This window comes from Scophthalmus maximus, chromosome 17 (genome assembly GCF_022379125.1).
Source record: "Scophthalmus maximus strain ysfricsl-2021 chromosome 17, ASM2237912v1, whole genome shotgun sequence".
NCBI lineage: Eukaryota > Metazoa > Chordata > Actinopteri > Pleuronectiformes > Scophthalmidae > Scophthalmus > Scophthalmus maximus.
In genome coordinates this window covers 14,735,359-14,879,537 of record NC_061531.1, presented here as the reverse complement: position 1 = coordinate 14,879,537, position 144,179 = coordinate 14,735,359, and the positions used below count along the sequence as shown (strand labels likewise).

At 42.6% G+C, this 144,179-nt stretch overlaps 1 protein-coding gene across 1 annotated transcript; it reads right to left on the bottom strand.

The window, feature by feature from the left end:
* Nucleotides 1-33,173: 33,173 nt before the first annotated feature.
* On the bottom strand, nucleotides 33,174-102,830 carry hs3st4 (heparan sulfate (glucosamine) 3-O-sulfotransferase 4). The gene is made up of 2 exons (XM_035616351.2): nucleotides 101,905-102,830; nucleotides 33,174-35,255 (listed from the first exon to the last, which is right to left on the bottom strand). Exons 1-2 carry the CDS (start codon nucleotides 102,513-102,515, stop codon nucleotides 34,601-34,603), a joined length of 1,266 nt encoding a protein of 421 aa, XP_035472244.1. The 5' UTR covers nucleotides 102,516-102,830; the 3' UTR covers nucleotides 33,174-34,600.
* Between the last annotated feature and the right edge of the window lie 41,349 nt (nucleotides 102,831-144,179).

Below are 144,179 nucleotides of genomic sequence, written 5' to 3'. Positions count from 1 at the left end.
AAAGCAAGTGTGGTTTAATATGGCGGATCATATATGGTCAGAAATACAACAGAAGACAAACTGGTGTATGTGTTCACAGTGCAGTCAAACAACTGCACATTGTAGGTTTGTGTAATAGGATATTTGAATCTTTGGTGACAATGGTTGACTCTAGAAAACTATGAAAACTACTTTACTGAAGCAAGAATATAAATAAATAGAATGGCTACTTTTGAAAAAAAGAATGCCAATAAATAGTATGAAAATCTTGAGGAGTTTATTATTATTATACTGGGTAGTATGAAACAATATGTCAAGGGATTCCGCTGACATTGGCGGCACATACTGTGCGTCTAAATACACACACGTGTTCGCTTGCACACCAATGGCATCTTGACTTGCTAATCATGGATTGACACGCGGCAGTTTGTTGAGACACACTTCGTCCTATTTCTCTCTACGTGGTCCCGATCTGTCGCCTTCTCTACATCTAATTGGTGTAACCAATTGTTGAGTTGCAAGTTATACCCAGCAAATAATAATTATAATAGGTCTGTGAAGCTCGTGTTCAAATTAATTGTCTGTAAATAGATTAATTTTCGAATGTGTGGGTACAAATTTATTGAGCAAACAAATATTTCCCCTTTTTAGTGCCCCACTGCTGTCAGATGAGTAACAGTAATTAATTCAAATATTTAGAATAACTGGTTTTGTCTTAATGTTGCACTGTGAAGCGTTGCATAATACTGCAGGGTGTTATAAAGATAGAGAAAAATCATTTTGATGTTTTAGACGCGATGGCAAAGAATGTGTGAGAGGGGAGCTGTGCTCGATCAGCGAGTTTGTTTGGCGACATGTTGCCTTCGCCCTTAAGGCTGATCACATGACCTACATTCACTGTCAAACTGCACCGGGGCTGAGGGCTGTGTTGAAACTCATGATAGTGTTGATAATATCCAGCTCTGATGGTCAATGTGGTCAGTTCATCTAATTCGGACTGCTTGACTTCTGACGTCAAGTCTCACAAACAGTCGTGGTGAAGTTTCCAGCCCACGTAAGTTAGAGCCTCTTAAACGTTTTTGCTCCTCTGTGCAGGAGCCCAGTTTAGAATACTCATTAATCAAAACAGGTTATGTCTCTTCCCCCAGTTCCTGTTACATTTGTGATCCTCCGTCTTCTCTTTTGAAGTGCTGCAGGTCAGAAACACCTCGTCGGTGTGGTCCACGTTTGCACAAATCGGCAAGTCCGACACCCAGCCCGGGTGAACTGTGGCCCTCAGGGTGAAAGCTGCCCGGGCCCTGGAAAGCTACTGACGGCAACTTCCAACACCTGCAGGCATCTAGAGCTTCAGCCGCTTTGTTTTCCCTTCAAAATATGCAGCGGTGCAGCGAACTCTCGGCTCTTATCAGCGCGGCTGACTGTCTGAAAATGCAGGGTGTGTTTGACTTTGCTCGAGAGATTCTGCAACAGGGGTAAGCGTCTCAGCCGGCCTCACAGTGTTATCTCTGGCACACTGCCGGAGTGATACAGTGCTCTGCACTCGGCTGGTTTCATCACATTAGAGGCCGACACACTCGTGGCACGATGGGCGGGGGGGGGGGAAATTAGTGGTTACAGCCAGCCACCGACTGTCGCGCAGGAGATTACATTCATTTTAGCAGTGGACACAACGCCGCTCAATGTGACTTTTGGTAAAGCTCGACAACTCTCACTACAAATTGTAACGGCCAACTCGATAGATTAGTTTATCCCCTTCACTAAACCAATGCAGTGAACCAGTCGGCGTACTGCTGGTTACAACCGCTGAATATGGTTCTGCTCAGTAAAGCAAACAGCTGGAATGCACAGGTTTCCACATCTGCCTTTTCAATAAACATTAAAAGTAATGGCACTGTTTCCATTTAGCTGGAACCCATAAAAATAAACTTAACAACAAATTAAGATTAACTATTTTTTTAAATTATACTTCTATTTTAAAAAAAAAAAGTCTGTAAGATATTCTTCGGATTAGAAATTGCCAAATCCCCAATGAAGAGGAAAAATTATATATTTTTTGGAAAATCCTTTGCAGTACAAGAATTTTAACTTCAACCACAGAAACTAACTTCTAGAAAAAGAAAAAAAAATCAAGCACCTCAAATAATGCAAAATAACGCTTGGGCAAGAAACTTTGAGTCTTGTGCCGCTGATGGTGTTTTAGCATGTGGCCAGTGTCGCGTCAGTTTCAATGACTGTAACCGCTTTCAAACTTATAAAACAACGATCCAATACCTTTAAATCTTGTACATGAAAACATACTTTTGGAGAATGACTTTTGTGTGAATCAGTTTCAAATGTTGCCACCCTGACGATTCTTTTTCAAACACATAGGATGTGGATGTGATTGTTATATTGATTATATAAAGCTATAATCCGAGTATTCTAATTAAATTGCGTAATTAGATTGGATTTTAATGAAGCCCTCGGTTGATAAAGAGCAAATATTATTAGTCTGTGTACTGCATCACCTTAAGAGGCTCCTGGGGAAGTATTGGTTGCAGTAGGAAATGTTAATGAAGAGACTCGTGCACACAAGAGAAATGGCAGAAAAAAAAATAGAAGCATTCAAGGGACGTTCTTTTAATTAGACATTTTGGACTGGAAGACCAATGCTAAAAATAAAACCATTCAGTATCCACGGCATGTTTTCATGAAGGAACAAAGTCATTTTTTAAGAGAAAAGCTGAAATTTGTTGTTGCACCGCGTAGAATTAAACATCATCTGGGAGACAACTCATTCATTTGAGTTGGAATTTGGTGATTTGAGTAAATAAATGCTGCACTGTAGAGAAACAGAAGTGAAGTCAACATTTCTATTTAGTGCGGCAATTAAGCAGCAGTATTAAATGCTACAGCCAAGAACTCAAAGCTTTATAGTGTAATTTATTTAACTGTGTAATTGTCATAGTGACACACACACACGCGCGCACACACACACACGCACACAATCTAAACAATATGTAAAGTCCCCCAAATCTGTTTCCTTTCTCTCCCACGAAGAGCATATTGAAGTTGAGCCATTTAAAGGCTGCGTTCAGCCACAATCCATCAATTTGTCCTCATTATTGTAGTCATCAATTATTCAGCTGACACCGGGACATTGTCTATGAGAAATGAGAGCCTTTTTTACTTGAATTGTTCCCTTTTGATTTCCTTGAGCTTGAAAAAAAAACAACAACACATCAACGAATAATTTTTTCACCGTTTAAATGAAAGATGAAAGTTTGTCTATTGTAAATGTCTGCATACATTAATGCAAAAAGCATCGGTGGGGCAATGCGTTCCCTGCACAAGCATTAGATAAAGGCTACTCTGTATACACTACATATACTATATTTGCATTACAGTTTCATAATGATACATCCTTTTTTCTTAACACTACATAAAAGGTCTGTATGAACAGATGAACGTGTGTCAATGGGTGAATGTGCCCTGTAGTGTGAAATTAATGTATCCTGACTCTGATTGGCCGTTAGGAGTATAGAAATGCTATATAAGTGCAGTACATGTACAACACCTGAAAGTAGCAATACATCGTGATAATAATGATTTCAGTAGGTGTGAAATCTGTTCACTATACCCTACTGAAAAGTTACTTCTGACATCTCGAATGGAAACTCACCCACTCTAAGAATTGACTCCAACAGTGAGTTGTAGTACCTATATTGCTTCCTCATCTCCTTTCCAACCTCATGGCTACTTGGCACAGCTTGTGCTTTGTTTTAATGCGTTTCTGAGTTGAACAGAAAGGCCAACACCTTTTTCTTTCCTAAAAAAAAAGAAGAGTATTTTATGATGGAAGACAACAACAAATTTGAGCACAAGACTCAATTTGTGGATGCAAAAGCAAGGTTTCCCGGCACTGTATTATCTTTGTAGCATCTGAATACAACTATAATTTATGGGACCACCGTAAAAATTTATAGCGAGGGACAAAAAGGGTAACTACCTCAACCAATGCATAAAAATCCATTTTGGATCATAATTCATCCAGACACTGTTCTTTTGGTTTTAATATTGCTGTCATGTACGTTAAGAGATCTTAAGCCATCTGGCGATGGATTTGCATTACAAAGTGTTATTCCAAATGGTATTCAAGTGGTATAGTGATTGCTCGCAGTGTTGAGGGTTTCGCATCCGCAAGCATGTGTTGTATTCCCCCAAAAAATAACAACCTCTGAGCTCGCGGCTAACGACTGACATGTTTTATAAAAGTTCATCTTAATTTTTTAAAACTGTCACTCCCTATTTGTTGCTGGATCAGCCAAAACCATTTGACCATGGTGCACTCGCGGGATGTGATATTTCCCAGCCGTGGTATGAAATTCTCCCAGTGCTCAAGGTCTTTACTCATCCCTAAAAAAATCCTCTAGTCTGCCGCCTAAATAACTCACATCTCTGATAAAACAAGAAGTAAGACGGCACATTCAGCTGCCACGCGAAGTCTAATGACAATAAGAGAAGCGTTTCTTCTTCCTTCTCATTATAAGATTCTTATCCTGCAGAGGAATGTGGTGGATGACAGCTCACAGCCACAGGACTCAAAGTCAAATATTTAATTGAACACACCCTCTTGCTTCACTGATCACTGCAACAAATCAAATTCGACTCATCCGGACCGGGCCTCTCTTGCCATATAGAATAACCTGACACCCTCCGAGAGACCTGGGATTTAAGAGCATGTCTCTTAAATCCTTCAAAATTCTATACTGTGGTTGTGTGGGAATTGGGAAGAGTTTGCCTCCGTACCAATGGCTATTTCAACTATTGTATATCCTTCTACTCAAGACAAACTCATTTTCATAATTCACAATAATCAAAGGATAGCATGCTGTGTATCTGTGTTTTGGGTTTGAACTTACTTTAAATAAGCTAAACATGCGAAACACTTTCAAATGATGATTGAAATCCGTCCGACTATGAATTTACGGGACAATAAATCTGGACACCTATCGCGGGTGTTTGCATCAGAGGGAAGATGCACACCCTATTTTAGATCACACAACTCCAAATCTAAGGTTTTATCAAGAGTCACAAATGAGTGTACTACACGAAGGCATGGCCCTGAATAATAACAGTTTCAACCCTTGAATTAATATGGAAAACCTAGTACATATTACGATTAAGTTCCCAAAAATTCTATCAGTAAGCTGTGGGGAAAAAATGCAACTCGTACTGAACTGTCAGATTTCAACAGCCCTCGACCTGGAAGAGTGCTGTCCCCTGAGCTGTCCAGGAGACAGATTGAACAGCTGATATCATTTATTTGTTCAGAGCCACATAAAAAAGGGGGGATGAAAAAGTAGAACGGAGAGATTCAACTTTCCTTCTTCTGCTATGACCTATACTGATCATTTGTTTGTCGCCAATGATGCCAGAATTGTCTTTGTCAGACGCGTGAGCTCCTGGATGTATTCCTACATGTTTGTCCTTCTGTAAAAAGAAGTCGAAGCCTCTTAGGTCCTCTCAACGCGGTCTAGTTGTCCCGGGGACAAGGTTATGATTCAAAGGGGACCGCGGCGTTGTGCCATCTGTGCTCAAAGAGGTTGGAACAGCCTCTCCCTTGATATCCGACTGATTAAAACAGGCGCAAACCATTTTTATTCCATTCCTTAAACAAGGTTGTGATGTAAGAGCTCCGTTCTTGATATCATGGACTTAGCTGTCTGTCGTATGCGACAGAAAATGCGCCATGTTATAAAAGTCCTCTTAACATTTGATCATTTAAATGGCAGCAACTTACGGTTTGTTTGGACGGGAAGCTAACACTTGCGACGTTCCAGGCAGGGCTTCCGTGCGATTGTGGCCCTTTCAGAAGATTTGTCGTGCGGCCCGGAACTTTGGTGTCTCCTCGTAGACTTTGCACAACATGATAAATCCAAAATTGAATGACTTTCATGATCATTTTTATCTCTCAAGACGTGAAAGGCTCCTGGTGTTGTTTGCAGACTTCTAGGCAGCCATTTTAGATCCACTGACCAATCAGAGGCTTTGTTACAGATTTGTACCAATCAGACGCTGTTTGGTCGACTGGTCGGAAAAAACCCAAAGATTTTACACTGAAAACAGGAGCTCTCACTCCTACTACTACCACTGACACTCCTCTGTGTCACTGCAGACAGGAACTGCTTTGCAGAATGGCTTTTAGGGTTGAAAAATCAAAGGACTTATTTGTAGAAAAATGAACATAACTTTTGATTTGCATTAGTGAGAATGTTTTGAATTGTTTTGTCTCATAGCCAAGGCTTCAAAGAACAGCTTCCAAGAGGGAAAAATCTTCATCATGGTTGTTTGGTGTGTCTTTGTAATGAATGTCTGTGAGATTCAATTCCTGTTTAGTTTATTCTTTTGTCTTTAAGGTCATATCATTATTTATACATTCATGTGATATCACTGAAGCATACTTATTCTGATAGCCTAGGTTGTCCTGAATAAAAAAAGATGGGTATGACTTGACTGTACAATCGGTCTGTCACTGCTTTTGGTTAAAAAAACAACAACAGCTGCTATATGTAAAGACAAAACAAGAGGCCCCATAAAGGTTATAATTTACCAAAAATGCAGAGCATATTTCGGTGGAATTGGACACAATAAAAAAACAACAACAACATTCATATCGCAGACACAGCCGGATAATGTGCTGTTTGCTGCAGATCAAATCTGTTGGTGGGGAAACTACATGAAGGTGCCGCGGCCACACAGCTCTGCATCAGTAAACAGACGCTGCCTCAGTTCTTGGACAAACAGAAATGAGATTGAAGCCACTGACAGGAGGTAAATCGTCGGCCATTGTTCTTCAGGTTCGATGGCAGCACAAGTTTGAATGAACAAAAAGAAGAAATGAATGCGGGCTCCAGCCCAAGGTTTCGCCGGTCTACGTACTCTACTGTGATGATCGTGGAACAGTTATTGTTTTCAAGGTACTCCGAGGCTCCATTGTTGTTCGCTCACTCGCGGTGACAGCTCAACACTGCTGATTGTATAAACGTACTGTATTTTATGGTTTCTTTTGCCGGCAAAGATAATATTCCACCTTCCAAATTTACTTCACACAAAGTGTGTCGGGCAGAGATGACAGGCTTTCCTGTCACTGTCACACATTCAGTAGCCCCCCCCCCCCGTGAAATACAGCTCCTCAAGTCTGGAAAAGCTACTAATTCCAAAGCGCTTTTGCATTCAGCCTCACCCCAAAAAAGTGTCATTATTAAGTAGAAATGAGGAGAAACATTGGGCTATTAAATGTATGCATTTTTTGTGTTATTTGTCAATAAAATTATGATAATCATAGTTATTTATATATCATCAGAAATCCTGAAATTTGATTTTCGCAACATTGAATACACGAGAGCAGAGCTAACTCGTCATACAGCAATAGCAATTTTAGCTTCCGTGCCTACGCTTAGTAATTTCATCCCATAGTAAAAGTTAATACCGTCTATTTACAGTTAACGGCATTGTGCTGTAACCCACCCACCAAAACTGCGGAAGCTGGACTTACAGTAAATCTGTGATACCCACATATTGTAATACAAGGCCATCACCTCGAGTCAGGCTAGCGGTGTAGGCCGCTGCGGTAGCATCCTTCACCCTTTGCATTGCTGCAGATTCTGTTTTCCCTATGTGTTTGGGTTTCTCCATTTTCCATCCTTTGTCTCCTGAGAGAGTCTGGCCTTGAATAAGACGCCACCGAAAACAACCTCCCATTTTCGCAGAGACATTTTTTACTCATCTGTTCCTCAAGTAAGCGGAATAAATGCATAAGCCAGGCTGTTTATTTTGGGCAGATGTCACAAAATGTGTTCAACAATAACAACTTAGCCTTTATCTTTAGATTAGGATGCGGGGTTTTGTTCGGCACTTCCCTCCCAGATTCCGTCTCGTCACAAACAAATCCGGACAAGCGGTCTCTTTGGTGCATCTTAATTGGACTCGTGGATTTACTGTGGATTTTGCATGACAGCCTCCGTATTACAGACTTAAAGCTCAATATTGACACAGGCAGCTAAACAAACTCACAGGCTTGAATTTAAAAAGAAATCATTAGGGGGTACTCAGGCGAAGACGAGGCCACCACCTGCAGTAGGCGCTGTGCGGGTGTAAAGTGCACCTGGTGCATTATTGACTTACCACATGGCCGATCTTCTAAAAGTTAGAAGATATTGGATAAATCTACTAAACATAATATAATATGAATCTTTTAAGAGCTTAGGCGACGTGTAAGAGCGAAACAGGTGTTTTATGCATCTTCCTCACAGTGTCATCCCTTCATGAATGATTAATTTTTCTTTTCTCCCTTTCATAATGCACCACTCATTTAAAAAGTGCTGGTTAAGAGCTTGGTTTATTAACACTACCGTAGAGCGTGTCGTGTTTCAGACATGGGCAAAACCCATCCATTGTCAAATATCAGGAACAACTCAAAGATGAATGAAAAGCATCGGCGCGGCGACGCATACTCTGTAATACAGCCAATGCTATCCTTTTTAAATATTGTAACAATGCCATTTATAATGACATCATCTTGATGTCATCATAGTCTATATAAGCTTTAGTTCGTGTCTATAGTCCGGAAGGATGCAGAGCTACTTCAGAAATAGCATTTTTAAACAATGCATGACGTGATTTTCTGTCACTTATCATGTGATATTATATGATGGGGAATAAGTTTCTGCTCAATTTAAGCTTTAGATTGTGTCTCTGTTATTTTTTATGAGTAGATATCTTCGAAAATTTGTTTATTTGTTGACCTCGAACTTTAACTTGACCTTTGACCGGTCAGCTGAAAAAGTCAATCATCTGGAGATCCCCTCCCAAGTAAGTTTGCACCCTTAGTTTAGTTTGGTGAAAATCTGTACATGTGAAGTTATATTGTACGCACACACACACACACACACACACACACACACACACACACACACACACACACACTGTGGAAAACAATCTCCTATTCTAGCAAAGCTCATGTTCTAAACATATCGTATAATAATGATATCAGTATAGTTGGGATCTATGTTTCTACACACAACGTACATACAGTACAGGTGAAAGAAGAAAAGGAATAACTGTAAAAACACAAGGAAGCTGATGATTTAAAGAACGGGGGGTCACTTTGTATGTGTATTTTTTTTTATATCTCTGTTGTTAATGGTAATGCTTTAACTTGGTGTTCCTTGTTAAGATCATAGCGTTCCTCAAAAAAACAGCATGATTATCCATCAAAAACAAACACGCCCATTACCATCCCTTTCATATGCCACTCATTTGTTGAATGACTAGTATCGCCCAGCTGATACTGCTTTTGTTTCAGCTCTTGTCAGTCATCCAGCACTCCAGCTCAAGAAATGAAAACCTTCTTTGTGTATGATTTTGCGTAATAACAGGGTAATGGAATATATATATATATATGCATCGGTATCACTTGAGAAGTGAAATATCCACTGAAAAATGACACAGCGTGTGTACAAATTCTAATTCTGCACTACACCACTGATCCTCATTATTATTATGAACTACCTCAAGAAAAAAACTGCACATCCAGGGCAACAATAATCCCAGAGATTAAAAAAAAGTGCCTATGAAACATTATTTTTTGTCCTTTTGCAAAAACCTCCTTTGTTTTTAACCTCTGGTTTTTGTTTATTTGCGTATTGAAGTTTAAATAAGTACAATTTTAATCTTCCTCATCCTCCCCGGAAGGAATAGCTTTTATCTGGAGCTACAGTCCCACTGCCCGATGTGTTCAAGTTGTATTTAATAAAGATCAGTAGTGCGGAGCGATGTGGAGAAACAACTTCCCCGCCGTACTGCTGAGAATCAGGACAGAAAGTCTTCACGCGCTCCCATCAGCAGGGCAGTGGAGCAGACCCGACGGGCAAGGGGGAAGAGGAAGGAGTGGACTGGCCTCAGTAATTCTAAATTACCGATCAAAGTGGAAGAATATTCAAAACAGTATAAAATCACACGAGCAAGGACCTCGCCATTTCTCCCTGCTGTCTTACCAGCATTGGTCTCTTTCTGTGTCCGTGGGGAACATGTTTCCTACAAATAACACAGGTTTTCTAATTAAACATGTCAGGTAAATTAAATGAATGAACCGATTCATTGTGATTTTCAAACATACGAAACATTCATTTGTTTACTTACTGAACTAACTTTTTTCATGGAAACATATATATATATATATAATTCTACGAATTATACTAAAACAAACTCGAAAGTAGGAAAGGGACAACCAACATGATGCACCTCTACATTTGAATGTGTGTAAAAGGACATAATTAGATGTTGATGAATAGAGTTCATCTATTCATTTTACTCCAAATGATTTGCAACATTATTTCAAATATTTTATGATTATATTATGTATAAAATGATATCACCTTCTCTGTTACTCTGATGACATAGTATGGCTGCACTGTCTGCACTGTACTGTACATGTATGGGGCATCAGATCTGAGCTTGGATTCCCATGGTTTGTTTGTCCATGACAAAGAGACGACTGTCTGCGCTGACAGTATGGAGGGCTTTTTATTTTTCCTTTATATATTTTTCCTTAATATATTATATCTCCTCCTCAGTGTGACTGATTGGCTCCACATTGTAAAGGATCCTCTCAACGTGTTGCAGGTGTTTATCTAAATTTAGATTACTCTTCACTTTGTTTTTAAAAAAAATAAAAAAAATGGCAGCAACGTGTCTGTGGGGAATTGTGTGGATAGAACCATTCTCCATCTCAAACCTTTTTCTCTCCGAAAAGATTGATAAGCAAACTACAATGAGTTGCCGAAACTTTTGTGATTAGACTCCTTTTTTAGCCCGGGTCATAGAGATCCTCTGACAGCATGGCGAGGAGAGAGCAGGGATGTGTAAGGGTTCTTTAGCTAAAGCTCTGCAATCACTTTTGTTTAGCAGGTGAGGGCACCGCACGATGCCGGGCAGAGCTGAGAAAGCACAGCGCATGGATTTCTTTCAAATGTCCTGCTGTCGACCCCACAGCTTTCAAAGAAAGGAAAATCATCTAAGCGCGAACAACAATGAGCCGCAAAGGCCGACCGCCAACTGAAAACAAACCTTATGACCTGCGGGAAAAACGGCAATCAGCCAAAATTCATACGCTGTAGATTTCATGACTCCTTCAAAACCCTAATATCACAATGCAGTGATTACTAACTACCTCTACTGTTGGCTGAATACATAATTTCTGTCTGGTGTGGAAGAAAAGGATTAATATTAGACTGGAATAAACGCGTGATGTGGTGATATATTCCTGTGATATTCCTGCATCTCAGTCTGCGTTCACACACACATACACACACACACACACACACACACACACACACACACACACACTGCAGCCAGCTGTTTCTGGGTGCTCACATACATCCCTCCCCACTTCTCGGCAACCCCGCCCTGGCCACTGCAGGAATGAGTTCATTCTCTTCAAGGAGGTCAATATGAAGACAATTTTAGCCAATGATCTATCCTCGCCGGTGTAGCCCAGCATTTCTCAACTGTCATCACCATCCCGGCTCAATAACTTTGAAAGATTGTCCAGGACAAGGTCAGGCCTCAGTCACCGTGTCCCGGTACTTCCCAGCCGATGAGGGAGGAGGAAGGAGGAAGGAGCTAAAAGGAAATAATCTTACAGGAGCTTGTCTTATCCGGGGCAACCTGATTTGGAGGAGCGGGGCTGTTTCCTGCAGCAGAGTATAGCATAACACTTGATATGATAATTTCCTTTCATAATGGCTATCTGTACAAATATGACGGTAAACAATGTTCTCATCCCGAGTAAAAAAAACACGTACGCATCTAATTAACATCGGTGTGTTGTATTTTAATGTGGATGATGAAAACATTAAACTTCACACTAATGACGTTTCAGAGATTGCATTTCATTTCCCCTCTCCCGGGAGAGAGAGAAGAAAAGAAGAGGCACATTCTTATCTTTTGAAAGCTTTGTTTGTATGACTTGACAGGAAACTGCCATCAGAGCTCCTGAAATGGGATGTGGCCCTGAATAAATGTCCTGATAAATTCCGGCTGGAGAGAGTGATTTATTCAGGAAACACCAGACTTCTGCTCCGACCTATAGGCTACTGTATTTCTCTGCTGCCTGCTGCACTGCAGTCAGGTGTAATAAATACCCCCCCCCCCCCCTTTATTTTTCTTTCTTTCTGGAACTGAAAAGGAAGCGCTGTCAACTGTCAGATGTCTCTGACAAGACAGGGGAATCTGTCATTTAGGCCCACTGAACGCAGTTGTCGGTACGGAGGTCGCTGAAGTGTAACCGCGCAGCACACAGGGGAGTTCTACAAAAATTAAAAACATTTTATCCGTAACCTTACAAAATTATCATTGTGTGTGTTTTGGAGTATTTATTTTGATCCAAATCATTATTTTATCCACCCGTTAAAGTGCATGTGTAGGATAGGTTAGCAGTCAATTGAGCTAAATGCTATATGGGCTGATGGGATGGGGAAAAGATTTTTTTAATCGTTAACAAATCTAACAATTTCCATAACTGATTTTTGGCACAAGACAACAAATCACAGGGTCACCAGGAACGTTATAGTTCATCTTGAGAGAGACAATATTGCTGTTGTGTTTGTATGAATAAATATCAATCCCATTCTAGAGGAAAAGTCCGAGAATCACACCTGACAAAAAGGATGTTCGTGGCAATCCATGTAGTTTTGGTCCAGATACCTCTGAACCAAAGACACTTCTGAACCACAGACACTTCTGAACCACAGACACTTCTGGACCAAAGACACTTCTGAACCACAGACACTTCTGAACCACAGACACTTCTGAACCACAGACACTTCTGAACCACAGACACTTCTGGACCAAAGATACTTCTGAACCACAGACACTTCTGAACCACAGACACTTCTGAACCACAGACACTTCTGGACCAAAGATACTTCTGAACCACAGACACTTCTGAACCACAGACACTTCTGGACCAAAGATACTTCTGAACCAAAGACACTTCTGAACCACAGACACTTCTGAACCAAAGACACTTCTGAACCAAAGACACTTCTGAACCACAGACACTTCTGGACCAAAGATACTTCTGAACCACAGACACTTCTGAACCAAAGACACTTCTGGACCAAAGATACTTCTGAACCAAAGATACTTCTGAACCACAGACACTTCTGAACCAAAGACACTTCTGAACCAAAGACACTTCTGAACCAAAGACACTTCTGAACCAAAGACACTTCTGGACCAAAGACACTTCTGGACCAAAGATACTTCTGGACCAAAGATACTTCTGGACCAAAGACACTTCTGAACCAAAGACACTTCTGAACCAAAGACACTTCTGGACCAAAGATACTTCTGGACCAAAGACACTTCTGAACCAAAGACACTTCTGAACCAAAGATACTTCTGAACCAAAGACACTTCTGAACCAAAGATACTTCTGGACCAAAGACACTTCTGAACCAAAGACACTTCTGAACCAAAGATACTTCTGAACCAAAGATACTTCTGGACCAAAGATACTTCTGGACCAAAGATACTTCTGGACCAAAGACACTTCTGAACCAAAGACACTTCTGAACCAAAGATACTTCTGGACCAAAGATACTTCTGGACCAAAGACACTTCTGGACCAAAGACACTTCTGGACCAAAGACACTTCTGGACCAAAGATACTTCTGGACCAAAGACACTTCTGAACCAAAGACACTTCTGGACCAAAGACACTTCTGAACCAAAGACACTTCTGAACCAAAGATACTTCTGGACCAAAGACACTTCTGAACCAAAGACACTTCTGAACCAAAGATACTTCTGGACCAAAGATACTTCTGGACCAAAGACACTTCTGAACCAAAGATACTTCTGGACCAAAGACACTTCTGGACCAAAGACACTTCTGGACCAAAGACACTTCTGGACCAAAGATACTTCTGGACCAAAGACACTTCTGAACCAAAGACACTTCTGGACCAAAGACACTTCTGAACCAAAGATACTTCTGAACCAAAGACACTTCTGGACCAAAGACACTTCTGGACCAAAGACACTTCTGGACCAAAGACACTTCTGGACCAAAGATACTTCTGGACCAGAGACACTTCTGGACCAAAGATACTTCTGGACCAAAGACACTTCTGAACCAAAGATACTTCTGGACCAAAGACACTTCTGGACCAAAGATACTTCTGGACCAAAGATACTTCTGAACCAAAGACACTTCTGGACCAAAGACACTTCTGGACCAAAGATACTTCTGAACCAAAGACACTTCTGGACTAAAGTGACGATGATTTTGCCAAACTTTGAGTTGCCAAACAGCCAAAAACGGGCACAGATTAATTTAAATTTTTGTGCATTTGTTATTATTTCACAAATTGGAATAAATATATGTCACACTGCTGAAAAAAACTTTTCTACCACGGAGCCGGGAACACCTCACGTGCTCTTGAACTCACTTGCCAACACCCTCCTGCCTTTCTGTAAAGACCGACCTTATTAAAGTCATTTACCTTCCGAACCATCATTTTGACACGTCGCAATAAAAATACCTGGGAACAGCATGAAAGAATTTGCAAGGTTATGAGCAATTATGACTCCATTATCACACGTTTTTTTCTTTTTCTTTTAATCTGACAACGAGGCTTTCAGTCCACTGTATATTTAAGAGAATACAGCAGGGGGAAAAAGAAACAAAAAAACCTCAGTGACATGGATTAAATCAATGGGACATTAAAACATGAATAGCGCACCACGCCTCCTGTGCAAAGCAAAACACTCAATTCCTCAGCAGTGGCTTGGTGTGGGCGTAGCAGTGACAGTTGTCAAAGGCAATGATGCGGCCTCTCACTCTATTAGACGGATCCATAGGAACATGGGTTGTGTACAGTCATTTTCTTCGGCATGATCTATACGTTTGCTGCAAATTAGGCTGCAAAATGTGCACAGTAGGCCACAAAACGTGGCCATACCTCACGGGCCCGTAATGACGGCCCCCGCTGCTGCGCCGCCTGCACTAAAAGAAATATGCATCCATTTAAAAAGCCGCAGTGATTTGGCTCTTTCCTCAGCCTGCGTGCCGGTGGCTGAATAATTGCGTGCGGATCATTAACAGTTGTCGTGCTGCGACCACAAGAGAAGCGCGCGGACGCATCTGTACAGGGTCATTTCAGAGTTTGTAGTGTTACATTAAAATTCATGCGGTGTACTTTTTTTTGAATTTCTTTTTTTTTCTAAAATAAAAATTGACCAGAAAGAGACAGAAGAGACTCTGAGGAACACACAGCCGGACTACTGTATAGCTCCGTGTCTGCAAACCGGCTCTGAGAATCATTCTCGCATTAGGGAATAGCAGGCGTGTGATATTAAACTTTTTTTTCCCCCTTATATAATTGTAAATGAAGACTATGGAGGAATATGTTTTAAGGAATCCTTAACATTTGTTCCCGTGTTCACAATGTTGTCTTTTCCTTCTTTGGTAGTAGTTCAGTTGGTGAATGGTTTGGATGTATTTTGTAAACCTATAGCTTTATTCTCTGTCTACCCCACAGTTAAGATTAAACGCCAGAGTAAGATTATCAAAATTCACCACATATTTGTGTTAAAATGCACAGTTACCTTGTCTCTTTTGCAGTGTACTAGGTCGAGTTAGGAGGACCGTTCAGATATCTCTGTGAGAATGTCTCTCTGACGTTCATGGAGACAGACAGCAAAAGGTTCACACATATTTGTCCGATGGAGAAACTGCTCAGATTATCTAATGGTATGCAGCCACTTTGACTTTGTAGGTTTATAATACGCCTTTTTTGCCAGGACAGCTCAGATTTGGTGATGGCAATGCAGCCGTTCACTTGTTAACATCTGTAGCCGGCATCTGTCAGTCTCCCTGATGCATCTGGTGTTGACGATAAATACTTCAGGCTCCACACAGAACTTGTTTTTATTCACGCTGAAAGATTCCCCCCGCATAATTTACTGTTCGCTTTTCAAACCCTTACCAACAGAGATATAAACAGAAACCACTCGAGCAAACCGACGGCCCAATAGAAAATTAAAACATATTGTTTCTTACTTGCAGAGAAACAATGTTTAAATAAAAGAAATAATAATGATTCTATCCTATTTACAATACTAAACTTGTGTTAATTATACTGTTACAAAAATAAATTAGTTCTGCTTGTGTTTGCCCAGAAGACAGACCTTTTTTTTTATGTTTTAATATTGTATATTGTTGTTTTCTAGCATTATTTTTTAACTAAAGTGTTAATGTCAGATGGTTATGGAAGACTTGAGAAATGTTCCATAAGAGGTGAAGTTAATATCGTAAAGCCTGGGAGAGCTGCACGTTTATGTTAGACATTTGCAGTGATGTGAGGATTTAGTGAATCGCTTTAGTCAGTGAGCTGCACACCCCAGAGGACGCAGCGCTTAAATCAAGCTAAATATCTTTGTCAATATGGTTTTATTGCATTGCATTGTTCTTTCTAATATTGCTCTGGGTTTTTTCCGCGGTGCGCTGTCCGGGGGGGTTGGTCACCCTTCGGCAATCTATTCATCAATACCTAAATGCTGCAATAGACGAATGGATTATTATTTATTTTTTTTTGGAGCTGAAAAATGTTCACCAGACCAATGCGTGAGTAAAGATAACAGTGGTGAGGGCGACACAACGGGACGTGCTGTGTTGACGGACAAGTGCCCGGCTGAACCTGCTCAAACACAAACTGGCCTGTGCTCTTTCAAGCCTCCTTGTGTCTGTGTCCTGTGGCGTGAGTGAGTGCCCTCCTGGGGTGAGCCGCGGTGATTTGGAGCATATTGCGAGTCGGCTCCCCCCCCCCCCCCCCCTCGACATTGTGGGCAAAATGCAGGTGCATTCATTATCCTGTAATTACCCTGCTGTTAGTCTTCTGGTATATTATTCATTACATGCATTCTCCACACGCTGTTGTGACAGGAAAGGTAAAATGAATGAGAGCCGCAGATAGGATCAACTACACCAACCTGCACTCTCATCATTAATACTGTGCCACCGCCAGGAAGTAACCCGCTTTCAAGGCCACCGCTAAGTGACCGCTCACGCACACACACACACACACACACACACACACACACACGCGCACGCACGCACACACACACACACACACACACACACACAGACACACGCACAACCTCGGCAATTTCATACTGAAAGCACATGAGAGCTTGTCCAATATTGGTCTGTGATCAAAACAAATCTCTAAAATCTTTTTTTCAGGCTGTGAAGATAGAACTCCAGTCCATTACTGTGGGTACAAGGGGCACTTCATTCTCCGAATTCTGTTTCTATTTTTTTTTTTTATCTTTTTAAAAATCATTTTGTTTGAGGAAAAGCATCAACAGCTGGAAAATGTAATGCTCCAGTAAATGATGCTTTGCACTTGATGGCGAACACGCTGCTTCGTGACTTACAGCGTCCAGGGGGTTGGAAACAGACCGAAGGATTTGGGGAGGACGTGGGGGAGAGACGGGACAGTGTGAATTGCTCTGTAGGGATTCACTGCACAAGAGGAGGAGCTCACCGAAACGCAAGGAAAGCCGAGGGGGGGGGAGACAGATCTCTATGAAAACTGTGGTGAACACGGCACCCAAAAGAGTCTCAGGTAGATATGACGCATAATTAAAGAGGCAAGCGATCACCTCTTTGTGCCCCTAGTGGTTCCAGGTGGTATTGTTGTTTGGTCGCTGTCGTAAAAAAGACGCTGCAGCAGCGAGACGCCCGCAAGGACGCAGGTACTTTTCCTCAGAGTCCTTGAGCAAGTTGTCAACACCACTGTGGCGAAAACACCTGAAGCTCCTGCTTCATTTAGCATCGCGGCTAACACCAATACCAGCAGACTGGCTACTGGCCGAAGAAGGAAACAACCGTAAAACACGAACAAAGAAGCAACTTGAACAAATAAGCTCTCGTTGAATGTCTGGTAGTTTCAAGAAGTAGGCTGGTTGTGTTACTTACTGATCCGGTAGAAATAAAAGGCAAACTGCATATGGTTTTTTGAAGCTTTTTTTTGTTCCTCCGTCAACAACGTCTGCCATTTTGGTTTTCAAGTTATTATCAAGTCGTTATTTTGTCCGCCGCAATAAACCGTGTCCCGTTGGCCAAGAGCTTACAGGGGCAAAATATTACTGCCATTGGAATTGTATTTCTATCACCATTACACTGTGCAATACGTTTTAAATCTTAATGACAAGTTTTTAACCCAAAAAATCGTCTATTTCCACTTTAAATAGGAGGAGGAAAGGCTCCAATAGGAAAATGTGAAGATCCAAAGAGACAATGTAAATTTTCTAGCTTATAAATGCAACTTCTTTTGTATTATGCAGGAATTACAGGAGTACGGGTTCATCGTCTGCCAGACTTTGATCTGCCATGTACAGGAGACTGATCTGCGATCAATATGCACGGAACATTGAATAGCAGGCAGAATATTCAGAGACTCATTTCGAAACATGCAGTCCAATTACCAGACATCCTCAGTGTAATGCAGGGGAAAAAAATGATTTGGACCTGAATGTTAAAATACACTGACATGAATTCAATCCGAGGTTTTATCAGGACGTTCATGACAAGTGATGAAATATGTGATGTGTCTTTAATATTTGTCGTTTAATTGCAGAGTTCCTCCTCCAGTGGAGATACGTTGTTTCTCAAGTGAAAATGAAATCAGTGTTGTTGTTTTCCTTTCCTGGAGTTTAGTATTTTGATGTTGTCTCTAATACGGCCAGAACTTCGTTCACGGTCACACTGCAAGTTTGACATATTTAATGTGTCGCTCTGTAGTCTAGCAAAAATCATTTTCTACTTGAACCTACCAGTGATATCCTTGACTTGAAATAAAAAGCTTGTATGCAGACGGCTCATCAGCACGTCTCCGCACAACTGTCGACTGTCACACATTTCGCTCTTCAATGCATTTTTATGACGCTAAGTCATCACTTACTTTAGATAGTTTTGCAAAACGTAATCTGAATGGGCAAAAATGTTTCCCATAATGAGCAATTAAATGTTTATATGTTCCCTATGTGACTCTCAAAATTGATTTTTTTTTGCCGCAGGCGATGGAGAACTGTCCAAAGGAGTCGTCACCCGTACGTTTCCCCCTTGAACCCGAAGTCCCACTCGGGGTTTGATTCCGGCCCCGGCTCTTGTGCCTCGGTCTTGCAGAGGGGTTTTTTTTCTGCAACACAGCAACATTTATATTTCAACGGCTGAATATGAATTATGCACAATAAGCAGCGAGAAGGAATTTAATGATGCCTCGCTGGTGCAGTCTGCCTCGACAAACGAAGAGCGATTCCCCCCGTCCTAGCTGCGGGGACGGAGGTGCTGATTTGGACAAATCCTTGACCTCATCCTTCTTGTTGCTAAAGGTTTGCAGTCAACGCACAGGTCGGGCCGAGGGAGACGGGAACGCGGGGCGCCACACCCTGTCAGAATATTGATCCGCTCTGACATCTAACGTAATGATTCCTTGTCAGCGGAGAAATGACGGAATTTTGGTCGCATCACCGGTGACTTTTAATTAAGACTCCGCTGCAGTCTCCCCCTGACCCCGTCATCTATCGCGCAATGCAGCCGATAAAAAAGCTGATTTATTTATTTTTATTTATTTTTATTTATTTTTGTCATCCAAAGAGCAGACTCTTCTCCCGCAGAAATTGGATGAGTTATCCTCTGTCGCTTAGTGTAACCTTGGTTTGCGAGGGAGATGAATTCGCCGGCCTGGATATCAAATAATATTTCGTAACAGCAACAGTGTAAACAAGTTCCTGTGTCCACGGGACGGTTTATTCCCGGTGCCTTGTGCGTCTCTGAGCCTCGTAAACCACGGAGGTGCTGTTCGGGGGCTCCCTTCACAAACATTTGATTTAAGCTCTGCGACAAAATTAAACATTTAAACGTCGCACACTTCCACCGCGTTCACCAAATGTTGTTCATAGGCACAGTTGAGCTGAAACAGAAACATGTCCATGTATATTACATCATATCATTTTATTTGTGAACAAATGAACTCAACTTCATATCCACCAATATCTGCATTCTTCAATGTTCAAAAAATTATTGCAATCTAAGACTGGTGTGATTTGTAATAGTGGTCAAATAGTTCTGCATTTAGTAATAATGAAACCAAATGGGTTACTGTCTTTATATGATATATCTGAATATTTAAACACTACTCACCTGGTGAATGTCTTCTTCTTCTTCCTCTTCTTCTTCTTCCTCTTCTTCTTCTTCCTCTTCTTCTTCTTCTTCTTCCTCTTCTTCTTCTTCTTCTTCTTCTTCTTCTTCTTCTTCTTCTTCTTCTTCGTGCTGCCTGACGTCAGAAAGACGTTATCTGGTATAATGTTGAAAATGAAATGCAAAAAAATATCTTTTTCAAAAGAACAAAAGGTTTTGCTGCTGATCACCAGTTCAATGTTCCAAGAGGTTTTAATATGCTGTTTACACGCTAAGAGGCTAACAGGACATGGTTCCAGTTGTCGATATCAAGCGACGACTCTGACAAAAGAAACCGTGGGACCTGTCGGGGAGTCGGTGTGGAAACAGAGGACGTGGAAGGCGGCAGGTCGGCCTGGCGTTGTGTCTGAACAACGTTCGGTGCCTCATGGATACCAGCTCCTCACTTCTGTATTATGACACACAGAGCTGTTAATATAATTATAGTGCTAGTTGCCCTACGAATGTATCTCCATGTCGCCACAGACATCATTTGTTTTGCCATTTTCACCAACGACAAAAAAAAAGAAAAAGAAAAGGGGGTCAGAAAATAAAGGGCACGCGAACGTGCCGTGTCGAGAGGCTCTTCACTTTTTCAGGAGCTGAAATGGTTTTTCAAAATGTTTGAGTTTGTCCGTGCGTGGCCCCGGGCTTCCGTCTGAATCAAGTCACAACACTGTAAATGCCTTTGGACATTCGCTCTTAGCGGCGAGCTATATTCAGTCCACTTCAGGCTGCTGTTCTCAAAAAGGAACGTGGTCTCGACCAGGGGGACAGAGTCTCTTTGCCGCGCGTCCTGTTTGCATTCGGCTGAAACACCCAAGAGCGTTTATGCCCGGAATAAAGATTTGTGTTTTTTTCCAGCGTCCTCGCCTGTGCACAGCGGATCCCCTCGGCTCAGTGCCTCCGACGCCAAACGCTGTGCGTCCGCGCCATAATCGGGAGGTGCGCGTACCGTCGTGGGACTGGGAGAACCCCCCTGACCCGTCATCCGCACACATTTCAGTGACAAATGAATTCCACCTCGGAGGAGTTTGTGCCGGCTGCGGATCCCGCGACCTCAGCTCCGGTCGTCCCCGGCGAATCCCCACCTGCTCCGTTTCTCTCAGGTCTTCACGGGGACGCAGTTGTTGTGAGTCTCTGAGTCTGCTGCTGGCAATTTCCTATTCAATTAAATGATACGCTTTTAGGTGGAGCGTCCAAGCAATTTTTGGCGGAACAAAGGTTGTTCTAATAGAATTTAAGGTCTTCGGGGTTTTTTGTTTTTTTTAATCTAAGCTCCTCTTCGAAGTTAAAGAGGTTGAATCGGTGTGTTTGCATGAATCTGTGTGCATCTCCACTAATACCAAATCCTCCGCTGCTTTCTTGATCGCGAACGCAGTCGCCGACGGACGGTTTCCGCTCTGTTGTACGCACACAAATTGGCGTTTCCAGCAGACAGGAGACGGCCTTATTTTGTTCGGGAGACGTATCGCTTGTTGTTTTTACAGTCTGGGAATACCTCCGTGCTGCCGTGCCATCCCGAGAAGGCTCATTACACTAAACCTTATTCCCAACAGGACGTGTCCGAGATGCACACGCGTACAACCGCTCGATATTTGAAGTTGTATTGTCTTCATACGGCATGTGCTGGGTTTTTTTTTCTTTTCTCCCTCCTTTGTTATCCCTCCCCGGCACTTCCTCAACATGTTCCGTAAGGGGGCTAAATACTGAAGACGATCTTTCGCAGCAAAGCCCAATGTGCACTTCAGAGATGTAGAGCCCCCTTGTTATTTCCGAGAGAGACTAATGATGCTTTCACGCACCGGCCGTATTTTTTCGCTCCGACGTCGGTCCGCGCTGTTTTGCCAAGGAGTTGGATGGCTTGGGGCGAGAGCCCCGACGTGACTTGGAGTCCTGCATCATTGATGCGTTGTCAGCATCGGGATGCAGCGGTTGCAACAGATTCAGTCCGGCGAACAAACATATTGACATGTTGCCACCCAATAAAAGATTCAATCAGAGGCATTGTTTTCGCTCCGTATCATCCCGAATAAGAAACAGATTTATTTTTTATTCAAAAGGGCTTTTCACACACAGCAACAACAACAACAACAACAACAACAACAACAACAATAACACGAGCAAAGGTCAAAAACAAAGAAGGTAAGCAAATGAGGCTGCGACTCCAAAGAGCTGACAGAGAAAACCGGTAAACACCAACAGTTTGGAAACATCCTCCATGTACAAAATGGTTGGAGCCATTGTAATTATAATCAATATGTGTCATGCAACCAAGATCTTGACATGGTAGACTTCGCTATTCGGCAAATTTAAAGTGGTTTGTCTATCTGTGTCATTGCTGTAGGATTAAGATCTGATGTAGAGACTACAGTTGGGCGTTTGGTGCAGATTTGAACCATTTCAAATGTAACGTCCCCTTAAATTTCACCTGACCAGAAAATGAATTAGCATTGAAAATGGTTGAAATATCAGCGGGGTTGAGTCTTGTGTGATGGCTGCACCATCACACCAAAAACAACGGCTGTGGCTGTGGCAATGGCTTTTAGTATTAGATACATTGCATGTGCTCTATTTATAATCTTAAATAAAATACTAAGATATTGGTTTTCATCATATTTGGCCATGCGACGTGCATTTGTAATTATGGATCCAGCCTTAGACCAGAGCGCAGCATAATGAGTCTTGACTGAAAAAAGGCTCTGACATCTTGAATTATGGAAGATGTAACAAGTCATTGTTTAAAGTGGAAAGAATAAAGTCCCGTTGAGATCATCACCGCAACTGATGTGGCCTGAGGAGTGCGGCGCGTCAGAGGCCCGAATCCCAGTCTTATTTGCATTCGGCCCGCGACGCGTTCTTTTTCGCCGTCCCTAACGTTTACGCCTGCCACGTGTCGGGTCGAATGTCCTCCACCTTCAGGCTGACGGAGGTGGTGCTGGTTGCGGGGACTGGAGAGCATATATCATTTGGTAACATTTGGGGAATCTATGTTGATAGGAAATGTGAACTGTTGTCACGACCGGAGGGAAGAGTTGAGCACTCTGACGCGATGAAAGGATGCAGCGGTCAGCTCTCTGGTGCATCATTGGACGGGTTTAGGTTGAATACAACCACAACGTGTTATTTTATCTCCCCTAATGTCTTTCATTCGACTCCACATCGCCTCTCTGTGTCTCATTGTCTCATTTTCTTACCCAATGTCCTTTTCTGTGCCCATCTGTTACGGTATTGATGCCATACATTCATATTGTAAATGATTCCAGGGTTTATTTTCCCCTTCAAATAACTACATCGAGATGCTGGACACAATTAAAGCGTATGCAGACGGATCCATTTGTCCACCGCGCCAATTCTACCGTCAGTTTTTTTCCCCCGAGCTATTAAATGAATTTCCTCCTTTGAATCGCAGAAGGGAAAAGAGACAAAAACAACCAGAACGAATGCAATGCACTTCATGCACCGGCCGCACAGAAGCAAAAGCCGCTCATTAGTGCCAGACAATGGACGGCGGCGTGCTGAGTCCCTGGAGTGTGAAGGTGCCTGGCTCCCTCCGTCCTGCTGCAAAGAAACACGCTCCCTTCTCGCTCCTGCCTACGCAAACACAGGAGTCAGATTTCTTCTTTCTCTTTTTTTTTCTGAACCTCCTTTGTCCTTTGCAGAACGTTGACAGTGACACAGTTGAAGATTTGGGGTGATTTTTTTCCTCCGACTGCGTTCATTTGCTCCGTCCCTTCTTGTCCATTGGACGCGCGCCGAGCGGCAGGACTCGGCGCCCATTCTCTTCACTCACCTCTCCTCTCCACCTCTCTCGCTCCTGTGAAACTCCTTGTTTGGCGGAGGATGTACTGGACTCCTGCCGCAGCTGCCTTTGCCGCAGGAGTCAGCAAAAGATTAATGAGTGGTGATGCTCGTGCTGTTGAAGCCCACCGACGCCAACAAAAAAAACTAAAAACAGTAAATGTAATTCGCTGCGCTCTGTGGTGCATCATCCTGAAATCAAAGGATCGGGGTTGAGTTACGAGCGCAGAGGCCGGAGGACGAGCTTGTATCCACCTGATCGGGAGCGTTTGAGTTGAACTGACTCGTCAGGGAGGGATGCGGACTGAAAAAAACATATCTTTAGCGATTGTGATTACAATGAAAAGGCCTGGCCGTGCGGGCGCAGGTGCGGCGACAGGGAACATCTGTTGGGCAGAACTTGAAGTGAAATTTAGGATTAAAGGAGTCTTTATTGTTATTACTGGACTGAGATGCAAAAGCTCAACATGCAAACACAAAAAAAAATTTAAAAAGAGAGAGAGAGAGAGAGAGAGAGAGCTGGTGTCCTCTTCTTCGATAAACACAAACTAGTGACGCTGATTCACCCTCTGAAACCTCAGTTTACAGAACATAACAAGGATGTTTTCTTCCCGGGAGGTGAAATGACCTGCTTGAGGTTTTTTGGGTTCTCACAGTCATTCTGATCACGAATCGGGAACAACAACGGGACATCACCTCCGGAACACGTGTGTCGTCCGTAGCCCCGTGACGGACGATCATATGGAAAGACAAGATTGTTTTCTGTAGACATCCATATGGGCTGATTGAAGACTTGAATATGACACGCCAATACTTGCCCGGTGCATTCGGTCAGAGACAAACTGCGGAGCAGTGACCGGGTGCTTCGACAGCCCCCGACTGCCCGCTGCAAAGTTATTCAGAGCATGATAATTGTCCTCAAAACACATGCATGGCTGCACAAAACAACACAAATAACCCCCCGCCTCCTTGTCACGTCCGGGGCAGAAGAAGAAGAAAACCCTACCCTGAGTGTGCAGAGAGATTAGAGCAGTTCTGCTGGCTGAGCCGGATCATTGAATCGACCGCTCGGGGTGTAAGAAGTCGGCCGGACACCGCGGAGGAACCTCTGGCGTTGATTGGGTGGTTCTACGCTGCTCCAATCACGACAGGGAAATGAATGACTGCTGGCGAAAGGTTAATATCCACTCAGCGGAAAATGAATCAACAGTGAATTAATGAGATCATTACCTGCATGGATTGATAACGAAATGAGTCTTCCCTCACAGCGGGACGTTGGGGGGACGTGGAACTATTGATTTGAAGAGTAACGAGGGGAGTCGGCGGAGCCCTTGACCAGACGGCCCGCGCTGAGCGGTCCTCCGCCGCCGGAGGTCACGGCCAATGAGATAACGGTTAGGAGTTTGAAGGAGACGCCCTTCGTTGCGTTGGATAGAAGAATTTCGGAACCGACACGAGTGAACAAAAAGAGGGTGCGAAACGTGAAGGAAGGGCAGGTCCTTGTGAAACCTTTCCGATTCCGGTCTCATCTCATATCTGACTCAAGGTTTTCTTCTTTCGCGTCCCCGATCGTCGACCCGAGGTTTTTTTTTTTCTCCGTGCAGCGGCCTGTTCTCTCAGTCCTGAAGAGCTGAACTATCAGCGGGTCCCTGCAGTGTTTTCATGCACATGAAAAATGTCCCTGCAGAAAATTGTACTGGGTTATTAATTGGCGGGGAGTCAGGCAGTACTTAGAGACGACTCTATGGGCTGATTTATGTATCAATTCTTCATTTGAACAGCACTTCAAAGTCAAACCGGATCTAAAATGAAAATTCCTACTGGTACTGTACCAGGCTGTGGCTGGAGCGAGCTGCGCCTTTAACAAGATCTTAAACCTAAATGTTTATCAAAGATAAAGCTGGTTACCTTTCTTTTCTTTTTTTATTTAATAAGACCACTCAATCCCCCTTTACGACTCTCACAGACCTCACACATCTCCAGCGTCTTGTGAGGAATTCCGCAACTTTTTGGGGAGTTTTTCATGCAATTGATTACTTTTTGGATCAAAACAATAAATTAAAATCACATAGATTTCGCGTTTCTCCAGCAGAATTGTACTGCCGGCAGTGCAGATACAACACGTAGACCTTCACATTGCTGGGAAAGAAAGATCTTTGCAGTTTGGTATGACTTATTTATGTTCATTTAACGGCTTGAAATATTAATATTAAATTGTTTAGACAGTGCTCAAAGAGCACAGTCAGGGAAAAAAAAAAAAAAAGGTTTTAAAGATTTATTTTAACACACTCGAATGTTTCGGAATGTGCAGACCGAGGAACTGAAGATCCCATCTGAGGTTCTCCTGAGGAGGACGCCAGGTGAGTGTGAGCGGAGTGCCAGAGTCCAAGAGAGAGGGTCGGGGGGGAGGCGGGCGGATCAACCAGGACGACGCTGGACGCCGCGCGGCAGGAGGAGCACGGAGATAGTTGGACTTGTTCAGACTCCGGTGTTAAGGCCCCTCTCAGGTGATCCGATCCCACTGGACTGGAGCCAATCCCGGCTGACATTGGGCGAGAGGCGGGGTTCACCCTGGAGAGGTCGCCAGCCTATCGCGGGGCCACATACAGAGATGGACAACCACTCACACCTACGGTCAATTTAGAGTCTCCAGTGAACCTGACCCCACTCTGCATGTCTCTGGACTGTGGGAGGAAGCCGGAGAACCCGGAGAGAACCCACGCATACACGGGGAGAACATGCAAACTCCACACAGAAAGGCCCTGGTTGGTTTGAACCGGGATTGGAACCCAGAACCTTCCTGCTGTGAGGCCCTGCAGCCCCAGATGGGTCTGTTGTCATCTGAAAAAACACATTGGGGTGATGGGCACATCATTTGCTCACTTTGAAAAGTTCACCTGTAAAAAGTTAAAGTGCAGTTGTATGGACGGAACCCCCGCAGCCTAGTCCTCCGTGTCTTCCACATCTGTTGCATCTCATCTTGTATCTGTGTGTGTGTGCGTGCGTGTGCGTGTGTGTATTTATGTAAATGACGGTGATTCTGTTAGACAGGAGCAGACAGAGCGGAGGGAGACGTCGGGGGTGATCATAATAAACAGCTTTTAAAGCGAGAAGGACTTGTGCTTCAAGAAAGGTGACTTCATTTTGACAAGGGTCAGCCGTTGCCAATTATTTTAACAGGATTTTGTATTTATTTCAGTTTAGTGTTTTTGTTCGGTTTAGATCATAGGTCTTCAGAAAATACAAAATATAACAATGTGATGTGAAAAGTTTCTGATGGTGATCATCATAACACAAAATTCCACTTTTATAGATTAGACTTTCTCGTTTCACATATTTTTTTACTATTATTTAGCCTCCGATTTAACATCTTTAATCACTTCACATATACAAATGTATATATATATATATTTATTTTTTTTCAGCACAGACAGGAGCTCCTGATGTTATTACCATTATTTCTCAGCTTGATTACGAAGACGCCTATATGACACCATTTGTACCGTATCCGGGCTCCTTTCAGCGGCAGTGGCTTCAGCAGTTACTACTCCGTGACATTGATGTTTGCCTGTTTGTCCTCTGGCGTCCAACGCCCACAGCTCATAAATCCGTCACTGTCCTTCAGCCAACTCTGAAGCCTCCGCGTTCATTAGCATGGAAAAGAATCTGACTGCGTCCAACTCCGCCTCAGGCCTAACCGCAGTACCTGCTGAGGGCTCATTATTATCAGAATTTTTATTTTTTTTTAAAAAAAGAAAAAGAAATGAATGGAAAATATGCAGTCTGAATGATGACCATGCCTCATTTGAATATCCTGCGTGAGTTATAATTGATGAAACACCATGTGCTCGTGTCCGGACACGGCCACAGATGTTCACAAGAAACAGGAAAATGAACAAACTGGGAAACGTGATAACATCGTCCATGGCCGCCCGGTGCCAAGCCCGTCCAGTTAGCGAGAGCGTCGGCAGCGCCTTTGTGTTTTCTGAAGCCCTTGAAGAACATGACTCGCGCCGCCTGGTGCTTCCACTGTCGGCTGTGCAAAGGCCCCTCGACTCAAGGTGACAGAGGACCACCCCGACTTTGGAGGAGCCTTTTCTGCCAGTCGAGTGCCGGGTTTCACGACAAGCCCCAGCCTTTTGGCCTGGAGCCTAGACACTCAATTCCGCTCCCCGGGGGCTGGTGTCCTCTAGGTTTTTTTTCTTTTCCCTTGCTCATCCTTTTGATCCTCCTCCTTGATAGTTAATGTCCCGCATGTCGCTGCCAAGCCGACACAGCCCGGGTGTGGCTTGGTAACTGTCGGGGAGGATCACACACCCTCAGGACAACTGGCCTGGAGGACCCCATTGAGGGATAGAGAAGTAGAGAGCTTTCATTGTCTGTCCCCCCCCCCCCCTCCCCTGTAAAGTGAGCTGGATATTTAGTGTAATATTTGAAAACCTTTTTTTTTAAGCCTCGGAGTCTAGTGGTGGCATGTCAACAAGTCAGCTGCATTTGAAGGTGTCAGTTACCTCAAGGTCTCTTCAGAGGAAAGACTATCTCTATATCTGTCTATTCACATTAATATTTCTCATTTTGTGTTGGTGATGTCTTGTACTATGAGTCTCTCTGGTGGACGATTTGAAAGATTTTACTATCGAACATTTAGATTATGCTGCTAAAAAATAAATACCAATGTATATGTATATGAATATATATATATATATATATATATGTATATTTACCTTTATCCTTATCCAATATATCTATCTTTTGGAATGTTAGAGACAACAAGAAAATAAAGAAAATACTCCAAGTTTCTGTGATTTTATGTATGTCTCTGGTAAGTACTTACGTTGATGTCTTATAAGGGGGGGGGGGGGGTTCATTCTGTGCAATAAATGATTTGAGTTAAATCATTCAAAAGATTTGTTTACAGTCAGTTAAAGGAGAAGCTTGTCTTTCAATCTTGGACCTTGAGGCGTAACTAGAGTACTGGTGCTTTTCTATCCTTCCAGCTAGTTCACTGTTGTAACCTGCTCTGTGATCAGAAGACCAGTGGTTCTCTTAGGACTGCGCGTGGCGACTTTAACAGCCATGCATGATTATAGTTTTTGTGTGTGTGTGTGTTGTTGTTGTTGTTGTTGTTGTTGTCAGTATCACTGCAGAATGAGGCTGTAGCGTTGAAAACTACTGGGTTAATATGATTCAGCTGCAACTGGATTACCGCACATTATCATAACACAGTTCGTCGAGCCAACGCGATTTTTTTCTGCCGATTTCATTAAACATTCATTAATTATGTATGCCTTATTTATTGGTCTGCATTATCAACATGTTTATCTCTCAGCGATTGCTGTCTAATTGGTGATTAGATCATCACTGTGTGTGCAGTGACGCTCACTGTCATTTTTTTTGTTGCCTTTTTTTCGTCACACGGCATCTCATTAAATAAAAGAACGCAGGCAATTGAATTAATAGTAAACACAGGCACAAGAAGGGTAAACATAACAATGATGTTCCTGTATTTCTGGGTATCAAAGCGTTATGTTACAGTCATTTTGGGAAACTTTCTTTTTCATCGTCAACTTTGGACTTGATGGGAAACTGCAGCCGCGGCCAGGCGCTTGCAATAACACACAAGATGAACAACCTCACACAGGACTTGGTGTGAGACCGGCCGGCCAGGACACGGAGAGGAGCCATAGATGGGAAATCAACCTAGCAGCACGGAGCAGAAGATTGGCTTCAGAGTCAAGTTTTATGAGAGGATGCTTCTCCGGGCTGAAGGCGGGAAGCTCCGCAGGAAAGAGCCTCGGGTGAACTGATCACCTCCGCTGGTGACTCCGCTCTGTGCAGGTGTGAGGTAATGTGAGCGTATTTGATCCACGTGCAATTGAAGGCCCCTTTTTTGAGAAAGATTTTGATTCCTGAAAAGCACATGGGAGGGGAAGTCCCGCGCCTGCGCCACACACCAGTTTGACATTCGCGGCAAGTATGTGTCGGAAAATGAGCCGGTGGTGCTGAAGAAACAGAGGCGATGAAACGCTCTCCGTCGCGGGGCTGTGAATCCCAATGTGTTCGGTCATCGGCGTGCACGTTGTCCCCCGGCAACCAGCGCACGCATTGTGCCCTTTTTCTGACCCCCCTCACCCATCTTCACACCCGGAGACAAAGACAGAAATCAGGGGGTGCTACGCTGAGGAGGGAGGAGGGGATCGGAAGCAGCTACAGAGCCACCTGGGAGACATTGTCATGCAGATGCGGTTGCTGTATGGACAAACACAAGGTGCCACTTGAAAACGATGCGCGCGCACAGTCGCATGTCATTTTGTGCTTACTCTGTTTCGGGTCATATTTGCTTTGCAGCGATTGGCAGCTGCCGATGAGCTCGTACCGCGTGTGAACAACGAACAAACACACGTTGGTCTTTTGCGGGACCTTAAAGGGACAGTTCGGTGATTTTGAAGTGGGCCTGCATGAGTTACCCATGCATAGTTAATAAGTTACCTCACGGAGATGGGGATCAGCGATGTCATTTAACGGGGTTAGGAGGGGAAATGGAAGTAGTTGGCGCAGTGATACATGGCCGAAGCACGCTAAAACGGCTGTCTGGCAGAAAAATGAAGCAGTGAAAAAATACATCCTCCAGTGTACAATTGAACAGATTTTCTAAGCATTTCAAAATATGGCGAAAAATACATTTTTCGTTGCACTGAGACTCGCGCTACATCCACCTCTCCTCCAAACTCCGTTAAATGACATCGCTGATCACCATCTCCATGAGGTCGCATGTGAACTACGCACAAGTAGCTCATACAACCCCACTTCCAAATCACCGAACTATCCCTTCAAAACCTGGATTAAAACTGCCCAGCGTGCACCCGGTTTGGATGTCGGCGGGAATTGAAAAGGGTAAGGATCATTAGGAGGCCACATTAGAGGCTAATTCAGAGTGGAGTAGCGCAAAAGTTAGTTGTAGAAGTCGACTCCACCGTGGCCTCTTTGCGCAGCCGGTCATCATTCAGTCAAATGAAGTGCAAAAAAACAATTAGTTGGTCGTAATGGAAACTTCATTACTTCCAAAGGGTTTTTTTCTTTGTAAACACGTTCCCATAGACAAACTATTCACACTTGTTTGGGTTCAAACCGAGCCCCCCCCCCCCCTTTCATTTTGCCCTCCAGCGGTATATAATTATAGATCATCTGAATCCAAAGTGAAATGAAACACTTGCAACACGCTGCAATTGCAAATCATTTTCATTGCATTCCCGGCTACACGCAGGTGACCTTTGCGTGCCGCGGCCTGCTGTTTCACCTCTTTCCAATGACTGACAAATGGGAATTTGCACTCGCTCATTTATTTACTTCACACAGCACCGCCGTCGCCTCCGCTTGATTTTGCACAGCGTGACCCCCACCGGGAGGAACACATGAAGGACGGCTTAGCATGTCTTTCATGTGCCGTTACTCTCGCAGGACGTATCACAGAGCGCCGCCTCTACCTAAAACAAGCAAGAGGTACAAAAGAAAAAGCTGCGTGTGTGTGTGTGTTCGTGTGTCTCTGTTAATGAGTGGTGGGATCCAAGTGTTAACTTTACAGAGGAATCCCCCCCCCGCACATGTGATCCTGGAAATGCAAATGACGGAACAAGTTGCATATTCATAGATGAAAATAGTCCTCATCTGTCCAAATAACACTTTTGGGGGGCTTTGAGCATCTCCGCACCGAGGAGTGACTGTACGGCTGACTATGCATATTCTAAAGCTTTGGGAAGAAATGAATAAATAAGGCTTTTTTCTTCAAGTGTTAATCTCGAAGAATTCAGTCCTGGTTGCGTTGGGCGTCGCCTGTCGTTACTGGTGGTAACATCGAATGTGGTTTGATACCGACAGGTCTCGTAACCATGTGGCCAGCAAAAAACGAACTTGTGTCATTTCAATAAATAAGTCGGGTAATAATGTTTTCCATCAGTCTGTGAGCAACCGTGATCTGAGTTTTACGCTGCACACAGCACGGCTGTGCGAACACGCAGGGCTCAGTGGAAGGAGTGGGTCTCCTCGCTGGGCAGTCGGAGGGGTGCAGCCTGTCGCCCGCAGCTCTTCATCTAACAGCTCACTGTGGCTGCTCCCGACTGTTCCATTACCGCCTGCAATATTTCACACTGACCGAAAATGCCCCCAAAAAATGGCCGCTGGCCCGGTGGCTGCAAGTGCCACGTTCACTGACGAGCACATTGTATTTTTTCTGCGACTATTTCATGGTAATAGTCAAATGACGTAATGCCAGTCAAAAATTCGTAGGAAATGTTAGATTTGAATATCGTCACAGGCACCCAGTTCATAATACTGCTAATATGTAAATATCGCAATACTTTCATCAGTGGTCCATGGGCTCATTCAGCATTGTGTCAAAACGTTGAACACTTTAACATATACTTTAAAATGACAATCTCCCAGATTGCCACTTTTAAATGTACGTTCAGCACGTCTTGCTCACAGCTTATACGCAGAGCTTCGTCTGTGCGAGACAGCCATCCATCACGCCGCATCGACTCGGAGGATGATGTGTGTGTGTGTGTGTGTGTGTGTGTGTGTGTGTGTGTGTGTGTGTGTGTGTGTGTGTGTGTGTGTGTGTGTGTGAGAGAGGAGAGGGAAAGAAAGAGAAGAAGAGTGGCTAAAAGTGCAGCGATAGAGAGATTGTCAAGAAAACACCAAGGGATGGCTGCACAGAAAGCGCCTTTAAGTGGAAGTTGTGACTCTGGGAGGGTGAGACCCGGAGGTCAGTGTTTCGGGCCCCGGCGCTACAAAGGGCAGTATAGTGCTTACTTTGATTGAATCAATTGCTCTGTGTAAGTAGCTGCTGGTGCCGGCCTCCCCGGGGTGAACGAGAGGTCTGCGCAGAGCGAAACCGATCCAGCCGCCCGTGACCGGGGACCAGGGAGGACCAACAGAGCGATGCATCATAGCCGGAGCAAACCAGTGATGTGCGGCAGACTGTATTTATTGACTCATTGACGGTATTGATTGTCTCAATCGATGAAAAGTCCAAACAGAGACAAACAGACGGACGCACAGAGAGGTTATGCAAAACCCCCCCCCCCCAAAAAAAAACCAAAAGAAAAGAAGGAAATGATCACGGGGTCATGTTGTGATGTTCACGGCGCAACCCTGTTGTCTTCGTCACAAGCATCTACCCACGTGGGTCCCGCTGATCACAAGCCTTTTTGATAGTAAACCTCCGGTCACAGCACATTTCCCTGGCAGACATGAGCTCATTCAAGTTACGCACACACAGTAATTGCTTGGTAATTTACCTGGGCATGTATGTGTTTTGGTGTTTTTTCCGCGACAGCAAATTCTCTCTGACATTGACATTGTTCCAGCAGCAGCGCTTTTTATTTAACACGCCATTAATCTCTAATGACAGAAGACCACATGGCAGCAGATGTTTGCGAACAAATCTCCCTGCTCGGTCCTCTGCCGTCGCTCTCCAAGCCCCCAATTGACACGTGTCGCCTCGACAAGCGGAGGGTTCACGAGGCAAAAAGAAGAAGGAAAACAAAAGAAAGTCCGGCGAGAGTTAACGGACACTTTGGGTGCATTTCGGTAGCAGGAAGCCGCCTCTGTCGGGGATGCACAGCGGACCCTTGGGTGTTTTGCAGAACATGGATTCACTTGTCAAATTATGCCAAAACCACTGATACTGCACCACAACTGAGTGCGTGGTCATCAGTATGCTAATGTCCGACGATGCAGTGAAACAATCCAATTATTGGATGACGGCCACTGTTCATCAGCTCTCTTATTGAATATGTGTGCAATTAATGAGTGCAGAGCAAACGGAACACTGAAGCTGAGTAGATTAACACTTTGGTAAACTTGGACTGACACACCAAAAAAAAAAAGAGGAGTCAGGATTGTCACTCAGAATATGGACAACTGAAAAGATGGGCACGTGTCGAAGTACTATTCCACTATGTGTCCGTGATTTTTCTTTTCAATCTATCTTCCCCTCTTCTGAAGCAGTTGGACAAGCGTCGAAAGAAATAATACAAAGCGCTTTGTGGCCTTCGCCACTGAAATAGAATCTTCTTTGTAGTGAATGCTGGTGAGTGGGTGTGAGGGCAAGAAACGGCAAGGAAAGTAAAGGGAGAAGAAACAGGCAGAGTTTACCCTTGGGTCTCATGAGGTAAGGACACTTAACTCATCGCATGCATTGCCATAGTCAACATGATTTTGATTTTTGTATCAGCTCTAAGCTTTGAAAACAAAAAGGAATAAATCATCTCCTTTTTCACAAATATAAATATATTTTATGTTTGGTATGTACAATAATGGTTTTCCATCATGAACATTAGTATTGACGGGGAGAGAGAGAGGGAGAGAAAGCATGTCAGTAAACTCTTGCTAATGGGTACAGACAGACGCAAGGACAGCCATGACGGATTGGCGTGCTCTGGCACCCTCTCTGGAGACGAAGCGGGACAGTAGTAGTTTTAGTGAGAAGGCTGGTGGTGTGGCGGCGCAGTGCCGTCCCGCGGTCCACTAGTCCTGAGAGCTGCGGGATTCACTGTCGTCCTCCAGCTCCCATTCAAAGTTCTGGCCGGTCATTTGGTAGAACATCATGTTAAAGGGTTTGTAGAACTTGTGCAGCCGGCGAATCACGTCCGAGTCAATGGTAGGGTGAGTTCTCCCTTTGGACTTGCCAAGGCACCTGGGGGTGCTGCTGTCCTCCGGCTTCTTCAGGCAGGGAAACCCTTTAGTCTTATTGAAGTAAAAGTGTTTGTCTGTGACGATCCGCTTCAGTCCCAGGAAGTCTTGCACTTTGGCCATCTCCCCCGCGGGGTCCACAATCAGCCTCTCGCCGCTGACAAAGTGCATTTGGGAGAGGGGGAAATACTGCATCCAGCTCTCCAGGTGGAGCGCATATATTCCGATACGCAAGGCGCTCCACGAGGCGTCAATGAGACCCAGCGTCCGGTTCTTAAAAGCCAGAACCTCAAAGGTGGGGATCTCGGGTTTCTTGGACAAAGTCTGCGTGTAGTCCGAGATGGCTCTGGTGACGGGATTACGCACCACTATGATAAGCTTGATATCCCTGGCCATGGAGTGGATGCGCTTCGGGGCATGGTTAGTCACAAAGTAGCTGGGTGTCTTCTCCATGGTGATCTGCCCCTCCAGCGTGGAAGGCATCAGGTCTCTGGGAACACAGACAGCAGAAGAGCAGCTTAGCACGGGGTGTTACCCTGAGCACCTCATGCACTGCAAAGGGAAACACGCAGTTGCAAGCAAATTTGGAACATTTATTAAGCCGTACATTATTCGAAATTACAAGTGAAAATAACAGTTATTATCACTGGACATTATGTTGTGGGGAGAAACATACAGCTAATTACATCCGCCGAGTAATATGCAGGAGATAAAAGACAGAAGATGAAACGGCAGGCAAGCGAGTGTGCTCAATGCTTAATTGACTCCATCTGTGTTACTCCAGGAGCTGTTTTGGAACTTTAATAATGAGTTCACTGCATATCATTAATACCGGGGTGCCTGGGGTATTGTTTTGTCATACATTTATTATGCATGCTAGGCTCACACTCAGTGTGCAGCCAGTTTTATTTCTAATGCACATGTACTTCCCCATGCGACGGGTGCAGGCGGCTCCTTTCTTCTCCTTTCTGCACCACATTTATGGTTCGGGGCAGTTCATTCGAGGCAGGAGTGATTAATTACCAGATTCAAGGTGATAATTTGTAGTACAATAGAAATGTCCCCGACTTGAGATGAAATTTATCTTGGGGGTAACAGGAAGTAATTTGCCATTGCCACAAATATTATGTGTCTGAGAATGAGTCGCAGCTATACGACGACGGCGCAGAGGCGGGTGCATTACATGCACAGAAGCATGTCTTGCTTCCACAGTTTCTATTTTTGTATCGGTAATAAAGCATAGCATTTGCCCGGAGCAAATCCTTATCAAATGTTTACACTGATGCTCATTGCAGTCCGTGCTGTTTTTCTTTGTTTGCAGGCTATGCGACTCAGTGCTAAATTGGTACATTAAATCCTCTGCGAGACATGTCGTTCATTTAACTGCTAACAAATACGAGCTCAGGAGCACCACAATATAATGTATAGAGAAGTAGAATTAAAAAGCCCCCTCTGTTTTTTTCCTTCCGAATTAAGTAATGCTTTCTTTGAATTGCACATATAAAAGCGGCCGAACAAAAATGCAAACTATTCCACCGAGAGACTCGCAGTGTTAGTTGCAGGAAATTCTCTCCACACTTTTTTGAATAAAAGCTATTTCCTCCTCCGTGCAATATATTTTTTTCCATTATGGCTGCCCTGCAACAGAGACCTAAAGTTGTAACGATATAGTCACATCAATCATTTGCATCTTGGACATATTCTAAATTAACTGTTCGCCGGCAAAGAATCCAATTTACCCTGCAAAACATAAGAGCTGTTATGCACATATCGACCGCCCTCACACACATGCATGCACCCATGGATACTGGGGCTGAAAGTCTCACAAGTGGCCTGGTAATTGCATCTCAGTAACAGTATTGCCTTCTTGATGGGTAATTTCCCTCCGGATTATGTTTGTCCCTTGACAGTATAGAACTGTGGTTACTTCTGGGGTCTGTAATGGGATATTAAACATATCTGCAGATAGCATAGTCACTAGAAAGAGTATTAGTTTTCATTATATCCCATCACATTCTACTCGTCCTACCTGATAATAATGAATGGCTAAAGATTTTCGTAACCTCTCAAGGACTTCCGCTCGCTCTGTCTGCCACTTAACTCCAAAAGTGCAGTAGGTGGTCTAATGGTGCAACATCACCATGTATGGTAATAAAAAAAGATGCTCATACACACCACAGTGAATCACCTTGAAACAACCAATATCCTGCTTTATGGACACGAGCCGCGGCATCTCACTGGTAATGTGCTGTGCATCTTTGGAGCATATCCAATTGAATTGGACAGATGTACAATGTTCAAGGTCAGCCCCTTTTTTTTTTTGAAGATGTGCACACAACAAGCCATCGCCCTCATTGGGTTCAGTGCTAATCATCATCTGTTTAATTATGAAACGATGGAAACTGCACGAGCAAAAAACACTTTGGGTGGGTTTTGATTGGGAATCAGTCACGGGTCATGTCTGCCTTCCATCTCTGTGGGAGGGCGAGGCAGGGAAAAAAACCACAAAAAAAGCGCTGATAAACAAGTAGATTTCTCCGTGCATGGCTAATGACTCCTCTGGCCTCGCAGTCGAGTGGAGGTGGAGAAAACAAGTTGACTCCCGCTTTTGTTTTCCTTCGCATCAGCTGCTCGGCTCAACGCGGGTCATTCAGGTGGGCAGGAAGATAGAATCCGTAGCGCTGAGGAGGCCTGGCAAACCATCTGCTGTTTACTACCCTACTTCCTGGCATTTCCACACACGTCCAAAGCTTTATTTACATAGCAAACAGAAGTGTGAAGGCACGAGGTGCTTCATGCTCGGGGGAAACTTTAAATGATCTCTACCGCGAGGGACAGTATGTCTACAAGAGCAGTGTTGCAATGGGGGACATGGCGAATTGTGCACAGGTATCGATTGCAACTCATGCAGAACATGGCTGTGATTCCCCACTGCACAAAAAATTAGTTATGATTCCCTTTGAAACCGTCTCAATGCATTTTCCTCAGCGTTATTATAACTTGTATAACCACCGCCAAGAGCCAGATCCATTAAATGGAGCTTAAAAAACAGTCAAATACATAATAACACAAAAAATGCAACCTTTAAAACTACACTTCACCATTTGTGTCAAGGCCTCGTACTATAATTTAGGAAGTGCGTCCATTTTAACGCCCGCGCCCGCACAAAATTCAAATCCAGAGGAAGACGCCCAGTCGTCTCCCAAGCCCGATTTGTCATTCAGAACACGCAGGTATACCGAATGACGGCACATTTTTTAGTGTTCCTTAAGACGGGAGCCAATCTTTGCAGATAATCATGACTCTTCATGCCAAGTGCACTGGAACATGCCCAGGCATTTAACGCAATGTTTCATTATGCGCCGTCAAACTCGCGCAGGGGGGAATATTTTTGAGGCATGATGAGGTGAGGGATCACACTAATTTACATTCTCGGATACTAATAGGTCCAAGCTGTTTCTGGAGGAATTGAGTTTGTCCCGAGGAGCTCAGTTGTTTCTAATAAACTCTGGCAGAGAAATTGAAGCCCCCCCCCCCCCCCCGTCCCTCATTTGGATTGATCACGGCTCGACTGCAGAGTATCAGTCCGCCAAGCTTCCACCATGTCATGTCAAATACAATCAATTATTCTAAAGGAGTCTACTCATAATAAGCTCCTGAGTCCGCGGCTCCTGAGAGCACATTGTGAAGACTGCGCCAGAGATGTGGGCATGACTGAAGCGGCTGTGATGCTCCAAGTGATTCCTTTAAGAAGAAATAAAAGATGACTCGGACGTGTGAAATAATGACATGTCTCATTGTGTTGTTGTTGTTGTTGTTGTTGTTGTTTTCTGTCAGTATTGACTCAGTAAAACAGAGTAATGCCTCTGTCATGAAGGTGCAAAAATGTTTGTCCTTTGAGGAAGAACAATTTAAATTTCGGTTTAATAAAGGAGACATTTGCGGATGAATCCGTCGTCCATGATCAATTTAATGTGAAGCTATTTTCACAGAGGGCAAAATTGGTCGACAATGGTCGGTCCGGACATCTGAAGTGAGAGATCTGGGGTCAGTTTGCAACGAATAATCCCGTTATTGCAGCCTGAGTGACATGTCTGTGACTGCGGCAGCGCAAAAGATCGAAAACGCGGGTTCACTGGGCAGCGGAGAAACAAATAAATGAATAAAAAATCCCCCCCCCCAAAAAAATTACAATTGGTGGGTCAGATGAGTCATTCTTCAGTCTGCTCACGACGAGCGGACGCGCGCTCGCTTGGCAGCTGGCACACGCGAACACAAGCCTACGGGGCAGAGCGAAGGGTCCTCGCAGGTCTGTTGAGGAGTGGGAGGCGTTGTTTTGTCACAGTTAAGGTGCAACTTTTGGGAGAAAAACAAATACAGAGTGCGCTGCCCTTCTCGGTGATCTGATCAGGCTCCAGTAATGGCGGAGGCTCTCGTTTGTTTTTGTTTTTCTCCATCTCCGCCTGACCTTTTCACCTGAGTGAAGTGAGAGGATCCCATAATTGCACTCGCGCCGCAGCAAAACGCCGGCTCCAGTTCTCCAATATACATAGAGCTGCGATAGATTCATTTATTATTATTGCTATTTTTTTTACATGACCCCTTTTTTTCCCCCTGTCGGTAACGTGTCGGTTGTCAGTCAGAAAAAAGGCTCTGTGTAGTTTTTCAAAGGCCACGTTAATGATTTCTTTCATTAGACATTTTTTTTCTGATATAATCTTGCGCGAGCATTAGGCAGACGCATATTTCATTATAACTTCCTGATGCACATCTGCTTTCACAAACTTTGTGCCATACCAACATATTTACAACTTGCCAAATATTCAACTTAACAGCCGATCCTTTTATAAAACATGAACCACTCATAATTGCATTTCCTTCAAAACACACTTGCTGGAGGTGGGGTTGTCTTGCAGGCAGCGGTGTGTGGTTCGGTGAAAATGCACCACCAGTGCGACTGAGCGAGCAGCAGCCGTGCCACACAACGGCCGTGGTTCTGTTAGGCTGAGGCGCAAAAAACGCACTTGTTTTTGGAAAAGATCCGCGCAACGGACCACAAGAGTCCATCTTGTCAACCGCGCGAGCTCACCTTGAAACGTCTCACTAATTAATTTATAACATTCTGGCGGTGGGAAATGTGCCAAATTATCCTCTCCAAAAAGTCATTAATCAACATTATTGTTGTCGGTGCCTCCTGAGTTCAGTCAGCTTTAGTGACAAGCAAACCGTGTCTGCATGACAAGAAGAATAAACTGGCGAGATTAATTAAAAACAAAACACAGCGCCCCCCCCCCCCCCCCCCCCCCCCCCCCCAAATAAAACAGAAGAAACTCTAAATGAGCCCATTATACTTGCACGGCTGCAGGACCGTCGGCTTTCGCAGAATAGCCGAGGACAGAAAATGACAGCTGGTCCTGATCAAAACCATATTCCCCCGCTCTCTTCCCGAGATCCCCTGAAGACCGTCCCGCTTCCAACGGTGGGCAAGCCAGGTACCACTCTCCCCGACAACACCAGACTGCAGTGCCGAGGATCTGAAGCATGTGTTCAGATGCCCTTTGGACATGAAACATTTTTGAAATAAAGCAGTGGGCGAGGAGAGGAACTGCGAGCATGTTTGGTGATGCTGCATCACCCCCCATCATTGGTCTACAACACTTTATGTACTAGGCCTGGAAGTTGAGTCTATTTTTAACTGTGTTAACGTCCGTGGAGAAATTGGATGTGGCCTTATCTCAAATCAAAGACTCAAAAGGATATTGCTGTTTTCCGCTTCGGTGCAGATTTAACATTAAAGCATCTATGAAAAGGCCCTGATTCCTCCTGACGGACCTAACTATACAGGACCATACACCTGAAATGATATTCTTTCATAATGTCTCATCTAACAAGCACAACAGCAGTCTGCCACTCCTCCTCCTCCTCCTCCGAAGATGATGATGTGCTTCTATTATTGTTATTTGCTTGTTTGTTTATTTGCCTTTGGATGTGCTGATGAGAGCACTTCAGGCTACACTCATTCAATTTGATCACAATTGCCCTCAATATTCCGTTATTGATGTTGAACGCGGTCGCGATGCTGCCGGCCCCCACTCCGCAGCACCAGCAAGCGCACTCTGTCACTGACAACAATTAGGACGTGAAACACAACGCACCAACTGCACATTGGGTTGGTTTGGAAACATAGAGCTTTGTATGTTCTTCTGTCTCAAAATAAACAACAAAGAATTTTGCATCTTCTGTAAGTGGAAGTCACACCTGAATACGTCAGAGTCAAAGGCTAAAATTTACATACCGAAAAATGTTGCAGCTCCGGCTCAGTTGAGCAGAACTAATTAACATGACAGTTTGAACATGATAGATTTCCTTTGCCTCAGAAAAATGCCCAACACTACAGGATCCAATGGTTTTTTTTTTGTTTGTTTTTTTGCTGAAGCTGACCACAGATAAAACTCTGCAGCTGTCAGACTGCAACATGACGTACGAAGCATTTCACACAAATTCAAATTGGCGATTGTACACTGTGACATATCTGTTTGAGTTTGTGAAGCGTACTTGTATTAGGTAAGGTTTATGCGAGGGGAGCAAATTTATCAAGCGTAATTTTTCAAAATAAGAGCATTCCCTGGTATTTGTCATTTTCCAATTATAGTTCATGCACCAAGCCTACAGTGACACAACATCTGACAAGATGACGGAAATGAGAAGACTCAATTAATGTGTGGGTGCAAAAGATATAAAATGCTGCTTTTTACTATATGGTAGGAATCAGCATCAAATAAGAAAATAGAATGAATCAGGGGAAACCAAGGTGAAGTGAATATTTCCATGTCTGGGTCAGGAAAAAATAAATGATTTTTTACTTTAATCCAGGAAATATACAGTTGATACAGGCTCTAACGCTTGCTTTGCCCGGAGGTGTGTTTGTGAACTATTGAAGAGTTCAGGAAGGAGAGGCTGTATCTTTCTTTTATATATAATATATATACTATATATATATATATATATATATATATATATATATATATATAGTATATATATTATATATATATATATATATATATATATATATATATATATGAGGTGATATTTTGCCAGCGCAATCAGTTAAACACTTGAACATGAACCTTTTCAAGAAATTACCTATCAGAGCCACCTTTGTTCTCCATTTCTTTCTTTTTTTTACAGTTCATTACGGAGCTGTAGGTCAGTGTGACACCACAAACTTTCCATTTTTCTGTGCGAGACATCAGTGCATATATACTCAGTATAACAGAGCTACCTTCGGTGAAATCGGCTGAAAGTCTGCAGTTACCCCCTGTGAGGTAAATTTAAGGTGATTCACAAAATGTCAGGATGAATATCAGGGAGAACTTTTGTGGCAGGCAAACTTGTAACTTTTGGCATTTCTCATATCGCAGAAATTGGCAATGTCTTAGAACTGTAAAGAAATGTCAGCACGGGTCTTCATCTGTCCAAGGAACAGTGATGCTACTGCATCTGCCTTGACTTTTTACTGACTGTATCATTGGTTTTATTCAAATTCAAATGCAATTGATAGGCTAAATATGGATGCTGGAAGGTTCTCTCTTAATCTTACACAGTTTTCAAATTAAAAAGCTCATCACAAGAAGAACATAACACATCCAACATGTTCAATTTGCTTGTGATAGTTAATAGAAGTGTTGCAGGTATTTATAAATGGCGCAGGGAAACTAGTGCTCTTGCATTATGATTCAAGAGTCTTCATCTACGCAATCTGCAGGCTTGGATCGCTGCGGTCAGACATCCAACCCCAACGGAGGGGAGAACAGCCTCCAGCATTTAGCTCCCTTTATTCCCCAGCCAGTGACGATGAGGTGAGATCTTGATCGTCTGCAGCGTGCTGGTCTGGCACCAAAAAAATAAACAAATAAGAGAAAAGAGGCCTTGAAAGATTTACTAATGGTCTGCGTGTGTGTGTGTGTGTCGCCTCGTTGTTATATGGATTAATACCATGAACACTTTAGGCCTTTAACTGTGTCCCTTTCCCGCCCTTCTCTCTTTACTTTCCTTCTAAATTGAATTATTGCGCTGATTTAATGAAGGAGAGCAGTGGAATAAGTGAATTTAAAAAAATAAAAAAAAAGAGTAATTGAATCATAATTCTTCTGCATTTCCACTGCAGGAGAGCGTCTCCATCACCAGAAGTGCTGCCGTGGCGCTGCGACAGTTTGACCCCCTCGTCGCAACGCGCACACCGAGCACCGGGGGGAAGTGTGTGGATCCTGCTGCGCAGTGGTCGTGCAACTTGAAGGTCTTTTGAAATGAGTTGGGTTTTTTTAAAAGCGCAATATATGCAAAAGTGTTTGCCCAGCACTTTGGTGCGACAAACGGAAATGATTTTTCCTCGTGAGGAGGGGCGAGAGTCTATTCTCATGGGCGAGTTTGGCTGCTCCCTTCTGCTCCGTGTGATTTTCAGACGACCCGCAAACATCTCTACGATACTGCACCGATAGCCCTTTGTAAACGGCCCGTTACATTCCAACAATGGTGTGGATAAGTTACTACGTGATATGGTGATGCTGTCAGTAAATCCATCAGAGCGTCCTTCTTCGTGTCACTCTATGACTGAGCTGTCACAGATGTCATCTGCTCGGGGAATATTTGCCACATACCCATGACAGACAAGAGGAAGTCCAGTCAAAACTCAAGAAAAGAAAAGAAGGAGGCATGAAATGAGATGTACAACATGAGAGATGTACCTGTTCCCCTTCGCCCGTCTCCATTTTCTTTGTGAGAAAATGCTTCAAGACGCACAAATTGGACAAAGGGCGTGTAGCGTGCAGCGAAAGCACCGTGAAAAGATCGACTACTCAAACAGTGTGAGAGTTAAATTCTTTTCAGCCGCTGTGGCAGGTCGTCCGGGGCAGGTTGGCCCGTCCCACTACAATCACTGTAAAATATTCATGTTGGGCAAAAGCGCTAGAGGAGAACGGGGACGAGAAGGTGTCATCAGGAATGCAGATGTGGGGAAAGGGCCAAAATGTGGTCCAACTGACACTGGCATGACAATTCTTCCGCGCTAACTTTAGGAACACCGGGAGCTTTTTGAGTTCAGGTTATTGTGTCTCGACAGATCCACATCAACTCATCGATCGCCACATTTAAAGTATGTTCTTTCCACCTTTGTCATTATTCAGTTTGATCCCAAATGATTTAAATAGTTCTGGGGGGGAAAAAGAACTTGTCCTTATAAAAAGGAACCTGCCACGTTAATCAGGAAGATGATCAGTTATGACAAGGAATAGCCCATAAATTCCCCCGAAGAATTTGTGCAGGATAAACCCAGTGTGAAACAATTCTACCTAGCGTTCATCCATCCATTGTTCCTGGGTGTTCTGTAATTCACGGAGCTGCAAGCCAGACTGCAGTTTGTGTGTGTGTGTTGTTCTAAAGCTTTCACCTTAATGTTTGCAACCTGTAAATGAAACGTGCAGTAACTGTATTTAAGAAAGAAAAAAAAGAAATGACACAGATTGATTCCCTCGGCGACGTGATGGGGACTGGTCGGTGAAAACTGAGTTTGTTAATGTTGTGAGAACTTTTCCTTCAAGGGTGAAACCCTGTTTTCAGAAGAGCCTGAACACAACACACAAACACTTGGACTGTCATTTGCAAGAGAAAAAAAAAAGAATATTGATTTTTCAAGCAATCCCCTATTCCACTGATTTCCACCACTGAGAACACCAGTTATGAACCTTTATAACCTTTAACCCGGCCGCGGCCTGTTTTACCAGCTTATTGATTTCGCTGCGATCGCTGCTGAGAATCACGACGTACAATTATTGACGACACCCCCTGGAAGAGCGCACTCGCGTTTACACACACACACACTGGTAGTTTCTGTGACATACTGTAATTCACTTTATCATCTGTGTGTGTTTCCACAGCGGCAGTTTTAGACAGAACCCTAAAACCGAAGTGCAGCAACAAACCGAACTGTTCAAAATGAATTACCGCCGGAACCTCTGGGAAGTTTTTCAACGAGTGTTCGCGGCTATTTAAATGCAAAAAGTGTGCGAACACGACCGAGCTGCTAAATATCAATTAAGGAACAGGCATTCTTCATCTGCCAGCATTAGTAAATGAAGTGTCGCCGCTGAAATGTCCGCTGTATCTAAAGTAGCCTGAACTGTTGTTAAAGTCGACGTGATGGTGCGTTCCATTTAGCAAACAGATGAAACAGCCAAGATAATAACATTCACGAGGGACTGAAAGTGACAAAGGAATGAGAAATTATCATTCCTCAAAATGATTTTCATCAACAAAATTACACATTTGGACATTCATTAGAGTCAACATCACCGATGCAATTAGATTTCTTGTCCAAATCCATCACATATGCAAAGATATTTTTAAAAATGGCACATCGTTTTATATCCCCGGGATCTCACGGCGAGGCTGAGCGGCTTGCACGGCAACATCTGGATGCAAGGAAATCGGCCGCTGCGGATGTTATAATCATGCAGACAAGGTCTAAGCTGCTCCATTACGGGCTAAGCTGACCTATCAGTGGGGCTTTTGCTAATCCAAATTGTGCTTTAGCTGGCCGAGATTGCTCAATTCAGACAGTCTGCTGGGAGGAGGGGGGGGGGGGGGGGGGGGGGGGGGCGCTAAGAGCTAGAATAGATCACCTGCCATATGAGCTATCATTTATGATAGATTTATCTCCACGCATCGTGTGTGCACAAAAGCCCAGCTATTTATTTATTTTTTTCTTTCTCCCCCCAGTTAGAAAAGCTCATTTTCACGCGGGATATTCCATTTGCTTACCATATAAATGTCAGCTGAGGCCAGTTCAGATAGCCTTAAGCATGTTTGCGTTTGACACAAGCTTAATAGCCACGGCTGCCACACTAACAGCGTGTTTAAAAGAGCTGAGTGACAGTTATATTTACTGCTGCAGACAGCAGAAAGCACAGAAGATTTCCCCCTTTTTTGGGGGGGATGCTTCTTGTTTTGAGGGTTGTCACTTTTGGGGGGATGCAGAATTCTGCATCCTTCCTGTTTCTATCCCAAGGGGCTTCTCTGCGTTTACCGTGACTTCTGTGCAGAGGCCAGACACGGGGTCAGGTTGGCCGTTTTGTTCCGACGCCGTACGGCTGCAGCGCGTGTTCAGCAGCTCGCAGCGGGCTCCACAGGTGCACCGCGTGCGCCAGGCGTGACACGACGCCGGGGAAATTAATTTGCTACAACCATATAATGGTTAGTTATTTAATCACTGTTAGATTTAATCTAACGCCCTAATCTCAGCGGGTTTCGTCTCCTCTTTGAGTTTCCTAACTGGAAACGACGGAGGGGCACCGGAGACCGAGTCCACTATAAAAAAGGACCCGACTCCGCAGTGTGAGTGGGTTCAATGTGCTGTCACAAAGAAAACACAGGAAACAACCACTCCACTAAATGTCTCTCTTTATAGACGAATGGCTCCAAATGATGGCATCTGGGGTTTTGTTGGTTTGCAGTCATGTATATTTAATATTCTGCAGGATCAAGGCTCGGCAAGTGCTGTCCTGCCTTCACCAACTGGAATACACCAGGCGGAGATGTCAACTTAATGCACAAAGAGCCTCTGCGGGAACCTCTAACCTGTTTATTGAGGCAGTTCTGCAGTACTTATGCTGCTTACAGCCCCCCCGCCCCAAAGCCAACAGAAAGGTATTCTTTATCATTGAGGAAAATGGACAGACAACACCTCAGCTGTGAAATGGCTATTGCGAAAAGTCATTGAACATCTCGCTTGGTTTTCAATACTCAAGATGGGAGAAGATATGAGGCTGTAATCCTTGAATGGATCATGGTATAGCCCTCAGCCACGAGCAGCCGGTTTGAGCACTTCCAGTAAACCCCTGCACACACCCTTAATCTCCCCGGCAGAGGTGGTTTGACACGGCAAGTGAACATGCCACAAACACACATGACAAATGCAGGATAATGTTTTAGAGATACACAGATTAACTTGTGTAATCCGGTGCTACCAAAGGGAGAGCTTAAAGAGAAATGTGTTGAATGTTTATAGATAGAATAAAACCAAATATTAAACCTTAATCTCTAAAGGCTTCTCTTTTTTTTCTATTGTTATCCCCATATGTTCTGCTCTATTCTGGGAACGTGAGAGAGATCAATTGGAATTCAATTAAACACCAATGGTGTGAGCATGGTGTTGTCCTTTAATATTTCTAAATTCAAATTGTCTGCACAAAGGACTAAATACTTTGGATAACTGCCAATGAAAAAAGAAAAAAACTAAATTCAGTGAATAAAGTCAAGTCATCTTCACGCACATGGGCTTTTCCAAGTAATTTCATGGAGCGACTTATTGCTTCAGTGTCAAACAGCGATTTGCAAATTCATTTAGAAGACAAGGGCTTTAAACACACAGAGATGTCCGCTGCCCTAAACAGATAACAGACTTTTGTTCGTCTGGGAGTTGGGCGATGTGCTGCAGCCACTTCACAGCTTTCATTTTATGTAGGTTTCGTGTCTGTGCAATATTTAGATTAAAATAACAACAAAAAAACAATGTGCATTGTTTGAAATGTTTAACGTGCATTACTGGGAGTTATTTCTATGATTTTGTGAATATGAAACAAAACGCTTTGGTACTCTGTGTAGATCGTTAAGGGGAGAACAAGATATGAATAGCCTGTGATTAACTCCTTCGCTGACACAGTCCCACAAAATGCCTGGAGCGTCACCAGGTCACATTTCCGCTGACAGCAAGTCTGAGGGAAAAAAAAGTCTGTCTTTTTTTTTTTTTTCTGGGTCCAAAAGCTGCAGTGATAGCCGAGAGCAAACACAACTCTGATCTAAATGATAGTACGGTTCTGCCGCATGAGACAATTTACCGGCACGGTTGGCTGAGAAATGGCTCCGCTAATACATTTGGGCAACAACCACATGTGTTTGGCCGTGACACCATATGCGGGGGGGCGGGGGGGGGGGGGGGATGTAGTATGTGGTGTGACTGCAGTGCCACAGAAGCCATTTGTTTTTCAGGCAACATATGGCTGATGCTTAGGAAACCACAGAGGGATAAAGGCACCTGAGGGTGGCAAGATTGTGGTAATCCATACTGTGTGTCAACCGACTCAACAGTGCCTTCCCTACAGCCTCCGTGCTCACACACTTCAACAGTGCCTCTCTCCAGCTTCCACTGGACGAGCGATGGAATGTGAATTTCGGCAGGAGGTCAAGGTTCGAGCCACACCGGCTAGTCCCGGAGGGTTTAGTCCTGATAATGGCAGCTCGGTGCTATGGCTCAAATTCGCCTGAAGCACATTCCCCCGGACCAACTCCGTGCCACAGCACCGACTGTTCCTATGCCAAAGTAAATTCGCTGACTGGATAATGCACTGGGAGACATGCTGTGCGCCACACCGTCCCCGTGCACGCGCTTATGAATGCATACAACGCCGATGTATAGACTCCACGGTCTGCTGAACCTGGACTTCCTGTTGTCCTTGCGCAATGTTTGTCAATATCGACTCCGTTGAAATGTAAATGAACACTGCTTCTCTGAACCTCCGCTACTGAGCAAATCTTTGCACATTGATCCGTCCATCTGAATATTCCTCGTAGCCAGAGGGGAAGGGCTCAGATTTCAATTTCTGATGGAATGCATCTGAGAAGTCCAAGTTTAAAAAAAACAAAACCTGTCTAATTATAAAAAACGTCTGTTTGCTCGAACACTGCCTGGTTCTGTATGTCTGCTGACGATGTAAAGCCCTAATCTATAACCGACACTTAAAGTAGGTACACACTTCCAACCCGGAGGATGAATGTTTTAAAGCAATCCGTCCATATGGGCTGAGCAACATGTTTTTAATTACTTGTGAATCCTGCTCGGCTATATCGCTATATCTGTCTGCGATTCACATCAGTATTTAATGAAGCGCTGTGATCAGATGATTTGGCACAGCAAACTGCATAGCAGATTTTTATTGCTTTCCCCGTGGAAATGCAACCCCCCACCCCAAAAAAACTAAACCCTGAAGGTTTATTACTGCATTTCTTCCTATAAATGTGTGTGCTTGTACCCAAAATATATATTTAAAAATATATTTTTTACCCCCCCACAAAATACCATTTTCAAATTCAATATCATCATTTGAATTCCCCTTTCATCTTCAACAATGAAAGAAAGAGTCAACCTCCGACTGTTGTCTTATCTCTGTCAGTGCTCTGGGGCTCTGTGTTAATATACATCATCCTCACACCGTGAGATCTTTACTGATTCATCATCCAAGACACACCAAACAGTCTTTGTTGTGTGCGCACAGCAGCCGGGCCGGCCAATCCTTGAACTTGTCATGCTCCAGTTGATGTGGACCCTCCCCCCTCTTATGAAATGAAGCGCAGTTCATATGAAGAATATAATTCCACGATTAGTCTATTCTCATAAATCGAATTGGACACCATGGGTGTGTAAAGTGAAACAATAAATGAATTACCTAATGGCGCATACAACGGATATATAATCTTGATAGACATGATAGAATAGATGGATTCCAAAAGGTTGAAGCCTTATGAAAACAAGTGCCTCTCGTGGCCCCATGTTTGCAGACGCACCTTGTAATCTTGCAGCCGAAGTTCAGATATCATTTACAACACAATGTGACTCCTTCTTCAATATTCTTAGGCAATAAATATGTGAGGGAAACAGCTTCAAACAGCTCAGCCGAAGGCCCTCTTCTGCGACTTTATCAGCTCATTCAAAAAGCCAGAGAGGAAAACAGTTTGTTTCTTGAAGTGACATATGATTATCTCCTCCAGTCGGAAATTTATCGTCAAAGAAGGTTTCGGAGTGAAGTTCAAAAATGAGGGTAGGGAGATTGAGCTGCTATTTCCTTTCAAGGTAATCAGGTGTTTTTTTTCAGGAAACCATCACCTAAAAAACACTGGTAATTCGATCATGCTGCATATATCTATTTCCTGAACCACGATCCCTTCAATTAGATTATATGTGTTATGTATTTTTCTGCACATAAAAAAAAAATACTAAGGAGAAGCGAAGTTAATGCACAAGGTTTAAACTGTTTGGTACTTTACTGTATGAATTGCTACTTGCAAATGTTGGACTCAAGTCAGAGTTGATTTGCTAAATCCCTCTAAAATTCTTCTTATTTGGCAAATAACTATTTAATTTACTACCAGTTTGGTATGTTAAAAAATTCTCAACACAATTACTGTACATTTCTTACAACAACAAAACAGGAAATGCAAATTAACTTCATCGAATTTAATTAATTGGAAATAGAATAGCAAAATCCAGATCCTTAAGGAAACGGTTTCCCAGTTTGATGTTGGCGGACTTCGATCTTCAAAAACCTTTAGGATAAACTGAATTTTGTAGACATAGGTCTTATCACTCAACACTAATCACACTAACACTCTTTTTGGTGGGGATCGAAATGGGATCAAATCTCTTCAGTCAGGTTCTGAAGTCTTGTGGAAGAGCGGAGGTGATGTTCAAGTATACTCATATTTTTAGCCTGACAACATATCTATTAAAAAAAGAGCAAGTGGCTGTTCTTCTTCATACTTGTATTATGCACACAGTGTGGTTGTTATAGCACTCCCAGTGCATTCACTTCCTGCATTTTCTCTGAGCAGATGTTGGCATAATTAATTATTACACACCACAATCATCTTCCACACAACAAGGACTGCTTCATGGTTTAAAATGCAAATGACTAACTCTTGGTCTCTCCCACCACTTGTATCTTGGAAAAAATGATAAAAACTAAGTCTGGATTCCACATGGATAATCTCAGATGAAGTGAAATGGGCACAGAGTTTCTAATGTATTTTAATGGACAGTTTTTATATCAGAGCGCAGCAGTTAAAAGCCTGTCAGAAAGAATTTTCCCCTCAATTAATCCCCTGCTTGGTTGTTCACATGATCAAGTTTCAAATGTGTGTTTTCAAGTCAACAGGCACCACTAATCTTTACAAACCCAGCCGAATGTTGTGTGCAGAACCTTTGGCAATCTGCATGACTCATGTTAATATTCATGCACCGCAGAAAGCACGTAATGTGTTGTTGGTTTTTTCCAGTTGTAACGAGCACGAGAAGTGTTCGGCTGCTTGTCTGTGGGGGGGGTTTCTGAGAGCCTGGAGATTTCCAGGGCATATTATGAGAAACAATATTATCACGAGGTCCACCTGATGATTGCCTCATTATAAATGGTCTCCACATTGGCTTTTACCTCGGCCAAAGACAGAAGGCTATTAAAAGATGCTTTATTCTCTCTCTGGATGTTCATTATTTCTCACAGTTAAGGATGTTGACATCTCAAACAGAAAGCCCTGAAGTGACCAGCCTCAGGCCTGTCACAGGGAGCGGAGATAAGCCGCACATGCATTTTCCCCGTTTGCATTTCGTTCAAATTGCCGAGACTGATGAGGTTCCTTCATGATAATGTCATTTCTGCAAACAGGCAATTTTTTTTTTCGTCACTTGCACATTGCATGTCTTAACGTGATGCTTGTCTAACCTGGTAGTGTAGAAGAGGAGGCAAAGGTCTCTACGCAGCTTCCTCAGAGATCCCTGGGACAGAATGATGAAGTCTGAGAGAAAGACTAGTATTTATTGATAAATATACGGTCCAAGTCCCATTTGGACAGCTCTGTAATCACGATGACTTAATGCGCAGATAGAAGAAAAGCGCAGCCAATGTAATGACCGTGTTGTAAGGCATTCCCAAATAAAGCCTGTACATTATTCATGCTGCTTAAGTGCTCCAAGTATTGGGTTTGATTTACTTTACAAAGCGAAACGGCTTGCAAGACAGAAATTGGGCTTGTTTTTTTCTTATCAGCACAGTTGGAATCCATATATATTTCAAAAAGGTTTCTTGACACAAAAACCAACGGCGCCAGCACACCCGAGAGGTCTTTAAAGTCGTGAAGTGTTGACGTGGGGCAAAGACTTGCTCCGTTTATGACGCACTCCGACTGCTCCCAGGTAATTAAAAACTGTAACATGTGTGTTTGTATACCTCAGAGGTTGATTCTGCAAGCCAAGACTGTGTTTTTCAGATGTCCCTGACATGCCAGTATTCAAATCAGACACTTATTATGTTGATATGATAAGTATTTAGCAACAGAGTACACCCATGATATTTCCCTGTAATTCTCGGAGCAGATGTTCAGCGCAATCTGACGGAGCACCACGGGCATCTAAAAGACGCTGATAAAACTATTAAGCAGCTACACGCGGCATATTTGATCAAATATTCAGATATGGTGGGGAAATGAAATTACTACTTAGCAAATCCTCACATTTTTCAAAATGAAGAACGCATAAGTTGCCGTCGCCATTGCAACACCTGTCATGCTCTACAATAATAGCTTGATTTATCACATGGAAATGAAACAACGGGTCCACGATTCACACGTGAGCCAAAAATAAGCAGGTTCCAATAAGGCCTTTGACGACTTAAAAGATGACTGATGCGTGCACATCAATCTTTAGCCGTTGCTAGCAGCCATATTGCAAATGCTAAAGCTCTAAGTGTTTCCTAGAGAACCTCTTCTCCTGCTGACTTTTTGTCCCGTTTGGGCAAGGGACCACTGGGTGACTGACCAGGCGTCCCCCCGTTTTCTTGGGACACGTCCCCTTTTTTTTTGGTGGCCCAGCTGTGCCCCGTCCCCACACTTCAACTGTGAATTCAGAACAGAAAAGCACACCAGCAGATGGAAAAACACATAAAGTCCCTATTATAGCTCAGTAACTTGGCCTCTGTCCTCTTCCATAGGTGGAGCGTTCTCAAGTACAATATGATAGATGAGTGTCTTTGCATACTGCGATATGCAACACAGATCCATAGACGCGACCCTCACATGCTCAAAATCCGTAGCGTGACGGGCTTACTGTCCATCCTTACATTTCCAAGCTATTACTGGACAATCACATTTGGGGACAGGGTTTAGCCAGTGATCCAAAGGATTACTTTCTGTCTTAAACCTATTTGCAAAAAAAAAAAATAATAATAATTCTATAACAACAGTTGGTATTTCAATTTATCAACAAGGCTTTTTGCACTTTCTGTGATGTTTTGCAGATGCGACACTCTCGCCGTGTTGTTCGAGTGCTCGTCTCTTGGCCCCCAGACGCTCCTCCACCTCTGCTGCGGGCTGAGCGACAACGAATCCGGTCTGGCTGTCGTTCGGCATGACCACGGCCGAGAAGCACACGGCTTTGGGCTGCGTACACATTGACCCCTGCACGGAATCTGCCTACGACACTGACACTCGTATCTCAGCCGGAATGAGCAGTGCTCAGACCCTGCGAGCCGACAATACTCCCCCGTGATAGAAGTTGTTATGAGGTGCTTCTGAATACCTGTCAAGGCGCATCATTGTTGTTCCTTTTGGCAATTTTTTTTATCTAAAGCAGCAAGACAAGAAAAACAATGGAGGCTCAGACAGCCCAGACCCCCTTGCCCCAAGGCTGACAGACTCATCAGCGTGTATTTTGGTGTATTTTTCATAAAGGAGCAGTTGTTCCGCCTCATGCTAACATATCCATATCCCTGAGCATTCAGTTTCAGGTAGAATGGCATAATAACAAACAACCTCAAATACAATATTCATATTAATCTTGCACCATCTTTCATTGGACTTCATCACGAACATCTTTGATTTTTAGAAAAACCAGACTTTGTCCGGTGTATGTGAACATGATGTGGTCGTCCCAGTGACCTCGCAGTTAATTGGCAAGCCCCTACTACTAACTAAGCTACTGTAGTTGTGACCGTTTTGTTTCAATTGCCATGAGCTTTTGTGAATACGCTGAAACACCAGGTTTCTTCAATACCACCCTGAGGGCAAGAAATAATAAAAAAGCAGTCACACTTCAATCTGTGGTGTTTAACTCTTTGCATTTTCTGAGATGAAACAGGAAACCATAAAAAACATTGAACTATTCTGCAATGACGTCCATTGTCAAGAAACGTGACTTCATATAGTTGATCCCTGGGAATTAAACAACAGTTCAGAATTTTTCTTGTCACACCATTGGTCGACATACACCTCACAGGTGCTTCATTCCACCGGCGATTCCAACACTTTCCCGAGCTTAACCGATGACCCCCCCCCCCCCCCCCGCGGGATTTGCTGCAGACCAGTTAGGTTCGGGGAACAGAAGCGGGGCAGGAGAGCAGGGGCACGCGCTTAGCTTCAGGCTAAGCGGGTCTCGTTCTCTCCGACTCCCCGCTCGCTTATCAACACAACGGACGATAAGATCGCGGATCTCTGTGCACAGCTTGAGCTGCTGATAACAAAGAGTTGGGTCCCGACATTGCGTCTGAGCCTGGCAGGCCCCCCTCTCAGCGGAGTGGACCGAGCAGAAGCAAAGGAGAACAGCTGGTGCACCAACGCCAGTGTCATCGGTTACTACGCCCCCCGGCTGCGGAGTATTTGATGTTGAACCATGGAGCATTTGACATAAGTCATGATAACAGCTGTGTAAATATGTGCCCCCACGAGCTAATGGAGGGGCCTCGTGCAAGAACAATTTTCGTATTCTTATCGTAAATCTCTCTCACATGTTTTCGTACGAGCGTGAATCGTCCGGCGGGAGGAGGAGGAGGCGGCGGCGAGGTTTATCAGCTGTTCTGCAGCCAGCCACCACAGGGTGATTGGGATGATTTGATTTCACTTTTTTGGAGCCGACGCGTCGTCGATCTTTAAAGCCATAGACCCATAAGACTGTACAGTCTAGGGCTGGACATAAACCCAACAAAAACTAAGGAGATGTCAATAAACTTCTTTAGAAGATCAAGACAAATTGGGCACTAAACTCTGTTTACCCCCCAACGTTGGCAGCAAAGTATGAAGGAGACTGACTGCTGTGAGCGATAACCCCACCTACCCACTCACACAAACACTCCCACACACACACACACACACACACACTCGTTATACATTACACACTTTACAGACTTACCAAAGACTAACATATGGCACATACACCGTACGTATTGCAGTATTGCACATACCTCAGTGCCAAGTCAGCTTTATTTATATTGTCCCGAATCAAATCACAGAGGCAAAGCGCTTTTCACACAGGTCAAGGCGATGATCTTTCCAATATAATTTTACATTACAGAGATCCAACATCCCTCCAAGTGCAAGCATTAGTGGCAAGGGAAAAAACTCCTTTTGACAGGTACGTAGAAACCCTTTAACAGAACCGGGCTGTAGGTGGGCGCCCGTCTGCGTCGCCTGGCTGCGCCGAGCGCCACTGCTGACGGCGTCAGTCAGATTCACCGTCCTGGTACCGTATGTTTCTTATTGGGGAACAACATATACACAAAAGAGACACACATAGGTCTACGACACCATACAAGACCTGTTGAAATATCTCATAAACAAAGTGGTCTACGACTCTATACAAGGCCTATTCAGATATGAAATAGACAGTTAAATGGCACTTTGATTAAATCCCATTTTGCTTGGAAATAAACCCCCCGCCGCCCCGAAAAAACCAGACGGTGGCCACCACTGTTACACTAATCAGCCAACTGCCTCCCGTTCACAGTGTATAAAGAGGCTCGCTACAGTGCGCAAGCGCTGTGCCCGATACTTTGCTTCCTACACCCAGTTGTTTCACATCGACTGCACCTGTCGGAGTCTCTCACAGTCTATAGAACCGGAGCCGGCTGAGACTAATCAACGAGCCGAGGATTTCTGGAGTGTAAGGCACTCCTTCGCACAACGAGATTGACCGAAATAGACTGTTCATTCCGCATAACAATTAAAAGTACAGCGTGTTTCCAAATCTTTCGAGAGACGGTGCGAAAAAAGGCAACATGCTTTTTGGTCTGATAAGCATGTTTTTTAGTATATTGTCATTCCGCCTGTCTTGTATCGCCGAGGGGCCACGGAATCTGACATTTCAGTCTCTTTCTTTTTCCGCCGCAGAAGGTTATCCCGTGACTCTGTTCTTCCATGCACTTAGATGAACTACTTGTTGTACTTTAACATTTGCATAAATCATGTCGAAAATGGCTGTCATTCCTCCAGAGTAGGGAGATTTCAAAGGTTGCGCAGAAGAGATTGTGAGGCTATTACCCGCACAGGCAGGAGTGTTCAGATGGCTGTCTCGATAGCGTGGCCTTGTGAGATCTTGTGAGTGTAAAAAAAAATATGAAGAAAGTGTCAGTCAAAGCAGTTAAATGTCATCTGAAATACGGAGTGAATCGAGACCTAAAACATCATTGCAGCCAATTAAAGACAAATATGCCACAGACTGATATGGAACACGTTGGGTTATCAGGTCACTTCCATTTCACAGCAATTAGTCTGCTGTGGAGTTAAAGTGCTTGTGAAGGCTGAGCTTCGGTGTGCGGGGCGCCGCTGAACCTGGCACATGACATCAGTTAGCTCGAATCAAAAGCCTCTGACCTTTCGCCCGCCTCAGAGATTGTCGAGTCTTCGGCGTAGTGCCGCCTACAATTGCAGCGTGTTCGAATCACCGCGAGGGTTTGATCTCGCGACCCGGCGGGCCAACGTGCAGGGCCCCCCTTTTTCACCCCTCACTCGTTGACGCCCATCATGTTGTGCAACGCATGGCCCCTCGTGGACTAGAACATCTTTTAGAAATAGCTTGCATGACCTTTTTAAAATTGATCCGTTTTTCTAATAGTTTTTTCCTCTCAGCACAACAATGCAGCAGAAAATAACAGGTCAACGGCATAAAAGACATAAGACGGAAGGTTTAATATGTCAACAGCTCATTGGTTGATCCACGTAAAAAATATATGATCTCACATCTCTTTCAATAAAGCTGCAACTTCATTGACTTTAGCAGAATGTTGCTATGCTACGTTATCAGGGATCAAAATCCAATCCAGCGAGCACATTCACCCGGTGCTGGTTCCCCTCTGTCCTCTCCACTAACCTTTGCTCAAGTTTAAAATGTAATGCTAACATGGCTAATTTAGACGCAGCTGCAGTGAATGAAATGTAGACAATTTGTAGAGAGCAGCGAGGGCCAGTGCAACATGTACCCTCTGTTCCTGCTCGGCACAGTTCTCGTATAATGACTCCCGCGGCAGTGATCATCATATTTATGCCTCTGTGACATTATGCCGCTGCTGTGGTAATTTAGTCCAGAGGGACTAATTGGAAAAAATTCATTCAATCAAACTATTTGGGAACTTTGGCATCGATTGCGTTGGAAGCGATTCCTTTTGGGGAGAAGACGGAAAAGAGCAGAAGCTGGAGTGACAGTGACAAACAGTTTGTCTCAGTTTGTTATTAGCTCCCCGGAGGCTGGTGGGAAGCCGCTGAAGCTAAACCGACTAGATGGTTTGAACCGAGAGGACGCTGCCTGTTTGAAACTTCGACTGTATAATAAGTAGCAATTGAAGATAAGAGGAACAATGTAAATAATCTAACCTCATCTAATTTAACTTCTACTCTCGTGAGTTGATTTATGAAAAACAAATCATCGCCACCGATTCAAAATCATATGTGAGCCTGAATTTTTTATGAATGAAGGCCTTGGTCTAAATATTTTATTCATGATTGTCTTTGCATTGGCTCCTGCAAGAATTCCGCTTCCATTCTTAAGGGTCCCAGATGCTCCGGAGGCTGTTGCTGTACGTTATAAAACCCGATGTTCCCTGTGCAATATCGGAGTTTATGAAGTGTAGTAGCTACAACTAAACAAAGAATGCAACATTAATCCGCAGCCCGCAGCATTCGGCTCACCAGAAACTGAATTACCGATGACTTTTTGTGGGTTTTGTGAGGCAGTCATCCCACTCTGCCTGGAGTTTAACAGGTTAATCATTCAACCGCGAAAAAGCATATAGGACTTTTTGCGGGTGGACGCGTAAGAATACACAGTTAAATTTGGATGACCTGATGATATACATAAAGTACATATACACTCGCCGGGACGGCACTCTGGAGAAAAGGAAAGTTGGAAACAAACAATATCATTAAATATGGATGGTTTGCCTTCTCTTCTAAAACAGTGTATTTGACCAAGTAATGGATTGTTCACGTAGCAATTGAGACAAAAAGACAAAGGCTATTCAAGCAAAACAATACCTCCCCGTGAGAGGACAGGATCATAGTGAAAAATGCTGTATATCTTAAGCATTACCATTACTACAGCGGCGGGGTGAGAGTGTTAGTGCCGCATGGAAGAACCCGCACACGCACTCGCAATGTTTTGGTAGCATGACACGGTTTGTTTACACATTTTCGAATATTTAAGTTGTAATGAACTGCAGTTCCCTTCGATTGTTTTCGTCTGACGCCCATTGTTCGTCGAGTCTGCTGCTTAAAATCCTCTCGTACGATCCTTGAGTTGTGCTCTCTTACACATTTTCTCTAAATGGCCCCTTTTATTTCCCTCTCTGTCCACTAATTGACATAAGTGAATAATCCACTCCTCCAGTGACACTAATAGATGTGAAGATATAGATTTATCCGCCACTGTGACGACAGTAAATGGTGTGAATAGATATGGTAGATCCTTCACTTGCATGTCAGGCTGCTGTGAAATAAAACTGAACGTCCTGAGTGTGTGCCTCCGATAACGTTGAGACTCACTGCAGTTCAGTTCAGGTGAGGCAGTCGAAGCATGAGACCACTGGGGTCGAAAAGTCAGCGACATTAATATGGATTTATCTGCTATCGGTTACTGCCAACGGTTACTGTCTTTGTTCATGAGGCGTGATATTTGTCGCCACCGTTGCAATTTAATAAACCCATCGAGAGGATATTCCCATATTCTTCCTTTCATCTCATCGAGAAAAGCAATAGTGTTCATCTCTGAATTTCAGGATCAACAATAGTTCTGTGCAATATTTTCCTCATCGTGTTTCATCTCTGGGGAAAGCGTGACCTCTTTTCAATGTTACCCTGCGACCCTGTCTGAAGTGTGTAAAGCAGCAGGGCTTCTTTTTTCCCCCCTCTTTTATACTCGTCCATCATTTAGCGCCATGTCAAAAACACTTTTAAAAACTGTTATCATCACTCCATCTGGACAGAAATTTAGCAACATGATAAAAAATGGTTAATGACGGCCGTGAATACGATATACAAGCCGTGAGAATACACAACACTGACAAGTCTGTATACTGTCACACGTGGCCATGCTCGAAATAAAGTGTTGCCAAAAAAAGGAGCAATGTGTGTACATATTACATATCCTGCACATACAGTATATAATCCTTTTAAAGCTCCGTATCCCCCAAGACCTGGGCGAGGGATAAGTTTGCACCTGCACTGTGTGGTTGCCATGGTAACGATAAGAAAGGATCACACAGGGGCCATCTGTATATTGGAGGAAGGGAAAGACGTGAAGGAAAAAGAAAGGAGACGGAAACAGATTGAAAAATATGCATGTGATATGATGGGCAGGAAAAAATGCAGCAGACGTGGGGCCCAAGTTTCTCAAAAGAAGATGAGCTGAAGATGAAATGTTTTTGAATGATAATGATGAATGTGATTAAAAAATGTGCATTTATGTGCATCAGGAACTAATACGTCATTAATAGAGGCATAATCATTATATAGCATAGAGTGATTATGAATATTATAAAATAGTAATTTTGGTAATTTAAGTGAGTGACATATGGAGGTGCAGTACAAAAAAGAAAATAATCCTCATTTGGGATCATAGGATTGAAAAAAATATATGACCTGAAGTAAAGTAATTCCTTTGCATTTGTTTGACCATGCTAAACCATTAAAACCTCTTGTTATGAAATTCAACTGCAGTAGTTTTTAATTGAGCATATGTTACTTACTACATTATGAGTTTGGTGCCTTGCGGCTTATTCTGGAAATATAAGCCAACAAATGCAAATTGGTAAAAAACAAAACAATGGTTTAATTACTTAAAGGACTATACAACAAATTAGCTCAGTGAAATGACAGGATATTAAAGTTGTTGTGGGGAAAAAGTCCTGCATTTTCCGTACACAGTAATCAAGGTGAAGGAGGCAGTAATGACCCACGGGACCCTAATAATTTAGGCGCAATACAATTCAATATAAAACAGTAACAGTGACTAAGAACTGATTTTGTTTAAAGCATAATACGTTTTCTGAGGTTAACAAACCTCCGGTATCAATTTGATGTGTATACGTGTTCTTTAAAAACCACAACCCATCGCCTATTTAATGAGTTTTGTTAACAAGGAGCCTTGATCAATATGCCAAATTGTTTATTTTTTACAGGGGCATAAGCATACACTATCCATCGATTAGGCTGAAGCAACTCATCATAGCCTCAAGCTAATTTGCAGTGTCTGTCTCTGCATTGCCCCTAATTGCTAACTGCTGCTTAAATGCAAACACTGAATTTTTCAGCAGCCATTAATGAGAAAAAGCTTACAAAAAGGCACTTAATGGATTGCTGTTGTATTATAAAACCCTTGTGCGGTTATTTATGAGTGGGGCTGTGAAGGATAATGTACATTATGTAGTGTGTGAAATATATTTTAGAATTTTATTCCAGTGGCCAAAAGGAAAACACAATAATTTCCCCTCAAAGCTGAATGATTATGGAAATAATCATGTCTCTAAAAAGGAATGAGTCACGAAATGATAGCTCACCGCTTTCAGCCAAAATCACCTATGGTTACTATCAGTGTTTCATTAATCTTAGATATTGGTTCTCTCTAGACAAATGGCAGAGGACATATTACAAAAATTCCTTCCCTTTCCCCATTTAGCACAGGATTTGTTTGACAATCACAGGCGCTGTTTGCGAGCAACTGCTGAACATTTTTTGGGGGAATGAGGGTTTGCCAGTGATACATAACCTCGATAGATTAGCAGACGTGAAAAAAGGCAGCCACAGATTTAAAAAAAAAAAAAAAAAAAGGCTGCAAATATCAATCTTCACAAATGCAAAATCTGGAAATTTTAGAGCAGCGCTGAGCCATGTACCCCATGGTAATCCTTTAAAACCCAACAAATTCGGGGAATTTGGGAAACTAATGCCATGCTTGACCACTCTGATACGCCTCTGCCGCCTCAGCACAACAGTGAACGCGGCCAGTTTGGACGTCTAAATCATTTTTTTTTTAATCATCAGCACACGCGTGGCGACAGTCAGCTGCGAGGTACAGCTACGGCAGTCCGTTGGAAAATATTTGCCTGCGGAGATGGAACGCGATCATCACTTTCTCAGAGAGGTTGTTCTGTGTACGGCCGTAATCGTTTTTAGTTGAGAACGGAGCAGACAATAATCATTATTAAAATGAATGACGGCCACAAAAACAGACAAACTAATTGAGCATGTTAAGTGTCCTCAAACCAAATGAGGTATGACTAAATGCATCCTTGGAAATATGAAGCCGCATTAGGTTTTGGAAAACAAAGAGTCATTACGTTCCTTACCAAAGAGCGCAGCATGCGGAGGCATATGATTTTGTGCCCGATACATAAAATCAGCTACCAGCAGAAAAACGCGTGCCAAAGGAGCGACTCCACGATTTTCCAAATGTGCCGTGACTATGATGGGAATCCTAAATAAGCTGTGTGCTGTCGTTTTCATTACACAGTGATGTGCTGTCTGTCGAGCTTCAAGCCGGCACCGACGGCAACCAGACACAGGAAATACAGATGAAAATACCATCACTAATTTACAAGGCCGATGTCAAACATCTGAGATGAGTCTGACATACAGTGAGTACGAAACACTTCTCCCCCAGATTTCCATATACTGCAAAAAATACTGGTCTCTTATGTGTTCTATTAGTTTTATTTCTTGGTGACTGTAAAAATAGACACAGTGATCAAAGGCACATCTGGGACTGGCGAGAACAAAAAGAATTCATCAGCAGTCACAGAGAAAAAGGCGCTGCGGCGCACGTCTGTCTAAAAGCCCAGTGGAAACCGCGGAGCCGCTCTTCGCACGTCCCCTGTGAGAGCCAGGTGCTCGGAATCACCTGAGGTCACCAAACTCTGCTCCCATGTGGGCGCCGATGCCCTCTGCAGGCGCCACCAATGTTTTAAAAGCTTAGTAGGCGAGGCAGAGAAGGGGTTTGTCATATAAAACTAAAAGCAAGAGGGGAAAATATATATATATATATATATATATATATATATATATATATATATATATATATATATATATATATATATATATATATATATATATATTGGGAGACGACCGGGGAAAGAAACGCAGGGTTAGATGAGTAGAAACGGGATAGAGAGGAGGCAGAGGTGAGCGTTGATGTCCACCCTGTATCTCTACAAAGCCCTTATTCTTGAGGCACAAAGTGGGTCACTCATTTTGGACAGTATGTGTGAGGCAGATCCAACAAAAGTGCTAATTGCCCCCCCCCCCCCCTGAGTTACAGCAGACTAGGACCGAAAAATATGAAAAATTGATGGGGAACAAAAGACGGCACTTCCTGAATACCAATTACATCTCTGGGTTCTTGTATTCACGGTACACGTGTAAAAAAACACAGTGTGTCTGCTAAACACTGGACCATGAGGGCCAATTTTATGTAAAACCTCAAGCGAGTCAGAACGGAAGTGCCTCGCAGTGTACAACTGATACAATTAAATACACACTTCCTACATATGCAGCAGTTTTAATTATTCCCGCGCGCTGTAGACGAGGGGGGCACCACTTTATTTATTAATTTTTTTTCTCCCTGTGATGTTGCACTTTTGAGGATGACTCTCAGCCTTGGTATTGGACCCAGTCACCATGATGTGATGCGCACGGCTTCATACAGGGAGTCACGTTTCAGCTCAACTGGCACCTGCAGTGCAAGTTACAACAACGACAACTGGGCAAAAGCATTACTCCAGTATCTTACAAGTCATTACTAGGTGCGAGGGGTGTTCTTAGTAGCAAGCAGCGTCTGTCTGTCTGTCTGTCTGTCTGTCTGTCTGTCTGTCTGTCTGTCTGTCTGTCTGTCTGTCTGTCTGTGTGTGTGTGTGTGTGTGTGTGTGTGTGTGTGTGTGTGTGTGTGTGTGTGTGTGTGTGTGTGTGTGTGTGTGTGTGTGTGTGTGTCTGTGTGTGTCTGTGTGTGTGTGTGTGTGTGTGTGTGTGTGAATAAGTGTTCTGGATTCGGGGGAGCAATGGCATGCAAGCAATATATGATCTCTTTGACAGAGTCTGAATCACGTCGTTGCCTCGACAAATAGTTTGATTCTAAGGGAAGAGACCTTTTTTTCTTTCACTGTCCATCCTTCATTTGAAAGTGTAAGAGGGAATATTTGGCAAAATATAGGATACGTCCGATCCTCACCGAGAAGGCGACGCAGGCTCTTGTTATCTCAGCCCTCGACTGCTGCAGCTTCCTTCTAGCTGGTCTGCCGCCATGTGCCGTACGACCTCCGCTGCAGCTCATCCAGAACGCAGCGGCCAGCTTGGCCGTCGACCTACCCAAGTTCTCTCACACTTCACCGCTCCTCTGCACCCTGCACTGGCTTCCGGTGGCGGCTCGAATCCGATTCAAAACACTGGTACTTGCCTGGCGTGCTGTGATTGGCTCAGGCCCCTTCCTACATCCAGAACATGGTCAAACCTGACACTACCCAGCCCGTCCACCACGCTCTGCTACCGCCACACGGCTTGAAGCTGGGTTTCTTTTGCCTGTTTGATAAAGGTTTATGTACTCTCTTGATTCTTGCACTTTTTTAGTAATATCTTCCGTGGTTGAATGCACTCATTGTAAGTCGCTTCAGACAAAAGCGTCTGCTAAATGTAATGCAATGATCCAGCCTGTAGTCGGAATATGAAACACCTCGAAATTTGAGCCGGTTGTTCCACAAGATGAAATCACAGGATACTCTCACGGAGTGACACTTGAAATGGAATAAATATCTGTGAACATTCAAATTAACCAAAAATATACTTTCTCACTAGGGCATTTAGCCAGGCAGACAGCTTTAGTTTTACTTTTAGTTGGCAAAGCTTTGACATATGCAGATTTTTGCAATCACCCAAATAAAAAGTGAAGTATATAAGTATCATATCAGTCTTTCCTTGGGAAAAGCTAAAGTTTCGGCAATTCAGTTTTTGTAATTTTGGTGTTCTGAGCAACATTAAATTGAATTCCATTGTATTTCGTCAGCTCTCTGCAACTACCGTATGTGAAGGAAACATGAGGGGAAGCAAGAAATGTAGTTTTTTTTCATATAAATTTTTCTTTTTTATCTGGGAGAACAAAACTTTTTACATAAAGCAAACCTGAGCTTTACATAACAGAACACGGCACACTCATTGCGTCAGACTTCCTCCTGAACGAGCGACATCTGAAAAAATATGTCAACGGACATCTCTGACTGAAACTTATGCTCTGGGTGTAGCTATGGAAGTGCACACGGAGGAGCTCTTGCGAGTGAATATTGATGAATGCTCTTCATCATAATTCTTTTATTAAACACCAGCTCACCGCATATTGCACAGTGCAGTGCACGTATTCAGTGGTCGTTAAATGGCGAGTCATCAAACTGTGCCTCATTAACAGCGGCATCATTAGGCTTCAGTCATCTTTGGGAGCAGTTGCTCAGCCATGTGACAAAACTGTCAGCAAAATACGTCCGATTGTGCTTAATGAAATTGCATTTGATTTGAAATTTGCATCTCAAAAGTGATCTCTTTTTTTCCCTTCTGCCGGGCAGGATGGAACACCGGGCTCGTGCTGCGTTTTATGTACATTTCAAGTTGTCAGCGTTGGCCACGCCGCTTTCCTGAGCATAGCACTGTGAAAGCGACCCACTGTGCTGAAAACGAGATGAGATGAGCCCTGTTGAGAGGTGGCGGCGCAATCTGTCTCTTCTCGTGTGCCTCTGACCTTCTAATGATCCAGTCGTGGGGCCGGGACGGCAACCTTGTCTGAAACGGCAACTCAAGCCGCCTCGAGTCTGAGTAAGGGCGACGCAGACGGTTGAGACTGTGGCGCACGGAGACTCATTTCATAGCACCTCGCAAAGCCGATAATGAAATCCCTCTGACATTAGGGAGGTAGCCCTCCCATTTTAATTACCTGGGAAACTGCAAGCCAAACAGTATTGCTACAGCCTCCCGATTGGTTGGCGGCATTTGTCATTTTAGAGAGATAGGGGGAAAAAAACTGTCAAGCGGGGCTAACCCCTCTCTAAACTGGCACATAGATTCCCAGCTAATCCGGTTGGGAGATGGGGACTCAATGGATAAACACTGAATAGAACTGAGCAAGCAAACAGTTTTAGCTGCTGCTTAAGGCATGTCTTAAAGTAAACAGCCCTGTCAAAGCAGGAAAGATCTCCCTAAATTGTCGTACCTCAAAACAGAGAATGTAGCAGAGTGGTTTCACTTAAGACTGGGGGGGAAGAGAAATAACACAGAAACCTGCAAACCGCGAACGTGGTGTTATTTATTTATGGCGCTGTTTTAGTTTTTACAGGACAGGGAACCTTTTTACAGAGAACTATGCTCCATAGAAAAGGGCTCAAAATATCCGCTGAATAAGAGAGAGTCGGAGAGATTCCGTGTTTTTTTCCCGTTGTAAGCAATACGCCCCGAGGTGAAGAGGCGCTAAAAGCCAAGGTTTTGCTCGGCGCTCGAGCCCGTTGTCCAGTGTGCTTAATGGCATGGAAACACTCAGGGTCAGGACTAGTGTTTCTTTATGTTTGTGTTGGTAATGGTGGAGCATCTCCACTGGCGTGTGCTTGATGATCAAAGAGCATTTTTTTTTTTTACAACTTTTGACGTCTAAAAAAAAATAAGGGAGATGCAATATCTTTACATCAGATTTCATTTATTTCTACTGATGGTTTATCCATACAAAAAAATTCCAATATCCGTCTAATTCTTGCAGAATGAATAAAATCGCATTTCTCCTAATCTTGAACGCAACATAAGACAAAAACAAACTCAAGCTTTTCATTTCCTTTGACAGCTTCGCTTCAAAATTCGTGAAAGAATAGCGATTTAATTCTTTACATAAGAAAGTTCCATTGGCGGTTCTTCTGTCTTTCTATTACAAGGAACAAGCGGGTAATTATTGGATTTTATTCTGACTACACCAAACCCTATACACTCGGATGCCCTACCTTGCCCAGCAAAAAAAATAACCCTACATTCCGTGAGCACCATGTGTTTTCATTATTCTGATGACAAAGACTTCCTGATAGACAGATATGATCAGCGGATCATTCTGGTTTCACACAGAAACTCGTCTTCTGAACACTGATCAGTGTCACATTGTCTACGGCCGCCAGGAGTTTAAGTAGCACGGCGAGGTGATGATGAATGACCCCCGAAGGAGGGTGTTGGATTCCTCCTTTATCAATGTTACGTTTCCTTTCTTCCATTCTCGAAGGCTTCCTGCACTCGGTCCTTGTCCACTCGCAGTGAGTGTCACTTGAGATAGTGTCATCGGAAGAGTGTGGCGAGCGCTTCGACGTCGCCTCTTCTGTTCTGGGGACTTTGTCCGTCATCAAGTGTCCAAACAGACATGGTCAAGCACGCTGAAAGGTCATCTGAGGTCGTCACATATCGCCCCCCGAGTACACTGCACAATTCACACAAAGGTAGCTGGGTGACGCGACGCAATGCAAACCCCCCCCCCCCCCCCCCCCCCCCCCGCAAAAAAAAGACCATTTAGTTTGAAAAATCTGTTTTAAAAAGTGTATATTTGCTTCATGGCATGTTTCCTCCCAAAGCAGTGTTTCCACCTCAGTAAACAACACCCTCAAACCTTGACTAAACGATGTGATTTTCAGAAAACTGAAACAAAATGTGTCTCGGGAGAGGCGAAACAAGAGAAGTGGGCCCATTTGATTCACTGCAGAGACTGCAGAGAAGAAAAACTTGAAAGACACAGGTTTGCTGCGCGTGAAGCAAGGCTTCCCCCAGCACACTGTAAATTACCTTTTTCACTTTGAAACGTAGGAGCAGAGAATATTGTTTTATATTTTGTGCGTCCCGTAAGACTCCTCGCTGAAACGCTGTCAAACATTTATTGGCTTCGTCAAACAGCCATTTTTTTTTTCACCAACATCATTGATTATCTTACCGTTCCGTTGTTGACCTTGATATGTTTAACATCTAGTTACTTTTTTTTTATCAATGCAACACCGTACCCACTGTATCTCTCCCGTATTTATGACAGCATTTAGCGAGCGCCATTTGCTTTTGTTTCGATGTGACATTAAGCATTTTTTCAAAAGATCATTTTTTTTTACAATTCACAGGTCTGTGATTAGATGCGGAGAGAAAAGCCCCGAGGGAGAGGTCTGCAGCGACTGTAAAGTGTGCACCAATTAAAGCCATCTGTGTGCAAATGTTTGCACTTGAACATAAACTGCCTACACAGCGCAAATGTAAAATATGGTGAGGGACAGTGTAAACTTAATGTTGTCCAAGAAATATCTGAATGGCTGATAAAGTGACGAAAAAGGCCTTACCTGTGATCATTTAATATTCCATGTCTCCATTCTGTGTTTTCGTATTAGCCCAATACATGAATTACAGCTGAGGCTAATAAGAACTTAATCGATTTTGCAACTATTTGGTCATAAGCCAAAGTATTGAACATACTAAAACAATTGACCCGATGGTGGCGCTAGATAAAAAGTCACGGGTCCCGAGGTACTATCCACAAGGATGTGACAGTCTGTACCAAAAGTCGTGGGGTCCCATTCAAAAATTGTTGACATATTCCACTTGAAACTAAAAACGAGGATCACATTGTGGCGCTAGAGGAAGTCCGTGGGATCCGTCCTCTGAGGAATCATGAATGCCTGCACAAAATGTAATGATAAACTATCGAACGATGTTCGAGATTTTTCAGTCCGGACCGAAGCGATGACCCGACAGAACAACATTGCGTCGCCAATCGCCGTGTTGCTATAGCATCTGCTTGCGCTGTGTTTCAGTTTACCTTGCGGTGGATTTAATACGGAGCATGTCCATACAATTACCCGAGCTGATAAGATATTTTGACAAGCTTTAATGGGATGCAGCTCAGAGTAAATATTCAGCAAATGCAAGTGTGCCTCCACAAACTAATGAATAGACTGCAGCGGTTTATACAGGGTACAAATTGGGGCTCACTGCACTGACTGTGAATGCCGCACAAACAGCTTGTAAACAAGGGGGCCGTATAGAAAAATCGCGAAAATGTCTAAAGGTCAAATTTTATAGGGAATAAAGTGGTTTACTTTTGACCAAAAAAAAAAAAGAGAGAGAAAGGAAGAATCAGAGAGTGTCAAACAGCTGGAGGACAGAATTTAAATATGTTATAGCTGCCATTACAGTCGGGTGTAGGAGCAAGTGAGGCTCATATAAATGGTGATCCTGAGTACGAGCCCACTTCACCTCTTGTGTGACACACAATAAGATGTTTAGGAATAAAAGAAAAAACTGAAATCTTCACAGTACACACAATGGCACAAATCACTCGTTGCATTGCGGATTCACGCACTCTCACAACATACGCTATGCCCACAGCTGTTCAATTATTTGTAAAATTACAACAATTACACAACTGTCCGTGCTCTCTGTCTCTCTCCGCTCTCTCCGCTCTCTCCACCAGCGGTCGAGGCAGATGGCCGCTCACACCGAGTCGGGTGCTGTCGATAGACTGTAAATAATAATGGACGTGGACACCGGGGCCGGAAAGTGAAGCCAAGTGCCTAATATCTGTATCCTCTTAAATGACCAGCAGGGGGCGACTCGACTGACTTGCAAAAGCAAGTCTTCTTCAACACAGCATGATGTTCTTGTTCTGTCCAGTAGGTGGACATGCAGTCAGTTTTTTTTTTTTTTTTTATCTCCACTGTCACTAAGTGCCTGCTCATCATGGGAACTGTTACATTTCTTGATAACATCGTTAGGTCTCGACCTCACAATGTAGAGTGCCTTGAGATAATGTATGTTGTGATTTGCTGCTATACAAATACAGCTGAATAGAATGCTATAGGCTGAGAGCCCTGTTGCTTCCATAATTCACACACACATTTGAAGTGACTGACAGGGATGTAAAGAGGGAGAGAATTCTGATCTTGGAACATAATATAGACAAATGCAAGCCATCAGGATAATTGTGAGCTATAGAAATAACCAGTCCCACCTTAACACTCTGATTAATGTCACGATGTTTTTTGTTCTTCCCTGGCATTAAACCACCTCTATAGGACATTTGGCAAATTGTTAGAATGTGACACCTGAAACAAATCATGTCATTTTAGGTGAGGGAAGTTGCCCTCGCAAAAACAGGAAATGTCAGCGGGAGCATGTGCAAAAACAGCTCACCTTGCCATTATCAGGCAATATATTAGGCTGCATGTTGTGTAAGGCTGTAATGAATTGTCACAGAATACCAACTTGTGTGCCTTCCACACAGGACAAGAACAAAAGACAAAGGGATAACAGAGCTAGTTGTCTCCGATATTGGATATTACACACTACGCCCGCAGAATGGCTAATGGACTTCCTCCAGTTTCATGCTAATGGTTATCAGGCTGATTTCATTCCCCCAGCCTTTGTGTGTAATTATTGATTGTCCCAAGAAAGGTGGGGTGTACAAAGCCCGGTAAACAGCAGGTAATTAGTATTTCTGGACCTCTGGCAGGATAATGTCCTGTGTTGCTTGTATCTGTATGCATGAAAGCAGACAATTTAACAATTCTTTTCACACACACCGAGATAACTGGGACCGGACTCACAAGCTGCTACCTGAAGCCTCATTTTATCTTCCCCTTTTAAAGGCGTTAACAGTTTCGAAATAACATTAGATGAGACTCAAGTTTTCAATTAAAGCCTGCACAATTAATAATCTGCTAAGAATCAGAGTTTCCATGATAATGGGATTGGTGCTCCATGGAGGAAATCCTCTCTGCTAACTCTGCCTGGATGCCCGAGAAGGAATTCTATTACATGCTATTCCAAAATGCCTACATTAGTCTCATTATCATGATTTACCTGAAGCTTTTCAAGAAAATACAAATGTATGAATCCTTTTTTCTCCCAGAGGATAAATGGCAGGAACTAAGTAGAATTCAGGAAGGTAGCTTTCATATTCATGAGGTGTCTCAGCTTGAGGACCCAGTGTTGGTTTGTGGTATAATCAACGTAGGCAACTGCCTGGGGCACCATTGCCTGGGGAGGTTCCACAGAGAAGTTGAAGAAACTAGCTTGACACTCCCCTCGCACCCTTTCGTCTCATACCTCGGTACAATTTGAGCGCAAAGATATGCCACACAGTCCTAGAATAGTTCCGTTGTGCATCAGATGGTCGTTGCAGATAAGTAGGATAAACATGGTCACTTCTCTCAGCTTCCGATATTATCCCAAAATCATCAGGATTTGAAACTATCTCCAGTCTGTAGTGCTGGAACCAGAGATTAGCTATAACAATAAAAAAAGATATCGACTGAAATTTCCCCGAGCCAAATGTGACACCTACAGATGTCTTCACCTTCTTTTTGTCCAACCGAGCAAAATCAAAACCAAGACACATTCCTCGTTTATAAAATGGACGTAAAAGCCATTGCTCAAGTGCCTGAAACCTGTACTCTCTGGAATGACCAGCAGAGGGCGACTGCAAAAATAAGTCTGTTTCTATAGAAGTCGATGGGAAAATCACTCTACTTCTCACTTGATTCGTAACGAGTTTATGGACTCAATCGCTAGCGTCAAGTCATCAGGTAAAACAGGCGATGAACCACGTTAAACATTGGGGCGTGGATACGGTGTGATTGACGACCGGTGCCAGCCAATGGGTGCAGGTCACAGGTGTAGGTGACTTCTGGTTTCATAAAACCAACATGGCGCTGGCAATGGGTGACATCACGGTGGGTTCCCACTTGGTTTCACTCTAAAAAGTTTGTCGTGTTTTTCCTTTCCCTTCATGCGATGAAGCTGTATATTCAGTAGGAGACTATACAGCTGGAACAAATTCTCGAGGTCACGTCCGAATTAAACTGCCTTTTTTTTCTCCTACGGCGGCAGAAGGAGCATCGTGATGTCTTGTTTCAAAACTATTATACTATTATACTATTATTATCAAATCTATCTATAGCCATGTAATGGCTCTCATCCTCCAGTCCTAAGCACTGATCACTTATCGCTCTGCGGGTGGGAAGCACGGTGTAAATGGGAGCACCAGTTGAGCATTAATCCACCATGGTGGCAGTGTGAGACTGTGACTGTGTGTCTGTTGTGCGCTGACATGGAAGTGTGGTTCCCATCATGGGAAGTCCAGCCGTTTATCAAGCAGAAACCATTGTAATCGGACTCTTTCGTGCGGCCAGAGAGGAACTGAAAGCTGATTCGTGCATCCTGGTGAAGCGTCACCTCCGCTGGCTTGGGCGGTGTGACTTGTGTTGGTTAGTGGACGAATACGGCAGACTTCCATGAAACATGAAACACCATTAACGGACATTTGCTGTGGATCACTTGCTCCGAAATGTCAACACGGTTTCAGGCTGCCACTGTTTTTTCTTTTCCGTTTCCAGCTTTGGGAGCGAGACGATGCAGGGTCACTCTTCAAAAAAGCCCCTGCAGCTCTACATGTGTACATGCATCATTCATGGGCTGGCAGCAACGTACACATACCAAACATAATTCCAGAAAAAAAACAGGCACATTACATAGCAGTTTGTGAAAGATGACAAATCACCTGGATATATACAGACGTCGGTAGTTTGGCACTGAAATATTAAATGCAGTATCATTTAAAACCCAGAGCCTCGTGCCGTAGTCTGTCCTGGGCCTTCAATGTTGGCCAGATTCCCAGATCCAAGAAGACAACCGCTTGCCTTGTTCAGAAAAAATATGCACAAACGCCCACTCAGGTCAAGGTGTCTTCACAGGTGGCAGAAATTCATATAAAGTTTTTAAGGAATTTCTAACATTAACTAACTGAATGATGTTCGTCCAGTGGTGAATTGCTGGTCTACAGTATGTCTTCAAACACATATTTCAGCTTTATATATTTACTATTTATTTATGTGTACAAATAACAAGATAGATCACAAATCAAGAATATCCTCTCAGATTTGGAAATCTTATATATTTTAGTGCATACATGCGAATATTTGTATTACAGCTACGACTACAAGATGTTGCACGTTACCTCAATACTGAACTTCAGTCCAATGATCTTAAATTTTATCCAAAATGAGTTCTCAACTTTTACGTTCTATTCTGTAGAGTGTCCATTAAACAAGTAAGGATGCTCGGTGACACATTTTTTGTCAGTTTGCCTTTTGATTTCTCATTTAAATTGAACTAGATGTTGACCTATTCAGACTTTTTGATAATGCTCTATCAAAGAGAAACCTTCTCTAAAACTATGCAAACCAAGGAAACTGATATCTGCATTAGCTTCCTATGAAGAAGTCTGAACCCGTGTGATGTTAAAGCTTCAGAGTAAACTGCTAATTTTTTTCTGAGACATTTGCAAATCCTCTGATTGGGAGCACAGAAACCTACTCCTCCGCGTGCACCTGATGCATTATTTAACCCCCTTCTAATGATGCTAAGCGGTCCAAAAAAAAATTGACTGAACTTCCTAGAGGAACCAAATAATTAAAACAACCTTTTCATATATGCAATATTAATGGAGGTGGTGCAGGTAGGGGCCTGTGGCTGGGGTAGGCTGCCACACTCCCCTGATGGACAAGCTGCCTCTGGGCTCGACTGTCTCCCCCTGACACCGAATGACCTGATCGATTAGGGCCACTGCCAGTCTCACTGACAACTGCCAATATCTGGGGTCTTGCCAAAATAAAGGCATCAAGTGTGCATCTACGAGTACAAAGTACAAGCTTCTCTGCTCGAGTGTACCGCGGACAAATGATTCCCACCTGACGTCGGAAATTTCATATTCTCCCGGCTCCATCTCTCTCTTGTGAGGTTGGGCTTCATTTCAGGAGGATTGAAGTCATCAGCAGGCCGATGCTGCTTTTGTTGAAGTTAAAAGAGCGCACGATAAGCTGGAAACATGATGATAAGAAGCTATCCATAGAACGCAAGAAGAGAAACATCTTTTCAGCTTTACCAGGTATAGGATAATTACTCCCCCCCCCCCCCCCCCGTCTTTTTATCCACTGCAGTGTTAGATGTTGCCGCCGACAGAGTGTGGAGTGCTATACATCATAAAAGGAAAAGGTGGAAGTCATAGCCGTGCACCCTAAGAACTCACAGAGTGTTGTATAAGGCTGAAAAACACACTTCATTAAAAAGACAAATATGAGGAGCGGGGGGATGTGAACAAAGAACAGGAGAGTGTATCAAGTCAACACACCTCTTGCTGTAATTAATTCTGCCACGCTCGCAGCTCTCACTATAGCATCTCAGATTACAGAAAGTAAATTGCCTTGCAATTACATGCTAAAAGTTAGACCATTATAGCGATGCTCCCCTTTCTACAGTAACAGCTGCATAATCACATGCAAATGAGTTTTCGGGGGGACTGTTATCCTGTTATTACCTGCCTTTGTGAAAGGCATGCTGATATTAGAGTTGGGTCCTTAATGCACCAAACACTTCTTAAGGTTAAAAAACCACCCGTCTGGGGTGCGATTACACCACTTGTATCAGGCTGATCTCTAAATAATGACAATATCATATTAGCAGTCATTTTGTGTTTCGCTGAGCTTGGTTCCCCCGACATCTTACTGTGGAGAATATGGAAGGAGGCCAGACTGGGCAGTCATTTAATCCTCTTTTTTTTTTTTTTTTAAATAATAAAGCGAAGGAGAACAGAGAGTTGGCCTGGCAAATGCAGAGGGAAGACTTCCTTTCAGTTTCTCCGCCGCAGAACCTCCTGGCAATCACTTATCAGTAGGCAAATCAGCCTAGTCATTGACCCCGTGCCCTCTGGCACTCATTAGTGCCGCGCGCCACAGTGATGGAAGGGTGGGCTCGCCCGCGAGCGCACAGCACACATGGGGAATACACGGGTCACAACTAGTGGGCGGCTACGAGAGAGAGACCTCTCTGGTGCGCTCACGCCCCGGGGGCGAGCTTTTGCCCGTTTTTGCCTCGGCTCCTGCCAAAACCTTTCCTCCACCTTTTTTTCCTCTTCCAGTTCTTTACCCCGGAGGAGCGGAGGAGAAACTAGAGTCGGTGAGTGGCTTCACTGAGCGATGTCATGCAGCTCCAGCCACCACTCAAGGCACGACGGCCCAGCGTGCTGAGTGCACTGAAATGAGACGGGGGTCCGCTGCAGCGTTCTAGATCTTTTTCTATAGCATCAAGGGGCCACACGCAGTGACGCCCTGGGTGGCTGTATAGCCACGTATAGTGTCGGCGAATGCATACACAGTGTGGTTGTTATTGACCAAGGCCGGGCAAATAGGACACAGCACTTTTTAATTAAGTGTGAAAACCAATACAGCAGCTCACATTGTGAAACCAATGTCACACATTCATGTCAAATTCAATTCATGTGGCATGAAGAGAAAATGTGATTTGCGGTGTTTTTGTATAAAATTGCGTACTATTGTATTGCTGTTATTTTTCACTCACAACCTCATTGTACAAGACTAGTTATCGTTCATGAAATCCCTCTAAAATATTAATGCAACATTTTGGAACAAACTAAAAAAAAGAGATAAACGAAGGAATACTTACTGCAGGGCTTAGTGTTTCATTGCAAACAATTATGTCATAACGGGGCAGTTTATCGGTTATACAGCAGTCTGTGTGCCAGGTTTAAATGCCAATCTATCACTAATTTCAGTTCAGCTAGATGAACCAAGAAATAGAAAAGTTTTGTTTTTCCTTCTTCTTTCAAATCCACACATGCCTCCCACCTTCTCACGGTTCCACCTGGGGACTGGGTTTTCAGCGCTGATAGTACTGTAGGTGCAGGCAGTGACGCATTTGGAGGATTCTTCCTGAAGCTTTAGGTGTTTGCTGGCTGCGCCTCCATAAATAACACAAAGTGCGATGGTAACACTTAAAGCTTGCCACAATTGATTCGGTGTTACCGCGCGCGCGCGCGTGGCAGAGAACAGGTAAAGCAAACCGCAGAGAAAGAGAAGACTTGGCCATGTGGGATGTGTGGCTAATTTCATTCTTCAGTATAGGCGAGTGTGAACGCTATGAATTACCATTCACCCACTTATTGCATTGTCCAGATGAAGCTGGTTGGACAGAGGCTCCCGTGGTATTTAATCAGCTTCCCTAGGCCATTACCCCAGTATGGGGGAGTGCAAACACCCTGTATTGTCTTTCCTCTAATATCTGTGCTATCTCTTATTAAAACAGCTTGACAAGAGCCGACGTGGGAGTGGGAACAGTGGAGGTGGTGCTAGGTTTGGTGTGTGTGCGTGTGTGTGTGTGTGTGTGTATACGCACACAGGGGTGCACTCTTGCAAGGCTGTAAGGAATGTCAAGAGCCAGGAAGTCCCCAGAGAGAAGGTAAATAAAGGAATATCTCAACCTCTAACAAGGATTTTAATTGGCTATTCAAAGAAATAATTACACAGACTTTGAGTAACAATTACTCCAAATATGTGACCTTCAATGCCGTTCACCGTAGCCAGATTAGCATTGCAACTCTATAGCCGCGGTGTCCTTAGAAAGAAATGATTCAATAATGAAATTATTCCTCAGTAAGAATGATATAGGACGGTGCGAGTGTGAGGACGAGGGGCAGATGGACTTTTTTTCTTCTTCTATTCGTTTTGAACCTCTTTGTCTTTGCTTCCATTTGCTGGTCCAACACCAGCGACTGCACTTTGACACATTGGTGACCTCGAGGTCATTATTGAGTGATCTCCATCACATACCTCGGAAGATTTAAGGGGAAAAGTGCAGTTATTGGTGAAGTGTTGGTTTACCTCACGGAGATGGAGATGAGTAACCTCAAAGCTCGGCACGTCCTCTTACTGAAAAAGGCATTAACATCATTACGAGCCACTTTAGGCACAGATGAAAACTGAGCTGCGCAATTTTCAGTTCAAGCATCAAAACAGCGGTTTTAAGTGCATTTGAAAGTGATATTTGGCCCCTGATGAAGTGTGCACTGGAAGACTTTATACCGTCCTCGCATTTTGCGTCTGACTGCGCGAATAAATATTTGTTTGTCACCTTCACTTCTGTAATAGCAGATGTTAATCTAGGCATGAAATGAAACTGTATTTAAATCAATTATATGGGAATAACACCCCTCCCCTCCCCTCTGCCCCCAAGAACTCTGGACTTTGAACTCGACGAACTGTTTTGTCTCCAGTGACAGTGAAACATTTCCAGCTAAAATTGCCCAGCTCTTGTTCCCCTCAACAAAAAAAGAAGCGTACATCTGAACTACGGAGCAGACAGAAGGAGGGAAGTCGGTGGCAGTTAAGACGTTCGAGCACAACTCAGTCAACAGATCAAAGAGTGCGGCTTTGTCCGATGTGAGCTCAGCCTGTAGAGACGGGGGGCCGGGGGACTGGCAGACTCAGCTCTTTCCCTCAGTGTCGGGTTAATACAGCTGTGCCACTAAACCTGTCCGATCCTGTAACAGCAGAGCAGATGTACAGCTGCTAGCCCCGGAAATGCTATTATTGTTGGTGCAACAGTCGGCAGCCATATGGCGAGAGCCCCGAGACATGCTAGGAGTCATTATCCTAACGGGTAAAAATAAACCAGCTACACATTAAACTATTTTGCATGTGTTTTGCATTTTATCAGTTGATGTTTTTCTATTTCATGGCCTGTCACTGACTAATTAAATGTTGAATTATGCCAATATCTACTTAAACTATCCATTAATTTCTGTGTAAATTTGCATCAATTCAGATATTTCAACCCTCGTCGAGATTCAGAATAATGACGCGATGAATGTGCTCGTAAAGTTTAGACAACACGAGTCTGATTCATAACAGACTGTAACGACACAATTTCATTTCAGACTGACTCACTTCACAAGCTGGTCGCCACAAAATGCAGCTACGGTTTAAAAGGAGTGTTTTGGTGTAAAGATCTTCCCCAGTGTCCAAAACAAGGACTCGCTGAGATGTCATTACAATGCAGACAGAAGCTACCACAGGAGGACACCATACCCAAGAGCCCCCCCCCCCCCCTTTAATAGTCTAAGATTTCTTTGTGTATCCATTATGTTCTTGATTCAGAGGCCCTCAGAGAGGCAGACAAAAAAAGATTTATTTTGTTCAATACAATGTAGGCCATAAGCCTAAGAGCAAGGATCGAGCCCATAATAGTCAGACCATCGATGGGAGTGAATCATCAGAGAAAACCACCTAATCCAGACTTTTCCACAATCTACTAAGCTGTTACATACGGCAGTAAAATAAATTACAATAATAATTGCATTATGCTATTATGTAGGAAATAATTCCTCCTTTTTCAGAGCCTCTCTGTTCTGGAGGTTGTTTTTTTTCCTAAAATGAAATATTATTAGTTATCTTTTGTCTGCAGCCCTGGACTGTAGTGGTTGTGGAGTGTGCAAGTTACATTTAACAAAAAAGCTTGATTGAACCATTCAAGTCATCACTAAATTCTCTTGTAGGCGACATTATGCTATTAGATTATAATAATACTCATAAAACCAGAGTTTATACAGGCACTCAGAGTTTTTTTAATAGTAAAAAGCATTGTGGAAAATATTGTTATGGTGATTATGCAGTTGTGGAGGTAAATTAAGAAACTGAACTGATTAAAAAATGAACCTCAGGTTCATGAAGTCATTGAAAACGGATGTTTCAATCTTCATTCGGCCAGATGAAAACAGTTATAATTTGCTTCAGTAAATGCATTCAAACATCCTGAGATATCGCATTGTCTCAATCAACACTTCATACTATATCCTGTAGTCTATGATAACCTGTTTATCCCGGGAGGATTAATGTTTAATAAATAATTTATCAGCTATTTCTGACAAAGCACAACAAATACTATTTCAAACTGGCTCTTGGTCACAGTTGAAAAAGCATCACTTTAACCCTTCAAAGCATCACTTTAACCCTTTTATCCCAGTGTTAATAGTAAATATCAATTATGTCAAAACATGAATTACTGGGCAGATTTAATGTCACTATTGTGTTTGATTTTAGTTTATTTTTAAAACAAAAATGATGCATATTTGAGAGGCACACCCACCCTTTTTGTTTCCTGCTTGATTGTTGGCTGCAGTCATAATTACACAATTACACAACAAATTCACAATGCAGTGCTCTCTGTAAAATAGTGACGAATATCATCCCTTGTTCTTTACACTATTATGTGAACATTTTACTCAACTTCACGGCGGTTTACATGTGTCTGTGTCTACTCAGTTAAGTGTGCGTTAGAAGCCATTCATGGGATTTTCAGCACATTTGCATTCATACACACCCCTAATCTACCCACCATCACAGAGTGGCAAATTACATGAACATTCTTCAGCTGAATAATGTCACAAGCGGCAGAAGTCATTAGTTTCCTTGATTCAAGGGTAGTTCTTTGGCTAATCTGTTGTGCAGCGTCAAGAGCTGTGTTTGATTAGATCGCCAGAAGAGTGAATACGTCGGTTTACTGTTGCCATGGAAAATTGTGCTTCACACATTGATCATACCTCGCTCGTTTCAAAAGGTTGTTTTTTTCCTGGTTGTTTTGTACCAAGAAGGTTCAAACAATTTTGACGGTTAAAGTTGATCAACACATTTACAGTATGGACCAGAAGCCATCTGCGGGAAAAAAGAAAAGAACGGGTCACAGTTTTATTGTTACAATTTTACTTATCATCCTAACAGTAAGACAGAACATGAGGTTTCAACATCATGAAGCACCGTGATTTTTTAAATCCTGTTCACACTCTAGGATAATATTTTCAAATTAATGATCAGCAATCCCACTATGTACAGGTTGCAATTTTGCATTGTAATTGTTTGCACAGAATGTTTCAAATGAACAGCAGTAATTTGACACAAAATGGCTAAAAGGCTGCTCGAAGAAGGCATAACTCCTCTAAGGCCAACACTCCATCTTTCCATATTAAAGAACGAGAGAAATGAATGAATGAATGAATGAATGAATAAATAAATAAATAAAATCCTGAATCCCCTCCAAAATTGAATGGGTTCTTCCTTGGGTCAGGAATCGCCGCTCCACAAATTTTTTATGCAAGTAGTTTTGACCAATTGACAAACATATAAATGAACAACAATGAAAACAGAAACTCATTGGCAGCATATCCCTATGATTATGATTATTAGTTTTTTGATTAGTTTGTGTGTGACAATGGGTTCTACAAAAACCAACCACAAAAAAAAAATGTTCATCGCAGCTAAGGATAGTTTCTAGTTTGGGACAGGGGGGTGGGTTGACTATTTTACATAATGGCCAGTCCCCTATAAAGTTGAATTAATCATATTGCACTGCTCTTTCGTTTAGCAGGACCAAGACAGCACCTCTTTGCATGGACAGTGTTACCGTTAGTGACCGGGCAGGACAGGCCTCCATCAGGGATGCAGTGAGCATTACCACCAGACAGGTATCACTACAGCCGGGATGAATGAGGACAAGAATGAAGGTGCATATTAACATATCCTCTCATTAGCATATTAACAGCGTGCATGAAAATGTGGCCCCAACCACTTACCTCAATTAAACTACAGTTGAATCCCAAGGTCAATGCCACATTAACTCTGATCCTTCAAAAATGTTTTAAAGATATCGCTTCTTCCAAGTAATAAGTGACATACACAGTATATTCACTCTGGGGGAAACAAATAGTGTTAGAAATGCGAGGGTGTTATTTTATTAGCTTTTATCATGAGGTGTTTTTTTATGTGAGTGTGAGAGTTTCCTTCATCGTAATATTATTTTTTGTTCTTTGAGTTTTTGTTGTTTTTTGGGGGGGTTCTGCTGAGCACAGGGATCGCTTTGCTCAGACAGTTGATATCCCTGTAGAATGAAACAGTTCAGGACTATTTGCATACACTCAGCATCATTCAAAATGATGAAGGTGAAGACGTCCCGTTATTATCATTATTGTTATTATCATTAATAGGGATGTAACGGCAAAAATGACACTGTTGAAGATTTAGTATCGCGGAAAGATTTGTCACCTTCACCGCTTGGAACGGCGGAGTTTGACAGATGGGGAGGACGGAGCTGAGCGTGGGTTAACATACACTGACGCAGGACGGTAATTCCCATATCTGTACGGAGGCACACTGTTTACATAATATTCTAAGGGGAGTTGTGTACCACATACTGCATGCAACTAAATATCATACACTCCACACTATCCCGATTACTGAGTATGCAAACAGTTCACTTTAATCAGTGAGTCATACAGTACATAAATAAAGCATGAGTGTAAAACATGCAGGCGGGGTTAAAAGGTTCGGCCACGACTGCCACGCTCGAACGAGCAGGGCGTGTGATTGCAACTTTTAACGTGTCGTGAGTGTTGGTAGAAACAGCTGATCTCCGGGGACTTTGGCGTTGTGTCCTTTTACTGAAAATAATGTGATAAACCAAAATAAGCATGTTATCCAGGGCTGTGAGATGAATGAAATGGTGCAGGTTATTGTTTTTTTAAACAAATGTCAAGCTCTATATCGATTGACCATCCGAACACCACAGCTCACCTTGGCACTGTCATGCACTATATTCATCTCTTCAAGGCCAAAGTGTGCAACTTTCAGATGGTTCCTTAAAGCAGGATGACACACTATCTTAAAATGCTTACAGGCACATGAACTTGACTTTGCTTCAGCCCAACAGCCTGCGCAGCCCCCAGATAAACTCAACACAACACCTTGGCGATGTGGCGGAACATGCTCGGAGGAAACATTTTCTGCCAAATATCTGCAGAAGCGGTAGAACGTTATAGAGTCGCCGGTGGAACATTAAAAAATACCTTGTTTAATGTATTTTTTCAAAATATCCGCAGGGCATTCGGGGTACAGAACTGTTACATATAGTTCATACATCAGAACAGTAGCCGAAATACTATAGATGTGCCTGTGTAATGTGTTGTACAAGTAAAAAATTACGTGATGAACCATAACAATTTGTATTCCTTTATAAGATCCTATTAAAACATTATTTGGAGAGTTTGCCTTCTATCAGTTTTCCATATTATATATCCTATATAGATAGAAGGCTACCTGGTGTTTACTGTTGCTTAGCAGTATGGGATAGTTTAAAAACAAAATGGTGTCGGAGGTGACCTGCAAAATTATGTCTAAATGTATTGCTGCGTTAATTTCCACAATACCAATATAGCAGAATTGTTGGATGAAAGCAATGTCTAACCCGGGGTTGTGGCGACTTCAATGGTCTACTCACTCAACATCTGCAGCACTGAGCATGCACCTAAATCATATCTGGGTTTTTTCGGGGGGGTTTTGTCTAATCTTATGAGATATTTTGCATGATATCACTTACTTAAAATAAGAAAGTATTGTGTGTTCAGCTTCATTTATAAAACATCACTACATCCACAATCCCTCAGCCTAGAGCTTAGTAGGTTTCACCGGCAGGTCCCGTTTCAAAAATTACTGATACCATCAAAAAGTACAATTTCTTGGAGCAAAAAAAAAAGCAGTAATATAAGCTACATCAATCTTCCTGGTATTTAATACCTAGATGGCACAGAACCATCTGGACGCACCCATGACTAAGTGGGTGCATCAGAAATTGCTGAAATTATTGGTGTCCTCGGGGTGTTATGGAAGATGTATTTTGTACCGCTCTCAATGGTCTCGTATATCAGCATATTTACATCAACATATGACATTTTCTCTTTAACTTCACATATGCAGAAGTATCCATTTCTCGTGAAGAATCCGTTTTCGGTTGATTTGTCTCGTACGAAACGCATAAACATCAAAGACAATATAAAAACAAGTTGTATATTTAACCAAGGAGGGGAAGAATGCAATTTAGACGACTATTCTAATTGTTGTACACAGTATGCAAATAGCTCTCACAACGCATCTCATTTCTTTACAACATCCAGGGAAATTGCACATTTGTCGATGTGTTGCTACGACAGGCTGTCAGTTTGACGAATGGCTAGTCATAGTCATGCCCCTGGGCAGCGTGAATTGAGTTGCACAGCTGGAGTTATGTTAAACGTAAGGCAAAGTGACAGAAATGCTAATCAAGTATCAAAACTGACACTGCATTCCCATCGATGCACATCAGACCTTCGATGATTTATTAGTCAAAGTGAAAGCATGTGTCACTGTGTTGAGTTGCCCGTGGGTAAACACTGCTCTCGCGCCAGGGTGCGCCACTTAGCAGCCCACCCTCCTCGGCTTCCCCTCGAACATGAACAACACTCTTCACGGGGGCAGCTGACAACACCAACTTTCAAAACAGGTAAGCCACATGCAACATATCGGAGCAAGTGCTGAAAGGCTATTATAGCAGCAGAAGGTAAGATGAGAGTGTGTCCCTACTTCAAATGAATTCGTCTGCTGAGTAAGCCCCGCCGTCCTCCCCCTCCCATCCTTCCTGTCCACGGATCAGAGGGAGGACAGAGAGCTGCAGCAGACCCCAATTATCTGACCGTCAGTCACAATCCTTCATTTACCTCCTCCGTTGTTGCTCACTATTGCATTAATTTTAGGCAGGATATTCCTGCCAGAGCCTTGGGGAACTTAGGGGTGGAGAGGTTAAACACTCCGCAGAGCAACTCAGTTCTGGCGCAAGAACCGAGGGGATGAAACATAAAAGAGGATGAGCTCTGCTTTTTTTTTTTTTTTCCCCCTAACTGGATATTATTTGCATCGTGGACAAGGGGAAGAGAAAGTTGTCCGTTTGCTGTCTCCACTTTGGTGTTGCCAATTAATTCAGAATTTCTTTGTGAGCGGATCGCTGGAACGGTTCCTGGCTTGATGGATAAACAATGCTCCAGTGCATAATTCAGTTGAGCATGGAACGTGAAAACATGAGATCCATTCACTCTTCACTCTCCCGGCTGTACTCTTAGCATCCAATCAAGTTGACTGCAGAGTTGTAAGAAGATTATTATATTTATGGGTGAACAACTGAAGACTAGTACCTGACACTTTTTTTAAGATAGAAAATAAAAATGTTTGTAAAAACTGATACCTTTGTTTCTACTACATGTAGGACTGTGACAGCCCGCTTGTTTGCCTAAAGGCAGTAAAGAATATTACATATGGTGATAAATATTGAAATAGCTGCATTCTGCATAATTCATACCTTTTAACATCTGAGAGAATGCCCGCCCCCGCCGAGGCATTTCATTGGCCGCCTTGCAAATCAAGACAAAGAATCTGCTGCCAAGGTTTTGCAGCTATAGTGGATCTGTTAATTTTTTAATAGCAAGGGTGAAAAAAAACAACAGATTAGCTAATGATGTTGATTATTCAGCTGAGCAAACCAACGTGTCGCTTTGGCTTTCCCTGAGAATAACATGAATCATCAAACGATCATGGACTTCCCATAAAGAGGATATTGACCACACACACACACACACACACACACACACACACACACACACACACACACACACACACACACACACACACACACACACACACACACACACACACACACACACACACACACACACACACACACACACACACACACACTTATTCTTTACGAATCTTATTTGCATTAACTTCGTCCAGTAACGTTGCCGGTGTTTTTTCCCCAATAATATGATTCCTTTCTTCATGAATGTAATTAATGCTCAATCTTTGATTACTTCTGCTTAATTTCTAGAAAGATGAAGTTAATATTCTACTCTAGGCAAAAAGTATTTCCACAACATCATAATTATGTTTAATAACATGTATCCAAGCATGAACAGTGTCCTGTGCATTATTTTTTTCTCTCTCTTCCAGACGGATTCTTAAACTCTCTTGCATGAATATGGTGCCTTCTTTCCTCTGTACAGTATAGACAGTATGAATCATTGTTGCACGAGAGAATAGCCTAAGGCAATTTATGCTTTCATGTGAAAAGTGAAGGCAGAATGCTGTGGGAGATTAATGGCACATAAACAATACAGATGAATGTGTAAGCATAGAACCGGTGTCCTCGGCATGTTTTTTTTATGCATTTATTTATTTATTTAGGCAGTTCTGTAACGCATATACGCCCTGAGACAAACCTTGGGTTGAGGTTCACATCCCCAATGTATCTGCAACTAAAATATACAAGATAACTTGCTCTTGCACATGCAGACCTTCACCCCAGTAATTCAACATTTTGCTATGAATTTCTACCTACAAATCCCTTCGAGTAGGACATGTTGGTTTAAAAAGGCCATAGCTAGATCTAGAACACATGCTTTCTGGTCAAATATGGGTCAGTCAGTTCGGGAAATGGTGAGCATGGGAAGCTTGTCATTCCCAAACCATTTCTCCATTAGTTGTGTGGTGGCCCATTTTCGTTCGTTTCACTCGTTTAAAGGAAACAGCGGGAATCTGCTTCTCTATGAAACGATTTGAAATGAGTGTGTACCTGTGCTACAAATGCAGGCAGACACACAAAGATTTTAATGGCACATTTGCACTTGAATAAAACAAAAGGTGCTTGCTGGGTTAATTTGAATATACGTGGCATAATCAAGATAAGCACATGCTGATAGCAATATAAGATTCCTCTGTCTAACCACATCCATGTCATTGGATGATGATGAAGCGAAATCTAATATGTATGCGCAGAAAGCAGGCTGCTGCAAAGACACTGTAGTGCTCGATGAGAGTGAGTCAACAACTGATTCCACTATTTGTTTCATTTCAAACCTGAATCACACATAATCTACATGCTATAAAAAGTAGACAGTTTTACTGTGATGTTGGTTCATGTGTTACAAGCCATATATCAAAGGTTTAATGTGTCGTGTATGTTTGTCTGTATTCTTTAAAATGAAGAATTAACAATTTGTTGAGGAGTTTGCTGACTGAGTGAACATAACATGGTCTTATGAATCTTCCACAAATCAATTTGAGGCCCCCTGGGGATTTCTAATGGAATGCAAATGTAAGTGTCCCACAGGGAATGGTAACTTTAATTAATTTGGACATGGACCACATGTTTTGGACTTGGGATTGAGGTGTAAACAGATGAGTGTTTGGCGATATACTTCCTCCATGCAATAATAGCCATCCCAATAGCACTCCCAAATGCTCCGATATGCAAGTAAGGATATTCACAGTGTGCCCTGATTTATTTGCAGTTATTAATGAGGCAATGTTGAAGGAAGTGGTCTGTGGCTGGCAGCACAATTTCTGACCTCTGAGAGTGGGCATTAGGGAATGCTGTAATAAAGAGGCCAGCCATGGCACTGAACCTGCTCCAAAACAAACAAACCAACAGAAGCACAGGGGAGGCTGGAATCACACCCAGATGCTTCTCTCGTGCAGAGGAAGCCAAAACACAAGTCCGCCATCATTTGTCAGTACAACAGAAGCAGCTGTTTACTAATCCTCATCAAATATTGTTGAGGTTAGGCGTCGTGTAATACAAAACATATTTTATCCTCCTCTACAATTAATTTGTTATTAAAGAGGCTGATTTGTCAAACTGTGCACTGGTACAAACGGCCATGTTCTGTTCTTAGGCACAGTGTTGCTTTGAGCCAAATGCTAACATCAGCATGCTAATACACCTATAATGCTAACATGCTGCTAAGCACATAGGTTGCTGTATAATGTTTACCATGTTTACCCGCTCAGTTTAGCGTGTTAGCATGTTAACATTTGCTAAGTAGCACTTAACACAAACCACAGTTGAGGACGATAGGCATGTTAATAGTTTTGCAGGTCATACACCCACATATGGGAAAATTTGAAATGTGAACGGATGACGTTCGGGGTCTTGTTACGGTCGCACGTATGTTCTATTTAAAGTGCTATATACCAGAGGGTTCCTGATGAGCTTAACACCGCGGTAACCACGAGTATAATTGCGTTTTTCAAGCCAAGCCAGTAGACAGTTAAATGCTTCTTGAAGGCGTAGATGCTTTAGTTGTAAAACAAATGTTGGCCTTTGTATCTTAGGGGACCGTTCACATGCACACACCAAAGGAAAGTGTTGTATACTAAGTAGCGATGATGTGAAGATGTATTGAAGAGAAGTCCGCCGACACCGTCTTGATTGTATATAAAGTTTTATTACAAAAAGACCAGCATCGATTACAAGCACTGCAGAACCTGGAAAGTGTCCGGCCAAAAGGACAACCCTCCCAACTCTTCTTGGGGGTTACATTTATAGGCCCATCGTTGGCTTGATAAGGAACACCTGGTTTCGAATCAAGTTATGCTATATGAGACGTGTAACTTTCAAGGCCAAGTAAAGGAGTGGTAAGGGTCCTTGAAAGACCCCTTGCATAACATTCCAAAGGAAGAGAAGTAAGCCCATATTCCCCTCTTATTCCATATATGGACAAAAAGACACTACAAAAGGGGAAAAACCCCAAAAAGGAAAATATAGGCAGTGTATCTTACAGAATCATGAAGGATATATAAAAACAACACTGGCTGCAGAGAGTAGGCCCTTTGCCCTTTTACAGAGAGCATGGAGTGGTGTCAATGTGAAAAGAATTGAATCTGTCTGAGACTATTGAACTACTGTAGCTGTATACCCCACTACTGGTTGTTGAGGCGGGAGTTACCCAGATCACAACAATGACAGTCGACTACAACAGGGAGGTGAATTCCTCAAAGTCCCGGAAAAGAGGGGTTTCAAATATCACAATACACATACAGTTGGCAAAACCCGACAAAAGTTAAAATAGTTGTCAACTCTAAAGACATTTTCCCAATGATCCAAACGGCTCAACAAAGAGTATTTCAGTTGTCTAGACTTTTAACAGCACACATTTAAACATGTCACAGTAGGAAAATAATGAAATAATTACGGGAATGCTTGAACTGAATAGGCCATTGTCAGGAACACCTGGACCTTTCCTATGTGACAAAATACCTGCTGTGAAAAAGGGCCTATAGTCGTCACACTCCCGGTAACCATCTGCTTCACAACCTCTCCGCTCACAGGCTCAATAGTCATCGTGGGCGTGCGTAATCCCAGTAACTGCACTTTCCCAGAGCTGTCACTATAGGCAGACAAAGCCTGTAGGCGCTGCCCCTAAATAGCCAAAGGGTCTATTGACGTCTAACGACTCACAATGTTTGCATACACCTTCAACTGTCTTATCAGCATGACTTACCAGATGCAGACTGTGGGCATACAGTAAGCCTGACATTTGGTGTCATGCAAGAACCATTCCCTCTTGTGAGGGCCAAGTGGATGTGCTTCGACACAGCTGGTGGCAAGATGCTCTACACGCCAGAGAAGACATGTCAAATTATTTTAGCATGCTGCACAATGTGTCACATTGCAATAATCGAAGGTGTTTTCCATACCGTGCTCCTACACCAGCAGGAAACATGTCAATGCAACATTTATTATCGCACCTATTTTTTTTAGTGACGGAGACTTCCCCTTGTCCTGTCGCAGTCATTGATTGTTCTTTTTATTCTTGCCTTCTGACATATTGGGTCAAGAAACCTAACCTTACGGTACGTTGGGAGTGTTAAATGTGCTAATTTGCGTTCCATAAATTAAAACTAGTGTCTCTTGTGAATCTGTTTCTATGCACATTATCATTTCAGGAATTTAAAAAACTGAACGGAAATGCCGGCAGACGGAGAGAAGTTGGTGTATCAGAAGCTAAAAGGGATAAACTGCAACGGTAACAGACTTGGCAAACAAATCATGATGTAACATAAAACGTGGGACCTAGATGTTGACTAAAGCTTCTGCTTCACTGAAGATGGTGGCTAATAAAGAAAGATCTGTGTGGAGCAATAAGGAGACCGTTACATTCACTAAATGAAGACGTGAAATAAACATAAAATTAATATTATACCTCCTATTATTTGCATAGGTGCATAATTTCACATTCGTCTTTTGTCAACTTTTTCGAAATGCGGTTAAAATCTGTGCTTCATTTAGATTATTTATTAATAATTAGTCTATCCACTATGCCATACATGACCATATGTCAAATGCAGTATGCGTCTTATGATGTAGTGGTATCACGTTTATCTGTGTGTTGTAGAGGACTGTGAGGTTATCCTCTTCTGTTTTTTTTATTTTAAATGCATACGTGCTATATAGATCCCTTTTTATAACCCTTCCATATCAACCTCACCAGAAACTCATCACTTCCGTTTTAACAATGTTCCTTGTTCCCTGCACCATATACATTAGGAGGTTGGTGGAGAGGGATCTTTTTTTTTGTAATTGTGTCAAAGCAATAGGAGGCTGGGTGATTATGTTAATTTTCACTGCACAATTTCTCTGGCGTCTGGAGCAGTGGACATTGTTTCACAAGTTTGAAAAGAATGATTGGGGAAACAAAAGCAATGAAGTCATGGAGAAGTACAGCCATGTCTGACTCTGTGGGCTTGCACTTATCCAGGGCAGGGGGTTAACCTCCGTGATGTCAAAGTGTCCGTGCACCCTACCGTCTCATTATAAATCAGAAGAATTTGCTACCGCACCTCTGCAGGCTAGTGAAGTAAAGAATAGTCTCAGGAGGAACAAAAAAGAACACGTATATAGTATACTGTGTTTTTGTGCGTGTTATGTCAATGCACAAGATGCAATTGTGAAAGTATAATGCAATTTGAAATTATGCTTTTAAAAGAAGAAAAGATCCACTGAATTGTTGGCGAGCAATTAGAGTAGATGGGTTTGGAAGTAGATGTTTGTTTAAGATGAGTGGTTAGTTCTCCATCCAAGCACTCTGGACCCGGAGGCCTGCTGCTTTTCACTCTGAACATTTATTCAGGAAGTGGTTTTCACCTGGGAAGCCAGGTGAAAAGCAATTACCTGCAATCAGCTAGCCGGCAGGATAAAAGAAAGCGGTGCTCTGTGTCTCTGAAGGCTTGGATTCAGTGTGGTCCAAAATGTAGCATGTGGTTTTACAAGGAAGATGTAGCAACATCATGTTGGCTAGAGTTTGCTGTTAAAGGGATAGTTCAGTGATTTTGAAGTGGGGTTGTATGAGTTACTCACACATAGTTAATATGTTACCTTATGGAAATTATTGTCGGCCTTCAGCGTACAATATAATATATAATCAGATATATATATTTTTTTTTAAGGTAACATTTAAAAGACGTTTTAGTGGGCAGCCTCTGCTACAGTGGGACTCAGACTTACGCTACTTCCATTTCCCCTCCAAACTCCGTTAAATGACATTGCTAAACACCACCTCCATAAGGTCACATATTAACTATGCATAAGTAACTGATACAACCCCACTTCAAAATAACTGAACTATCCCTTTAAGGTGTTTTTTGGATAACATTTTTATGAGTTGGTGTTTCATTTTCTTTTTTATTTTCAGAAACCATCAATGCACTCTGGGATGCTGATACAGAAAGTGAGTGATCCCAGGATTAGACCATAAAGAGGATACTGTATTCCTCCATCAGTAAAAGACACAGAAGGATATTTGAAAGCTCATTATATGGAAAATTGCAATATGGAACAAATGGAAACTTCCTATAAAACATTTAATTTGACATAGGAATCGCTAATAATCACACATTTAGCACATATTGAAACACGCAGACTAAAATAACTCCACAAAACAAACGACATTTTGAAATAAGTAGCTGCCATCGTGCCGGTATGTGATCCATCTGTTGAGATTTGACAATGCAACACGAGGACCATGAAATAACCTGGAGAAACATGAGCATAACAACCAAAGTAAATTACGCTGTATATTACGGAACTCGAGGTGTGAAATTCCTTCCTCCGGCATCCCTCTGTTGCTTAACTAATTATCATGGCACATTAATTTCCTAAACCCTGAAGCTGCAGTTGAGTTTACCCAATGTGCAGAGTATACGTGTTTATTCCTGTAAAAATGAAGTGTCTTACAAATTTTAAATAAAGCAATTTGCTCTGAGCTGAGCTTCGTCAGCAGCTTAATTTGTATCAAACGGAGAATTTGGGAAAATGTAAACTGCAGTCAATGTGTTATGAGGCCTATATGGTCTGACATGCAGCAACATAATAATATTAAGGATGAAATAATACATATGCTCAAGGGTGAAAATAGAATGCTATCCACAATCAATAGAAATGCGTAATAGATGAGAAAGACGCAACTGAATACTAATCATTTGCTCGGACAAACACGCTGGAGTGCTTCTCGTCCGACACTTTGACACTGCTGCCCTGCATCCAACAGTGGACATGTTGACAAAGTCCTCATTTATTACAGATTCCCAGCCCAGCGAGCATAGTCCCAGCGTGACACTGATTAGAAGGCTTGTACGAAATAAGCTTGAGAGCCCCATTCCACCACAAACGTATATTCATTTAGTTCTGCAGATTTATACATCCAGCTATCTAGGCACGAAAATGCAGCATGACATGAGAGTGTATTCTGCCCTTTTGAAAAGGGGGTTAATCTCTCTTTCTTTCATGAAGAAACCTCAATCTTACAGTGGCCAGCATGTCTCATATGATGCAGCGGCTGAAGCAATAAATTGAATTAAATAAACCCATTAGTCACGGCAGCTACCTTCTCACCTCGGCCCAGATACACTTTCATGGTAAGTTGGTCCTTTTATGAAGACCAGAGGACACAGCTTAAGACTGTGATGGCAAAGTGACCTTGAGTGAAAAGACAGAAAGCATGTCCTTGTTCATTACTCAAACCAATTAAGACGGGCCTGTTTGCTGTGTACAGCACAGGCCCAGTGTGTACTGCAGGTGTTAAAAAGTAAACGTATGCTCATCCAAAAATCAATTCATACTTAAGATTCCACCTCCTTCTGTCTTGTGGACATGAAACAAACTAGAGGTCGATTGGAGAAGAAAGCGACTATTGGGAGACTCACCCTGCATACTTTGAATGCATGTGAATGAATAACCAGATGCAGTCCACATACCGTATGAAGAAAGAGCCACGGATAAGTCAAGGATCCTAATCTAACAGCCTGAAACCGTCCGGGTGTGTTTTGTCCGTGACATCAGCTGTATACACATACTGAATGTTATCTTAGGTTTTTGTATATGTATATGTTTAATCTTTCTGTATTTGAGTCATTCAGAAATATAGAAAACAACCATCTCATTGACAGGCATAGTGTTGCTGTATTCTATTTTATTTTTTTTTTTTAGATCCTCAGCAAAACCTTTTGACTGAAAGCTGTAGCTCCTTTGTAAGTGCAGACAAATGTTAAAGGCCAACCAAGGTTAGAAAAGGGTCCAATGGCATGAATCAATATTTATTGCCAGAGTTAAGTGCTACCTTATAAACTTAAGTCCTTCCCTTTCTTATAAAATAACAAAAGTATATCAGATCTTCTGATTAAACAACTGAAAAAGACTAAATGTTAGGAGGAGAGGATTTTCCTGGTTCCAGTGATCCACAGTGACCTTGGCTCCTTTGGCTCCCTTAACGTTTGGCCGTCCAGTTTTCCTTTCCTTACATGGTTATGCCACGTATTGCAAGGTATGCCACATGTTGTTATCTTCAGAATAAGTTAGTCTAATCGGAAATGCTAACATGCTAAAGGTCACATAGCTGATGAGTAAACTGAGGGACGTTATTTGACGCCTATTTTAAAAAGAGCTATTCTTAGCCTTTACATTTTCTAAGTCTCTGCACCCCTGGAAGTCACGCTGCAGTAGAAGTTCATAGTTTCTGCAGCAGTTACCGCAACAGTGGCTTCACAGACAACAGTCAGCTACTGTACCAATCAAATTCTAATACAAGGGAAAAAGTCAGTTTCTAAAGAGATTTCTAAAATTTGTATCAAACATGAACATTGAAGAAAGAGAAAATACTGGAGGGAGAAAACGTATTTGATTCCAGCAGTATGTTAACAGTTATAGGGAAAGGTTTGATTTTGGAAGAAATTCATCCATTGGTTGCCAGGGCTTAAGAAAGCCCTCTGTTGGCAGCAAACAGGGCTGCTAATATGAAAATGAATTACCATTGGTGTTTAGTATTTAATTCCAACTGTGTGATTTCATTTCTGAAAACTATTTTAAGTCCCTTCGAAAAAATACTGCAGTGGTGTGAGTGAAATATATTTTTGTACATGTAACTTTAGTAAACATGATTTGTGAATGTTGGCTTCAGCATAAAAAATGTGTTGTGAAGGTCTAAACTAAATTATCCCATAATCCATGGGGCAGCGCTGACGCAGTATTTTGAGAACTATAACAGTGTGATTACGTTTTGTGTGCCTAGGTGGTGCATACAGACAATTTAATGTACATATCACACGTATCAAAGCCCCCACAGGGGAAAAGTTGGCTTGTATGGTTGAGAGCAGGCAACAACCTTATTATAAAGGCAGAACACGTCAACTCTCGTCTAAATCTCTAACCCATAATCCAAATTATCCAGGAAAAACAATCACTTCCTGATGAAGCAATTAGCAATTAGCATAATCCCTAAAACCGTCCTTTTGCATTTGACTGGTATAATCCAAATCTCACAGGAGTTTGGAAAATCGCACAGCTTGTGTTAAGGACTTAGAACACATTGAGAGTGCTGGTGGCAAAGACATCAGCGCTATGTTTCAGCACAGTTATGAAATCAGGATTTAACTGCTGGAAGAGTTCCTCTTCAAAGTAACAGTCAGTCCAGCACAGCAGCGTCTCCACTGTAGCGTATGTAAGAAGAGCGCTGAGTGCAGTTAACACATCTAATGGTGAGCTCATACATTGTTTCACGCTGTGCTAAAATTATTCGAATGGAATACCCCATGGTGATTTGAGGGAAAAAAAGAGCATGAATAAGTAAACAACATAAAGAGATGAGAAACTTCAAAGGCAATGGGACAATTACAGCAAACAAGATCCTGGAAGCCAATGAACGTGTTTGTCTTTGTTTGTGACAGTGACTCATGGGTGTAAACAGAGGAATTAGCTCGCACCTCCCGAGTCTCAGCACATCACGCAGCCATAATTGAATTATGTCTGTCAGGTTGTCGCTGAACCGTAGATGTTTTAAAGAGCGTGGGATGTATTTGGATCCAAAGATCCACTTCTGTAGATGTTCCCAACTTTTTTTTTTTCCATAATTGGTTTTCATCAAATTTTGGAAAAAGAAGCTTGTCTTATCTTGGAATCCTGAAGAGTGGCTGAAATTGCATATTTGTTTTTGCATTTCTGTTCGACAATATGACAAATGGTTTTCTTGATTGAAAGAAAACAAAACAATATCCTACATTTTGCTGCATCTATCTACTGTGTAATCCCATATGATAACCCTAGAAAAGGCAATTTCTCAAGAAATTGCGGAGTGAATGCTGGCTGCTGTAAGGCTGAGGCTAAACAGGAGTGCTGGCTTAAATTTGGATGAAGAAGCTGAAGGAACATAAAGAGTAGGAAAAGTGGGAAATGAGTAGTTGATGTATAATTATTCGAATGATCGCGGCAAACATTGAATATTTCGGAAAGTATAAGTCATGAAAAAGTTGAATACAAGCCCGAACGTCTAAATTGAGCAGAACGTTTTGATGGCTGAACAAAGTTTTTAGGTTGGAAAATGTGGAAGGAGAACGGGGACAAAAAAAACAAACCGTTTTTTTGTAGAATAACATATGCTTCCAGCATTCACACCAATAGCTCATGGACAAACATTTGAAGCATACTCCCAGCAGTCCCTGTATCTTGGCTCTGTGACCATTCCTGTCAGGGTTTTCCCTTTGACTGAACAAATGCATCAGCTTGTGTCATGAGACCACATCCCTCACAGCCAATAAGGAGCACGAGCAGCGCAACTGCTCCAGGAGATGAGGAAGGAAAATTGGAATCTTGACAAGTATGATTGACATGCGTATTTGTCCCAAGGTAGTGTTATTTCCAGAGATTTAAAGACGTCTGTAAACCCAGCATTCTGCCGAACAGAATCATTGTTCCTCCAGACTACAAGCACATCACGGCAATTGCGTTGCATGCAAATGATCTTTTGGGGGAGATGAATCCCTTTGAGCATAAAATGACTTCAGCTTATACTTTATTTTGGGTCCAAAATAAATTGTTTAACAGATGAAGCTATGTCTCTCATTTTCAGACAATCTGTCCATGTCGCGGAACCAAAACACAAGCACAAGTCGTGCCAATCTATTCCAGCCACAGTGGAGGAGAGGGCTGTACTGAATTTTTGTGTGGCTCTTTTGATGGACACAAAAATAAAGTGGATATGAGCCTTGATGGCGGACCATAACCCACGGCCACTTCACGGCAATGAAAGGGGGGGAAAAAAACAGTGAATTAAATTCTAACCATAAGTAAAATAGACTTCCACTTGAAAGCATCAAAGTATGGCAGTACAGCAGGGCAAGAGAAAGAGATGAATGTGTGTGTGAGCGAGGACGAATTCACATGAATTCTGAGCAGAACCAAAGGCAGGATGAAATTGGCTATACCCATTAAATGCTCAAGAGGTTTCTTTTTTTTCTCCCCGATATGCAAAAAAAAAAAGGATACAGCAGCATTACTTCTTCAATAATTCTCATGTTACAATACAGATAGGAAGAATAAGATCAAGCCAATCTGTAATCCTGAAATGAAATGGAAAAAGAATGAGTCTCTATTCAGCCAAAACAAAACACCAGTGAAAGGAAAAAAAAACAACCTCCTGAAAGGTAATTCAACCCTGCGCTCTCTAGGTGTTGATCCGCCGTATTGGGATCTTTGCTGCAGAAAATTTCAAACCCGGAGAGTACCGTTGTAATGGTTACGCTAATTAGCTGAGCTGGGATAGTTGCAGCTGTGTGGCTGGACTTGTTAAAATCCAATGCTACAGAGTAGTACAAAGACAGTTTTCACCTGAGATTTAAAGAATTCAAAATTGGATGGTGTTGATATCCTGCAAAAAGCTGTCTGCAGGCTATCTGCAGAGAGCTGTCGTTTTAATTAGTTTAGTACTGCTAGTGCAACCATGCTAGTGTTTTGCTGTTTATGTCTCTCAACACAATGAAGAATTGCATTAAATGAACATAAGCGACAGAAATTGAAGTGAAAGTTAAATGAGAAGACATTCTCAAGGGTTGTTTGCTAAAATATTTCCCTCGAGCATGATACGATACGATAAGATAAGATAAGATAGGAACTTCATTGATGCTAGTCAGCTAAGCACAAAGGCTAGAATTAGGGGTAAACAGCTAGCCTGGCTAACAAAGTCCATATAGAAAAACATAAAAACAAAGATGTGCTATTTTATGGAGGTTATGGGACATAGACCCAATGACAAACTGTCGTTGACATGTTTGACAGAGAAAGGGAACCTGTTTCCCTGTTTGCAGTCTTTATGCTAGGCTAGGTTACCCTGCTGCTAGCTGTAGCTTCACATCGACCATACAGACATGAGGGTGCTTTCCATCTAGGCCTAATTTCCTCGACAGGGGACCAGATAATATTTCCCTAATTTTAAAAGAAAACATTAAAATGAAATAAAAAAATGAATTAATATTACAACTGTTTAAAAAATATATATATATTGTCACAAATGGCCCTGCAATTACAGAAAACAGTTCCCGCTGAATATAGAAACACTCGAAACATACAGTACATGCAATACAGACAATCCATATAATTCATGATCCATGTAAATTCATGCAATCATGTTTTGAATTATTGCATGACAAATACCGTTAACCATTTCACTCAAATGACACCAAGCTCCCCTGTTACATGTGGCAATCAGCTTTATGTTTGACAATCACACACAAGGGCCTTTTTACAAGAAGACTCCTAACTCAGGGGCCAGATATGGCTCTATTGTATTGTTTATCCAAGGGGTGGACAGGAAGAGCATGGTAGTGTAGTAGGTATACTGTGTGTGTGTGTGAGAGAGAGAGTTAGAGCCAGAGTAAAAGGCTCCCCTTTGCAGCTGTGGGATATAATGATTAATTTTCCTGTGCTATGCTGCATCTAAAGATATTCTCAAACAAGAAACAAACATGATTGCTCCTGTGGTAGCTGGAACCTCTGAGCTCCACGACGCTTGGGAGTTTAATCAAGTGGAAAGAGGGCGGGCAATGAGAAAGACCTATCTTGAAGCGGGCCACTCTCTCGACAGCGCAGGGGTATGCTGCTAATTAAAAAGTTTAATTCCACAACTGCGGCATTGGCATCGGAGCACTCAGAGGTGCGTCCTTGTGAGTCCTGGTGCATTCTTATCAGGCGTAGGCAGATTCTGCCATGTTGGGAAGGAGCAGGACAGGGAGGCACTGCAGCAGCACACAGGCCCAGCTGGAAGGGATGGCACTCTGCCTACTCAGGGATCTGGCCCACCTTGCTCCTTCCCATCTCCCCACTGAGTGGAGTCACAGGCTCCCAGTCAGGTGGCAAGAGTCAGGGGCTAAGCTGCCCACGGAGCAGCTGAGAGAGAGAAAACAGGACCAAACAAGGGATAAAGGCCGGATTTAGACTTTCTGCTGCCGGGATCGGCAGTGGATCCATGTCTACATTACCCACCTCCTGTCACCGGGTCCTGTCTCACGGCCGGACGTTACAATATAGAGTGTGCTCCAGTAAACACTGTTCTTTCAATGTCCTACAGCAGCTAAATCAGACATGATACACTGGCAGTGCCAACAAGACTTTAAGATTAAAAAATAGATTATTTTTGCTCACAATACAGTGCAACAACAGTATCTTTTACTTTGATGAAGCGAGGCGAGTTGTGAACTCGGGATCTATTGATTGGATGAGATTACGGCTCACAAGGCGAAAAGTCCTTGAAAATTGCAAGGCTCGTTATGTGACATCCCTCTTTAAAAGGCTGTGTCTTATCAAGGAAAGATGATAGAAGAGCAGTATACAAAAGAAAAAGAAAAAGAAAATCATTTTAATGTGTACTGGAATAAAAACAATGTTTCCTGTGACTAATCACCGAAGAGCTGGAAGCTATCGCTGACTCGTTGCTCTGCACAGGGACGCAGTCCTGAAAGGCTAAGAACACTGCTCCCAAAGATTTATAGGCACATCCCCTCAGCTTTTATTGCACAGGGGTTAAAGTGTCATTTTAATAACCCAGAGATATTAGAGCTTGCAAACCTCAGGAATACTTTGCTTCTGGTTCACAGCTAGCTGATTTATGTTTGAACAGTGTTTTGGAAGAGGAAATGATATGCACATGTACTGGGCGTTTGCTCACATTCCCCAGCGACATCTACATTTCAGTTGCCCATCATAATTGTCTTGGATTGCCTTTTCTGCAATTGGCAAACATATTTATGTTTCATTAATGTCGCTTAATCAGGTTCCGGGTATTGTACCGTCTGTTTACAGCCGTGCAACTATAACTAAACTAGTTACGATTATGATCTCATGTTGCTTTGTGTTTTTTCTCATTAAAGAGATGTTATATTAAATATATACAATATCAAATTTTGAATTTCACAAATAATTTGGTTTGGAGCTGTTTCGATGTAGCCGCACATCCTACTTTTGAACCAATCTTTTTGCTCATATGATCAAAAGGTGTTTGAGGACACGTTCATGCTTCAACATTTAAAATTACCTAATGACATATTTATTACCCAGTTCCATTATAACATCGATTAATCTCAACAAAACTGCTCTATACTAGGTTATTTCAGAGTTAAAAAAGCCATTCTCAGTCCTTGTGAAAAGACAGATATAAGTGTTCCTACTTTGCTGACTGTCCAGTTCACACATCAGTGCAGAGCAGAATGCCATTGAACCACAATAGATGAGAACCCTGAAGCCTCCTGCCGTATTATTTGAACTCTTCACACGTGCTTTTTCAACTAGAATTAATCTGAAACGGAAAGTCTGACACTTCAAAATGGTGACACTTTGAACAATGAGCAAGGCAGATACTGCCACTGTTAATCGTCCAGTCAACTCAAACTTCAACGTGCTTGAAAGATATACATTTTCCTATTTTGTAATAAATAATCTCACCATTTCAAAATCAGAATAATTGCTCTGTCGAGAAGATTCCACTGTGATAAATCATACATGTCTCAAATGATTATTAACACATGACAAATATTTTCAGACAGCTAATGACCATTACATTTTTTTTCTTCTTTTCATTCCAGATTCTCTCTCTCTGGAGTTCGTTCCATTAAAACCCTATTTGTTACCACTAATGTGAGCACCATTTGTTTGGCATTTTGCAGAGATGCTGAAGATACCAAGCAGTCAACCTCACTAATAAGCCCTCATTAGACCGGTACCTAAATAGTGTGAATTCCTGCTGAGAAAACGCTCACCCACAGAATACATAAATCATCATGTATTACCAATAATCAATGACTTTCTCTAGCACAATTCATGAGGCACATTATCTTTCCTCCAAAGTGTGTGGACACTGGCGTAGAGATGGAGTAACAGTTGCTGTATTGGTCATCGTGCATCAAATGCTTCCTATTCCAAGACGAGCGTTTGCACTGGGTTGATGCTCAAGAGAAGAGATAAGTCAAATCCTCGTGGTGGTGGCTCATCCTCTTTACTCAGAAATAGAGGCGACATTAGAAGCGCCAATTGGCTGATGAGCGTCCTCTGTGTACGGTAATGATGGCACTACATTGCTAATTGCTTGTTCAAGTAAGCCCAAAACACACTGGAGAAACTGTCCAAGAGTGCTAAAAACAGGAAGCAAGCACCGATCGCCCATCTGGGCCCGTCTATGGAGGCTCGTACGAGACCCACATTCAACCAGGAATCCTTGATGTGAAAATTGGATGTGTGCAAAAAAATGCTTTTGGATGTGCAGTTCTGTGTTGGTACAGAAACCTAAGATCTTAAAGCCACATCCAGAAGGGAGGACTGTCCCAAATAATATTTATATTTAAAAATACATAAAACATAAATAACAATAAAACAAGTAGCCCTTTTTCTTTTAAAGAAACTCATTATTCCTCTTCAGGAATGGGAAAACTTTCGGCGTGTACTCTGATGCCACTGGGACAATGGTCTCATTTTTGGATCAACTCTGTGCATAAACGACTTAATTCTTTCATTTAATCTCAGTATTCACGTTTGTAGTGTGGAGTGTAACAGACCAACCTACTGTAACAGTAAATACAGCACTGTATTAAGTCGAAGACATTCTTATAATTAGATAAAAATCAAGGAAAATAATGAAAAATTAAGAAAAAATAATTGGTAGAGTAATTGGTAATGACAATGAATTGTTTAATTCTATAATTTTTATAAGGCATTCTGTGAAAGTATCCATCCATGTGCGACAAACAGAGAAGCTTGGACATTTAAACCCATTCAACCCATGTTTGGGTTGGATTTTGAGAAAATCAACAGTCAATTTATTTGAATTTTCTTTTCTTTGATGACTCAAAACTTGATAAAGTGCTGTTATTATAGGAATAGTCCTCCTATAGACGTGACAGCATTTGCACATAAAAAAGAAAAGTTACTCGCTGTGTTTACTTCAGCGGCGGCCTGGTGGTTGCTTTACCTTCCGGCATTGTGGCTGTGGAACATGAGGGGGTGTGAGGTGCTGCCTACATAACACATATTTCCTTTACTGTCACTTACGTTTGACCAGTTCAAACATTTGCCAGGATAATGGCAACATCCTTGGAGGACCTGGTTCTTTATAATATGTGTCAGCAAACGGCATCTCCTGTACGACTCCCGGGGGAAGGCTATAGTGAGGCAACTACCTCTAACCTTCAGTGAACCACGCACAGCACTGCGGTGACAAAGGCGCCAGGCGAGCTCGGATGTATGCGGGCTTTTACGTATATTTTGTCATCCCTTTAGTCACAGAATGGGACTCAAAGGGAACCTTCCTTCGCCCCCCGTTTCTTTTCCTCTGGAGCCACGTCATCCCTATTGTTTCTAAATATCACCGAACCTGAATATCTGAAGAATAGATTGTTAACGGCAATTACCTTCAGTCAATGTGCGCCTGTGTGGTGCAACGACACGCAGAAATCTTAAGAGTTTACTACACTGAGAAAGGACTACATGGCTACCTGAGTACATGTTAGCATATTCTTAGTCTTTCTATGGATTTATGAATCACATTGTCTTAGCTTGCTAGTTTCATTCAACTACACCAATTTCCAACTGTTGGTCAACACACTTATTAGGAACAAGAGTTCTGAGTTAATCTTTTTGTTGGTTAGTTCGAAACAACTCATTAATAGATTTTACCATTCAACGTTTCACTTTCACCACTAAAATGAGCGACAACTTGTCTCGGTGTATCCTCCTCATTGTACAATATGTCGCCAGTGTGTCTGTTTCTTCCCTGAACGCATGGTGAACATTGTGCACAGGACAATGACAGATGTAAAACCGAGGCTCTTTTAGGGATTTGTTTGGCTCAGGGGCCCTAAAACACGCGCGCACACTTACTATTATTTATGTAAGCATGTCATACTCCTGTCTAATGAGCCTTTCACCGTGAGCGTAATGAAACAGCTTGCATTAACACAGGCTGAATTAACAGCCGAGAGGCCCCGCGTCTATGCAGCAAGATGAAAGCAGATGCTCCACAACCCAAACACCGGCGTGGCAGAGCCGGGTTCCGCGGAGCAACAGAAGGGACTTTGAGTCAGCCAGTCAGTCATTCTCATCAGCTCATTGCCTCCATTAGAAAATCTCGAATTCCCCTGGTCAAACATCATTATGTGAGAACAACGCCTTTGCTGAGCCATGACCAACTGACCATGAATGAACCCTCAAATTGATTTTTTTTTTTTCCCTCCCATAAACACGGCGATGATAAACAGCTTCTTCTCTGGCTAATAAACCTGGACTGGGAGAGAATGTCAACCGTCACACACGCGAAAACTGGTGTAAACAATTCCCACTCCCCTGAGTAAGGCGGTTGCAAAGCTGAGACGAGTTGTTTCAGAAAATACATCACAACAACATCACTAGTTCTCCTTTAAGCACTTATACAATAGTCCAATCTGTTTCACACGATTGCTAAATGAAGTCTTATAAAAGACTCTTGCCCTGCATTTTAATCTTGAGCATGACGGTGCATGTGTGTATGTGTGAGTGTGTATGAGGGTTTAACGGATACTGAGGAATTAACTGAATAATGAAGACTCTTTTCTTTTACATATAAGCATAAGATTGTCTCTCATTGTGCCGTGTATTTTCATTTTTTACCAGTGGATGGAGGATCCAGCAATGGTAGACAATAGACAATGGTTGTCAGAATACTTGAACCTAAAACATCAAATTAAATACGTGAAATAAAGTGTTATTTTGGTGAAGAGGCAAAAACAAAAATAGAATCACATCAGAATAGCTTCAAATAAATTCTAAAACTATAGTTTAATTTCCCTTTGTGTGTGTTTTGTGCCAGTACATACAACAGCTTTGTTGCATGTATAGTGAGCATATTGAACATCGCTTGACATGTTATGACAGACAGATGAGAGACAGGTATCATTTTTTTTTTACTTGAAAACAACTCAGTTCACGGCGCGTCCTCAAATTGAGTTCAGTGTTTTTATTAAATACTCCCTTTACAATCAAGAAGAGGAGGACGTTCAACTAAAATGCTCAACACTGCAGATTATAAAACTCACTTTCCTCATTCAACTGCTGTGCAAGGTAAGTGAGACGGTCAGCGTGTTGAGGGACCATATCAGAGTTCTATAATGATTTAGACCCCATTTACCTTTTGCATGTGCATTGTTGCTGATGTAACCACTCCCCGAACACAATGTCAGGCTGCCATTTCTTCCTATTCATGTCTCGATGTAAGAAAATCAATTTGCAGAGACTTGCTTGAACATTTGTTGAGATTGAAGAGTTGGGGAAAGGGGGCCATGCACTTTTTTTCGTGGCTGCTTTGTTGTTTTTGGTTCAGTAATGATGCTGCAGACTGACTTGAAAAGTTGTGCAATTTGCATTGAACTCTGACAACCTTGAGAGAGGCTCACTCTGATGGATTATCTAATCCCAGAGACGTCCCACGTCTGCCTCGAAGCCGATTCCCTAACCTTACAGAAATTAATTATAACGCATGAAAAAAAACAAAAAAAAAACAATCTTGATATGGTATGCCCTGGAGAAAAAACACAGTAACCATAAAAAAAAACAAAGTACACGTGATTGGGGATACATCTCGCCCCCCCCCCCACATGCGCACGACGCCCGCGCGTAAAGCACCTGCGGTCCTCGCACAACCTGCAGCGGGAACTCACCTGTACCAGTCCAGCCCCTTCTCGTAGTTCCTGTCGAAGAAGTGCGGCTCGTTGCCCACGGCTCTGACGTCCGGGTGCACCCGGAGAGCCTCCAGCAGCGCCCGGGTGCCCCCTTTCTTCACCCCGATGATGATGGCCTGGGGGAGTTTCTTCTCGCCGTAATCCGAGGTGCAGTTCGCCCTCAGGTCGCTGTCCGTGGTGCTGAATTCCTGGCGCTCCCTCTCCAGCGCGGTGGTGCGATCCGCCGCCGCCGCCGCCGCCGCCGCCCTGGTCGGAGACGCCTGCGTCCTAGTCCACTCCACCGTCCCCGGCCCGGCCTCGCCACGCTCCCGGGCGGCGGACGCCGCGGTGGTGGTGCCCCCGGCGCCGGTGAACTCGGCGAAGCCCTGGGACGCGGAGTAAAGTTTCTCCCGCAGTGTCGCGAAAGTTGCCTCCTCCGTCACCAGCCGGCCTTGGTACGCGTAGTTCTCCTGCAGCGGGAACTGCAGCGAGTTGTAGCAGCTCATCAGGCTGTAGAACAGGTAGGTGACGGAGAGGGACAGGGTGAACATGAATAAGATTTTCCGGGGCACTTTAGAGGTGAAGACCGAAGTGCTGGACCAGAATGCCATCTCTGATAGCAGTGATCCGCTCAGAGAAGTGGCCAGACATGTTTCCGCCCCGAGTCTTGCATTGACAAAATCGCCGGCAATAATCAGTCACTATCAAGCGCCGCTCCAGCCACAAACGCGTGGAAGCAGGACCGAACCCACCCGATCCAGCCGACTCGCATATTTATAAGGATCGCGGGCAAATGGATCGTTGAAATTCCGGAAGAATCCCGCCGTCCCCCCTCCTCGGGTATCGATTTCTTATTCCAAAAGCTGACAGACAATGTCACAATTTATTGGACCGAACTTGCAGATTTGAGAGGCTGGGGGGTGGGGGGGGGGAGGGGGCCTGGCGTCCTTCCAAAAATCAGCAGCCTGACTTGAATTGGACAGAGTGCGACGGACGCAATCTTGACATTTTATGAGGAGGGGAGGTGAAAAGAGGAAAAGAAGAAGAAGAAGAAGAAGAAGAAGAAGAAGAAAACGAAAGTGGGTCTATCTCCTCGTCATCCCGAAGTCCGGTCCAGTCCAGTCGGCGACACGAGAGAGGATTCGCATCCATCCGGAGCACCGAACAAAATCCACTGAATGTCTCCAACGAGAGACGCACGATCCTTTACGCACCTCTCAATTGAGTGCTTATGGTTAAAAATAAATAAATAAATAAAAATAAAAAAAACTGCCTTTGAACAAAAGCATCCACTCTTCAGGCTCCAGGCAGCTGCTCGCCGTCCTTTGCGCCTTCTCCTCACACTGGCGGTGCGCTGCGATGTGCGCATCGGCCGGGTGAGCTCATCTCAACTGAAGCACTGTGGAGCCACACAGTACAACTAGTGTGTACACCCACTTTTCCCCCTCTTATCTGTGCACGAGTGAGGGCTGTGAACGTCAGATTTCCAAATCTGACACGGTTGTGTGTGTGTGTGTGTGTGTGTGTGTGTGTGTGTGTGTGGAGAGCTGCTCCTCCCTCTCTCATCCCTGTGACTATACTTAATGGCGACGGGCGTCACACATGCTGGAATGTTTAAGCGCTCATTGGCGACATGAGGCGTTTGTGCGTAAAGTTCACTATGAAACTCCATCTCGAGGATTATTTTGATATATTCTTTTTTTCCCCCCCAGAAAGCTCATGTCTGCACCCTGCTGGTTTTCTAAGGAGCATTGCATAAGTTATTTATTTTTATTTTTTTAAAGAAGAACAATAAGTTCATCCAGAGAATATAAAAGCAAAATTGATGAATAGAAGTGATTAATGAGCAACAGCTTATTTTTAAATGACACTAAAGGCTCACGTCATCTACAAAACTCTGAATGCAAGAGAGCACACGCAGAAAAACAATCCTCTGTTCTGCATTATGCCGAGGATGGGGATGCTGCTTAGGCGTATTATGCGCTGGATTTATTATACATGGGTACAGACTGTAATTTCTGATGAGAATATTCACTGGACCCTAACTTGTACACTTTGTGTATTCGCAATATGAGGATCCAAAATTGCACAGCGCTGAAATGTCTCCCTGTGTTAGAGCATCTCATTCATCACACACCTCCAACACACCAGGAGAGCCGGCGTCACACTAAGTACTGGGTCACAGATAATTTGTCGTTGCTGTTGTATATTTAAGGTTGTGTGGTTAAAAATTAAAGCAAATATTTGTGTGTGTGTGCGCAGTGGGGTCCAAAAGTCTGAGACTAGTTTCACATTCACTTGAATGGAAAAAACAGCCCACGTATCGCTGTAGTTTCTATTCACTTGGATGAGGAATGGGGTCTATTTTAGGGACCCCGTTCCATGTTTTTTGAACAAATCTGTCTTTTCCAAAACCAGGGGTGACAAAATGTCATGTCATGTTATTACAGAGTGTAAGCTTTAATGGCATCCAATATGAGAAACCACCACGAGAAGATACACATTCCCATTGCTGACTTATTCATATTTTTCCCAATCCATCCTGCATTTTTATCTTGGAGCAAGTAGAGAATTATGATTACTTGATATAGGGGTGCACCAGTCACCAATCAAACAAATCATGTCAGTTATGACCAAATATGAGGTATGAAATGCAAATGTCTAATCTACAGTGCAGTTATTTGTATGCCTGCAAACTTTTTATCTCAATCAATTTGAAATATATCCAATTATTGGAAACCCGGACCTACACATATGCAATGCAGGTGAATGGGTGAGGGGGAGGGAAAGTGTGGACAAGTGTTTGGAGCACAATGGTTGCCGGGTGTTTGGCAGTCAAGAGAGCGTAGGAGAGCTCAATGGGTTTGTTGAAATTGTTGTGTTCGCAAATTGCCACTCTGAGAAGCCGAGAGCTCTCCAACGCAAACTGCCCCGTTTGTAGATTCCCACTTTTCCCCAGACTTCCTCCCCGTCTAAGTCCGAGATTTTTTCGGAGCACACTCAGAGACTCTGGCCACGGAGCAGTTTGCAGCAGAACGTTTCAGTGTTAACAACGCGAGCCGGGTGGCATTAAGGCGGCGGCTGCTACTCACTGCTGATGATAAACTATTACCAGAGCACGAGAGAAAATATATTGACCCGCTTCATCTCCCCTTTGTTGTGTCTGTTATCGGAGCGGTTCATAAATTGCTCAGATATTGTCTGTCCCTCTGGAAGCTGAGTGCTCAGATTGTGTCTATTTGCATTTACAAATAAGCAGTCACTCGGGAAAATTGACTTTACAAAGGTTCAGTGTAAGTCCAGGAAATCTGCTCTGTTAAATGGACCATCTGCTGTTTGTGTCAAAAGGTCAAAATCTAAAGAACTTGTTCTACCTCACCTGCAGGCAACAGGTCTTCATAGGATTTAAGTCTAGCTTAAAAAAAAAAAAAAATCCACAACGACACAGCCTCCCAGTCCAAGTTAGCCAACGGTAACACACGCACTGCAGGAGGTTAAAGATTATTCTCCTGTCTCTTTGTTTCATGTAACCATGGTGCAAGCAAACCTATCTAGTCACAGTCTGCCAACACACATTCAGTGTTCGTCAGGATGAGACTCTGAGCCACACGCAGCAGAGCCGACCCTCTCTGCAGCTCGCATTAACATTCACCTCGTGTCTAGATTGTATTCTGATATGAATTATCCATATTACACCTGGAATTTAAAAAATGTGTCTAGGCTATCCAGTGCGTCTGCAGTTCCACCGCAATTATGATTTTAAATCCTGCCAAAATCCACTCGCCGTTAATGCAAAATTGTTCATCTAACTCATATTGAATATCATCTCACAGGCTGAGCCCAGTGCCTGTGTTTGTCTTTTATACTTGTACAACGTAGGTGGTCTTCAACGCTTCAATGCACTCAAACGCTATTTCATCCATAGTATTCAAAAAGCAAATAAAGAGAGAGTATCAAAATATAATAGTATAATAGTAATATAAATAGTTTTACCTTCTATAAAAAAAATCTGACCCAGAGCATGTACACCACTTTTTTTTTTTATTTGTCAGCGCATTATTTGTCATGGCGTGCAGAGGAAGCAGCGTGAAGGCGGTTAAATCACACGAGGATTAGGATACAACACCTGCCGTCACTGCGATGATGAACTAATACGGCCACAGAGCTCTTTCTGTGTCTGATTCAACATCACAAGGTGCAACGCGAAGGATACTAGAGACTGCTTTACGCTAAAACACAGAGGACTGTTAAAAAAACCAACATCAAATATATATACATTTTAAGATGCACAACAGATGAAGCTCCTGTGGGGGTCAATGCAAAAATACTCCCTGGAACAGCTACAGCCCGGCAGCCAATTCATCACCTTGAGATTTGGGTCTTCTAATATGAACTGACCCGATTCTGAACCCTGCCACAGTCTGAGCCAGTCTGCAAGGAGCGAAGATGAAGGGACATTGTGGGGAGGTTTTGGCAGGTACAGCCGTCTGGACTGTAACAGTGTAATTTGAGTCGCAGTGCCGCGGCCAGTGCTGTTGCTCCACTGGGGCTGACGGCAGAGACGGTTCACCAGGCTGCAATTAGACAGAAGATGGCAGAATGGATGCGAGTGACCGTCCCTTCATTCGTCAGAATTGACTATTTAGGAACCATGAACAGTGACAATCTGTACAGAATTCTATGAATTTTCATTCTTTGATGCAGTAATCAACACACCAAGAAATGGTGAATCAATTTCTTTTTTTTATGGCTGTGTCATTCATTGCATAAATTTAAATATTGCAACCTCTGAATGAGTTAAAGTCACAATAAAGTACTTTAGACTGGTTGTATTTTGATGAAGGCATATTTACTGTAAATTAAAAATAAAGAATGAAAAAGAAAACCAAATATTTGAATGAATCGGTCTGGGGCACACTTCTCTGTATAGTGCTGCCTCGGGTTCAGTAGAGTCTACAGTTTTGTTGTCTGCATTTAATGAAGATAACAAAATTCATGAGGAAAATTCCTCTGAGTGATACTTGAAGGCATTTTCCTCATGAATTTCTTTGAAGAATTTCTCCAGGAAGACATCGGAAAAAAATGTTTACTACATTGGGCCACAAGTAGAAGGACAGCTTAAAGATGGTATGAGACGTTTCTTTAAATTTTAGAGAACAGCAACTATCGAGAGAAAAATGAGTTTCTATAAAAACACCAAACAGGAGCTGCATAATCATGGCAACAAACCACCTTTACATTCACCAGCCCAATTACTCCCATGCTTTATTTCTAGACCTGGCAATTGCGTTTGGATCTGTATCACACGAATGTCTTTGGAAATCATTTGGCTTTTGTCAGCATACCGAATATAATCAGAAATCTGGTTAATGCATATGTGAAGGCGAACTGAAAAAGACAATATCGGCCCAGTTATGACATGAATTCCATGCATCCAGAGACTTGAAGCCTGGGGCCCTAAGATATAAACAAAACCTGGGACGTATACACACAAACACAATGTGCAAATATGCCTGCTGCTCTGCAGCTGTACATCGTGGGTATTTACTCTACATTCTAATGGGTATTTGATTGTGTTGGACAACAAAAAGACCTTGGTTAACAGAGGCAATTTTCAATAATGTTAATATTAACATGTAACCACTTTACTTGGAGATATACAGTTGTTAGGTTTTCGCACAGTTTTATACAACATACACATATTCCAGACTGCATAGTTATTCTAGTCTGTCCACTCTCTTCTTGTTGTGATCGTTGCAGCCGGGCTGCAAAAACCTCCTGAGTAGGCTGTTATCCTGAAGCAGGATAAGTTAGCTGTCACCTTAGCCTATTATTGCGAGAAGGCTGTTTTTAAATCGCTGAAGTTGCCAACACATCTCAGCAGGGTCAACTGTCAGGATGACTAATTGATGCTGGGAGTGACAGTCTTATATTTTTTTTTAACATTATGGATCTCAGTGGAGATGATTCTAGACATGTCCCAATTCAGTAGCTACCTTAAAAATGTTGCATTTTCAAAAAACACAAAAATACATCACAACCGGGTCGTCGAGCCCTGTGCTATTTCAAAGACTGCTCCAGATGTGGTCAAGGAAGGGAAACCTTGTTTAACTGAATTTGGAGGAAACATAGTTTGTGGCCCTCAGTATCCAGCAACCCAATCCAGCAACATTGCCTTTCGTTTACCGGTGCATTGATGCAGTCCTTGGAATGTCTAGAAATAGCACAGGCATAAGATATATTCCCCAGATGTTTACAGACCCCCTGCAGTTTGGGGGTCAGTGACACTGGACACTTTCATTTGTGGAGATTTAACAAATGACCTCCAGTTGTCTGAAGGATACAGCTTTGGCCCAGCTACTGAAACACAGCCCTAATACGTTATCTTGTCACATCCTCTGTAGCAGTATGGAATCTGTGTTGATCCTTACGGTTGAATTGTTGGCCTTATCTTGAAGGCAAAATTTACGATAACATGTCTACTGATCCATTTCTTGTTCCAGCTTGTTTTTCGTTTCCTGAGCATTACCCTCCTAGGTTATGGCAGGATGCACACTTGCCACAGATCCAACCTACCTTTCCCATGGGGAGGAATTATTAGACAATAACACATGTTGAGAGGACAGCATTTATAAAGAGCCTCTCTGGTCTTCATGACCACTCCAAGTGCTTTACATCACGGATCACATTCACCCATTCACATTTTCACACACATTCATACAGCGATTACTTAACCTAAAGGACATTGTCTATCACTCACACATCATATCAGGGACAATTTGAGGTTCAGTGTCTTGCCCAAGGACACTTCAACATGTAGACTGGAGGAGCTGGAAATCGAACAATCGGCCTTACGATTAGTGGACAACCTATACCTCCTGGCCCACTACAAGCACAATAAATACCAAAATAAAAGCCAAATCTGGAGATGGAATTTTTTCTAGAAGTTACGCAGAAACAATCTTCATATCAATCTCACGGAATTGCGTGGTTGTTAGTTGAAACATAATTAAACTGCAAAAGATTAGAATAAAGAAATGTCCTTCACTTACTGCTGTAACAAGGACATTTTTTATTAGTTCTGTAAAGATGATAGTTATAAAGGATTTTTTATGTTTTGGACTATGATCTGATTCAACCACAATCCAACTTTACTTGGCACATTACTTATGATATGTCATTTAAATGAGGTGCAGTATTTCTCTGAAGGTACCTACAGTGCAGTTCAACTGTTACAACCGCATCCAGATTTAAAATGCAGATTGCTATTTTTAACATGAAGACTATTTAGAAGACTTTTTTTTTAATCTTCTCGTGGTGTTTATTATCCCAGTAGAACAAGTCTATTAGTCAATGGCCTAATGGAGGAGAACAAACAAGTGGCCTCTATAATTTGAATGACAACCCTGATTCTCATCGCTCTTTGCTGTGGCTGTATTGTCTTGCCTGTTTTCAAATGGTGTGCAGTGTCGATGCGGAGGCGAAATGATAGATACTTCCCTTTACTTGATCAATAATTCTGCTTCCCTACAATGTTGACCAAGCTGCCACACAGTGGACTAATTAGATGATAAAAAGTGATGGATGTGTATTAAATTCAGCTGGCCCCTTAAGAGAACTCCTTTGGGCTTTTTCCTATTTCCAGCTGACCTTTTGGATCCTAACTTTATTGTACGTGGATGCAGTTATATCAATTTGTGGGATGTTTGTGATACAGCCATCAGAGTGTGTTGCATTGATTCACTAAAAGGAGATAGATAGATAGATAGATGGATAGATAGATAGATAGATAGATAGATAGATAGATAGATAGATAGATAGATAGATAGATAAAGATATTTTCATGTCCCACCTATATGAATAAAACAAAGCATGAATACCTATTGATCCTCATTTCAAAACATGACATAATGAGATTTCAAAAATTTGCTCCAGGATAATTCACAATGGCTTTGCTGCAAGAAAAGGGACAAATTATCCGGACTGCAGTTTGATGTGCCAGAGAATCCAATAACCTCTATGAATGGGTCATATGCTCAATGGCATCCTATGAGAGCAAGAGGACCACTGGACCATTACTGGAGGGAAAATGAAGACCGTGTAAATCAAGGCGGCTCAGAGTTCACATGGATCAGGTACTCCCCATAGGATCAGTGAGAGGCCAGTAGAACACCCTAACACAGTAACTGCAGAATATATTAGAGCAGCCCTTTTTCACAGTCAATGTAATTACCAACATGTCTACATCGTTAAAGTCTGAATCATAGCCATTACTTCAAGCTATATAGTTGATCCAGAAAGCAGAGAGCAAATTTTGTTTTGTCCAACAACAGAAAATGACCAGAAAATGGAGCAAAACCTATTTTCAAGACTTTTCCAGTCTCGGCTCAATGACATCAGATAAAACGACTTCTTTTAAGCCAAAAAGGTGGAGCCCAAAACTTAGAGGGGAATTACTGCATTTTACATCATGAAAATCTGAAAGGACATGAGCTCTCTTAGCAGCTTTTGCTTCTATCGATGTGTTCCTTTTAAAGAACAAGAATTGTGCGGATGTCACCATTTTGGAGGATGATGTCCACATCTTTCTTTGTAATGTCTAATCAAATATTTTCCATAGGATTTGGTGCTTTGTCTCCTTAGTCCTCGTATTGTTTACTCATGCGTTTTGATCAGACTCTCTGTTTCTGCTCATCCTCCCTTTGTGCCAGTGTTCTATCTTTAGGGTGTTGATGTTAGACTGATGCAACTCTTGGCCTGCTGTGCCTGTTTTATTTAAACATGTCAGAGCACAGCCAAATAATGGGGTACAATTAGAGCCGTGGTGAAAATGTTTCTGTCAGGGGCAGCATCACAGAAAAAGCAGGGTCTTGAATGGGTTTCTCCTAGAGCTGCCCCCCCCCCCCAAGAAAATTATTTCCCTCTTATGATCCATCAGTGAAGAGTGTCTCAACTGATGATATCCATTTGCCCTTTCCACAACTTGTGCTTTGGAAGTCAGTACCAGCTGCAATATCCTGGACTGGAGCTGCACGGAGCGAGCTGCCTGTGGACCGCACTCCTTCCCCGGAGTCGTTGTTCCTGAGTTAGCAAGACGTCCCCCGGTGCCTGCCAGGTGTGGCTCCCTCAGCATAATTAAGGTGGGATCTGCCGGGGCTTCTGGGCCACGGTCATTCATCAACTGGATCACCTGCAAGATTAATGTGCACTAGCTGCAGCGCTCCAATGGATTGCTGCCACTTGCTGAGATCATTAGCGCTGGCCTCCGTATGACTGCAGAGGGCTCCACTCAGTGGACGGGGAGATTTGCAGCTTTGCATACTAAATAAATAGTCCATCATTGGCTAATTAAGGGATTATTTGAGACACTCGTGTCCAGTCCCCCGGACAGTAAACCATAACTGAAGGGCAAACTAGATAGATTAGCTCCACCTGCTTAGTAGCAGAGTGCAAAGTAATGAAACTGCTGACAAAAGTAAGCTCAAAGGAGAATGGGCAGGGAGTGCGTCATTACACAGCACGTAGATCCCAAAGGGACTCGCGTCCACTTTTTAATAACTCAGTTTTTATAGTGCAAAGTGTTGAGATTGCATCATCTCACCATTTCAAGCAATGTTAAACTCAAACTGATCCTGCCGCCACTTTAAAAATACAGAGTTGCAATGAGAAGGTTACCTGTCATCACGCAGCAGTAATCTTTAAAGAGCATTGATCTGACAATTGCAAAACAAAACAGTGTCAACACTTTTACTGAAATTTTATAATCAAACGCTAACTTGTACATCAGGTTCCAACAAAAACACGATGGCGCTGGTCAAAATGCTAAACTCAAGGTTTCAAAAGGGCAGTTCGCAAAACCAATGGGTGACGTCACGGTGGGTTGCCACAGCACTATTAACTCAATATCAAACCAAATTACTCAATTGCTAATATCACATTTCCGTACAATGATTTGGCAGTGATATTTATTCAAAGATAATACTTCCGACCACTAAAGGAAAAAGATTTTGTCAAAAATAGAATAGGATGACTATTTTCCGCAAAACACAATTGCATACCAAATCTATCATAAATCTGAATATGGCCAAAACAAGGAGGTTTCCACCTGTTGTGTAAACCACTATACAGTTTCACACTGAGAGGCGAGGGGAGGGCTGAGCACGGCTTTTCTGGCTCTGAGCCTCCCTGTATATGAGGCTTGTTTTTCATTGACTGTGTCAGGAATCAAGAGGGCTAATCCCTCAGAGACTTCAGATGAAAGTTTGAAAAGAAATAATGAAAGGCATACTGCCTGAGGGTGCATATCGGGGTGAACGTACAGCAGGCTGGAGAGAACAGCAGCGGCGCACGACAAGCAGCAAAGGAAGAACATAACAGCTTCCCTCGCTGCCACCCCCACCAGTCTAACTATAAATCACATATTCTGTCTCCAAGACATAAACAAATACGCAGCAGAGTACATCAGAAACTTGGCACAGCATGAATACTTTTAAAATGTAACATTTTTCAGCGTGTAGTTTTAACATATCTGAATGATCCGTAAAAATGACTAGAGACTTTATAAAAGGGAACAAGAGACTGTGGCTTTTGCTATTGGCTTTGTATCAAAACGTCTTCTCCCAGTATTAAAAAAAAAGCCTTCTAGTAACAAACATTTGCATATTTTGTGACCAAGATATATGTAATTACAGGGATGTGTGCTCCATGTAACACAATGCCATTGAATCCGATTTGGCAGCTATGTTTGGAAAAGGTCCTCTTTGTGCGGTTGTGTGTTTGTGTGTGGCTCTGTGTGCGTTTGCATTTTATTTTTCTTCGCCTGTGTGGGTGCATGGGTGAGTGCAATGTAGAATCTGTCCACACTGTTAGGTAGATAGATATGAAATTCAAACAGGCTTCATTTCACACTGTGGGAATAGCAATCAATCAACAATGTACAGAAATATTGCAGGATTATAACTGATGTATAATTTTCTCATTAAAACAACAATAATTTCTGTTAAATGAGTAAATACGGATGATTGAAAAGCTGGGTAAATAGGCGGATCTGTTGAATAAATCTCCCTTTCCTCCATTTCCGCCTCATCACCTCAGTTTAACTGTGTCACCGTTACACCTGACTGTTGTTACTGCACGCCATCTGTGGATTTGCAACAGGCCACAGAGTCGTTTGGGCTGCGTGCGATTCTTTAATAAACTGACCCACGGTTCATTTTTAAGTTCATGCGAGGGGGAATGACACCATGTGTTTCTTTCAGTCCTCCGAGTTGAACGGTAAATCACCTCACCATGAGCACAGTCGGTATCAGACGTTACCAATTTCGCATCGCCACCATTTCCAATTGGTTTTATGATGTGTTTCACAAACAAATCATTCTCGTACCCTGAACTCCTGCAGCAGATGAGACATGCAGACTCTTGACTCGGGGGGGGCTTGAGCTGCATTGAGTGCACACCACACCTCTGAAATGACCGAATTAGAATGCCATACTGTTCACAAGCCATGTGCAGTGAATGGAGAACACCCTTAATAGTGCTGGCAGAGAAATGCATCTGCATTCTGCAGGTCATGCATATGTAAATCTCTTTTTACCCCCTCCACATAGTAATGATTCGTAGGTAGGGCCTGGCAACTTAAATGTTCTAATTATTAATGTCCAAATAAGCTATTTTAAAAGATGCAGTCAAATCTCAAATGTATTCAAAGAGATCAGTTTGGCTGCTCGTGATGGTTGGTATCACAACTACCAGACACAGGCTGAGTAGGCAAGTCATGGTATTCACACAAGCTTAACCGTTGCTTATAATTGAATTCTTTCCAAACATTCAGTCAGTCCAGTTTACATAGTGTTATAATTATTGTAGACACAGTAATTACATGAGTGATAAACCCTCTGCCTAATTATATACTTCCTCAAACTTCTCAACAATTTCAACATATAAATCTGTTTTTTACGGCAACAGAGACAGACACATTCAATCGCATTCTGCTCACCTCATAAAATCTACCTTCTAGCCCGGAAGTCAGCACAAAGCCAGCTTGTAAAGCACAATGGTGACAATAATGCTCTCTGGTGGGATGAGGTGCAGTGCGACTGGTCAAATCGGCCGTTTCAAATCAAATGTTTCTGTAACAGCACACTGTAACTTTATGATTAGCCAATTCCTGAAATGATTTTGGTTAAAGGTATTTTAACCGTGGGATAATATTTTTTTTTCTTGACCACCTGGCACCCTGCTGTTAAGGTTAAGCACCCAGCAGCTTGGATTAAATATTAGATATGTAAAGAGGTTATTTTAGAAAGTTTACTTAATGTGCAAACAGCTCTACTGCAACAGCGTAAAGGAGACACATTATGCTTTTTCAGTTTTTCCCTTTCCTCTATTGTGTTACATACGTTTTTTTGCGTATGTAAAAGATCTTCACGGTAGTTCGCCTAATCAGTAGTCCGGCAGATGCTTCCATAGCATAGTGATGTCACGGAATAGGGCAAGTCCGGTACGCTCCCAAAGCCAGGTGAAGCGAGAGGGGAGCCCGACACTTCCTACATCTGGAAGCGGTTGACCAATCGCGACAAAGCGGGCCAGCTGATCAATCATAGCAGACTGGGTTTCATTGGGAGGGGGGGCGGTAGCTGAAACCAAGCGTTTTAAATAGGGAAGTCCGGATCCAATCTCAACGATCTGCATCGGGGCTGATCAAGGCATTTTTTAACTGATCAGGATCGGCTTTATTGAGCACGAACACTAGGCCCGATCCTTTTCAAGTAATTACCCAAATTCAAATTATGAACCTGAACATGAGCACAATATGTCTCCTTTAAGATCCTCTAAAGATGGTTTATCTGTCAATCTACCTCTTTTGCCCAAACAGAAATACATCAACAACTACTGGACTTTGATTAAACACAACATTTTATACATTAACAGAAGTTTCTGAATTTTTAACTGTTTTATCCTACTTGACATTTGTGGCTTTCATTTTGCTGCATTCCCAAATTCCCCTGCATGTACTGTCAACGTGAACATGGCATTAGCATTAAGCGTCAAGCAACAATGTGCCTAAGTGCGGCCCGACAGAGTCGACAGCAGCTTTAAACCCATGAGTAATCATTGTTATTTATTACATTTGTTCAATTTTATACACGGTTTTCAGTTAAAGGCTTGGTAAACATTTTAACAAGTACAACTATTAAGTATAATATACCAAAAATCTATCACATCTGTTTATATATTTCATTGGAAAATTCAGGGGTGCAACTGTCACAGAAGTAACATGTCTTCATATTTGTTTAAATGTGGGCATAGCTGTGTATTCTGAATGACAGGGGCCCAGATCATCTGTGAAGGGTGCTGCATATTTACATGCACAGAAAAAAAAAAATTGTGGAAGCAGTCGTCTCGGATTCTCCACCTGATTTACCGATAACTGACATGCAGAGCGGGTATGCACAATTGTTCTGCTCTTCTGGACAAGGATTTAGTTTAACAGATTGCGTTAGATGTCAGAAAAAGAAAAGAAGAAAACAAAAACAACCCAAGAAGGGTCACTGTTTATTGCAAGCATCAGGCAAAACTCCGACTGACGTCTCCCCTTGGGTGCCTTCATCATCAACCTGACCTGCTCATCTTCCTCAACACCTCTGCCTTCCTCTCCACAGCCATTGCTCCACATAACAGAGTTGTTGAGCATGAAATAAACAAAGTTAAGACGTGCATTCTCAGGGATGACGTTGAATCAATGTTCACATCTCACCCTCCTCACGTTACATCTTGACTAGGGGTTTAAAGTTAACACCTCCTGTGCTCCTTGCGTTCAACATGCCGGTTAAGACGGATGGGTGATGAAGCTTTAACTCTGGCAGCCCTGAGACTGCGTAATAGAAAATTAGTCCCCAGAGTATCAGATCAGCCAATGGTTAAATTGTTTCCTAAACCCCATTATAGGTCATTAGCAGTTCAGAGGGTCTGGCATGTTCTTTTTTCCCCCTGATGTACCCTTTTAAGCTTTTACCCAAATGAGTTTTCACCCTCATGTCTTAATCACTCTGTTGGAGTTTGAAATCCTCTGTCCTTTCTTTCACGTATTGCGGTGCATTTAAAGTAGACATTTCTAAATTTCCGGTTTTGATGAGTGAAAGGTCTAGAGTGTTTTTTGCAAAACAACTGGGACTATTTGTATGCACGTTGCCGTTCTGAAGGCATGCTTGTACTACAGCTTGTTCAATTTCAGCCTTGTACCACAGTTTTCTTCTATTTCAGTGATATTTCTTTACTGTGAACATGGAGTGTGACAGCATTTTTTTTTCCTTCTGTGAACAAGCATAGAGTAATTTAAAGGATTTATCACTGGCAAGACATATTCGACACGGAAGGAACATTTGTCCAGATGTGAGATTCGGGATATCCAGTAGGCCTACCTCTCCATTCAGAGAGGACCAGAGGGTAAATGCTAACATGGCCAAGAAATATGTTTCTGCTCATTGGAGTTTGATAACGCGCAGACAGAGGTTAGGTTTATCCTCTATGTCCAGAGATAAAGATGCTGGTTTGGTTTTTCCATTTCTTCCAGTTCTTATCGCTAAAGTGTGACATGGTGGGAAAAACCCAGAAAGCCCTAAACTTGTCAGAACAGTTCTCTAAAGGCAGTGTCGTTGTATTTTGTTGGTTAGTATTAGAGTATATTCAAATTTAGTTAGTATTAAAAACTAAATAAATTGCAAATATATATGAATTTTATATATTTGTTAACATCTGCTATCCCCCATGGTTGTTTTGGTCAAAATGGAGAGACATTTTATTTTTAAAGCAATAGAATATAATCAAATGATAATTATCACTATACACCGTCTTGCCACCAGAAGGGTTAAAGTTACTGTAATGTTGGTGTGTGTTGTTTTTAAATGTAAGGAAACATGGAATATGCATATATATTGCATAAAATTAAAAAATAAATTGTATCATGGACTAGACATTAAAGCTTCACAGATGTCTCAAGTGAAAACTTTTTTCTTGTAAATTAGTAAATATGTTCAATGTATTTCTTCTGAGCAAAAACAGACCAAAAATCCTCTTATGCAGCTTTACATGATAAATAATTTTAGCGTTAGCTAAATTCTTTGCTTTGCATATGGAAGCAAAGTGAATTGAATACTTTCTGAATGCCCCTGAATGTAAGAAAAAAAGAAGCAAAACAAAAACATTATTCTGAAGTCTGGTGAAGGTCACAGGAAACTCGCAGAAGCTGCAGAGGGACCTTTATCCATTCATGCCACGTTTTGAATGAAAAGCAACCAAAGACATTCCATCAATTCACGCGCCACTCAACTGTCCAATTAGTCTTATCTGTGCTTTGCAAGAACAAAAATGTGTCACTTAATAGAAAAAATATGACAGAAATGTTTGAATTTAACTGTCTAACGAATCAAGAACAGAATATATCACCTATTTAATACCTAATCATAATGATTTCAAAGCTCTGCTTGTGTCAGTGCCGGTTTTATGAGGTGCCACGCGTAGTACCCAAAATGACAAACGAAGATTTCAATTAAAGATGGCTTTCAAGAATGAAAATTATACTGGTCCTTCTAATAGAGAGATAGGTGTGTTGTTCAAACTGCAGGAGAAAGTGTCATATGAAAGGAATGCTGAGATGAATCAACCTGCTAATGGGCAGTAGAATAATTTAGAGAAGAGTATTCATAACAGAGTTCAGTTTGACTAATTTTGTTCTACTTCAATGCAAACATTTCAAAATTAAAACCATATATTTTACATACCAGCATAGCTGTATCAAGGTCCATCTGAAATATTACAAGTATTCAGCCCCCAGGCACATGAAGGTGAATATTTTCATATGAGCGATGACACTAACTGTAATAAAAAGTCAGTGCGGGAGAATGAGCAGTTGCAAATGAGACGGCATCTTCGACAGATGATAGACAGGTCTGAAACGCGTCCCGAGCGAATGTTTGCACAGCATTCCAGCTGTTGAATTCCAGACATCAGACAGTGTCATTACGTCTGCCGGCATCAAGGACACCTCTCGCTTGAAACAATCCCACACTCCTCCGCGGGTGAATTGTTACTTCTCGGCAGGTGCCTGTAGCGATTGGAAGTGTATAAATCAGGGCGCGGGAAGGCTGTCAGCTGTGATGACACTTCTCATAAACACTGCTGACCGCTGGCCATGGCATTGTACTTCTTCATCAGCTCTCCCCATCACAGACGAGTGCTGAGGGCACCATCCGCATCCTCACCAGAGGGGAGCAGCAAACTCTCGAGCTGACAGAAAACAGCTCCATACTCTGGAGTGCAAAGCTTTGAATTGCAGTGATGTTTCCTTGGCAAAATTTAGGCCCGAGTGCCCATGGCACCGAGGTGGAAAAACAAAATTTGATTGCAGCAAGTTTACATCACACTGTAATGTGGCACAGGCTTCTATCAACATCAGCAAGCTGGGCCACTATGATTGGATGTTTGGTTCACATTAATATTTCTCTCAAGGCTATGATATTTATGAATATGGAGGAAAACTACAGACGATATGTAGTTCCACCCATCTAATCCAGGAAGACGATAATTCTCAGAGACAGCCGCAATTTGATTTAATGGTTTTCAGAGATGTTTTGCTGTGCTTCCGTGATGCGGCGAAGGTTTACTCACATGCTCTGGGTTATTTCATTTTAAACAATAAACACGAGTGTATCTAGAGAGCAACAACAGTAAAATGGTTGAAAAACAGAGCTGATTCTCCAGAGAGATTTTCCGAATACCTGTATCATCAGAAACAGAGTGCTGCTTTGATTGAAGGAATTTGAAGTTACCTGCCACATCATTTTGTTGCTTTTTCAATTTTCATTAATTTCGCCCTCTGGTCATATGGTGTTGTGGCTCTCGGGTAGGCAGTGCTGGTGAGTTGGTCCGACCCTTTGATTCAGACGGGAAAATATCAACTTAGATGACATTCATGGTCCCCAGAGGATGAGGCCCACATACTTTGTTCATTTCCTGACTTTTCCTCTACTGCGTCACTTTTTTTCATTCCCTCCAGTGACATATCTCAACAACTATTGGACAGATCACCATGTAGGCTTATTTGGTACAGAGTCCTGATCCAGTTCTGCAAACACTTAACAGACTGATTGATTTTTGGGTCAGTAGGGGGTAGGGTTAGACAAGTGTTGGTTATGGCAGTGGTAAGTCATTGAACGAATGCAATTAACGTCCCCAAAAGTGACCCCAGAAACTCCTCTGTTCTGTACCGCTTTGTACATTTGGCCTGTGGCTAACAATAGTCAACAATAACTAATATAAATTACTTATTAGAAATTCTGTTCTAGCGTTGCTAGTGGTGAGCCAAGTATTTTCTGAGATGGAATCACTGCTGGGGAGGTTTGAGTCTTATCAGACTGAGAAAGCACCAACTGTCCTTGGATGAACCAATGGATTACACTGTTCTTCTGAGTTCTTCATAATATACATATAAACACAAAACAAGTTATTTTTGCTAAATCTCTGTTTTCTCATTTGAAGCTATGTTCTCTGAGACTGGAGCTATGACATTCATTATTTCCATGTTTTCCTCTTTGCACTAACAATTTAATTTCAAGTATATACTTTAATAACTTTCCATCAAATAAATGAGATGTGGATTGTGTTAGGAGTAGCTGCTTCTTCCTCGGGGTATCAGGGACAAAATGTTCATGATTAATAATTCATATGATCTGTTTGATCCCCATCATCATAGAAATAGTTTCCTCTTGCTTAATCCCCATCAGTCCAAAAAATTGCTGTCTCTGGAGGACAGTACACCTCGCCTCTAATGTCTCTATTGCTCCCACGACTTTGATATGTGCTACATTTCTAAGACTATGTGTTGTAAGGTGGAGGAGGGAATATCATTTCAGAGCAGGCTTCAAGGATTAGATTTCAGCTGGCAGGGTTGTTAACAGAAGTACCCTTCTTGTGTTGGAGGCGCAGAAGGGAACAGACTGCAAAATGAGCGCAGGCCTAACCAGGTTTCTGCATGAGATTTATTCACTCTGGGGGAACATTTCATCTAGCGGACCTCAAGGACCTGGGACATAGTAGAGGGTTGAAGATGAAATGGACTGTAGAATGAAAAGTAAAGTTTCATTATGAGGTGTGAGCATCATATTGCAGTCTGCCTTTATGCCAGACAATGTTGTTCTTTTGAAATATTAGATCATACTCCTATCCCGGCCTCTGTGCTATCGGGAGACAATCAGTCTCTGTACCCTGTTAAAAAGAGAGCTTTGTTATTTTGTGTTAATCAATTCAGTGCTATTTATTTGCTGGAGCCGTGACACGTGTCTGTTAATGACATTGAAATGCAACAAACTTAAGGCCCGCATTTCTCAGGCCTAATGGAAAGACATTACACAAAGACAGCAAGAGAGGATTAAAGCAAATAGGTACATTTATTAAACAGTCCAAACAAGGTCGGCAGCGTATTGGTCATCTGGAAATAGGGTCTATAAACGGCTCCGGAAATGATGTGTCAAATATGGGTGATCTCAATTTTTAAACAGCAAAGTGTGGCGATATTGATTGGCGTTCCTTGTACTTAATCAAAGCACAGAGCAATTTAAACTGTGCGGGAGCCCGTTATACCAGTACGTTGTATTAGTGAGTTTTTAAGAAAGACCAGTGTGTGCTGATCAATGGCTGTTAATATTCGTGTCAGGATATGATAAAATAAATCTGTTCATGTTTTATTTTGACCTTTTCTGAGCATGGATTTAATGCAGCTCCAAAGATTATTTTGGTAGTTAATAAAGACTACGTGGGTCACCAATATATTTCCTTTTACTAAGAACATGACATTTTCCTGCTGTATTCTTGCATGGGCTCACTAAGAAAATTTTACTCAGGGGCTGGCAGGAAACGTTCAGGAAAAAGTCTGGAGCAACCTTTGCGAACATTTGCCTTCTCACACACAGCCCCTCCAGAAAATTTCAGGTAAATGTCCGGACTTCCGAGCATGTCTGAGAGCAGCTTATATGTCACTCCTGCGATAAACTAGTGAGGTGTCCAGGGTGGCCCCGGCCTCTGAATTCAGCAGCCTGACGACCCTCAAATTATAAGATGTATAGAAAATGGATGGATGTTGAAAATATCAAACAGAACAGAATCTTTTTTTTTTTTTATAGAGAGAGCATAATACGCTTTGCAAATGATGATCAAAGAAGCAACATTGGCACAGCTACTGAGCAAGGTTTTCATGTTTTCCCGGCATTATCACTCGCTGCTAAATATTAAAACACCCTGAACTCTCTGATTAATGTCAAGACCTTTACTAATGAGAGAGCGTGAAATTATAAAGAAGTGGTGAGCACCGTTATTACGAAGGTTTTTATACCGCCCTCAGCACTGCAGAGCAATGAATATCCTCACCTCGCTGACTTATCCAATGTAATGTTCTGTAGAAGCTGAATAGTTTGATAGAAAACATAACAGGTTTTTGTGTATTATCTTGAAAATATTTCCTCTTTTTTTTTTAAAGCTAAGTGCTGCTTGATTACAACAAACATATACATCTACGTTGTTGCAATATGAAGTGAGGAACGAGATTCAGCTTCACAAACGGAACTAAATCTGTTTTTCGCAAACGCACAGATGATATGTTGTTTAAGATCATACACGTTGGATTTTTTCTGTTGAAGCATTACCACCGATAGAATAGTAGGGAAAAAGAAAGTGATTTTTCCTGTACTTGATATATGTAAATGCAACACTTAAAATTGAAACATGGTGTGATTGAATGGCTTATCTTTCATAAAAATGACTCAACCAACTGCCACCTACACATCCAGCTGAGAGCAAACATAAGCCTGTGTCACTAATGGGGGAAAATGTATCCGCTGATGTTGTAATCTAGGTCAAAAAGAAATGACTTCCAAGTGGTTGTTAGTCTGAATTAAGTTATCGTTCTGATGCTAACGCCATAAGAACACCACAGAGCAAACACAACATTTCAGGCCAGATTAATACCAGCGTCCCATGAGTCGCGGAGTTGATTTGGGATTTTCTATACTTTAAGCTCAGGCATATATAATCTCCGACAGTGAAAATAAAGATTGCTGACTTACACAGTAGGTCCTCTATAAATAAGTCTGTGCACGTTCCCAGGAACTTCAAGGCATTTAAATGGGCAAAAAGCTTTTGAGAGTTAAAATCCTGTGTACATGAAGCGGTCCCGTTCCACATGTGCATGACATTAGCAGCCAGACAGCTGTGTTGGTATTCCTATTGCTACAGAGTCGGGCTGTGAAGGCACGTGATCCTCTATGTATGGATTCTGCAAGCCTGGATGCAGTTGAGCAGCAGAGAGGAGCTGACATGCACCTTTATCACATGGCTTAAGGAGACAGAGGCTGAGGAGAAGACAGGGCCGGTGATGAATGGGCTGCAGGCCTTGCCTCCCGTCTTCTTTTGACAGAGCTGCTGTAATCTGTTACAGAGCCACCGTTGCCTCTATTAACTTCTGACACATGCACACCTGCACACTCACTACCACTGACCTTCCAATCCTGCGCGTTCAATCCCATTCGTTCTGACTCCGAGGCGAGGGAACGAGACGGAGCAAAAATATCTGTATTCACTGATGCTGGTCACGGGTACAGAACCAGACTTTTATCTCAGGCAAACGATCAGTCTTTCTTTTAGTGAAAGCTGTCGTCAAAAATGCACTTTCACTGGAATTTTAGGTTATTTGTAGATCTCAGATACATAAATAGCAGCTTTTTAGTCAACAAGTTGATTAAGCCGCGGGGTTAAAGACTTCACTCATCAAAAGCACTGCAAGATGCCTAGTTCCACAATCAAGGTTATACAGACTGAAGGGGGCCTGCCATTGTTTGTCTGTTTTTCTTTGATTTTTTTCCCCCCTTGTTATTTTTTCCCCCTCACGATTTTGGTGTCAAGGAAAGTAAAATTATAGTTCCGTCAATACCTCCATCAGCTAATGCATCGGCAAACCATAAAATGTAATGGCACTAATAACACGAAAGGATTTAACAGCTAAAGGATATTGAAAAAGTAAATTTTATATAATGACATTGTTAAAAAATGTTGTCGGAGCACAACTGAGAGGATCATTTCAGACGATTCCACAGAAACAATAGACACCACCAACTCACCAACAAAATTTGAGTTCTTATTCTATTCAAAACAGTAGAATTTACTCGCCCCAGTTATAAATCAGACAGTCAAATTTCACATCTTGAAATTGACAGCATCATTGCCTGTTTTACTTGGTCAATTAACAATTAAAATTGAAATGTTGGGATCGGACAGATAACAAAAAAGACATTCATGAACCACTTACTGTCTGTTTTTACTCTCAATCTTTTCTCCTTTGTTGAAAATGCCTGCAGAGTAGCTACCTTACAATAAATGGAGAAGAGGATTAAAAGCTGATAGCAGTTGACACTCAGTTCCTTATCAGCCGTCTTAATGGGACTGAGAGGATATCCACTACTTATATAGAATTGCGACAGGGTCAAGGAGACAACTATCAGAGAGATCTATGTAATGAAATCCACGGAAACCACAATTATTTTGCTGTGGTGCATTTTTAATTAGACAAAGGGAGGCTGATTCATTGTAATGGACATTCATGTTATATTGTATCCATCTTTAAATAAATGTACGCTTGACAAGTAATCACAGATTTGTTTCATTCTGTAGAAAGTACTTAAAAAGTAAATTCGCTGTTATTGTACATTTCACTTCTCCGGGCGCATTTATTCGGTGTAGTTTACCTTAACAGCACCATCATTGTGAAATGTGCATAATGATGTTTTCATACACACTTTGATGGCTCGCAATGAAAAGAAAGGATAACAAGATGCTTAGTGGGGAGAAAATAGCAATGACATTGTAATTTAGGATCACAAAACAGCTTCTGATTGTTATGCTGCTGGTGAGAAGAGAAGTCATGCCATTTAATCGCCGCATAATTATGACAGCATTGAGGTTTTCAATAAATTGAGCTCTGATGCCCCCCCATATACACCAGTGAAGTATACAGACACAGCTCATCTACTCATCTACCAGGTCAACCTAATCCCCAAAGCTCACACTGGAAGTCAATCACATTGAGTAGGTGCAGCAGCTGCAGGTTACAGAGGCTACTCCCTGCATTTATTTACAGACGCAGACATAATTAACCTGCGTATGAACTCGGGTTATTGAACTCATTCAGCTTCAGACATCGCCGAGGCGAGCTCATTCGCTGATAGAAGTCTGCCACGACGTTTTAATTTACAATGGAAGGACATATTGAAACACTAGATTCATTTTGAGCCCCACGGTAGGAAGAAGAACACCATGGAAGCTCTCCTATGAATTAGGTGCTTCACATACGAAGGAGACTTCCCTCCAGGATCGAGACACTAGTGGTGGTGATGACGAAAGGAGCACGGACTTGGGAAGTCTCATGACCGGTCTCTGGTTGGACGGTTGGATGAGACATGACAAGGCATCCAGGAGATGTGGTTTTGTTTTGGCGGTAATTAAAGCAAGACTATGCAACCTCTGAAAGATAAAGACAATCTCCCATGCACCGATGAAAAATTAAATAGATGCTTACTCAGACCACAGAAGGATTTTGCCCTCAGGTATGACCATTAGCTTTTTGTGGTAAATGTTTGTACAGATATTGTTGTATGCTTTGAGTCAGTTCTAAATTCACCTCCATCCTTGCTCCTGCTATCACATTTACCATCGTTTCGCAGAAGCCACTGGTGGCCATGGAGGCCATTAATGCCCAAAACCTTACATTAGATCCACAGTCACTGTGACAAAGCCGTTGCTTGCTTTAAGTAATTGCATTGAAGAGCAACCAGCATCACACTGGTGGCAGCGCATGTTAGTTCCGGTCCTAATTTTTTTTGCAATGCTTTGAGCTTAATAAGCAACCTGTGGTCCAACAACACAGCATAAGTCTAAGATACTGACTTATTCCATGCACTGCTGGATTATGACTTTTTTTTAAGACAATTACTTTTTCTTTTTTTGTTAATATATAAAACAAAAGGGGGGGGGGGCAAGTAAAATGAACACCTTAAAATGTTCTTGTTAAAAAACAATTTTACAGACTTTGTGGCGAGCCGCCATTTTAAGAACACACGCCCTCGTGACGTCGACCCTCCGAGCCCGATGACTGGCTGATTTATTTATTTATTTATTTACTTTTAAAGGAAAAATGGCGGGTACTCACAGAGGCACACGCCGGAGAAGAAGTCGGACCTAGCTTGCGTCAGCCCGCTGGCGTCGCGTGGGTTCAGTCCGTCGTCTGCTGCTTTACCAGATCCGGTCCATAATCCACATCTCACACCGGCTCTCACACCGGCTCTCCCTCCGGCCCCGGCCCCGGCCCCGGACCCGGACCGTTCATCTCCGGTGTCCGCTGCTCGTCTTCTTCCGGGAACTGCAGGTAAACACACAACACAGCTGCAAACAGGACAGGAGGTACCACTCTTATCGATTTTCGGGCGACCTAAAAACGGACTCAAGGCATATGGAGGCTTCTTTGCGGATAGAGACCTGTTCATATTGACCGAGACTGAGAAATCGACTCAGGGGTTTGGGGAACAGCATTCTTTTGCCTGGTTTGTGGCGTTTGCACCTTTGGTACAATACACTTTGGGGAACATTTAAACTTTAGTGTGTGTGTGTGTTTTCTGGCTTGTGTGTGGTTATGGCTGGCTACACTGCTCTGTTGAACCTGGTGTATTCTCACATATAAATGGGAGTGGTCTTCTTTTGTCGAGGTCTTGGTTGTTCAACAAAATAATAAAAAAAATTTGTCAGACTGAGACCCAGGCTCAGCCGCCATTTACCGCTTCAACTCACAAGTCTTCCAAGTTCACTTCCAAATTCAACACCTACCCCACTAACCACAGTTTCAGGTCTATACCTCCAACATAAAGTGGCCTATAGACTATCTGTTGGCTTGTATGACTGATATTGAACCCGACTGCTCACGTCTCCCATCCTGCCACTGTTTGTTGTAGCTACTGTATGGCACCGTCTTCTCTGTGATTAAAAGTGAGTACAGTCTTATCATAAGAGACAAGAGATGATGACCAAATCTATGGCAATGAGATCCAATTTATAATCCTATAATAAACCGGAATTATCCAACAAGCTTCGCTTTGTTCTCATACAGATGCTGGTGATTTACAATTTAACCGCTGTGTTTGTGTTATTCTATAGTGTGCCGTCGGTGAACACGGAGAGAAGGCTCTTCTAAATCACTGTTGTAAATAAGAGAAACACAAAAGTGTCCAATTTTTACTCACTTGACAGAAGCCGATGGATGAGGCTCGAGCATGCGTTGTTTCTCCTGGGCACCAGAAATGTACACATAAAGATGACAGACATGTCTGTCCCACAGTGTTTCGGCCACCGGCCACATGGAAACATTGATAAAGACTGTGAAATCAATAGGCCACCCAGTGCTTTATGATCTTTGTGGAGCAGGAGTGCTTATGTAGCATCTGGCCTCTGACCCTCAAGTGAATTTCCAACACTTGCTCTCTGTTACTGTCTTTTATGTGGTCCACAAACCCTGAGGGCCTAACATCACTAGACATCAGAGGTCACTAAGTATCACTCACTTTTTTTATATATTTTTTTCACCGTGGCCAATTTTAATAGAATCCAATCACAAGTGTAGAGCAGTCTGGATCTGCCCCTGAGGGAGCGCTGCTCAGGAACCCATAACAACCCTGGCATCCTACGATGAATGGTTGCCTCTAACAATGTTGCGCGCTTCCTGGCCATTGCAGCAAAGGTGAGAGTTCATTTGTTTTCATGAGGTGTGTCCAGAGGAGGAGGAAGACAAATTGCAAAGCCGTGCGGCGTTGCTATTTGGCTGAATGCCTCATCCTGCCCTATGCCTCCCCTGAGTGTCCTGCTGCTGGCGTCAGGGTCTACGAGGGGAGGGCCGAGAGGGTATCACCTCCTGCCCACACAATCAAAATGCAACATGCAGCGAGCCTTTCAGCAGCTGGCTCGAATAACTTGGTAATCCAACACTTAACGCTGCACAGATCATTAAGGTCCTGCTCTGATCTTTGAGACGCAACAAACAATTGGTCTTGGCAGTGTGATATGGCAATGTTTCATTGTGAGGGATTTAGCTGTGCAGCATTTGACAGGACAGACAAACTTTGAGTCTAGACAGGACTGTAAATCATTGGCTCAGTGCCTCATATGAATCTTTCATGCTCTGCCTTCTCCAGCGCTCTTGCCAGCGCGTCTTTTTCTTTGGGTTGACCCCCTCATTTGTGGCCAGCGTTGACTTGGGATGATTGGCTCAGATTGGCTGTGCAGTTAATTGGCTTTGCTTTGCACAGCGGCCGTTGTGTGATTTACTGCATGTGGTTAGATGTGTGGATGGATATGTCATGTGCAACCACATAGGAGTGCCTGCACGATAAAGGCATGATGCAATATTCTTCATGCTTTGTGTTCACTTGAAGCAGCAGCATTTTCTTTTCTCTTTTTTTTGGTCTTGTCAGATGAAGGCCTAGACTTTTATGGAAATGAGCACCCCAGCCACAGGGTGTACATGTTGAATGAAACACTAGGATAGAGTCAATCTATATTGGCTGTTCATCATCCTTTTTTTTCTCTGCCCTGTTTTAAGTTCCAATTTGAACTTTCTTCAGCGATGCCTTTCATCTCTCGCGGAGTTGCTGCAATTTATACTGTCTTTCAATTCATTCCCGTCTGATGTAGTGCTTGGTTATCTGTTCACCTCGTGCCTTGCCTCAGTCAGCCTTCTAAAGGCTTGTGGGGATGAATCACGCCGGGCATTCACTTCGGTGAATATGAGGCAAACCCTCTTTTTCTATCAACCTCCAAAACACCCTCCTCTTTATTTAATGTCGGCGCACAAGCTCCATTTTGTCTCGGGCTGCACGCAAGGAGGAATTTTCCCTCCGTTGACATCATAAATCTGGATTGGATTAAAAGTACTACTACACTGTTGGGGGAGCTCTGTGTTCTCATCTGTCACCTGTGGAGGAGTTAAGATTCCGGAGTGAAAGGCAGAACACGGCTCACTTGCGTATGCCTGTTCAACTACTGCCATCTGCAGCATGCTACCGTCACAGCCGCCTCTCCGCTCCATCCTTTCACTATTCATGTGCGGCTCCAGGAGATGTGCAGTGGCTGGCTCAGTGATCAGCATCTATTGTGTGCAGAGCCAACGAGCGTGAAATATAGAACAGTCCCAAACTAAGCAGACCTCGGGCGTAGTCTGCAGAGAGATATAGCTACAACAAACATTTAGCAGCCATGACTTTGTCTAGGGCGCCGGAAAAACAACCAGCCCCTATTATGTTTATTTACTGTGTCAAGAGAGTGTAATTTGTTAGTGTGAACAGAACGAGAAGAGACGTGACGTGTAATGGTTTAAGAAGGGCAACTCATTGGGCATCGACTTTGCTGCCTTACACCTGCTGAAATCCAAGAACAAATGATGAGCAGGGAGGACTAAAGATGTTTATTGAGGGGGGGGGGGGGGTTCAGGTGGCATATGACACCAGCACACCTTTCTTATTTTCTCTTTTTTCCCCAGACTCACACGAAATGTCTCTTTTCACAAATCAGGATCTAAAGGAGAAGACAATATAAATTTTCAATTTATATTCTGTCTGTCACAGATATGGGACCACAATGCTGGCAATGCTATGAGGACACATGAATCAGGGATATCCGACTGTATGAAACCAAAATTGCCCCCCCCCAAAACAATATTCATTTTACATGTCCGTGCATGTGCCTGTGTCTCAATGAATCAACACTAGTGAGCGAATTCTGCACATTGCCCGATCTCCCACTTAAAATTCCAGCTATTTCGTGACCTTGATGCTTCTGCTTGATGTTGTTAATACAACAGTACTGCCCTTAGCCTCGTTGCTCTTAGACTACGAATGAGTTCAGGAAACACAGGGAGGATTAAAGGTCATTAGAATATAGCTGTTCCTATATATGTTGTACTGTACAGTATGTAAGGTCTTTAATGTGTGGGTTTAATCTTTGAATGCGTACAAGCCCGGGCTGAAAGAACAGGTCAGCATGACCACAATCCCATCTTAGTCTGATAAATCTGCAGAGCAGCTCGCTGGCTGCCTCCAACGTGACATTTCTGGCACCTCTTCCTTTTTTTTCGGGATTTAAACCCTCTAGCCTGGATGTGCTCCCTTATCCCCCACTCCCAGACTGCACACACAGCTTACTGACCTCTGATCCGCCATACACGCTGTACATGTGCCGTCTGACGCCTTCGCATTTTACACCTGTTTAAATTCGAAAAATAAAAATGCCACTTGTATCGGCGGGGTGAACGGTCAGATGTGTCTGGCGGATTGCAAAGATAAGATCTATGTTATTCATTGGCTGTGGAGGCCTGTCAACACCGGGGTAACCTACATGTTTCTAACATTAGCCTGTCTTGACAGGGAGCGGAGGAGTAGAGGGAAATAATGAAATGGATTTTTCTGTCCTCAACTTTTCCCACAGTAAAACTATACACCTTTTTTTTTTCTTCTTTTTTTGCAAATGTATAAACATTGAGTGTGAAAATTATGCAGTGAACGTGAGAACCAAAACAATGATTGCGCAGTGCTCATGCAGATAGGCATCAGTTTTGAACTTTGCTCCTTGCCAGGTTTTTCAGGCTTCCAGATATAATCAAATTCCCTGACTCATGCCAGCCCGTACAGATTGAATGAACAAGCACCTGCTGTGCCAGTCTGGGATGGGGACAGAGCTGGCAGCTTGTAGATTAAATAAAGCTGTCTAGTTTGTGCCAAGGTAATGGCTTCTCAAACCAAATTTAAATGTAATACTGATTCTGTGTCAGTGTTGCTTTGTTGGATAACTCTGTCTGGGGTATTGAAGGAGGAGAGCATTGCACACATTGCGTTTAGGGCTCCAGCTGAGATTGACTCAATTCGAGGTCCGCGGGGGCCCCGAAACATGTTCCTTTAGTTTCAATCGTGCACCACAGCACCAGCAGAAAGCTGTAGAGCGTAACCTTTCAAACCACTGCTATACATACTGCCAGTGCTTTGGCTGGGCTCAAGTGTGGTCATGTGAAAACAGCTTATTTTGACGGAGTCTTATTTAGCCATTGTCAGTTTCAGTCGTATCAATTTAAATTTAGATGTAAAAAGGAAAAGCAAAAGAACCGTCACAGGACGGTTGTTTATATTTAGACCGGTGCTTTGCAGGTATTAGGGTTTTTCGCATCTTGTCAGAAACACAGCAACACCTCTTCTTCACTACCTGATTCTGATAGGCACAGGTTTTGTTTTTGGAACAACAGAGAAATGTGGTGTCCAATGCATCCCACACATTGCATCTGAAATAAAAAAAGCTTTAATACTCACTATTATAATTTAATATGGATTCAGGCTCCTTATGTTTGGCTTGGGCTGGGAACATCTGCTTTGTGTCACAGCTCACGTGAAAACACCAAACATTATATGCATATTTATGCATTCACCGCAGCGGTGGTTCAAGTCATGCATTCATGTATGAATATTGTGTTATGATACAACTATTTTGATCTGACACTGAGGTCTGGTTGACAGAAATTGGATTTTCTGTATTTTGCTCTTTATCTGACTTGTATATGTTGCATATACAGGGGTTCTTAATATTCTTCGACAGTTTCTATACCGTATTCTTTTTATTAACACTTTAACATACAAAGAGTCTTCAGTCATTAGTCAACCGTGGAAAGGAACAAATAGGAGAAATAGTATAACAGTGATCTAGTGATTTAGGTGAACTTGCCGCATTCGCCAATTCTCTTTCATGTATGAACACAATCTACAAGTCACCCAGACTTGTCGTCGGAGTCACATGAAATCAATCCGTTGTTATTCAAGTTCTTCATTAATGGACTGTATATTTCATCACTTTGAAGCAATTATAAATATATAATTTACACCTCCATGATTCTGTAACTCTGCAATTCGTTTTAGTAAACCTGCTAAACGACGTCGCGCTATGACCAGGGTAGCGCACAACTCCTTGGGGAAGCAAAGTAGTGCATCGGCATGTGTCTTGCGCAAGGTGCTAATGGAAATGGCGAGCTTGACTTGTCTTCCAAACTATTTTCAGATTGTCAACCAAAAAATTCCTTCTCCTTTTTTTTCCTCCAGGTTATTGAGGTTATGCCTAAACTCTCTGGCTCATGACATCGCTAGTCAGCTCATAGACAAGACAGGATTGTTCCTACGACAAGCGCCACAGTAGAGCGCTGTACCATTACACAGCTGGTGGCCAACTGCTCCATAACCATTTCTTTGGGGGAGGAGTCAATATATTTGGGATAACAATATAGTGCAGAACAACTGAGGGAACTGCAAGTCCAGGACAGATGATGAACGCTTGAAATGCATCGAGTGATAATGTCAACATTTGCTCTGTTTTTGACACACAGACACCTTCATGTATTCGGGGCCGTATCTTGATTTGACCGTCCACTCTGTCAAAACACAGCCATTCTCCCTTTTTCTTTCTTTTTTTCTTGAATCAATTTCAGTTGAGATATGAAATGCAATCTCTTATTTCATGACCACACACTGGTGGCTGCCATGACAGAGAATCAATCCTAAACTGTAACAAATGGCTGCAATTCATAGAGGGAAATGGTTCCCATTTGTCCCCAGCTGGTCAATACACATTTGAGGTCCAGCCGAGAGCTCTTTAATGAATGTGTGTTGGCTTGTTTACCCCGTGGAGACAGGGACATAATTTCTGACTGCATGTATCTGGCCCCATTTTGCCTCAGCTTCATGCCATGATTGCCGCAAAGCCAGAAAATGTACTCCCTCCCTCTATCTCTGGCACACTGAACCACTTTCACCACCGGGTTAAGGGATCGAGATAATCACTGCAGCTTTGTATGCTTTATTCCCCTCTCCATTTTTAAAGGGCAACTCTTAAGTTCCCTCACCGTAAATGCATACACGCAATCAGCCACACCAAAAAATAGAGCGCTTGACCTATACTGTATACGTTTCTCTCGCAGTGATAAAAGGACATAAAGCTCTCTCCGCATATAAACCAGTGAAGAACTGCGAGCGGGTTCAAGGGCAGGGGCAAATTCATAATCAATAACTGCTAAAGATCCTAATTTAGCACATTATTCACGTTGACCACTTTGCTCTATAGATATTGATCGATGGACAATGTCGTAGAGATGACAAAGACGAATAGGTGAAAAAAGAGGCCTTATTTAACAAGATGACAGAATCACTAGTGGTCACTGGAGTCTATATGGAAAATAAATTTAAAAAAATAATAAAAAAGCACATCTCATAATGTGCTTTATGTTCATATTTTTTTATTTTTTTGCCTTCCGTCATTGTTAATTCAAATAAAGTCGCCGCAGAGATATCTCGGTAAATACTATCGACCTATGATGATGACGGTCGGTCATTGTGGCCTCCTCACTACAGTTGTCAATAAACATCCATTTACATCGGCATCCAACAAATGGGGAGGCAATTCAATTTGCCCAGCGTTCATTCAAAAACTATTTTGTTCTATGTTCTTACTGACATCTGCCATCAAGCAAAACCAACGTGGTGGAACCCACAGACCGGTTGCAGGCTGACAGTGAATTCTCCCCCCATTCACTGCAGGAACAGATCAATCCAGCACTATGGAGGAATTGCAGACAATTGACCATAAATATGTATGTTATCTAGGGGAGCTAGTGCCTGGTGGACATTTGTTTAGGTATGTTTTCCAACACAATTCATGATAAACAGACACTATCCTCTCACTACGCAGGACGTGTCTATAACAACCTGGAGTATGCGTCTGCTGGAACTAATGGTGTGGGAATCTGTGCATGGCGGGAGGTAGAAATTGTTGCACCCTTGACTGAACTCTAAAAAAAAATCCCATGCTCTGCTATACCAAAGGCACAATTGGCCAGAAACTAGTCTTGCAGTTCGGTCATTTCATCCCAATGGAGTGAATTTTATGATTAAAAGGTTTCATTGTGTTTATTTCTGTTAAAGCCATCTAATGATTGGACAACAAAAAAAAAATTTCAAAAGGTAAAACAAAGGTGATGGAGTAGTTGCATAAAATAATCAACTCAGCGTTGAGTTAAATTTGACTGATTTAAATAATAATCAAATTGATTCATGATTCAAATTCAACCTTCTCCAAAATTCTGCTCATGTTTGAGCATATTTTTTTCTGTCTAAATAAGCCAGCCTACTATATATATACTGTATATATGTATATATATATATATATATATATATATATATATATATATATATATATATATATATATATATATATATATACACACATATATAATCTGTTGCAGTTTTACTAATACTGCTACTTTTTACAATCACAAAACAGACATACCACTCAACATTTTCATTGGTAAAATGGTTTTGATTTGTTATTCTTATGTAAGGTGGTTGCAAACCTCGTGGGGACTGAAGTCACTTGTGTTGTATCCACTGTATGATACGGATTGCAGAAACAAGGTGCCGCTGCTAAAAGTCTGATCACCATCTCCACTCCCATGCACACTGAAGGTGAAGATGTAATATATTGGCCTGTCTATGGGTGGCACTACATCTACATCAACAGCGGAGGAAAAAGCCCCGATTGCACACAGGTGACAATATATTCACACACACACACACACACACGTAGGATTATTTACACGCCGAGAACTTTCTCTACTGCTCATTATAATGCATATCATGATATCTGTTGGTGTCAGCATGAGATTTATAGTCGCTTCGATGATATATACACTCAGCTAACACTCACAGATCAGAGACGCATAATAAAAACAGAGACGCATATTAAACTCGGAGACATTTAAAAACAACAGACAGGGTTAAAAAGACGGTGCATTTATGAGATCATGATAATAGCTTAAGTGTGTGTGTGTGTGGTTGTAGAGTGTGTTGTATGGTAATTAAAACCCATCAAACACTCCATTAAGCTACTTTGCATCCAATAATTTAAACTGTCTAATGGCTCAAAGCATGGTTAATGTCTACTCTACTATAATTTTTTATTCGAATCAAAGGCTCTGGGGCACAAGAGACATTTCCTCCCTTTGCGTTAAAGCCCCAGCATCAGCGAGACATCTGCCCCTCTGAAGTTTTACTGCACACGACCCTGAACTTGAACCTGGATTATAAAAGGGCCAGTGGAAAAAAGAAAGAAACTGCCCTTTCATTGTGACATGATTATCGCATCTTTTATTACCACCACAGTTCACAATGGTGAGTGAGAATCGCTTCACACTACTGTGATGCAATTACACTGCGCAGGAATATATTGCTCAAGGTCAGAAAGTCAAATAATGTAGTAACATCAGTACTTTCATTTTAGTTTGTACCTAATGTACACCGAATATATTCATATTGGTATTTTTAGCAGTACTGCTTCATTATCTCATCATGTATTCAGCTCAAACATCTTTTATGGACTTTATGTAAATGCAATGTGGTTTTGAAAAACATTAGCAGGAACTGCTGCTCGTCCAATATCCAGGGATCTCGACAAAGTTTCGGCGGAGCGAAGTGAGCAGCCATCTAGTACGCTGATGTCTGGCCTCGTCCCGGTGAGCAGTTATTTATATTGGCATGTGTATGAAGGAATGTGAGGGCCTGCGATGTGGTTGCAGGGGTTATTTGTGCCTCAGCTCGCTCTGATCGGTGAATCAATCAGACGTGAATGGACCCCCTGCAGAGGTCACTGAAATCAACACTGAGCGCCTACTCGCAGCCCATCACTCACCCACGTCTCTAACAATAGACTTTCCCTCTTCATGGGGGAGCCTCCTTTCATTTACTGTGAATTATAATGATTAAAATACTAGACGCAAGGAATGAATCACATGTCGAGGCAAATTTTTCTCCCAAATATTGAAAAAACCACTTGTCTTTTGAAAGTGCAGATTCGCCTCGCACATTTACATCTAAGTACTGAAGACAGGTGGCAGTAATAGAATGAAGAATTAATAAGTGCCTCAAAGAACATGTCTTATGTGTGTTTAGCTAATCAATGATGGTTGATTTATTTAATGGCATTGATGAATGTGCATGGTCCGTGCATGGCTCATTCTGATGTGAGTTAATGCGGGTGTACTTTACATAATGTCAGTTTGAAAACCTTTATTTTACCATTTTATTTTATTTGTCATATTTTTAACACACATCGGATCATAATTTCCACAATTCTATGCAGATGACAATAACAAATTTAAAGATTCACATGAAATAAATGTGTGAATCTTATGAAAGAAGTGCTGTGCCCTGATTCTCAAAGAAAAAGAAAAAATGTATGCAAAAGCCACACGCAAGTATTACATGTGCAAAAAAAAGTAACTGTTTGTGTGTGTGGTCATAATTTGTTTTTAGACATGTATTTTGTTAGTGACAATATTATGTATTTTTTTATTTTTCTCACTGAGACCAATGTATTCACCCTTTTTATTCAAATGAAATGAAGTGTTGAATCAAAATGTAGCCGTCTTTTCCCACACAGTCACAAATAGCTCCACTCCACTTACTTACAAAATGTATTCTCAAATGAGAGAAATATGACATAGCTGAAAAATGGAGGGGGTCAAGTCCAAATGTTCACAGACGACAGTTTTTCAGAAGTTACAGAATACTCATTCAGTCACACATACAGTGCAGTTGACACAATACCTGCGCCAGGAATTAAATTCAAACTTTTTTTAGTGGGAGGAAATTATATCCATCAGTGATCTACATTGTCAAACTGTCCTCGAAACTTATTTTACAACCAACACTTGTGCCAAAGGTATGTGAAGCTGATCTGATTAAAAACTCGAATGAGAAAAATGAAAAGAAAAAAAATAGGACATTGGCAGCTCTCCATGCTGTTCAGTTGAAAAAATAAATGTCTATGCATTAAAACATGGGAACTTCAAATAATTATTATTACAGTATATTCTCTGACCTTTATGACCTGTTGTTTTAAATGTCATCCTTGATCTCCCAAGATTGAACTATCACATAGTATCTGATGTAACCTACACTGTACAATATGTTTATACTCACCATCAGGGGCGTTGCAACAGGGTACGCAAGGGGGGGCATTTGCCAGGGCCCTCGGGCTGAGATGGCCCCCCCCCCAAGAATGGATGATTATGTAAGTCTACAGAAACTACATTCTTGTGAAAACCCCCTTAGCATATGTCAGTTATTATGTCTCATTGGAATCAGAAAGTGTTTCAAAATGAGCACATCTTCATGAAGTTTTTTTTTCTTGTAATACTGTACCATCAATACATTTTTTTTAATTGAAAATGAAATTGTTTTCATTATAAAGGTAATAGTATTGCCCATTTGCAGTGATACTCAATTTGGTTGACAGGAAGATTTAGGGAGAAATTCAGAGTTTGCCCACCAAGGGGCTCCCTTCTCAAATACTGGTATGACTATGCAAAGCATCTTGATATTTCTAGTCACAGTGGGCCCCATGTTCATATTCATAGGAAAATAATAATTACTGTGGGAATGGTACATCTGACGGATGTGTTATGTACCGTTGCATAAACAACAACATATTTACAGATTTAAGAATCAAATCAGTACAAGAATAGTGGAGTGGAGTGAAATGAGTGGAGGCAAAAAAATATCTTCTTTTTACCATATGATGAGAATGTTTCTGCCATAGTTTCAATCATATCCATATCCGTGTGTTTGTGCATTGGAGTGATGAAATCCAATTGAACAAACAGCCAAGAAAATATGAAAGAAATCAAATTGTTTTGCATGGCCCCCACGTCCCCCGCTGACCTTTCTTGATTGAGTGTAATAGCATACAGAGCAAATGCAAAAAGGTCACTGCGAGAGGCCGCTATAATATTATAATTGGCACCTCTCTTTTTTTTTTTTTCTTTTCCCAGCGAGACAGTTCGGTTTCAAGCAGCTACAACACACACACACACACACACACACACACACACACACACAAACTATTACATATTCAGGACATAATGTTTGCAGGCCTGTCATATCCATGCAAGATGGACTACCTGGTTCCTCCCACGGACAAAATGCTCACACACTGAGCTGTTGCAGCGTGGATGTAGTGCACCTTGTTGTTTTACTCCTCTGTTAGCATTCTGAAAGGTGCCTTTGTGTCTTCTCCAAGGCCCCACTCTTATTCCGTATAAGCGTAGTCAAGGACAGCGTGTTTTTTCATCTGGACCTTGAATTCATCTCTGCTGGAATGTGCAAACGGGGGATTGATGCTATGACAATATGAGAACGACAGCACTGAGCCTGACATTAATGGAGGCGGAACAGCTCTAACACGTTGCCACCGTCATCTTCGGCAGTTGTCATCACCCGTGCTCCTCTGCTCCGCGTCAGCTAATCAGCACAGGGGGAGATATTGTGTTCTGTTACCGTTGAGCACCTTCAAGCCTCCTCCTCCTCCTCCTCCGACTGCCCTCTCCTCGTGCCATGATGATGATGACGAGCAAGCCGTCTGCCCAATCTAATCACCGTTATTCAGGCAGGGTTCGCTTTGTACGTGGGGCACACTGTTAAAGGTGAAATCTCACAGTAAAGAGTGGAGCGCGTGTCTTTACATTGATATTGACTTGATCGTATACTTTGTCACTCTTACAATGACAATGATTTTATTTTTTTATCATCATTATCATTATCTTTTTTTGCTGTTGAATGACAAAGTTCAGCATTATAACCACAGCTGTGAAGGTTGTCGTGACGTTTGTAAGACGAGTGAAAGAGTCGCAATAGAATAATTAAATTTTTTCATTCGTATACATGAATGTACATATCATAGCAATATAATATTAAAACAATATGAAACCCAAACACTTTTTTTCTTCCTTTGTAAACAAGGAGGCTTTTTTCGCCGCCTGAATCCAACAACATTACAACAACAGCATTAGTAGGTGGAGTAATTATTTTCACAGAAGCTTTGGAATAGGTTTAGCTCTATGGCTTATTTGTTCTGGATTATGTAAATACAGTGCATCCTAATTAATGTAATTGGGTAAACAGGAAGCGATAATTGGGGGGAAGCATCACTCGGAGCAGTTGTTTGCTTCAGTTAATAAAAGGGTCACGACCGCAGACTGCAAACTTGCATGCGGCATACAAGAGGGCAGGTTACCTGAAATTCCATATTGCGGCCTAATTCGGACACGCCGTAGTGTGTGGTGGTGATGATGATATGGAAATGGAAAAGCCAGACAGCGTTGCAGCAGCTGTTGCACTTGTGATTCAGACCACAGTGTCATGCAGCACCCTCTGGACAAATGGCACCATGGCACCATCTGATAGATAGGATTCAGTCTGCAGATGATTTGTTAATGATTGATGGGCACGCCAGCGAGCTCTGCAGCGACTTCCCATCACAAGTGCTGTCACTGAGTTGCAGAAGTCTTCGCACCAGGAGAGAATTTCCCATCTTACCAAGATTATAAAACCCTCGGTGTCTTGTTGTCTGTAAACCGTCTGAACTAGAGAGTCTCGACTTGTTTACGATACAAATCCAATTATTTATTCTTTTCATTGGGATTGTAGTGCAGCCACTTGCCTTGTTCTATCTTCTTTCAAGACACTGACAACCCCTTGAATTCTTGGGAAAAACCTTTTTCTTTGTTGCTCAGGAATGGATGGACACATTTGTCGGCGGCGTTTGAAGGAGCCTTCCAAATGGGACAGCCGAGTCTCGCCGCTGTGACGTAAACCGGTCTTCAAATGTTTTCTCCGAAGCTGGCGGCCCCCGGAATTGGGGCGCGGCTCGTTACTTTGGTTCAGACCGAAACATCTCGACATCTCTCAGGTGACTCTGCTGATTCTCTGACTTGCCTCCCAGCGCCACCAGGAGGTTGCCATTTTTGGTTTCGAGTGACGGGTCTCAACAACTGTTGGATGGACTGATATTTGGTGCAGACATTTGCTTCCCCTGTGAGACAAAATTGTGATTTCTTTAGTTAGCATGTCTTTGAACACTTTGTAAACACTTTTGGGACTCGTTTGTAGAATGGAAAAAAAGAGTTACTTTACAACAACAGTTGTATTTAGGTGCTGAATATAACACAGTCATTATCAAACACATCTCAAATGCAAATGAACACTAAAGCCAAGAGACTCCGATTATTCTGATGATCAGTCTGTGGAAATGAAAGATGTGCAAATGTCTTCATGGGTTCATTTGTTCCACGGAAGGGGTAAGGGTCGACGGCGTACGTGACCGACCCGTGTCTGCGTGCACCTGTGAACCCTCCCCACATGCTTTGGTGAGTGTGACATTCGACGGCTCCCCGCCTCAGCCGCGCGCTGACGTGGTCCAGCTGAGATCTTCTCCGAGATGGCTTGATTTACCGAGCCCCTCGACGGGGAGAGAGAAAAAAAGATCTCGTCGAAGAGACGGATTGCTGAGAGGGCTCTCCAGCAGGCCTATAAATCATTCTTTAATCAGAGCGCGCCGAGAGTGAGGTTACACACTCAGACCCCACATTAGCACCACTGACTCTCGGCTGTCCGTGGTTCTGGTCCTGCACTCTGCCTTGCACACTCCTTCTCTGCTCCCTTGCCCTCCATCTTCTCCCATCGCCGTCGCCCCGCGGTGCGAAGCGGCGTGTCATTTACCCAGACCCGAGAGAGAGAGAGAAAAAAAAGCTGTTTCGGGGAAATCAAATATTTGGGCAACACACCAAAGTGCGGACATCGGCGCCATCTAAATATTTGGACATTAACCGATCCAGTCATCGCTTTGGACGTAGAATTACTAGACACGTGGGATGGTAGCCGTGCAGCCTGGCAGCTTCAATTTGAGAGTATGATTCAGATGCATAACTCTGAGCAGTCACGGGACCTTTTTGAGCATTATGCGTTTGTTGGGGAATCACATGTCCGAGGTAAAATCAGCCCAAATGACAAGTTGTGTTTGGGATTAAAGTCTTTCCGTTCAGCATTCCCACAGACAGCCCGGTTAATATGTGCGAGCACGAACAACTGTTTTACAGAGATAAAAGGTCACAGAACGAGTTCAGAGAGGTAAAATAAAAGCAGGGCATAGGAGACGGGCGGATTGTTCTGCTTTAACCAGCTCAAATGTGCTTTGACTGTAAGAAAGAAAAAAAAAAATGTGCCCGGATAATGACGTACACACTCTGCATATGCTGAGCAACATAAAAATAGCAATGGCGATGTGATTTGATGAAGAGCAGGACTTTCATTTCCTCATTAGGAGCCTAATAAGTGTGTGATGAGCTTTTTGTCTCTTCGGGGGCCAAGAGTGATTTCGCTGCTCTTTTGTTCCCTTTCAAGTTGACGGCCCCATCGTATCTCATCGGGGCTCACTGATGGACTAACACGTCGGAGGCTGCCCCCCCCCCCCCCCCCCCCCCCGCACTGCCACTGTTGCGGATAAATGAAAAAGTTTCAATAGTTCCTAGTGGAATCCTAAAAGATTTTGTTTTTTTCTTAACTAAAAAAACATTCCCCTTTTTTCCCACATTTCTTTGTTGTCAGATCTGCATGTGCTGTAATAGATCTTCAACCAGTGGCCGTACACCCAAAAGGAATTAGGTGGTGAAGGGGGATTTGATAGCTTGAGAGATTATAACTCTCTGTATTTAAATAACATTTTCTCACTTAGCGTATATATGAACCTTTTTTAATCAATTCATGAACATTATATGAATGTATGTATGATGGAAACACAATTAGCTGAATTATCTGCCTAAAGGTTGTTTTGGAGGGAAAAGTAAAATATTTGCATCCTCGTTAGGGTTGCCGTGCACCCGCCCTCCCCCCCCCCCCCCCCCCTCATCTCTGAATTTAAGTTCTTTGAACTCACTTCAAAAAGCAGCCTCACACTGATGGTGTGGCAAAATAAAAAAAATAAAAATGATTCAAGCTTCAATATACGGGAACATCATCGCCCGCACTCTCCGGATGTGTCAGCTCCATCATCTGGAGCCGCTTAGCTGATGCTTCTTTAAATAGGAATGCGTTGAGCTCGCTTAAGACGGGGACTAGAGAACTGTGGTTCAGTCTGTGCTCTTTTGAGGGTCGTTCCACCTCCTTCACATTCCCTTTTAAGATGGAGAAACGACTGTATCCCACAAAGAATAGACGATGGGGCAACGCAGCAGCACTACAATGCACTGTTGGAATAAATTCCATTTGTTGTAAACTAATACGTAGCTGAGAACAAGGGCTGGTCAATCAGTCTCACATAAACCCTTTTATCCGCGTGGCTCTGAGCAAACAGAATAGCTGACCATACACGGCTGTCATCATTCCTCACAGGGCAGGAACGTTCCATGCCGCCATGTATCTTTCAGAGCAATCTCTTCATCATTCACTTAAGATTAGTTGGGGGGGGGGGGGGGGGGTTTGGCCAATCTGATGAATGAAAGTGCAATATTCATTCTATTTGTTGCTCTGGTTTTGGTCTCCATCATAACAGATAACTGTATCCGGCTCATCGGCTGCCAGATGGCTAATGTGCACCAGCTAGTCTCTGACTCTCCCGCCGGCTGCTTGGTGCCGAGTGGGAAGAGTTCAAGGAGTTTTTAAAGCTTTTTAGTTTTCATTGGTGTTTTTTTTTTCTTTTTTCTTTTTCTTGTTGTTGCTGCCGAGAACAGCTGACGGTTGGGGCCGAGAGCGGCGAGGAAGAACAAGAAGCAGAAAAAGTTGGTGGGCCAGACGAGGTGAATCCATTGAATAAGAGCACGGATCTCCTCTTTGTCTGTTGTTTTTTTTGAAACGTTCGACAGTTAAAAAAATTCCACAGGATGATGGTGGATAGTATACACAGTTACAGCTTCCCTGCGAACTGCAGTCAGAACGGGATCCTCTCCTCGTAGAAAAAGCCTCTGCGCGCTTCCGCTAAGTTGGCGGCGGCGGCGTCGGTTGACTCTGTGTTTATGAAGACATATTTGCAGTGTGTCTTGGTGGTGAAGAGTCGCACGTCTCCCGTGTCCTCGACGTCGCAGTCGCGCGGGTTTGCCTGAGATATACAGTAGCCTCCTTTTCATTTACTGTTTGCAAAAGTCACACACGCATAAAAACATCGCATCCCCCTCTTTGTGTTTCTCTAAGCATCGCAGCTTTTGTTTGCCAGGCTTTCTTCTGTCGAGCAGAGGTGTCAGTAAGGGGAGAAAAAATAACAATATGTGCATCCGCCTTCAGTTCATAATTGTATCTAGTGTGCAACATTACTGCTCAGCTAAATAATTCAGTTCTATCACTGGTGTGCCCTACATCAGTGACATGTAGAGAGTAGCAGATGCAGAAAGAACAAACCACTATGTCTTGAATTTTCCGAGGACAAATATGCAAAAGCAAAAGACATTTAAATGAAAAAGTTGACTCACGATGAGATTTTATCATCCATTAGAAACTTCAGGCAGCATTTTCCTTATACAATTTTGCTCCTGTACATTTTAGTGGTTTGCAGAAATGGCCACCGTGTCAGCGGTTGTGTATTCGGGGGACATCTTTTATCATGGGGGTGACATCGGCCCGTTTATTAGCAGCCGAGCAAGATGATCGTCTGATATGCAAGCTCGGTGTTGTTTTTCATAATGGATGATTAATCAAATTAATTACAGTTGTCTTTTTTCTGTCTTTTTTTCCATTTGGATTCTGTTGGTTGTGTTTGACAGTTTTCCGCCTAGAGTGCAATTAATCCGACACGACTGAACTCCCAGAGCACTTTGGAGTTCTGATACAAAGCAAGAAGTTTTACGCCCCCCCCCCCCCCCCAAAAAAACCTATACGCTGCAGTATGAGCATCCCCCTGAACCTTGCGCTTTGTGTTCTGAGTCTCCACCCTCGTGACGGTGGTGCAGGCAGAGGCCATGAATGATTGAAGCTCCCCCTCATCTTCATTTTTTTTTTTCCCTCCCCATTCTTCTGCACGTTGGCTTCACTATCTCCTCTGACAGACCCTGGTTGTGTGCGGACTTTAACCCTCGGCAGAGCTGGGCCGGTACAGCTACAGAGTCGGCCCTCCGTGAGGAGACAAGCCCGACAGAAAAGTGCACACCTCCATCAAAATTGGCAACAGTCGATATGTGCGAATGAAATATTTTTTGCACCCGTATTAAAGCGGACTTTAATAATTTAAGACTTCACTTTTGTGAAGTTAAAACTGGTTGCACGGCGCAATGGGCATTAAAAGAAATGGGATGCGTTTGGGTTTTTTTGCGGGAAAAGTGACAACTCGCGCGAAGAAACTGCGTCAAAACACGGGAGGAGACAGCTTCCTCCCGGCATCTGTCCCCGTTGGTTGAATTGGCAGCCGGCGGAAGAGACGAAGCTGACGAAAACAGCCCCAACCTCGCAAAGAGAAAAAGAACAGTCCTGTTGATGGCGGAACAAAAGCAGGCGAAGAAGCAGAGTGATAGAAAAGGAGATAATTCAAGAGTGAACCTTGGCGCCAGCGTTGTCTGGCTCCCTGTGGCTACAGCTCCGTGTCAGTCGCGCAGCGTGGTTAAAGTTTACTCAAGCTGTGATAAAACATACAGTGCTTTGATCGGAACTTGGCGTTATTTAAAAAAAAGAAAATGTACTAAAAGCTGCTCTATCATGCAATTAAATCATTCCTCTGTCTGTGTCGGAACACGGATTGTCTCCATGGTCACTGCCAAGCACCTTCCCTCTCAAATCCTCTTCCGAATCCCAATAAGAACAGTAATTGAGACTTGATTCCTGGAGGACAAAAGGCGCCATGTCCGAACGGATGACGAGTAAATGAGATCTGAATATGTAGTCGGGACCAAGAAGGATTTAAATATAAATTATGAATACCGCGGAAATTTAGAGTGCTATAAAAAATAAAAAAAATCTCCGTCACACTTCAATTATAGATATGGTTCAACGCTCCACCGGTCCATATGGGATCCACATACTGTACATACACTGGTGTTTGTGAGAGCAATATCAAATAAACCTCTTTTTTCTGCATGAGACATAAAATTTCCAAACTTGTTTGGTTTTTCACCTGTTACTGAAAGTAGAATTAAAATCATAACACTGTATTTTCAAGCTCAGCGTCATGATGACTCACTTGAAGAGATGGAACATACTGAATAACACCTGCATTTTTTGAAAACGAAACATTTCACATTTCTAAATATAACAAATATATCCAGGCAGCAGAGAGCGCTGCGGATTCTCTGTGTTCTTGCA

Bases quoted from the DNA above. Each gene is read 5' to 3' on its own strand.
- hs3st4 (XM_035616351.2), bottom strand. From the start codon at position 102,515: ATGGCATTCTGGTCCAGCACTTCGGTCTTCACCTCTAAAGTGCCCCGG. The intron at 35,256-101,904 runs GTGAGTTCCCGC...CTGTGTTCCCAG, and splicing joins AAGGGGCTGGACTGGTACAG to AGACCTGATGCCTTCCACGC.